The 137,071-nt window shown below is 48.4% G+C and overlaps 4 protein-coding genes across 4 annotated transcripts; 2 read left to right on the top strand and 2 right to left on the bottom strand.

Annotated features, from left to right (window-relative positions):
* The first annotated feature begins 26,866 nt into the window (after nucleotides 1-26,866).
* On the top strand, nucleotides 26,867-27,466 carry LOC119440358 (solute carrier family 22 member 6-like). The gene has a single exon (XM_037705274.1). The coding sequence runs from the start codon at nucleotides 26,867-26,869 to the stop codon at nucleotides 27,464-27,466; it is 600 nt and encodes a 199-aa protein (XP_037561202.1).
* A 214-nt stretch (nucleotides 27,467-27,680) lies between these two features.
* LOC119440357 (solute carrier family 22 member 5-like) lies at nucleotides 27,681-28,613 on the top strand. The gene has a single exon (XM_037705273.1). The coding sequence runs from the start codon at nucleotides 27,681-27,683 to the stop codon at nucleotides 28,611-28,613; it is 933 nt and encodes a 310-aa protein (XP_037561201.1).
* A 4,161-nt stretch (nucleotides 28,614-32,774) lies between these two features.
* LOC119440356 (retinal-specific phospholipid-transporting ATPase ABCA4-like) lies at nucleotides 32,775-119,302 on the bottom strand. Its single transcript, XM_049662879.1, is given in 23 exon segments — nucleotides 32,775-33,005; nucleotides 38,161-38,210; nucleotides 38,213-38,287; nucleotides 38,290-38,381; nucleotides 47,088-47,261; nucleotides 50,200-50,381; nucleotides 51,165-51,323; nucleotides 56,084-56,242; nucleotides 58,302-58,543; nucleotides 60,290-60,547; nucleotides 65,125-65,250; nucleotides 67,313-67,466; nucleotides 69,236-69,568; nucleotides 76,096-76,355; nucleotides 81,419-81,566; nucleotides 83,889-84,102; nucleotides 86,411-86,583; nucleotides 96,229-96,384; nucleotides 99,115-99,269; nucleotides 107,209-107,326; nucleotides 116,955-117,139; nucleotides 117,648-117,836; nucleotides 119,056-119,302. Coding segments are annotated over 23 exon segments (4,080 nt in total).
* A 537-nt stretch (nucleotides 119,303-119,839) lies between these two features.
* Nucleotides 119,840-124,593, bottom strand: LOC119441094 (uncharacterized). Its single transcript, XM_037705793.2, has 3 exons — nucleotides 124,429-124,593; nucleotides 123,640-123,888; nucleotides 119,840-120,196 (listed from the first exon to the last, which is right to left on the bottom strand). The coding sequence occupies exons 1-3, from the start codon at nucleotides 124,591-124,593 to the stop codon at nucleotides 119,840-119,842; spliced, it is 771 nt and encodes a 256-aa protein (XP_037561721.2).
* Between the last annotated feature and the right edge of the window lie 12,478 nt (nucleotides 124,594-137,071).

The raw sequence follows: 137,071 nt of genomic DNA, 5'->3' as shown, positions 1-137,071 counted from the left end.
CTTCGTCGTAAACGACGGTGTTCCCGTCGGGGAGATCATGACCGCCGTGAGCTTCATCGTGTCCTTCATTTCGTGCGTCGTCTCAGCGCCGTTCGTTACTTCTTTCGGCTTTCGGAACACCGTGACCACCTCCGGACTTGTCTTTGCCGTAACACTGACCGCCCTTGCCACTGACCTGCGGGAGATAACTGCGATGCGTGGTTCGCTCGTAATTATGATGCGTGCGACTGGAACCGTATGTTTGACGTTCTTTCTCATCATGTCCGTCATCCCGTACCCGGTCATGACCCGCTGTCTTAGTGTCTCCGTGGGGCTCGCCTTCAGCCGACTGGGGGATACATTATCCCAGATGAGTCCAGTGCTTTTCGGCGGTCGCCGTACAACGTTGCAGCTTGCCATTGCTGCCGCCATCATGTTACTTTTCGTGGTGGGTGCCGAGCTTGTGTCCTGTCACATCGTCACTGGGCTGCAATACCAATTAGCGCCCAGCAAGAGCCCCTACCACGTGACCAGCGAGGAGAGGAAGCGCGCCATGCAAGGGACACTGGTGCGTCTGCCAAGGGAGCCCGTCAAGCGCCGGAGCACCCCCATCACGAAGGACAGAGCAACATCGAGCCCAACGAGTCCCAACAAAACATACTAGAACACACGAGACACATGTCATTTGTACACCATGGCATTGTTTCTGTTACATCTCGGAGTTCGGTATTTTGCCTCATTTTGTCGCGCGTTTGCGTTGCTAGGCCTTCAAATGGAGAATATTTCTTGTATATTAGCATGACAGAACTTTGTATTGTTACGTAGCTGTAACCGTTTGAACTTGGGAAGACGGCCGGATCGCTTGCGCTGTCTGTCTGTTCGATGGATCTGTGAAAGTGCACGTGTCCCTAGGCGATAAAGAATGTCCCAGAGTCTCAGCTGTATCGTTCCAGTTTCCTGCGCATACGTCGACCCACGTCGCGTTCGCCACAAACTGTCTTTCGTATGTTTTTTCAAGTGAACTTTTTATGAGGTACAGATTTTGGTGGCGTTCGTATACGTAAAAATTATCATCATCAGCACTGGCTCGAGCGTCGTCGTCTTCTTCCGCAGCTGGCTCGTTGGCGCCCCTCGGTTTACGCTCGTGCTCGTGCTCGGTATACGCTTGTGCCACTGCTTCCACGTGCGTCGTCATCGTCTTCTTCCACAGCTGGCTCTGTTGCCTCTCATCATTCCAGCGTAGAATTTCCCTTCTCCTCTGCCGTCGCAAAGGGGGGGGGGGGGGGGGCACGTTTACGGGGGTATGAGTCATTGATTCTCTTACGTAGCGCAGAGATTTAAATTAGAAGCAATTTAATTTCGAAGACTCGCAAGGGGCAATGGCAACCATGTCGCCGCGCAAACTCGAGACATCGAACGCAAGCGACGACGACGGACTGCGGGCATACCGTCAGTGACGTCGTTCTCTCCCTCGCAGCCATCTTCCCATCATGGATAGTTTCGGTGCACCCAGGACCATCTTCGCTTACCCCCATTTTCCGGTTGGAGAAGAGTTGGTTAGTTTTTTTTCTTATTCTTAAACCTAACTGTTCAAGTAAACGAGGTGACTGGATTCTGGCGCCGTGCTGTCACTCGGTCGCCACTCGGAGGAACGAGTGTCGGCCAACTAAACAAGACGCATGCTCTTCCAATTGGAAGAGTATGTGTAACCTTACTCAAAAATGTTTGTCACGTTCACACAATGTTCTTCGTCCTAGTCTCTTGTCGAGTGCCTTACTATTGTAAACGTGTTTACCAATCAGTTCTTTTTAACAGCGGAGCTGTTTAAGCCGGCCGTAATATGTGCCGCCTGCCACTGCGTTGCCTATCAGCCACCTCGCGGAACGGCGTGTGCCTCTCGTCCTCTCCGTGCCGTGCACAGGTTGCCTTGACGTGGGACGTTAAGGAGAGCGAGCATGCGCGCTACTGCGCATGCACCACGACGTCAAACCGCGTGTCGTGTGCTGCGCGCCGCCCGTACACTGTGCATAGCTTTCGCCCCACTTCCGCTACGTGTGCTCGGACTGCAAGTTCTTCGCGAGGCGTTCCCCGATGCAACGGACCACGACGAAATGCTTGTACACTTCGTATAACTTAGCATGACTTGCATTACTTCGTATAGCCAGGACCAGCTAGGAACCAGTCTGCTCCGCTGTGTTTTTAGCCTTGCGCCACTAGTGCAAGCTATCACGAATTTTTTAAAACGTTGCTTTCTTTACGAGCCCTCTCAGGCTGTCCTAACAGTGGCTGTTGGCTGAGTGGGCGCTGCTCCTGCTGTCTTGCCGAATTAAAGAAAAAACATTCTTGGGCAGTACGTGCCAAAACCACGATATGATTATTAGGCACGCCGTAGTAGGGGACTCTAAATTACTTTTCAACACATCTGGTTCTATCATATACATCCGATGCACAATACACGAGCTGCTTTGCATTTCTCCTCCATCGAAATGCATTTCTGATATATATATAGTAACTTATGTATACGTTTACATATTTCATGTAAACGCGCCTGTCATCACCAAATTGTACGCGTGGCTGTTAGATGTAAAGCCATTATATACCACTTTCCTGAAGCTTCCCTTCGCATTGATTCCAACATGAGCGTTGGATGTGCATATCTTTTTTACTCTTACTGCACCAAGCAGGTTCATAGTAGGAAACGAGGTATCGCCGTTTCCACTGCACCAGTCAAGTTACAAGTCGAAAAAAAAATCAAAGCCCTTCCACTACTGTGAAGATGGAAGCCAGCAAAGCTGTGACTCGTGGGTCTGCTGTAGTGAATATTGCCCCCACGATGAGAATGACCGTATCATAGTTGGGCATAACCCAACCGAACATGTCTATCATGAACGTTCCGGTTGAGAAACTGGCGTTGAAAGCTGGCCGTCGCACCGGGGAAGTTGGCCCTAGCGTTTCCGAGGCGTGCACCACCATTTTCCGGTTCCTGGAGGGCAAGACGACGCTGACGTTTGTCTTCAACATCGCCTCAAGCGTTCCGCCGAGGTGAAAAAATAGGAACAACGACAAGCCGAGGAGATACAGGGAGGGTGGCCCGGACAGTCTGGTGCCCTGACAGTCTAAAGTGTAGACATAGGAACACTTGTGTTCCTGATGCTGTCATAAGGACGCGCGTAAAACTGATGCATGCGCGTTCTGCGGGTGGACGGGAAGGGGCGGGACGACGGTTTGCAGGTGCGGCGCGAAGCGTATGACACTGCGGCAAGGACTTACTCAGACTTACTCACGAAATATATTTTTTGCTTAGAGCTAAGTCGGACTCCGACTCCTTAAAAGTTTAATTTTACTCGCCGGGCTCACTCGGACTTACGAGTTTGCCGACTTATGTCGGCAAACTTGCCGACTCGGTTCAACTTTCATTGCCAATGCTGACTTCACAGTTCTTGTGAAAAACATCATCCATGAATTTGTGTGGTTCTTGCCCTTACAAGCCACTTTTTGAATTAGCCTTTAGGAGCAAAAGAAACTGTTTTCCCGTCGGACACTGTAGTATATTGACCTTTAAATTCAATAAGAATCCTAAAACGTATACCCCGAGAATTAGAAAGGCTATACTATCGGCTATCACTTAATTTTGCGTTTACAAACAACCTTTTCGACTGTCTTAGTTGAACTATAAGACGCTGTTCTGACAACTGTGGCCCCACAGAATGGATTGAACATATTGTCATGAGCTCTTGCCTTGAACCACGGCTGCCGCGCAGACAACCAGGGAAAAGAAGAGGATAACGACGTGAGCCAAGCTGCTTCGGGACCGCGCTCGAAACGCTCTCATCAACCAGATTCATCTGGTTCGACATCAAACACCTCGTGTGTAACATTTGGTGGAGCTGTGCTGGGTAACTCCCACGACCTACAACGGAGCCATCAGCACAAGAACTACGCCGAAGCCTTCGCCGAAGCCGGACTTTCGCCGTCGCGCGCAATCATGGCCACCGAGCAAAACACCCTCACCAGCAGTGCCTCGGCGAGCCCAGTCCCTATTAGAGCACTACACGGGCCGATTTTTGTGGCCCGAGCCCGGCCCGGGCCCGTTTTTACATTGGCGGCCCGCCCGAGCCCGATCAAAACTTTTATGGCGAGACCCGGGCCCGGCCCGGGCCCGGAAATAATCTACGTTACCCGCCCGGCCCGGCCCGTCACCCCTTTACCTTAAGCCCGAGCCCGGCCCGAGCCCCACTCGAAACCAGCCCGAACCCGGCCCGAGACCGAAAAATACATGTTTTTCAGAGTTGAGAAGCCCGAGAATAACTCACAGAAAGCCCGAGCCCGGCCCGGGCCCGCGTCAAAAAACCCGAGCCCGGCCCGGGCCCGGGTCAAAAAGCACACGCCGTGCCCGAGCCCGTGAAAAAACTCGTCTACCCGGCCCGCCACGGGCCGGGCCGGGCCCGGGCTTTCGGGTAAGCCCGAGCCCGTGCAGTGCTCTAGTCCCTATCCAGCACTACCGAGAGCCACGCACGTTCTCGGCGAAGGCAGAGGAAGATGTGGATGAGTGGCTAACCCATTACGAAAGGGTAAGCCAATACAATAATTGGAACGCTGAAAGTCGTCTAAGGAACGTTGTTTTCTTCTTGGCCCGCACGGCGTTGGTATGATACGACAACCACGCGGACATGCTAACTACGTGGACGCGCTTCGTTGAGGAGATTAAGAAGTGTTTCGGCGACTCGGACGCAAAGAAGAACCTGCGGAATTCACATTAGCCCAGAGAGCTCAAGTGCCTGGCGAGACTTGCACTACCTATATTGAAGAAATTTTAAAGCTGTGCCGAACCGTCAACCCTCAAATGACAGAGGAAGATAAAGTGGGGCACCTCTTAATAGGAATAGCGGAAGACGTGTACAACTTCCTCATTGGTAAAGAGAACTTGAGCACCGTATCAGAACTGATACGGCACTGCCGTACGTTCGAGGCGCTGAAGACTCGCCGAATTACACCAAACAAAGTTTGGACGGCTGGCCAACGTAACGACCGTAGCAAGTGTTGAGACGAGTCCTCCGCACCCAGAGCTTTCGTCCACCATCCGCCAGATAGTCCGTGAGGAGCTCCAGCGGCATGACGAACAGGCACGTTATGCGGCGCCACGTTGCAGCTTCCCCGTTTTCCGAGACACTCTTTAGGAACTTGGTATTTTTAAGACTGCAGAGCCAACAGTGCTGACAGGGACTTACACAAGAGAAATTTGACAACAACCTGTCACGGTAATTCGACACCACTTCCAATCAGTCTTCCTCTCAAAACTGCAGCCGTTATTCGGACGCGTATAAAATCCTGCAATGAATTAAAGAAAACTCTTATGTCCGCCGAAGTAGGACTGAAAAGTGAAATCAAGATATCAAGTAATAATAAAGTTTTATTTCCCTTACTTCTGCCCTCCTTCTTCTAAAGACTATCTCTCCACTCTCCTTCTCCGTTGCATAGTAAGTTCTACGCGAGTACTTCTTTCCTTCTTTCTTTCCTTCTTTCTTTCTTTCTAAAAGAGAGAGAGAGAGAGCCCTCTCAACTTTCTCTTACGCCAATGCATTACATCTATAGCTATATTTTGTGGCATGGAAGTATGGGGAAAAAAGTTGTCGCAGTTTCACCTGAAAGGCGAAGCATCAATTGCGATAGCAAACTTGTAGAGAGCTATACGGAGTAATGGTATTAGCTTTATCAGCTGTATAAACTTGGACATGCAGCAGCATTGGCAACACGCAGAACTGGTTGTCGACGCCATCGGCGTTTTGCCCGCGTTCGCTCAAAATGCGTGCGGCGTTGGTGACTGTTGCCGGAGCCTCTGATATAAATAGGCACTGCGTGCCGCAGCTAAACGTCGCCTCCCTTCCCTCCCCCTCCCCCACGGCCTCTCGCTCGTCGGAAGAAGGCGCGTTTGCTCTACATACATGGTGATTGTGAAGGAGAACAGAGACGCCTACTTCTGCAGCCCTTAAGCGAGCACGGCGCAGAACGCGCGTTTGTTCTCCGCCGTGCGTTCACTCCGCGTGAAAGACGCGCCCCTCGCGCCCTTTCACTCGCACATGCAGCGTTCGGCGCGACGATTTCTTCTCCAAATGACGTCATACGGAACCTCACGGCGACGGCGACGGCGACGCCGACGGCAGAAATCTGCTTTTGAGTGTCCATATAATTGCTATCGCAATAAAATGAATGACTGCAGTATCGGCAACGCCAGCACTCGCAAATGTTCGGCACACGTGATCGGTGAGTGAGTGAGTGAAATAACTGTTATTAGAGGTCCGGCGAGGACGTGAACTCGTCGCGCACCCGGCTAGTCCCACGTCGGGACCGGCAGGTCTAGCCCACCGGCCCGGTCGCGGGCACTCCGGACAGCCAGGATTTGCTTGTCTATATAGAGCGGGGCTACGCAGAAGCGAGTCCCACTCATCCTTGCTGAACTTGGGGTATCTCGACCCGCACTCCCAGAGCATGTGTGCTAGAGTGGAGGTCTGCCCGCATGACGGGCAGGCGTCGTCGCGATATACGTCGGGGTAAACTTCGTGCAGAACGGCCAGATACTTGATTGGTATACGTATGTGAAGAGGCACATAGCATACTTAGCGCATATAAAAATGATTGCAATGCAGCACAAATGTGCCACCTATGCTCTACAAAGCTCTATGCTCTATGCTCTATGCTCTATTTACGAGAAGCGGCAGGGCACAGAAGCTCGTAAGAGTTTGTTCAGCTGGTATTTCATTAGCTGTATCAGGTCGGCTGCCGAACGGCGCGACCCATGAGACATGCGCTCTTATAGGCGCACAAGTCGCATTTACTGATGCGGATTGTCTTGATACCTTGCCCATTTGACAACAGAATTATATCATGCAGAAATCCAAAACTGGAGGAAGAGATGAAATCTTTTGAGCATTGTAAGGATGACCATGATTTAACGACACCACTACAGCGGGGATCAAGGTTATGGAGTGAGCAGAAGAAAAAAAAAAAAAAACAGCGCGTATTTATACTCGCATTGAGCCTAAGCAGCATGCATTTTGTCTCCGCATTAGGATGGCGCCATTGATATTTTTTTTTGCAATACACACAGAACTATTTAAAACGCCAGTTAATTGCTCGCCCGGTACAGGCGGTCACAGAAACATTTACGACCTCGACGCGGAACGCTACAAACAGTAATAGAATTATTCTAAATCCTACTAACAAAGGATATTTGAGAAAAACTGACATATCATGGCACGGAACAAGCCATAATGACGCAGACGAACGACTTTTGCTGTTCAGATTGCGATCCTTTACCCTCACACCCTCCCCATTCTGGCAAGCCGTGTCCAACCAGTTCACCACGGTAGCTTAGCGACTCGCTGCGGCGGCTGCATTCAAATGCAGGTGGGATGAAATAAAGGTAGTGTATCGTGCATTGGGTGCACAATAAAAAAATCAAGGTGGTGCAAGTTAATAGGAAGCCCCCCTCTACGGCTCCCTCGTAACTCACTGCACAATTTCAACTAATTTAGTTAATTAGTGACGAGGCAGCGTAAAGAAGTTTCCCATCAGTCACAAATATTCTCGCAAGTTCATGACGTTCGAAAGACGCAACGGTAACGTGTTTAAACAGAACGCACGTGAAGTTTACACATGGTTTTACATGCGTAAAAAGAATGACATAGGTTTTGACGCTCTTCGATGACGTCGCCTGACTGATTACACGGTGGCCACTCTAATTACTGCAGGTTTCCCACAGCAAGAAAAGGTCCACTTTAAGTAAAAACCCTCTCACAAAATTTGCGAATCTATCAACTTTACTAGTACTGTGACAACCAAATTATTTCAAAGAAAAAGCAAAAGTCAAGAACAGCTGACCGCTGACTGGCGCGCAAGTTCGTGTCGGCCAAGCATTTTAACCAGTCTTAACCATGGCCGGTTGCGGCGCGCCACCAGCGGCTGCTGCGGCCGCCTTCTGCACCCTAGTAGGTGCCGTTCCCGCGCCGAGGCATCGCTCTACAGCTGAGGCGGGAGCCCCTGATTTTGTAGGCGGCCAGCGCCAGCGTGACCCCGATCACCAGGCTGAAGACGAAGACCAGCAGGGGACGCCAACAGCCCGGGGACCGTGCAAGCGCCAGCACCTCCGCGCGCATTCGCTGGCTGTCGTTGTTGGTCCTGCGCCTCCTGCGGCCGCCGTTGTCCACGCCGTCGCCGACGACGCGAGGGCGCGGCCGGGAGTTGCGTACTCTACCGACGGTGGGGGCGATGCCGCCAAGGCCTGAAGAAATTAGAAATGACTGTTGTGCACTGGCGAGACTGTTCGTTTTGTTTTATGGGATTGATTACAGAAATAGCTCATATATATGCTGATTCACGAGGCAGGCGTGGAGCATAACATATTGTGGTGCGCTATTTTAAAATATATTATGTGGTCTCGTCTGAAAAGTGCTATGGGCGTTTGTGTCTTTGGAGATTGTATTAGAGACGTTATTCGTGGACTTATGGTCTTACTCTATTCACGCAAACATGCGCACACAAAAAAAAAGCAGCCTCAAAAGAAATTACCCTGCATCATGCTCGTAGGCAATATCTACAAAGCTCCTTAATTTATGAAGGGGGAACGTGCCATTGAAATAGGTGCCAAGTGCTCCTTACATTTCCGATAGCAGTTCCAGGCTAAGTGAGAAGTAAGTGAGTAAGCAACTGCCGATGCCCCTTTCACAAGTGTCGCGATACTCGGCGGTGGCACGTCCCACCAATCACTGTGTCCCTTTGTCTCGTGACGTAGAAATCGCGCTAGTGATGGTATGAGCAGTTGCCCTTTGGACTCGGTATGACACGGACGCTCGTTTAACCACATCTTCCAAGATCCTTACGTCAGGATCCTGACGATGCCGAGCAATGTGCCGCGGCTATAAACGATGTGGCTCATACGCAAGTCTATGACGATGAGGTAGACTTGGCGTAGCAAACGCACTACTTATCCATCGCGCCGGGCGAAAACAAGACGCTGGTGTCCTTGCTCTTTGACGAACATGCCGAAGACGCTCAATATTATAATATATAAATTCACTATAGCAATATTCACTATAGCAAACCCACCATAGTCACAGCTTCGCTGGCTTCCATCTTCACAGTAGTGGAAGGTCTCTGAATTTTTAAAGCTAATTATCATTAGTTATGGAATAATTATTACCTTGCCTTTACCTGACTCGAGTAGACTCCAACTTCATTGTCCCGGTTAAACCCGCCGTGGTTGCTTAGTGGCTATGGTTTGGGCTGCTAAACACAAGGTCGCGGGATCAAATCCCGGCCACGGAAGCCGCATTTCGATTGTGGCGAAATGAATTGAATAAAGAAACGTGTGCTTTGATTTAGGTGCACGTTAAACAAGCCCAGGTGGCCCAAATTATTCCGGAGTCCCTCACTAGGGCGCGCCTCATAATCAAATCATATAGTTTGGGCACGTAAAACATCATAAGTAATTTTGTTTTCATTGCGTGGTTCATCTGAGTCAATAATCCATAATTTGTTCCTGACGTCGCGTTTCACCCGCTGTAATTGCAGGGCAGCTAGCAGTCCCCAAACCGACAAATATACCTGGGTTTTTCTTCTGGACCCTTTAGCTATGAAGAGCGGAACAGAAGGAAGGATGTTATCTTCTACAGGTGGATCTAGCCTTGCAAAGAAATGCCGGTAATTGCTCCACCCGAGTATATCATTTTACCTTGAGCGGTATTATATATATATATATATATATATATATATATATATCACGTGTTACGTGCATCGTAATAATGCCATTTATAAGCAAACGTTGTTAGGAGTAAATGCAGAAGGCGGCCAAACAGAGCAAAGGTACATAGATGACGCGGCGCCCTCGTTCCATTGGAGCCCTAAAAGCCATGCCCGAGCCGGATGATCACCTGTTGACAGAGCAGTTCACGGGGCTACGTAATCTGAATTCCGTCGGATCTTAGTCGAACTGCCAACTAGAATGTGAAAGCGTTTCCGAGTGCTGCGAGATTAAACGCGGCACTCTCAATGCGCTAGGCGAATGTGTTCCGAACGTTCGACTTCGGCAGATAAATGTCGATCAACCACACCATGAGTGCCCTCGTCGAATAGTCGAATGAGAACCATTAGAATATGCGCTGACACCAGTGTTGTGATCAAGAACAGCATCGGAAACTTACGGCCAGCGCACTGCTGTACAGCACAGGCTGCACTGTAACCGGAGTGTCTTGGCGTTTCTGGTGGCGACTTGTAAACGCGGGTGCAGGTGGCGCAGCGACGTTGATGGAAGCCACGGCGTCTCCGTCACCTGTTCGTCGTGGGGACTCGGTATCAAACGACATCGTCAAGGGGATCGTGAACGATTCGATGACCCGGAGGCAACAATGTTCTTCGTCTTCCTTTTCTTTTCATTTAAAATCCACGTCTACATCTACATCTCTTTCAGAAAGGAAATACTCAGATGGACTCTAATTGTGCATAAAACAATCAGGCCCAGAAGGTAGGCAGATGATCTTAAGATCAATAAGAACCGCGATAATTAAACAATCGGATACCTTCGTGGATACTGTGAGGGGCGGCGAGCGCCGGCTGCTGGCCGAAACGTAATTAATGCTCGAGAACCATTAATAATTAACTTTATTACGAGGCATGGTGCCTCCAAGAATGCGACTAGGCGCGACGAAAACCAACGCGCGCACCACACTCTCGCGCACACTTCTCAGGCCTAGGCTTGGCTTCGGGGTTGGCGGCGTGCTGAGGCTGGTAGGTGGCGCTACTAGTCAGACTGCTTACATCCGGCTCCTCTTTGTTTGACCAAGTCCCTTAGGTCTAGGAAAGGGCACTGCTTGATGTCTTCACAGTGAGAATTGTCCAAGCGCTCGGGAGGACGTCCTGGGAGTGGCGATCGCTGTAGGTCTGCTGAGCTGTGGTGGGTCATGAAAGCAGTTTTTGCTTGGTCTTCTTCACGCACACGAATCTGCCAGTAAGCAAACTTTAGGTTCAGGCAGGCAAAGTACCGTGAACTAGCAATATCATCCATGATGTCATCTGCATGCGGAAGTGGCTGCACAACACTCACAGTCATCTTATTTAGGGGCACATAGTTGACACAAAGGCTCTTCTCACTGCCTCTGCTAACTACTGCGGGGAATGCCCAAGATCCTAAGGCTGGAAGAATGATGCCTTGGCGAAGGAGTGTGCTTGTCTGGGCCTCAAGAAAACGACGGTCTGCAGCCGAGTACCGGTAGGGAGATCGACTGTATGGCACAGCGTCAGGAAGAAGGTAAATTGCATGTTCGACACCTTCTCACAAGCCTAAGTCATCCTCTCCATGAGCGAATACTTCCGCGTGTTTTGACAAAATTCTCGTAAGTTCCTGTTGTTGAGGCACTGGAAAGTGGCTACCTAGCTGTGCAGCACGCAGGGATAGGTCAATGGGAACCTCAAATGTCGAGGAAGCAGATCGGTTGGACGCAGAAGAGAGGTTGTAGGAGAGAGAGAGAGGTTTATTTGAAGAAAGGCAGAGAGGTCGGCTTGAGCGTTAGTTTGCTCTGGCCTGCTACTCTACACTGGGGAAGGGGGGAGGGGATAAAAAGAGCGATGGATAAAAAACGCTCGCTGCCAGCGTCTTGACAGTCGTTGTCTGCAGCCATTCAGTGTGATCTATTCATGTTTGTTTGTGCGCGGTCACACCACGCTTGTTCATTCAGTTAGTAGTAGTCGGGACACATTTTCCAACGCACGCTACACATGCGATGCTGCCCAGATCGGCAGTGCAGCGCTACAGGTGTGTCCCTTCGCACGCGCTGCCCACGGGAAGCGCTTCTCATCAACACCACCGTTTCACACGCGCCTTCTCGTGGTCATCGAGTCTCTCTTCATGTCGGTCTACTTCCGCCGCAGCACACCTGCTCACTTAATCAGCTCATGTTTACTGCAATTCATATTGCTACCAAAGCCGCTCACCTTACTTCGTATGACATTGCTGTGTTGCTATCGCATTCATTGCTTCGCCCTCAGGGCGAAACTGTGACATGTTTTTTGCCTTTTGCCATTAAAGTTTACTCTCTTTCTCTCTCCGCCATCTTGTTAGGACACATTCTGCTCTCTTGTTTACATTTCTCGCCTTCGACGCGCAGTGATCCGACCAACGGTTCCAATCGTGGTCTATCATCACGATGCCGTTGTTAAAGTTATTTCGTCCGAGTAGTGTGCTCTATAGTTGAAAGGACTTCATAATGAACTCCGCAAATTAGACGGTGAAGTCGCTTCCCGCTACTTTTGCCGGCTTTTCTGAGAGGTTGTAGGTGTTTGAAACATCCCTGTGGCAAGATAGTGCCAACCACGGGGGCTCGTCTGGTCCTGGCAGTGGCGACCACTGTAGGCTTGCTGAGCTGTGGGGTCCAGGCACACAGTGACTGAAAGATGATCCTTGGATCATAACAGCATTCGACATCCGTGGCAGCAGTCGTTCATGGCATGGCACACTTGTGGCAGTTGGAGAATGACGAATTTCAGTTGGCAGGGGCAGCTGAAACACCAACTGTGGTTGGCTTGAGGAAAACCAGTCTTCACCCAGTATAAGTGGCACAGCATTATTATCGAGGGCGGCTGCTTCGACCAAACCGGCCATAAGTCCAACAGAAATCTTCAAACAGATGGCACCAGCTGGGGTTACTGATGCTCCTCCAACGACGACTAGAGGAGGTCTAGTCCAGGGCAGGAGGGGCAAAGAGTTGGCCATACTACGTGAAACAAGGGTCACTTTAGATCCACTGTCTGGAAATGCATACACTTGGCCAATCCCAGCAATTGTGGCGTCGACAAGGGCACATTGAACCAGTGATCCATCAAGGGTCTCGGAAGGGCTGCTGTGGAAAGCTGGCGAAAGATGTGTTGTAGACGTTGGAGCAGTAGATCTAGACGGGCACTTGGATGCGAGATGTCCCTTTTGGCGGCACTGAAAACACAGCTTCGGCCAAGTTCTGGCCAGGACGGTAGGCAGGAGCACCATGCTTAGCCGAGATAGTGAGGTATCGAGCCTCTCGTTGGTCTGGTGGTAGGGCTGAAATACGCTGTGGCCGGCCGGTTTTGTCTGACACAGCCTGGGGTGGGGGTTCGAGTACTCTGTGCTACCTGGGGGTACCTGTGGGCTTGGCGTTATTAATTTACCGCTTGGATACTTTGTGCGTGGGGCTCGAAGGAACGAATGGCTTAATGTTTGATCAAGCTAAGTTACAATGTCCATATACGCTGCGATTGTCTCTGGGCGCTGCGCTGCCAAGTTCGCGTCGGCGATGTCCTGAAGGGCGTACTCTATCGCTGGTGATCAGTGAGGGTAACTGGGCATCCAGAGATTAGCTTAAACTTCGCCAGAGAGTAGCTAAAAAGGTTTTCTCCGTGCGCCTGCACGCGACAAGTGACTGCTTGTTGCCACTGTAGCAAGGTTTGCTTGGCACTGAATTGATCTAGGAACGCTTGTCTGAAGGTTTCCCACGTTGGGCATTGACGACCGATGACGGCTTTCCAATCAGCGGCTGCTCCACGAAGTTTTCCCAGGGCGACGGCGAGTAGGGTTGAAGGTTCCCACGAAGCCAACTTTCGAGTTCGTTCCAACTCTTCAACCCAGTGGGACGCTGAAATGCTGTCGTCTTCACTGTATGTAGGAAGCGATGCGGAGAGGTCTGGAAGAGTAGTGACTTGAACTGGGGCTGCAGTGCGTTGCGACACGTGAAGGAGCTGCTGAAGTAAACCCGTCAGCAACTCGGTAGTTTAGGCTGCATCGACGCTTGGCGGGAGCGGCGTAATGTTACAACGCTGGGTGGACGCGGCGGAGTCTGGGGAAGGCAAAGGAGGCGTCGTTGAGCGGTTTGGGGCGATGTCGGCGATAAGGCGACTTATTATTTCTTCCTTCGACCCGGTAGCGTCGAGGTTTCGGCGAGCCAACTCTTCACGGAGGTAATCCGCTGTAAAGCCTGCGAGATCCCCTGGCGTCGCCTCACTCCAATTCACGAGCGGCATGGTGGTTGACAAAGCAGCACAAGAGTCACGAGAAACGATAAAGCGAGTAGGGCGAACCGTTTGGGCACTGCAGGCAAGCTACTTCATCGGGCGGGCAGGCGTCAGCGTCAACACGACGGTCGGCGAAACACAAAGGTCGAAGGCGCGAAATGGCTAGGACGAAGCGGGCGAGAGGCTGCGTCGGGCGGCAGGAGCTGCACAAAGGAAGGAGCGTTGGCTGGCGAGTCACTTCACGAGGCGGGCGAGAGGCGATGTTTCAGGCTTGGTTCAGGGTCGACTGCGCCAGTTGTGAGGGGCGGCGAGGGCCGGCTGCTGGCCGAAACGTAATTAAGGCTCGAGAACCATTAATAACTAACTTTATTACGAGGCATGGTGCCTCCAAGAACGCGACTAGACGCGACGAAAACCAACGAGCGCACCTCACTCTCTCGCACACTTCTCACGCCTAGGCTTGGCTTCGGGGCTGGCTGTGTGCGGAGGCTGGTACGTGGCGCTACTAGTCAGACTGCTTACAATACAAGTAGAGCTTGCGCAAAGCTCCTTACGCGAAGCATGCGCTACCGTCCCGTGGAAAACGAAGCCGGCAAACGGCTGTGCAAGTGCTAGAAATTGTGCAAAAGAAAAAGAAACAAGGAGTTGAGCTAGCAATGTACACTATCCACCCATTTCTTGGCCAATCCCCCACCCTGGGTGGGAGCCGCATGCGTGATAGGTGACAACAACCACTGACCCATGGTTTTCTAGCATAGATCCGCCTGCACCACCTTTCACTATGTCACCCGGCAAAGTTGACCGCACCTTAAAGAAGCATTGAAACACTTTTCTAGCTAATAATCGAATGGCCTCACTGTCAAAGTACGCCGTCCCACGAATCTAATGCCGCAAAAACGCTTCGAATCCTTTATCTATAAATGGAGTTATCGCACAGCCACCGGGCTTTCGCTCTCGTTTCGTCTCTGCTAGCGCGCTGGAAGCTACTCGGCGGAGAAAATAAGAGGGTCTAGCCCGGCCGCGTATTTCCAATTGCTAGTAGATACAGCGCTCGACCGCTGGCGGCCACGCTGCACCGCTCGCGCGTACCATGTTTCTAGCCGCCGCCGTTCGAACGGAGGAGGCATTGACGGCGAAAACGCTGGGCTGGTGGTGACTAGCCTGCTGTTGGGATCGGTGGTATTATAAACGCATCACTGTTTTGATGATCCAAATATAATCTCACTATCAGGGAGGGAGCAGTCTATCTGACTGGAGCAGTATTTTTTATTTAGGGTGTTGCGGAGCGCAGCGTAGCAACACCCCAACGACCGCCGCTTCGCGTCGGCGCCCGGCACCACGGCTGCCGCCGTGGCGCAGCCGTGGTGGCACTTCCACCACCAACACCACCGCAGCCGTGGCACTTCCACTCTGCCAACAACCGCGCTCGTCGCTTGCTCGCACCGTCTCTTATCTCCACACGGCTCTGACCTTTATGAGCCGTGCATTCGCCGCTCAGTTTCCGTTGAAGCGATAGACCGCACGTACCTTCGCCCGCTGCTTGCTGCCAGCGTTTTGACAGTCGTTGTCTGCAGTTATTCAGTGTGATCTATTCATGTTTGTTTGTGCGCGCTCACACCACGCTTGTTCATTCAGTTAGTAATAGTCGGGCCACATTTTCCAACGCACGCTACACATGCAATGCTGCCCGGATCGGCAGTGCAGCGCTACAGGTGTCTCCCTTCGCACGCGCTGCCCACGAGAAGCGCTTCTCATCAACACCACCGTTTCACACGCGCCTTCTCGTGGTCATCGAGTCTCTCTTCATGTCGGTCTACTTACGCCGCAGCACACCTGCTTACTTAATCAGCTCATGTTTACTACAATTCATATTGCTACCAAAGCCGCTCACCTTACTTCGTATGACATTGCTGTGTTGCTATCGCATTCATTGCTTCGCCCTTAAGGCGAAACTGTGACATTTTTTATGTGCGAGGCACGGGGCGAGGCAACGGAGAAGGAGGGTGGGGGGTGCGTTCTGGTGCGTCGGCTGCTGCTCACAGCGTGGCCGTGCTGGTGCCGTATCTTGAAGGCAATCTGCGATGTGGGCGAAGTGCGCGCCCGTGCGGGCCTCACCTTGAAAGTGATCTGCGATGGCGGCAAAGTGCATGCGCTACTCCGGTAGCTTCATATTCGCTGTGCTTTCAACGTTTAGTTCGCGTTGCAGCGAGACGAGAGACAGCGCGAAGGTCACTTTGCCAGCTGCTGAGGGCGAGCTTTCTCACTCCGGCATTTTCACAGCGAGTTTCCGCGGTCATCGAGCGAGATGTGTTCATGTTTACCTGTGAGAGCGTGACGCCGTGCTTGTCTATTTAGTTAGTAAGCGAATGTTTAGAACTTTATACGGCCAATTAAACTACTATTGATGCTTCGCCTTTCGGGCGAAACTGCGACTTTTTTTGAGATTGCAGACATATATATTTTTCATTTATTTAACTCCAGAGTGGCAATCGTGTAATAATGCGAATGTTCTCGCGATCCTGAAATCAACCAGTTGCGTTTGTCGGCCAACTGCTTTCGATGACAGCATTGCGGATGCAAGGAAAGCGACTGCTCACTGTTTTTTACACGAGATTGTATATCCTTTGCTGCATGTAGTGCAATAATATTTGGCTCATATATTATCATGAGGCTTTTTAGCGGTTCAGCAACGTTTTATCGCGATAGATATAATATGGACACTTCAGGCGAATTTACGCTGTCGGCGTCGCCGTGAGGTTTCGTAATAATTCCAATTGCGATAGGGTCGTGACCGTGCTCTATGATGCAGGTGCCGAGAGAAAGCACGCGAGGATAAGCGCAGAAGGCTGGTGGAATGATGCGGCGGCGTCTTTTCGCGTGCGCAAGGGAGGAATCCGGGAAATGTGCGCGCGCTAGGAGGGAGGGGTCGGGCGGCAGAGTAGCGCGCGTCACCGGCCGCGGCTGCGCATGGCACTGCTGAGCGCGGCCGCACGCGTCCTGTATTGGAGATAATCTGCGGTGGCTGCCGCTCTTCACACCAGTGTTCTGACAGCGAGTATACACGGTCATTGAGTGAGATGGGTTCAGGTGTTTGCCTGCACGCGCGTGACAACGTGTGACAATTCTTTTCGTAAGCGTATGTTTACAGCAGTTTATGCGCGGCTTATAAAACGACTAACCTAATCACAGGTTCGCCTGTCGGGCGAAACTGTGATTGTTTCTACTGGGTTCAGGAAGTGTTTTAGGGCCACCTTAATGCACGGTTAAAGCACCAAAAAGTTGGCGTGGAATCGTATTCCACCAAAGTCGCAGGGCCCGGGTGGGGGGGTGAACTACAGCAACAACATCAACAACAAAATGACCACGCCCCTACCTGCTTCGATGCAGGGGACGTCTATGCGTGTACGCATCGTGGCATTACGTCAGCTCACTGCACAGACGTCAGTGGCGCCCTCATAGCAATGTCATAGTGGTGTGGTTTTTCTTATGTACCCTAAAAGGCCACATTCGCACACTCAGCGTGAGAAATTTTCGTTCTTCTATGCATCGCAGGAAGTTTAAAAAGGTAAATTTGTTGCACGCAGTTGACATAAGCGTTGAAAACTTTCACTCTTCCATTCAATACGCCTGTCCTGCATCGCCCCAGATAACATATTCGAACCTTGGTAGACACTTAACGTCTGCAGTCCACTGCAGTGCTAAGCGGAAAATAATGGGGTAGCTGGCCATGCCAATTCAACTACGTGTTCTTTGTTATCCACCGATTCGAGCGTAGTGTCTTGACGGCTCCTTCATTCACGTGATGCCAGCGGGTGTCTCACCCCCCTCGAATCCAAGCAACACGCACTTCCAACCGATAATCAAGAATATCTGCGCGCAAAAGTCGCCGTGCAATGCTAGCTTTTGCACAGCTGCTCTTTTTGACCCATAAAGTATGCGGGTGAGCGCATGTCTCTTTTTATAATCAAGCACAAAATCATGGCACAATAGCTGCATCAAATATTTACCTCTTAGGTACCTTTAAATACATACCTGCTAATGCTACTATAAGGGCGCATGACCTCAAACGATGTTGCCGCACTATATGTATTACAAGCGGTAGCCAAACTCGCGGACGGTACCCAGGTAAGCGCTTGACCAAGTAAAGAGGCTAACTGAAAGTGGTCTTTCCTTTCTTGCTTTGCATGATTGCCCTATTCCAGCCCTTGTTTTCTGCTGGCGCGGACCGTGGCGTAACTAATTTCATTTATGCACTGAAATATTTAATCTAAAATGAAAGCTTACAATCGCAGACGCGAGGCATCTGGCACTGTGCTGGGAAAATGCTGTGCATCACGATCAAGTGCCAAATACAGTTTGGAATTGAAGGTCTGCTTATTTGGCTTTCCCAAAGAAATAGAAGCGCGAAATTTAAATGGTCGACTTTACCGGAAAAGTGTCTTGCCTCCAAGCATTTAGAAATGCTTATATAGGCGTGGCCCGTGCCATGGGGGCTGAAACGAAGGCCATTGCAGACAACCCGCAAAAAACACCGAAGCAATAACCATACGATCCTGTAGACCCAAGATGTGCTTAGAAATCTCGCACTGATTTAATACCGCGTTATCTTCGTGCTAACCGAATCACCCATCCAAACCCCCCGGTCCTCTTGGAATGAATTTCCAGCCTTCATCGGATAGAAGGCAATGAGGAAGCCTAGCATATTCGCTTGTCTGTGTGGACATACCGAACACCCCGCCCCGATGGCCAGAAGCATATTCCCCTTAAGAGGCCCACAGATCCTGTACGCTCCTTCCAACTCCCATATATATATATATATATATATATATATATATATATATATATATTCATGTGTCGATATATATATCTCACTCGGCGATTTCAGACCATAGCCTTCGATTCATACTGACGCAATCATTCATCAGATTAGCCGCAGATCAGGCCGGCTCATTCGTGAGGTCTGCGGGCCGCATCCTAGCTGGGTACAAACGTGTACTGGGAATGTCCCCATGCAAGCCCTCACATCACACCATTTTATGAACGTTGTCCGATCATGGACGAGCTGGGATGCAGCACCCAAAGGCCTGCATTAGACTCTGCAGTTGCTCCTGGTGCGCTAAGTCCGCAATATCCAAGTGCCGATGACACCCATCCAGTGCTGCCAACCTCCAAAGCCAACTTTCCCCCAAATAAGGTTTCACAATTCCCTAGACTCCCATAGATCTTTTGCAAAATATTGTTGGTCGGTTTGTCAACGTGACCTTTTCAGTGATAATTTGTTTATTGTATTGTGAAAATAGAATGCAAATTGTAAAGTTGAATTTTACTTCGAAGCTCGTGTGAAAATAATCAAATAATGAAATCACCGGAGTCAAACTGCAGATCTCGCAGCGAAAGATTTATGCTAACAGCACAGCTTCCTGCGTGAATTCATGTTTACAGAAGACATCATCACGTATTTACTTTGTTGTTGTACACAGTTGTTTATACTAATATTGTATGCAACCTTATTGCAATTGCACGAAATATGGGCGCCGGACCTTATTTACAGTATGTAACTGTGCCAAAACAGCGCACAGCTTCAAGACACCAATGTCAGAAATGTGAATAATTTTAATAATTTGAGAATACTGACATAACACCACCGTACACACACGCGTTCGTGTCATTTGCAGCGAAGCACGAAGATTCGCGGCTAATTTTTTGCTATTCCTCCAAAGAAAATCTCGCCCAAACAAACGCTACTGGGGCACTGTCCAAGGCTGCTCTAACAATGGGCGGTTCTCGTTTAATTTTAGCATGCTCGTGGTGGGCTGTTTAGCGCCACAATCACGTTATCGTACTTGGCGCTCGGTATATGTGTTCGCTTGCGCCTATAGGTTTGAAACTGCTGCTTTGTTTGGTGTTACAGCATGAGTTTGTTTTGCCGGGGACAGACACATTCTTCACTCAGAGTGCACAGTTATTGGCAGCAGAGCTAGAGTTACGAACGGCAAAATCACAGTCGCAGTACTTAGATAAAGGGCGAAGGGCTTCCAGACCCTGTCGTTTACTTGGCGAGATGCGTTCGCTGTGTTGCTGTACAACCAAATAATAGTTTGCAGGCTGATGCGAAGATAATTCGGGGTGACTGAAATAAGAAAAACACCGTCGCGTCAGCAGTTTTACTGTTTCAGTGTCCTAGGGCTAAAGTTTTCTAGATTTGGACAAACTTTCATATTTCCCTAAATAAATTTGACAATCCCTAGATCCACGGAAATTTCCCGAGAGTTTACAACAATATACCTACACTTCCTCTCCGGGGAGTATCACTCACATGCGCACATGATAAAAAAAAGACTTGGACTACAAACCGTCCATAAGAGAGTTTTATTCTTGTTCGAGGCATCTTACGCCTTATTTCTTTTAAAATTCGGTCGGGAGATCCCATCGGACGATGACTGTCAACAAAAATGCGTTTAGCACTAATTTTGCCCCAAAGAGCTCTCCACATGCCAGTTACGAGTACTCTCACGAGGTACCCTTTCAAGAGCCTCATCACATAGCCATTCGACGAGCGCCAGAAACGGCTCGCGAATACCGAGACGGCGCGTGTCTCTCGTACACGCGCAAGCCACAACGCCCCCGAGTCCAATGAAAAGTGGACGGCGTGGCTCCTGGTCATCGGGGCACGTGAAAGTGTGTTCGGTGTGGAGACGTGGTTGACTGTTGACTAGGCTCCAGTTATCTCTGCTTGCCAGCTGCCTGAAAGTGTTTTTACGCGACAGCGTTAAGGGCACCGTGTCGTAGAAATTCTGCTGTTGGCGGCGGCGTCTCCGGCCGAGAAAATCTTCTTGAACCACGCATCCCGACCCAGGCAGGCCCTTCGCGTGGCGCAGAGGCGTTACTGAAGTAATTGAACTACGCAAAAGTAAAATGCGTCAGAAAATTCGTAAAGTACGACTTGCACACAACCTACGGACATAATAGCGTCGGACTGTAATTTGGATATGCGAGAAAACATAATTATGTTGCGCGTAAACTCAAACACAAACACCTTTTAACAACTATAGCGTTTTCCAGCTACCGTTTGAGGTCCGTCTTATGGCGTTTTTCACTGGTCGCTGAGCAGGATTTTTTGCTCCACGGCTGCGAATCCGCATTTCACTGGTCGAGCTGGAGCGGGTTCGCGCTTTCCACTGGTCGTTTTGGATCAACTCGCTCCGCGCCGGATCGCTCTCACTTGCTCCGCTGCCGAGGCGCGGATTCGGGCGGAAATAGGACGAGAGGACACGTCACTTCCGCTCGCTGGGAGACGGTGATCTTTGTGGCCATGGAAACATGCAGAGCGGAAGTCGATATTTGTCACGCGTGTGTGCAGACTTCCTGTACGATCCAGCGCGGAGCATTTTCGCTCTCCGCTGGCAGATTAGGGTTGGTGAAATGCGAGCGCTCGCTCCAGGATTTCGGCGGCTGCTCCAGATCGACCAGTGAAAAACGCCATTAGTAGGAGCGGCACGGCTCACTCGGTTCCTTGCTACCAAGTTCCTCGCCTTCATGCAATGCGTTCGCCGCCAGCGTTTCCAGGAAAACATTACGGTTACGTAAACTGCAGTTGCCGGGTAACGTGAGAAGCAGTCAGGAATCGTTGAATGTTATCGCATTCTACCCCTAAAGGGTTAAGCGTCCTCCAAACTTTTAGTCTTGTGTCTCCGGGCACAACTTCGCCCACAATAAACCAGTTTGTTTAGTGTGCTTCGTTGAAGAGTGCTACAATATGGCGGCACGACGTATTGCTACAGTCAAAACGAATTGCGTATGAAAGCATGCATGGCAGCTGCATTCATCTTTCGCGCTTCCCTAAACACACTCGGCGCCATGTGCTGCCGCCGCCGCGAAGCCTGGGCATGGCCTCCGAAAGCCGTAGCATGCCGGTGCGTGCGAACGCTAAGAAACGTACCATGCAGCAACCGGACTCCTCTCTCGCACTTCTTTTTGGACACACTGCGCCATCAAGTGGCGTTGCCGAGATGTCTACGCGTGGCCTCTGAGATGAGAAGCGTGGCGCACGGGTGCCTGCAAATGCTGAAAATTGTTCCTTCGGTTGCTGCACACTCAGTGGCACGCAATGAGTGACCCACAATGGCGAGAGGTTCATTGTAGAGTGGCGTATACGCAGTGCATTCATGGCACCGCTCACTAAAGCCTTGGCTTGAAAGGCGTTCATCTAAAAGCGGCATATATGCCAAGTGCAATTGTGGTGCAGCCTGCTAAAGCATCGGGTCGTAGTGCGGAACCCTTGTGTCGAGCGTTGGATTCCGCTCAGCATCGGATAAATTTAGGCTATCTTTTTCGTCATTGTATAGCGCCACATTCACAAAGGCACATACCTAATTGCTCAAGTTGACTTGAAAGACATTCAAAGACACCTACTGAGACATACCTAGTGACCCGAGTTAACATCAAAGAGGTTCATCAGACGACAAGCACAGACCGAGTAGCACATACCCGCTGCTCCAAGTCGGTGTCAAAGCGTTTCTGCGAACAGCGGTACCTACCAGTCCCGCATCTAATGTCACCCATGTCGGCGTGAAGAGGTTCGTTGAAGAGCGGCCCATATGTACACATTGCCGCATATTCAGCGACCCAAGTTGATCCGATGGATGGTCTTAAACTATATTCCCTCAGCACAGCAGGCCGATGCGCTACCCATTCGACCACGGTGACCCGGTAGGCAGGAAACGGTTAGATACAAACATACATAGGTACAGATAGTTGGCCTCTGGGAAGTGCGTGCTGCTAACGCATCTAAATAACTCGGTATTCCAAGCGGGGCTTTGTCGTTGAGAAGTTGTAGAATAAGGACGATAATTTGTGTATTCACTCTGCGTGTGGTGTTCGAAGGAAACGCGTGCGAAGGAAACGAGGAAACGCGGGAAGAGCGCATTTCTTCCTGGCGGTTATACATCAAGAATGTATCTAAGACGCTGGAATTCATTGAGAGAATCACCGTCGCAAGCGCACTTCGAACCTGAAGCTATCGAACATTTTCTACCAGCGTTCTCGCGAATGATTAGAGCAGACGAGGAAACCGGAAAATTGTACGGCACCAGCTACAACACAATGTATAGACAATCGGAGTACGTTATGACTCTGAAATGCCGAGTCCATGATAACCATGTTCTGCTTCGATATGTTTCTGCAACGAACCTAAACTCATTACATGTCCTAACAGTCGCAGATAAGCCATCTCTTGAAGACAGCTTTGACCTGTGTTCTTCTTTTTCTTTCGTTCGCTCTCGAACGCGCTGTGTAACAAAAGTCATACCGCCCCGTCATCATGTCCTTGCAATAAATCTCGCAAGAGCAGCAATCACAAAATAGGGTGGCAATTCACTCGTTTGATATGCTGTAAACAGCAAACGGGCACCGATGTGGCAAGGTGAAATGCAAGGACAACAAGGACGATTTAGTCGTTAATGAGTCCAAATCACGCGTTACTTGTGAATGAAGCAAACACGACAGGCCCGGCCTACACCGCAGTGCCAACCATGACCACTGACACGCGAAACTATATTATTGTTGGGGTAGAGGCAATATACGTATATACGAGCTTTTATAAGTAACTTCTTGATATGCGGCATGACCCACACCAGAGGCACTGGTACGGATGACTATCATTCGCGCGTCTGTAACGTGATTTACCTGCGCGATTCGTGCAAGTCCTGTTTGCGTGTCTGCAAGAACGCTCTTTTATGAATTGCATTGTGAAACCTTGTCTGTGACGACTTGTCTACATTGTAGTTACACTTCCTGTCATCCATTATTTTCGTCGCCTGGTGCGATGTACCTAGCTGAAGCCATTGAACACTGTTTGATGCAGTCGAGAGTAGTAATGTTATATTGGGATGCAGCTTAATGAGCTCACCAAAAAAAGTCACAGGCCTGCGCGGCGCACGCAGCACAGTCACAGCGTAAGCTGGCGGAGCGGCTCAAGAGTAGCTGCAATTTCGGCACCACGCCCACCAGGGTCTTCGCGACAGTTTATTCGCCTCATTTTGACGGGAAATGCCAGCCCGGCGTCGACGGCGAGCTGCGGCTTGTAATGCTCTCTGCACAGCAGTCTGCTGAGCCAGATGATACCTGGCCGCGCAAGCCTGTGACGTTTGCAGGCACCTTAACTAGATGGCGCCACCATACTGGCGGAGCCTGGAGATCGGGTTTTTTTTTATTGCGCGCCTCGTCTGAATGGCATCTTGTCGTCAGCGCATGCGCACGTTGCGTTTGCAGGCGCCTTAACTAGATAGCGCCACCGCACTGGCGGAGGCTCGGATCGTCTCCGCCTGCGTTTAAAGCGCATTTTCCGGTGCCGGATAGCAAGCGCTTGCGTGGCTCAGTGGTAGAGTATCTGGCTCCCACGCAGCGGGCGCGGGTTCGATCCCGGCGGGAACCGGGTACTTTTTTCGCATTTCCAGCGATAGCGGTTACGATCGCCGGACGCCGTCGGCGGCGGTGGCCACCATAGCGAACCGAAACGGCTATTGGAATGAGCCAATAATAGCTTACGTTCCAAAACACATTGATCTAAATATTCACTCTGTGCGTTATTTGGTGTCAAGTAGTATGACGATGTACCGTTCGACATGTCCAGTTACAAGAATGCATTGCCTGCGGAAGATACTCACGTTGGAGCGAAACGCTGAATCTACCATTTCTTCAGCCACCCATTTAGGTCAAATGATCGTCCAGCTGATGTGATAAAATCACCATTTAGTCCACAATGTTATTTACCCACCGTGGTGGCGCAGTGGCTATAGAATTCTGCTACTGTGAACGTGGACGTCGGCTCGATTCAACGGCGGTCGCATATCCCTGAGGGCGAAATGTGAAATCGATCATGTACTTAAATTTAGGTGCAAGTTAAAAAATCCCGGGTGGTCGCAATTATCCCGTAGTGCGCTGCTACCAAGTGTTAGCCCGGGACGTTAAAACCTGTTAATCAGTCAACCAGAGTGATATTTTATTAAAGCGAAGCTTTCTATGTCTCACTGATTCGTTCGTGAGCGCCGAAATCGCACTGCAGGAAAGCCAGCTTACACAATGGAACTATATCTGTGCATCTGCGCACACAATGGAACAATGACCGCGCACCTGCGCACAAAATAGAACAACTGCGCACAACATACGTATCATAGAACGCTACAGTTTACATTCGCAGTTGTACCAATAAGAACAATGGGAACTGCAACGCCACGCTACCCAGACGAACTATACATATCTGCATTGCATTAGACGCGTCTCGCAATGCATTCCCGGCTGTCACAATGGGTAGGCCGCGGGTGCAGCGCATGGCAGAAGAGGCTGCCGCACGCGAACGTAAGCGCAAGCGCTATCGTGCCCATAAGGCCGATCCCGTGTATCGGCAACGGCAGAGCCTTTGACCGTCTACCACAGCGATCACAAGGCAAGACTGTGCAAGTGTAGAGTCGTCCGCGAAAGTGTGTGTGCGTGTAATCAACGGCTACGTGATCTAAAATAAAGGCTATGCAACACAGTGAATTGTGTCTTCATTCATCTTCAACGTTCAAAAAGTACAATTCTAAACAGGCAATCAAATCACATATGCATCGCGTTGGGCCGCTCAGCATTTCTTGGGTTTGTTGCGTGGTCATTGGCTTTGGGCTTTGATTCACTTTGCATGGGAAAAAACTTCGCGTTAAACCATCCTTCTTTAAGAAAGAGGCTTCGATTTTATTACTAAGGTGTATACACTGAACTATTTTAATGCTTCCCTTGTAATTTTAATCCTTGTCCATAGCCTGGGAAAGGTGTCAAAAGGATGAAAACGAACTTTTGGGGCTCTCTGTACGTCACTCTGTTGCCGTGCAAGTTGCAGATACCTATTACAATAATTATTCACTTTTTACCGATCGGCAAGAGTCATTTTCGTCCTACAAAAAGTTATGTAAAGGAAAGAAAACGCGAATGGCCTAATGAATAGAGTGTGGGGCTGTTATTCAGACAATTTCTTTTGTCGTTGTTCAAAAGGCCCGAAGCGAGTGGAAGGAGGAACCTTCCGTTTCTGCCTCAGTGTGCGTGGTATGACGCTTCGCATTAAAAGCTTTTGGACATTGGTTGGTACATACTGTCTTTTGACCGACAAGACAATGCCAACAGGGATAACAGTGTTTCCGGTGGCTTCAATACAGCATAACAGTAAATTCACTCTTAGATTTTTATGGAGTTATTGCTCTCAATTCGAAGTATTTTGTGTGTGCGGTGGAGTAATTAGCTCTACAGCATCGTTATTCTTTGCTCCATCAACATAGGGCTGTTATAGGAGAGTACAGTCGTAGACTGTACTCTTTTAGATACATTATGCAAGCCCACAAGGGTGTGAATTTTGTTTCCACTGATGCACCAGGTAAGCTCTGAAGTGTGTGAATTTCTGCTTTTGAGACAAAACAATTTACACTCTTCAAGGCTTATCTCGTGCCTCCACAGTAACACTACGAGCGTATCTCATGAGTGCATTCCCTTTCTTCAACGCTGTGTGCCTAGCACATTTTGATCAAACATTGTCGTGACAGCGTTCTTAAGAGAAAAGTAGCGCTTTCATAGCATTAAATAAAGTAAATGTACGCTTGGTGAAGAATATTATTGAGAGGAGCATGGCAAACGCCACGGGTTGTTTATTTTTCATATTGTAAGTTGAATTCTTCTGGAGTAAGAGCAGCAACTTAACTCATCCTAACCTTTTGATTTTTCGAGTCCAAGAATGTCGTTCATTTTGGTTGATCCATGGCACGTACCACAGGCGCTCGCTCGCGCATATCTGCTTGCGCGCACGCGGTAGCAAAAGAAGAAGCAAGCTTCAAGGATGGTCGCACGCCACGGCCAAAGGTCCAGGACTCCGCTTTCTGTGCCCGCCGAATTGGCCCAGACGAAGCCCACGTCAGCGCAGAAGCAGTTGGGGAGGCAGCTTCCCTATGGGCATGGCACCTTCCAGCTGGTCCACGTTATCGGCGCGGTCATCGCAGTCTACAACTGCGCGCTGCACTACGAGAGCTTCAGGTTAACGGCTGGCGTAATGGATCACTGGTGCGGGCGTCCCGATTCCATGAAGAACCTCAGCGTGAACGAGTGGAAACAGCTGGCCATACCCGTGGACGAGCAAGGCGAGCACAGCCACTGTACGATGCGCGACCCGCCGGATGGTGGCGATGCGGCTCGCGTCGTGCCTTGCGCATCGTGGGAGTTCGACCTCGACCAGTACGGGAACAACATCGTCAGCCACTGGAACCTAGTGTGCGACAGGCGCTGGCTCATCGACGTCGCGAGGCTCGTGTACGCGGCCGCCAGCATGGCATCGCTGCCCGTAGTCGGAGCGCTCGCGGACAGCGTGGGTCGCAAGGACGGTACTCCTCTTAATCGTACCCGTGGTCCTCATATCGGGCGCCGCCAGTGCCGTGCCGGATGACTTCCAGTTCTTCGTGGCTGTGCGCGCCGTCGTGTCAGCCTCCACGAGTGCCCTCGTGGTACCTATGTACGCGCTGATTTATGAATTGGCACCGATAGAAAAATACCCTCTTTACATCATCATGATCGCGCTATCTGCGTTCATGCTATCACCGGTCACGCTGTTTACCGCTCAACTCGTGAAGTCAGGATGGGCGACACTACAGCTGATACTGATGGTTCCAACGTGCCTTCTCCTGCTACTTTATTACACCATCGATGAGTCACCCAGCTGGCTTTTGGAGACAGGCAACGTCAAGGAAGCCGAGCGCATCGCTTTGCGTGCGGCTAGTATGAACAAGGTCTCCCCAGAGAACTGCCGAAATCTCATGGCAGATCAGGTAGCGGAGATTAAGGCCCGTACTCAGGATGATGGATACCGCAGCGGTATCTGCAGCCAACAATTCAGGGTTTGCACTATTACCATCTGTTATATGTGGACTGCGATAAGCTACGCCTTCAACTCCTTCGTCATAAACGACGGTGTTCCCGTCGGGGAAATCACGACCGCCTTGAGCTTCATCGTGTCCTTCATCTTGTGCGTCGTGTCAGCGCCATTCGTTACTTCTTTTGGCTTCCGGAACACCGTGACCACCTCCGGACTCGTCTTTGCCGTAGCACTGACCGCCCTTGCCACTGACCTACGGGAGCAGACGGCGATGCGTGGTTCGCTCGTAATTATGATACGCGCGACTGGAACCGTATGCTTGACGTTCTTTCTCATCATGTCCGTCATCCCGTACCCAGTCATGACCCGCTGTCTAAGCGTCTCTGTGAGTCTCGCCTTCAGCCGACTGGGCGATACCTTGGCCCAGATGAGTCCAGTGCTCTTCGGCGGCCGCCGTACAACGTTGCAGCTTGCCATTGCTGCCGCCTTCATGTCACTTTTCGTGGTGGGCGCAGAACTTGTGCCCTGTCACATCGACACTGGGCTGCAATACCACTTAGCGCCCAGCAAGAGCTCTGGCCACGTGACCAGCGAGGAGTGGAAGCACGCCATGCAAGGGACACTGGTGCGTCTACCAAGGGCGCCCACGAAGTGCAGGAGCACCCCCATCACGAAGGACAGAGCAACATCGAGCCCAACAAGTCCCAACAAAACATACTAGAACACACGTGACGCATGTCACTTGTACACCACGGCATTGTTTCTGTGACGTCTCGGAGTTAAGTATTTTGCCATAGTTTGTCGCACGTTTGCGTTACTAGGCGTTCAAATGGAGTATATTTCTTGTATATTAGCTGGGTAGAACTTTGTATTACTGCGTTGCTGTAACCGTTTCAACTTGTGGAGACGGCCGGGCCGCTTGGACTGTCTGTATATTCGCTGGCTTAGAGAAAGTACATCTGCTCCTAAGCGTTGAAGAATGTCCCAGAGTAGCAGCCGCACCGTTACAGTTTCCTGCGCGTACCTCGGACGGCCTCACTTTTCGCCACGACCTGATTGCAGTGATACTGCCACAAGCTGTTTTCACGTATGCTTTATTTTATTATTCTTTAACCTAAGTGTCCACGTTAATGAGGCGACGGGATTCTCGTGCCATGCTGTCACTCTGTCGCCATTCCGAGAAAAGAGAGAGTGGGCAAACTAAACAAGATTCTTCGAATGAATGAGACTTCGTGATAATTTTGTACAATGGCGTACGATGCTGCCGATTGGAAGAGTATGCACAAGGTTACCCAAACCGGACTTTCGTCGAGTATGTACAGACTAGTCCTAGCCTCTACGGTGTTACTCAAAAATGTTTAGCACATTCTTAAAGTGTCTTCGTCCGAGTCTTTTCTCGACAGTCTTACAATTGTAAACGTGTTGACCCATAATTTCTCTTTAAAGCGTAGCTGTCTTGACGAGCTCACTCACGCTTTCCTTGCCGTGGCTACTGGCTGAGGGGGTACTGCTGCTACTGTCTTCCTGGATTAAAAAAAACAAGCTAGGTGGCCTTAATGTTCTCTTTAAGTCTATTGAATGGCACTAGCCCCTAGACCTTAGGTTAACGCACGTCCTTCTTCTACCACACCCAGAGGACCACCTTAAGCAATGGCTCACACCCTCGGATACGGCGGCCTCCCCATTACGACGACAGAAGAGAAGTGGAAGACAGCTGTGGAAGAAGACGATGACGACGAACGCGTGAGCAGTGCCACGAGCGCGTTCGCGACGTTGCGCCGAGGGGCGCCAACGAGCCAGCTGTGGAAGACGACGACGGCGCTCGAGCCATTGCTGATGATGTTAGTTATTCATCATCATCATCGTAACTAAACTTATGCTCCTATATCAATATATCCTATACAACTCTTAACTTGAACCAATACCTCCTTTTAGATGTTTCTTTTTTTTATTCTCATGGTTCCGGAGACACCTCAACTTCCGGTCGCCAGAGGCCGACTTCCGGTGGGCTCCTTGCGAAACATAATTTCGCTAGGCGCTAGCGCCATAAAATAAATTCTTGGGTATTGCGTGTCGAAACCGCGATATGATTATGAGGCATGCCGTAGTGGAAAAGCGGCCAGTCGCGCGGTCATTTTACGTGCATTCGCGGCCTTCTTTCACGCTCGGATAGCACTTTTATGTAGCACGTATTGAGCAACAGAAAGTTGTATCTAGAATTTTTCATGCTCTACAATTTTCTCATCGACACTTTTCATCTAATTAAAATGTTTCAGAAGTTGATTAATTCATTACCTATGCGGAATGCAAAAAAATAATCTGAGTATTTACAAGCGACAGCAAACATTATCTTGGTACTGGCCAGCTACGTGGTATTTGCATGTTTTTAAATCTTGGTGCATGATAGTTGGGACACCCTGTATATATGTATACAGAGCTTATATGAAGGTACCCACTAAGGTGCTCATATGAACCCTGTATGATGACCATGTATGTCCCGTTCTGTTCTGCGTAACAAAATAACTTGCTACATAAAACCTGAACATGGAATGTCCCGGTCTGGTGATAGAATGGTTAATTATATTTAATGAATTCTTTGATTTACTCTCTCAAATTTATTCATTTGGTATGTGCCACAGGGGATGTGCCTGTTCTTAACTAATGCTTCAAAACGGTTATGTCCCACTCTTACACAAGCGCTACAGAATCCCCAAATGAATGAATGAATGAATGAATGAATGAATGAATGAATGAATGAATGAATGAATGAATGAATGAATGAATGAATGAATGAATGAACTTTATTGTACGAAGAGTGGTGTGGTTAATCTCGGATGGAGCCCTCTTGTAGAGCCCCACTGGCCGCGGCGGCTCGCCGGGCCTTGTCCAGGGTCGCCAGTTGGCTTCCCAGTGCCAGCTCGGAAAGCCGTGCCTCCCAAGACCACGTTGTGAGTGTCTGTGATGAGCTCACCAGCCTGGATACTGCCTGGGCTGGGTGCTCCGTACACTGTGTCAGTGTGGCTGTGTGGTCGTTGCACCAGGGGCATACCCTGTTTGCGTATACCTCTGGAAACATTGCGTGCAATCTCGATATGTGCGGGTAAGTGTTGGTTTGAAGAGGGCGCTAGTCCCTGGCTTCTTGGCTGCTTAACTTGCGATGTGGAGGAGCGTACTTCCGTCTGGTCAGGCGTTGGTCCTCCAAAATCTGCCTGCTCATGATGGGATATTCATGGTGGTTTGTGAGGGGCCTCGAAGAGTCTTCTGCGGCTCGGCCATCAAGTCCGCGAGCTACGCAGTCGGCCTCCTCGTTGCCTTCCAAACCTGAGTGCCCTGGGCACCAGATGACCCCATGGTCCTCAGTCAGCGTGGGGCCCAAGATATTGGTGACGCACCTGGGAAGTGTGCCTCTAAGATATAGCCGACCGGCGGCCTGTGAATCCGTCAGGATATATGCGGAGCGACCTCTTCGTTCTGCTTCTTTGATTGCGAGGGCTATGGCTCCTGCGTCCGCGGTGGCGCTTGATCTGGTGCGTATAGATGCCCAGGCCACCACTTTGCTTCATACCTGTCTTAAATTTCTGCGCATTCAACTGTCATCACCAAATCGTACGCATCGCTGTTCGCTGTAAAGCATTAACCGCTTTACTTAAGCTTCGCTTTGCATTGATTCCAACATTAGTGCCGGAAGTGCATTTCTTTTACTGCACTAAGCATGTGAATAGCAGGAAACCTGGGATCGCCCTTTACCCTGCAACAATCATGTTACAAGTAGAAAGGAAGTGGTCGTTTCCGCGACTGACCGAGTCCGCTACCCTCGGATGCGTTCGGGTGCAGTGGCAGTGTTCTGATAATGCGGCAGCGAAGAAGCCATGCGGGCTGTAAGAGCTAACACTTAGGTCACCGTGGCACATGTTTTTGCATGTGGTTAGGCGCTTTATATGTGGTGGTGCTCTTATGTCATGTCTATTGAAGCAACGTCCACCTAGCACGCTCATGTTTTCATGAATAGGAAAAAACAAGCCCGAAAATCCTACGTATGCAAGGATGAGGATAGAAAAAGTGTACATTATAGTTCTCGGTGGTCGACTAAGAATGCTCCTTTCTGCGGCTCTGGTGGTTCGTCTAAGTATCAGATGACCTTCAGACATTTCTATTCTTGTTTGTATGTTTTTTTTTCTTTTGGCTTTTTCTTTTTTTATTTTTGGCCTTTTCGTCATTGTGAGTGTATCAGCGTAGGCTGATATCTCAAAACTACACTGGTAGGGGCTCTTCAACGTTCTCAGACCACATTACTTCCCTCTCAGAACCTACTTTTGGATTTTCTGAGGGGCACTGGACATTGCTGGAGGGATGCTTGCTCAGCAGTTATAGGGATTTGGTTGTTTTGACGGCCAGTCTGGGGGAGGGGGGGTGACATTGCTATTACATTGGTGTCTTCGAGTCATTTGAGTTACCTATGTCATTTGTTTAACGAACTTTTCTCATGTATTTTTGTCCGAATTGAAGGCGTTTTTTTTTAACATCCGAATCTTGGCCGATCCCGCATTCTGGGTATCCGCCATCAGTAAACGGTAGACGCACACCACTGTCGCTCCTGTCTTGGCAACAATACTTCTATATCGGCGATGCGTCTGCATGCGCAAGAATGGGAAGTTGGTTGGGCCCGACGCTCATGGAAACTCACGTGGCTTCGTCACGTCTGTTTATCAACGCTGACGAGACCGGAGCGCGTCGCGATTACGACCGATAAAAAGGCTCCCACAGAAGTCGCAAAAGTCCGAGAACTCAATAAAGAACGCCGATAAATACGCACACCGATGTTTTTACTGGATCACTGCAATACATATTGAACTCTTACGTGCTTTACTACACAGTTCTCAAATCAAATTCCCAGTGTAGTGGAGATCTTCGACTTGTATTGCGCCTTTTTCTCTACCGCCTTAGCTGCTGCCTCGCTGGCCTCTTTCCGCGTCACGCTGAGAAAGATCTGCTCCAGCGACGTGTCCGTGATGTAGAAGTCGTGCAGCTTGAATCGCTTCTTCACTCGAGCCATGCTGGTGAACATTTCGCTCCACAGCATTTGCACGCCGGACATTCGGAACTCGAGCAGACCCTGCATGTGTGACCGGCGTAGAGGACTTCAACAGCGATGTGGTTATGGCACAACAAAGAAAGGCGAGTCAACCACTCTTGGCATAGAAGAAAGACAAGGACTCCTGAGGTGCATTAGTGGACCATGTGGCTTATTGTCCCATGTTTTTCCGCGTTAGTATACGAAGAGGGAGAGGGGCTCCCCAGAAGACTGTCTTTTTCTTTGATGTCAACCACTGGTAAATCACCTTAACTTTACTTACGCAACCTTAACGTGCTTTTGTACCATATTAACGCTGCATAATGTCCTTTATCGAACGTTTACTTTACTTTCTGCCTTTTTAGAACACCGGGATCGGCCCACGGCTATCGTTGAGTATAGCCACACTTCAGGTTCCGTGTTGGGTGCGAGCAATTCGGGGTTTCATTCCTGATGTTTTGCCTTATCCACGCGATAGCGTTTGGGGCCCGGTGTCGCAGAAAATCCGGCGTCAGCGTCTGTGTCGGCGTCGGCGTGGACGTCGGCGTCCGTGGCGGAGAAAATGAGCCCGGACCACCCCGATCGCGCAGGCCACGTGGCAGGTTGCGTGGTGCAAGGTATTAGTGAACAAAATCTGAATTTCTCACAGTGAAATCCGTCAGAAAAATGGTAAAGTACGACTTAACCAAAATCTACAGACATGGTGGCGTCGGATTGTAATTTGAATGTCAGAGAAAAGATATGTCTGTTACGAGGAAACTTAAATACGAACAACTTTTCCAGCATTTCTACCATACCAACACGGTGCGTTCGGGTAATTGCGAAAATGCTATCCAGATGGCGCTAACATCCTCGGAAAGTCAAATTGGGACTTCACCTGCCTAATGCGTTTTGGACCCGCGCGCGCGTCGGGGCAATAGCAAACAATTAATAAAATAATAAAAAAGGTCCTAGGGCCTTCACATTTTATTATAGACGACTTATATTGCCCCTGGAAAAACGTCTTCCCAGCAATGCATTTCTGTTTAAAAGGGAAGCCGACTTTAAGGGGATCGGTGTAAGCTTGGTCTTTGTAAGCTGGCTTTCCCACGTTCTGTGTTGCAGTGAAACCTTCTGAAAGAAAAATGCGATGCGAACGGGTCCCGAAAACGCTATCGCGTTCCATTCTTAAAAGCGAAGCTTAAGCGTCCTCCAATTTTTTACTATTCGGCCCATAACCTTACGCTAATTGGCGGGGCCTTTTTCGATCCAAGCATCATTTTAACATTTTGGGAGATGTTAATGTGTAAGTCGGGGCTCCCGCCTCTGATGTGAAGTTGCTCTAGAGCGCGCTTTCAGCGCCGAAATTAATTATTCATATCTCGGAACACAAAAGCTTTAGAAGTGTCAGATAAAATTAAGTTGCCCTCGAATGCCATTTATTCAAGTTTCTAATATAAATATATACGATAATGGTGAAATGCAAATCGGTAATTAAAATGTTTGGTTAACTGCGGAATTTACTGACTTTATATCTTCTCGAAAGCACATACACCACCTGTCAAGCAGTATTTACATAGGTAACGTAGCCCTTTCTATTAATATTACTTTGATTATTATTATTACTTTGATAAGTTTGATCTAGTGAACCCTGCATATGTATTGAAGCAATCGTCGCAAAACTGCAGGCTTGCTAGTTGTGTAATTTTATGATTACCAGCCGTTATGTACTACCTAAGCAGACGACGCGTACACCTGGTGGTCAGCGGATGTGAAGCTAATCTCAACACGAAGTTTTTAGGGAAGAAACCACGAACTGAGGTTTCCGAGGTTTTCAGTGTTAAGCGGAGGCCGCCTAAGCCTAATTTTGGCACTGTGGCTGATGGATTTAAAGTCGACCCTAAAGTGGGCAACAGTTCAGGAACTTCTCAGGCACACAAAATTTGACAAAGCGTCCATCCACCTAAAAGCCATGTAGTGCATAAAAAAAAACACCGCATATCCACGGGGTGAATGATGATGAGTGGGCGAAGCTCCGGAGGGAATCATCGGTAAACCGTGAATCTTCCGTGTAATTCGCCCAATCTCGCCGCACTAAATCGAACGATTGACTTCCACCAATGACACACGCCATATGTGACGTCATTCCTATTTTATAACAGCGCCCTTCATTATAATTGCACCATCTCCCGCTTAAGAGGACCCTAGCACAAACGCGTTAGAAACGTGCAGTACTCTCTAGTAAGGGGGAGAGGCCACAGCGTCTTACGCAGCCGTTTACACATGCCGGAACGTGCACCGCGTTTGCCGACGCCATCACATGACTGCTGAGAGAGTATAACCCCCGTATTCATAAACGCTCCTCGACTTGAACTTGACTTGCCACCGCCTTCAACGCGTTTCGAACGCGCTGCCCAAGGCGGTGGCAAGTCAAGTTCAAGTCGAGGAGCGTTTATGAATACGGGGGTAAGGCGGAGAGGCCACAGCGTCTTACACCAGCTTCTTACACGGGCCGTAACGCGCTAGCACAAACGCGTTATAAACGCGCAGTCTTTCGTTAATGTTGGGTATTTATTGTCATCGTGGTGCGTGTGTCCATGTGCGCTTTGTGGCGTAGTGGTTAGCGCCGCGCGTTCGGAAGCGAAGGGTTCCTGGTTCGATTCCGCGCTACGGACACAACTTTCGGAATTTTTTTTTCATAAAAGCAGACGTGGCTACCTACTACTACGACGACGACGACTACTACTACATACTACAGAGGAGGGACAGACCCACACCCTAAGGAGCTTCGCCCCTAAAAAGCGGTAGCCTCGCCCACAAGGCAAAGCATCGATTGCGGTAGCAAATTATTGCACAGCTATACAACTCGTAAACATTCGTTTACTAACAAAGTAACAAGCATGGTGTCACGCGCGCACAGGCAAGCATGAACACATCTCACTGGACGACCGCGGAAGCTCTGTCAAAACGCTGCCGTGAGGAGGAGCGGCAGCAGCAGCGAGCGAATTGCCCTTCGTCGTGCCTCTCGTTTCAAAGTGAATGGCGAAAACACCGCGCATGGCGAACTCTATCTCCGTCGCAGGTCGTTCTAACGATAGGGCCCGCGCGGCCGTGCCATCCGCAGCAGACGGAGCAGAACGCTACCCTCACACCTCCTCCCCCCAGTGCCTTGAGCGCGACGGAAGACGGCGCTTCCTCCCCGCTGTCATGATGTGCGGTGAGTTGTTCGAGAGATCATCAAGGACTTGTTAATTTATGGCACCGCGCAAGCTTTCTGTGCCACGAAGACGACGGCATGACGTGGTTATATGATGGCTGATGGGGTACGGAGGTGTACGCGCGCGCGTAGGGCCGAAGAACCCGAGCGTGCAAGGGGTTCACCCAACCGCATCGAAGTTTCCCCGATGACCTGGTGTCTACCGGGCACGACTTAAGCAGGGACCGTTCGAGGAATTAAGGCTGCTGAGGTGCGGAGGTACGGGCTTGACGGGCTCCTGGACCTGGCCTCACAGAGGCCTCCACCCAGACGCAAAGTGCTTTCCCGACAACCTGTGGCGTCTCTCGAGGTTTGCGGAGACGGAGCGGCGTTGCGAAAACCAGACAGCTGCAGGGCTTGGCCGTCCTCGAGCGTCTGCGAGTGTCGCTCTTCTACCTTCGTCATAGAGATCTTGTCCAGCAGAAACTTAAACCGGTGAACTTTCTGTCATAGTTTTATTGCGCAGAACCAGGACTACATAGCCTTCGTTTTCACTGCATTGTGCTTAAGAGCTTTGTGTTGAACCTCGTGCCGGCCTATTTAATCAAGTCTACGGCACAGTCACCAACGCCGAACGCATTTTCAGCGACGTCGGGCAAACGCCGATGGCGTCGACAACAGTTCTGCGTGTTGCCGATGCTGCTGCATGTCAAGTTTATACAGCTGATAAGCTAATATCATCACTCCGTATAGCTCTCTACAAGTTTGCTATCGCAATTGATGCTTTCGCCTTTCAGGTGCACTGCGACAACTTTTTTTTAACACGAAAGTGTTTTATGCCGGGGTCCCACCAAGACTTCACTGACGTATTTCCGTCCACGGAAATACGCATAGAACATAATACAAAGAAAGAAACCAGAAGAAAAAGTTCCACAAACATGCAAAATTTGGAAATCGAACCTACGACCTCTCGGTCCGCGACGATAGATCGCCGAGCGTTTAACCCATTGCGCCACAAACGCATTTGCAGAGAGCTACACAGACGCGCCTTATATATCTAACACTCCTCCGTGTACCCGCGCTCTTGCTCGGGGCGGTGCCGCCGCCTACGAGCAGAAAAGAGAAGTACTGCATTATGACACTAACGCGCACCGACAGTGAACGCTTCGGTGGTCTGCAGGAGTCCTCAAGTACGAAACCGTTGATCCATTGATCAATGTTTCGACGCCTTGCAGCAATCGGGGTCATCATACTGTGTTGCCAGTGTTTTTGCGCAAAACGGCTTCGAAGTGGCAGAAGTGTGGTAAACGAAATTGTAAAGAGTGGCAAAAGGAAACGCAGCTCAAGGACTGGTACGGCCAGTCACCGGAGATGATAAAAAAATCAGTATGGAAGTATTGAAAGTTTGAGATTCATGTACTGATAAGCGTGCAATGAACAGGGACAGTCTACCTGGAGACTATTTTAAGATGTAAATGAGTGCTTTCATTCATTCTTGCGCATATTTTCTTTGTGCAAAATAATTAAAGTTATCCGTTTGCCTTCCGTTCGTATTTTTACGATTTTTTCGTGTCATAATTGAGCCATTTTGAAGAATGGGAAAATTTTTTTCAACTTACGCTTCTTTTGGGCTTCTTCGCAAAAGTCGCGCCGCTTTATTGGGCTTCTTTTGGGATGATTATTAGCTTGTGACTTGGCAGCATCTGGCAACTCCGATCAGCGGCAGACTGACCACAACTTAAATGTAGAAGCTTTGTTTTGAATTGTGGTCTACACCTGTAGACTTAATCGACATTTCCCTAGCAACAGCGCCGGATTTTCGAGTTTTAAAATAAATGTCTCATGACCTGAATTCAAATTTCATCGACAGCGCCCTGTAACAAACGCCTTATCGCGTTTATAGCATTTGAGTGGGGACGGTACATGCTAAAGCTTTTCTTTTGGTTGGTTGGGAGCACATGTGTTCGACGTAACGCACTCGCAAAGCGATGCTTTCGCAGCTTGCTTTAAGTAGAGCCTCACCTCATAGCTGTGCACGAGCTCCGCCTCGGGGAAGTGCTCGCGTACGGCATAACGACAGCTCGGTGGTAGGAAATGTCCTGCTGGCGGTCTGGGTATGTTTTCACCGTGATGGTAAAGCCTTTCCCAACTTATCCTTCAAGTGCGCCAGCGACCCCAGGCACTGTAGCTTGCCCTCGTCCAGGATGGCGATGCGGTTGCACAAGAACTCCACGTCCGACAGGCTGGCACATTCCGTAGGAAAACAAAACTAAAAAACCAATTGAGTTTTCGTATACTGCAACGTAGCACGTTTAGCGAAGGGACATTAAGAAGGTCGCAATTTCGCCCGAAAGGCGAAGCATCAATTGCGATAGCAAATTAGTATAGAGAGCTATATGGAGTAGGTATGATTGTTTTATCAGCTGCATAACTTGAACACATTCGCTTACTAACTCAATTAACAAGCATGGTGTCAGGCGCGCACAAGCAAACAGGAGTATATCACACTCGATGACCGCAGTCAACCACTGTCAAAACGCTGGCGTGAGCAAGCGCGGCTGCAGCAGCGAGCGAAGGTTCGTGCGGTCTATGGCTTCAACGGAAACCGAGGGGTGAAAGTACAGCGCATACAAAGATAAGAGCCGTGTGGAGATCGCTTTCAAGATATGGTGCGCGCGACAGCCCGGAGCCGCGCAATGTACAAGTACGCAGTTGCTGGCAGAGTAGCAGCCGCCTCCCCCCCTTCCAGCACTGCCTTCCCACTTTCCTACTTTCGCGTGGCAGATTGAGTCACCAGTCTCCCTTGCGCCCAGTAGCAAAATACGCATTTTGTGTCGCAGTTAAACGTCGCCTTCCCTCCCTCCATTCTATCCCCCCACGGCCTTTCGCACGACGGAAGACGTCGCGTTTGCTTTCTGCCGTGCGTTCGATCTTCGTGAAAGCGCGCGTCCCTCGCACGTTTTCACTCGCACATACAGCATACGGCGCGCTGCGACGATTGTATCGCCCTTGGACTTTATACGGAACCTCACGGCGACGACGACGATGATGGCAGAAATCCGCTCGGAGTGTACATATAAAATGGCAACTGACCTGATCGTCATGAACTCTCGAGCAGCACCCGTCCAATACAGAGGCGCCGTATCCAAGTGGGTTGAAGCTGCAGATTGATTTCGCCACATGCGATTCTTTGATATGCATCTAAATTCAAATACATGTGGGCGACTTCGAATTCTGCGTCCTCTGAATACGTCTGGTGCTGCCGCGAGTCGAACTCACGCATTGCGCTCAGCGGCAGAACGCCACAGTGACTGAACCATAGTGATGGTTATCTCGATGTTTACGAAATTTGCTTGTTACTTTTTAGGCATGTTTTTCGTTGTTGCTTGTGCGCTGTGCACTCTCCTTAAACAAGACTGACACATTTTGTTGCGGAAAAAGGAATTTTCAGGCATAAACAGTTATCTTTCTTGAGTATCCACACTTCTCCGGGATTCTGGCAAGCTAGGAATGGCGCAGTAATCCTAATAAAACGCGTAATAACTAGGGATGCTAGTCTGCACACTTTCAAAATTCGCCATATTGTCGAATTTGCCATCTTGTGAGCTCTGATTGGCCCATAGGGCTGCTCGACGTCACGGATTGGCTCAAAACGTCAATATATGGCGGCATTCGACAATATGGCAGAATTTTAAAGTGCACAGAACTCCTAACACTGACGAAATTAGCCATATATTTCATTGGCTAACGGAGCGCTTATCCCTCTCTGATTGACTCAAAACGCCAGCATGGCGGAATTGGTCAGTGGTATGAATAGCATCAACGACGATTATGGGTCTCTTGCACTGCAATGTAGATCGTATAAAGCTACATTAGGACAAAGAAAGTGTGAGTTCATAAAGTAGTTTCTACCTTTATACCATCTTTATTTCTTTTTATTGCGATATCAATTATATGGACACTCAAAAGCAGATTTCTGCCGTCGTCGTCGTCGCCGTCGCCGTGAGGTTCTGTATGACGTCAGTAGAGATGAAATCGTCGCCGCGCGCCGAACGCTGTATGTGCGAGTGAAAGGGCGCGAGGGACGCGCGCTTTCACGGGGAGTGAACGCACGGCGGAGAACAAACGCGCGTTCTGCGACGTGCTCCCTTAAGGGCTGCAGAAGTAGACGTCTCTTTCCTCCTTACAATCACCATATATGTAGAGCAAACGCGCCTTCTTCCGACGCGCGAAAAGCCTTGGGGGGGGGGGGGGGGGGGGAGGGGAAGGAAGGCGACCTTTAGCTGCGGCACCAAGTGCCTATTTTATTGCGATAGCAATTATATGGACACTCAAAAGCAGATTTCTGCCGTCGGCGTCGCCGTCGCCGTCGCCGTGAGGTTCCGTATGACGTCAATGGAGATGAAATCGTGGCCGCGCGCCGCCGAACGCTGTATGTGCGAGTGAAAGGGCGCGAGGGACGCGCTCTTTCACGGGAGTGAACGCACGGCGGAGAACAAACGCGCGTTCTGCGCCGTGCTTCCTTAAGGGCTGCAGAAGTAGGCGTCTCTTTCCTCCTTTACAATCACCATATATGTAGAGCAAACGCGCCTTCTTCCGATGTGCGAGAGGCCGTGGGGGAGGGGGAGGGAAGGGAGGCGACGTTTAGCTGCGGCACCAAGTGCCTATTTATATCAGAGGCTCCGGCAACAGTCACCAACGCCGCACGCATTTTGAGCGAACGCGGGCAAAATGCCGACGGCGTCGACAACAGTTCGGCGCGTTGCCGGTGCTGCTGCATGTCCAAGTTTATACAGCTGATAAAGCTAATATCATTACTCCGTATATCTCTCTACAAATTTGCTATCGCAATTGATGCTTCACCTTTCAGGTGAAACTGCGACAACTTTTTATTAGAGGCTCCGGCAACAGTCACCAACGCCGCACGCATTTTATGCGAACGCGGGCAAAACGCCGACGGCGTCGAAAACAGTTCTGCGTGTTGCCGGTGCTGCTGCATGTTCAAGTTTATACAGCTGATAAAGCTACTATCATTACTCCGTATAGCGCTCTACAAATTTGCTATCGCAATTGATCCTTCGCCTTTCAGGTGAATCTGCGACAACCCTTTTTTTTAATGTGAGCGTACAGTTGGACTAATCATTGCTATTTAGTGTCTGGTTAAAAAATCACCGCATATCCACGAAGTGAATGATGATGAGTGGGCAAAGCACCGGGGGATCATTCGGTTAACCGTGAATCCCCCGACGCCGGCAAGCGGACCCAGAGGCAGCGAGAGCGCGGGAAGCGGCGGCCAAACATCGGAAGCGTTCTCTACCTGAGCACGGCCGCTGGATAAAAAAAAAATTCACAGCATATCCACGGGGTGAATGATGATGAGTGGGCGAAGCTCCGGAGGGAATCATCGGATCTCCCGCTTAAGGGGACGCTAGCACAAACGCGTTAGAAACGTGCAGTACTCTCTAGTAAGGGGGAGCGGCCACAGCGTCTTACGCAGCCATTTACACATGCCGGAACGTGCACCGCGTTTTGCCGACGCCATCACATGACTGCTGAGAGAGTATACCCCCCGTATTCATAAACGCTCCTCGACTTGAACTTGACTTGCCACCGCCTTGGGCAGCGCGTTCGAAACGCGTTGAAGGTAAGGCGGAGAGGCCACAGCGTCTTATACCAGCTTCTTACACGGGCCGTAACGCGCTAGCACATACGCGTTAGAAACGCGCTAGAAACGCGGCCTTTCGTTAATGTTGGGTATTTATTGCCATCGTGGTGCGTGTGTCTACGTGCGCTTCGTGGCGTAGTGGGCTAACGCCGCGCGCTCGGAAGCAAGGGGTCCCTGGTTCGATTCCGCGCTACGGACACTACTTCGGAATTTTTTTCTCATTTTTCTCAGACTGGTTACACACTACTACTACTACGACGGGGACGGAACGGGTGCCGCTATAAGGAGCTTCGCTCCTAAAAGGTGCGGCCTGCTGCATGCATCGAAAACGGTGTGATTCGCCGTGGCGCCACACGTCGGGGCTGTTGTCTGGCATCGGCATAGCAAATGCGTCAGGAACGCGCTTGGAACGCCGTCACGCGTGCCAACCGACGGCGCGCTTCATCGCCGATGACTAGTGCCGTTCGGCCCAGCCAAGCGGCCGACAATGCAACTACGGCTGTCACATTTGCTCCCATTGCAACGCGCCCGATGTGGCAGGCCGCACCTTTTTTATCCAGCGCCGTGACCTGAGGTTGGTGGCGCCGATGCTCGGTTCAAGCGCGACGCCGGCAAGCGGACCCAGAGGTGGCGAGAGCGCGGGAAGTGGCGGCAAAACGCCGGAAGCGTTCTCTACTTGAGGTTGGTGGCGCCGATGCTCGGTTCAAGCGCGAGCTTCGCGAGCCCTCAGCTCCGGGTCCGCTTGCCGGCGCTGCCGTACTGCTGTAGCTTTGCGAGCCCTGAGGTCCGGGTCCGTATTGCGGCGTTGCCGTGCTGCTGCAGCTTCGCGAGCCCTCAGCTCCAGGTCCGCTTGTTTTTTGCGTCGCCGTGCTGTAGCAAGCTTTGCGATCTCTCGACTCCGCTTGCCAGTTGAGCCGCCGCTCTCGCCTTTTCATGCATAGCGAGCGCGCTATTATCAGAAGCGACCGTTATCATCCATGGCTGAAGTGAGAAAGAGAGCACCCATCGGGAACGAACGCCCTTGTAGGGTGCCTCGATGCCAGCGCCGCCGTTCAGGGTGGTGCCATCCTTTGACCGCACCCGCGCCGCCGCTTTCTCGCTGCGACGCCATCTTGAGTCACAGCGAGTGGTTGCGAGTGCTTGGTGCCGGTGTGTTCGACTGTGTTCGAGACACAGTGCGCGCGGATGCTTCGCTGACGCTTCTACTTGCTGGACAGTGTTCAGCCGCATGAATGACAAGCTTGTCAAGTGCATCGAGTCGACATGACGGGCTGTTGTGTTCCCAAGTACACCGGATCGACGCGTAAAGGGCTTCGTTGTTTACGCTTCCCCCGGGACCCAGAGCGAAGGAAGAGATGGGAAGCCCAAGTAAAGCGGTATCACTGCAAGGCAACGGATAGCTCCTACATTTGCGAGGTAAGTGTCAGGAAAGTTTAGACTATCGCATCGTGTTTTTCATAAATAAGAAAGTATTCTCTGATCCTCGCTCACGAACTAAGCACTGCACCGATGCTGAGTAGCCTATGGTTTGCGAGCGCGCGTCGCATAGGCTTTTGCCGTTTTGATCAGCGCAGTCTATGCGAGTAGTACCCTTATTTTAAGAACTGATGAAAATGCTTCGCCGCGAAATAGCCGTACATTAGCTACAAATCGTCATGTAAACCACCTATTTTACTTTTTCACGGGAAGCACACATCGTGTGTCTCTTGTTTCTTTTTTTTTCCTCAGTTTCTCTTTTCGCTACTGGTTATTTGGGACTAAAGAACGCAGTGCTTCTTCTGGGGAGAGCGGCTGTTGTGTACGTGGCAAGCGAAGCATTGTGATTTTCTCTATTCTCAGCAGATATCTTGCGGATCTCAGGTTGTTACGTTATATAGCTGATTTTTTAGACGAATATATTTGTAGCGTGGTGCTCGTAAGCTGATGGTCATTCGTGCTCATTCCCGATCGTAGTGGGTGCTGTGACAGTCTTTAAATGCCTGTGCACGGTATGCCCAGGTGTAGTAGAGCTAAGGGACATCATGGGACCAAAATGTTTCGGCGCTTTCTGGCATGGTGTCTGTTGTAGCCTGTGCATTTCTTCGAAACGTGTGAAGCGAGGTAATACAGCATTACTTCTGCGAAAATTTATTTTTAAGCACTGTAATGGGTTCTCTAGCTGTATTTACAAGGCAACTTGTCATATAAATAATCACTTTTGTTGTTTTACTTGTACTTAGAAACACTTTGAAGAGGACTAGTACGAGGGAAATCGACAAGATGGGCGCCGTCTGTTAAAGTGAACAGCCTTACATCATCATGGACTATATTTTCGAAGCGAAAAACATTGCTAATCTGTATTTGACTTTCTTAGTTTCATTTACGGTTTTTGTACGCGATATGTATGCAGTGTTGTTTATTTTTTCAATGTAGTTATCAGTGTTCTAATGGTTATTTATAAAATGTTCTGTACTCGCCATCGATGTGTTTGGCTGATGCGACGTATACGATGGTAGCTGATGTATTCTGGCTGGATATCTTAATTAATATTACCCGCGGTTGCGTTTTCTTGTTTGCATTCTTGTTTTCGATTAGATTGTGTGTAATAAGGTTGATGTACTCACTTGAACTTGCGCCCCATGTAATGAATAAATAAAAAAAAAATGTGGTTGATCCCTCTTATATAGGAATCGGTATAGAACACGAAAGTGAAACGTGTCTTCACAGAAGTAGTGTAATGTTTATTGCACATTGATATATAATGTCTATTGGTGTTTTGTGGCTAAAGCGCCCTTAGGCGTTGATGCACCCACGCTGACGCCTGGTGGCACGTCTCCTCCATCGCGACTACCAACGTCGATGACCATGAGCAACCGTCGTGCATATGGAAGCTGCACTACGCTGCACACGCTAGCACAACGCGAAAGACGAAGCACGTAACTGACACACTAATACAACGCGCAAGACAAAGCACGTAACTGAATCGTCACCGAGTCAAATCAGCGCGTACAGCGCGTCGTAATTGCAGCCTCCGCGATCAACTTCAGAAACATTTTCAGAGCTAATTGCGGAGGCCACGCTCCGCTGTGCTGAGTACGGTGAACGCCACCTAGGTGGCGTTGGTAGTGCTTCTTGATGCCAGCGTCCCTTCGAATGCTGGCATCGAGGCGTCGTAGTGCTGAGACCACCGAAGCGTTCACTGTCGGTGCGCGTTAGTGTCATAATGCAGTACTTCTCTTTTATTGCGATAGCAATTATATGGACACTCAAAAGCAGATTTCTGCCGTCGGCGTCGCCGTCGCCGTCGCCGTGAGGTTCCGTATGACGTCAATGGAGATGAAATCGTGACCGCGCGCCGCCGAACGCTGTATGTGCGAGTGAAAGGGCACGAGGGACGCGCTCTTTCACGGGGAGTGAACGCACGGCGGAGAACAAACGCGCGTTCCGCGCCGTGCTTGCTTAAGGGCTGCAGAAGTAGGCGTCTCTTTCCTCCTTTACAATCACCATATATGTGGAGCAAACGCGCCTTCTTCCGATGCGCGAGAGGCCGTGGGGGAGGGAAGGAAGGGGGAGGGAAGGGAGGCGACGTTTAGCTGCGGCACCAAGTGCCTATTTATATCAGAGGCTCCGGCAACAGTCACCAACGCCGCACGCATTTTGAGCGAACGCGGGCAAAACGCCGACGGCGTCGACAACAGTTCTGCGCGTTGCCGGTGCTGCTGCATGTCCAAGTTTATACAGCTGATAAAGCTAATATTATTACTCCGTATAGCTCTCTACAAATTTGCTATCGCAATTGATGCTTCACCTTTCAGGTGAAACTGCGACAACTTTTCTGCTCGTAGGCGGCGGCACCGCCCCGAGCAAGAGCGCGGGTACATGGAGGAGTGTTAGATATATAAGGCGCGTCTGTGTAGCTCTCTGCAAATGCGTTTGTGGCGCAATGGGTTAAACGCTCGGCGATCTATCGTCGCGGACCGAGAGGTCGTGGGTTCGATTTCCAAATTTTGCATGTTTGTGGAACTTTTTCTTCTGGTTTCTTTCTTTGTATTATGTTCGTGTACATTGTAAGCTGACGTATTTCCGTGACGGAAATACGTCAGTGAAGTCTCGGTGGACCCCGGCATAAAACACTTTCGTGTTAAAAAAACTCTCACTATCCCGAATTGTGTGTCGAGCCTACCTTGCGAACTTTTTTTTTATCTCGTCTTTCAACATAACCTTCAGGCGCCACACAGTACATATAATTTTTCATGTACATATCTCTTTCATGATTGATTGTACTAGACATTATAAGTAAATGTATTTTGTGCATCGTTTGGTTTCTTGTGTGTACTACGCAAGATTGACACAGACAAGTTACGTTACATGTTTCTCTAACGCACTAACTAAACCTTATTTTCACATCGCAGTTATTTTTACACCAGCTTAATCCTGTCAGCACACAGTTTTGTGGGCAAAAGAAAGCAAAATTGCGCGTAGATATCGTCAAATAATTGCAACGAACGCGAAGAGCACGCGCAACGCAAGGGAAACTAACCGCCGTGCGCGAATGGCTGGCTACGGTAAAGGAGGAATCACGTGTAAACTAAAATACAACAGCGAAAAAGAAAACCTTCCACACACAGGGGGTCGCAAACCTTATATACCAAGCATCGAAGCGCAAAAAAAAAATAGTGCGTATTTCAAACATACACACGGCATGTTAAATGTAAATTGAATTAGGCAACTTGGGGCATGTTCCCGGCGCCATACATTTACGTCTTGGACCTTCGACGAGTTAACGGCTATTGGTTATAAAGATGTGCAGATGCGATACCGATAAAAACTTCCTCATCAAGGCAAAGCACTTGGAAGTGCGCCGCGAGTAATACTATTTATGAACGCAAGCGTAGCTGAGTCTCAGCTCGTGTGACTCAATATGGCGGCGCCAGCGGGGTTGTCTCCACCCTGGACGGCGGCGCTGGGCATCGAGGCACCCTAACGCCCTTGTGCACCGCAGCGCCCCTAGCGGACTCCATGCAAACCAGAGTTATGGACGAGAGAGAAAGAGAGCGCCCGTCGGGAACGAACGCCCTTGTGAACCACAGAGCCCCTAGCGGTCTCCATGCAAACCAGAGCTACGGACGAGAGAGAAAGAGAGCACCCATCGGGAACGAACGCGCTCGTGCATCGCAGCACCCCTAGCGGTCCTTATGCAAACCAGAGTTACGGACAACGGACGACGAGGGTGGGACAAGGCTCGGCCCTAAGGTGCTTCGCCCCTAATTCAGCGGTAGGCGAAGCCGACATACCGGCCACGTACCTGTGAGAGGTGAGCACAATGGAGAGCTTCGCAGCATTCTGCAGCGAGCTGATGTAGTTGGCGATTCGCTTCCGTGATCTCGTCTCCACACTGTCGTATGGCTCATCAAGCAGCAGCACCTTAGGCATGCCTATCATCGAGATGCATATGGAAAGCTTGCGCCGGTTGCCGAAGCTGCGAAAAGTGCCGCCCGCGTAGCGGCAAAGCAAGGTGCCACTTTTATTGTCAAACATACGTTCTCACATGAGCAAGCATGACTGCGAAATGAAGGTCTAAGCATGCCATTGGCGAAGAATTACAGTTGTAATACATACGGAAGAAAGTAAACGGAAGAAGAAAGTCAACATGTGGAAAAAGACATATAGAAGGAACCCATGCAGACGAAACACATTGACGAAGAACGCTAATGTATTTCAACCGATAGAGAGGCGCTTTTAGGGAACTGTTAAGTTCAACGCCAATGTATCTGCTTGGCCATTTCAAGGATCAATGTCTGAGAAATGGTGCGTCTTATGATTTTTGTTAAGCAGACATGACGTCACTACTGCTCGGCATCAATTTTGCATTTGCACAATCTGCGACATAGTGAATAGTTAAAAAGATAATTAGTGAATTTTTCAGTTATCTAGATACTGCGGTTGCTCGTGCAGGTAATGTCTGCCTTTTCTAGAAATTCACCTGAACAGGTTGGCCGGCACTGTTGCACAGCTGGATGGTTTATTTGCGTTCCTATCAATAGCCTAGTGGCCTGCTCAAAATTCACGTTGTCATAATACAACATTTTTGCACCAAATATTTCAAGCGGTGTCTTTTGATTTTTAAGCATTCCTTTTAAACTGTCCCTAAACATTAAACAGAAAAGAAACACGGCCGGATTTACAAAAAAAAATGTCAATTAAATATGCTGCCGTGAAAGAATGACCAATTGTAAGTGTTTTGCAATATAGTGTTTGGACAAACAGATATAAAATCTTGTTAGAACATGTGTGTACACTTCCGCGTGTTGCCACACAGAATGCGAAAACCCAGCGGTGAGAAAAGTATATCATAGCCGGTAAATTTCATACCACCCGCAAGCGTTCTATCGGACACGTTTTCAAGCCCGAAATCCCTCGAAATACAGCTGCGGCTGTAAAACCATCGGCGCCTGATATACTTTCCATTTACAATACATACAAAATCTCTCTTTTTCAATTAGGTCATTGAACGTAAGATACAGCGAGTTACGCACCACGGATGCGAACTCAACACATGACCGCACGAGAGCGCGATAGGTAACAACAAAACATTAAAATGTTCGAACGTTTTTTCGTTATGTGTGAAATCACACCAAGACCACTTAACGCTAAATTGTGGCACATGCAAGTGAAAGTACAACCTACGGTCGACCTCAACAAAGGCCCCTTACAAGATAAAACCACCGTACTTTCCCGTCAGAAAGATAATAGTCAAAGATTAACCAGCAAGCTTTCTAGTGAGCGACATCATCGAAGTTTTCTTGAGGTTCAGTTGAAGCTGATTTGCTACGAACCATTGTTGGACTGAGAGGATGTCACTCTGCAGCAACTTACAGTCATGCACGCTGTCAGTCTTTCTGAACAATTCTGGGTCGTCAGCAAACAATAATGCCTATGTATTCTCTAAGGACAAGTCATTCATAAAAACTAAAATTAGCAGTGGGCCAATGTTAGATCCTTTAGGCATACCTTAAAATTATTTAATCTATTAAGATAATCCCTCGAAGAACTTCGCTTGTTCTCGTCCGATTTTTCAAGTAGCTTTCCAATCATGCACAATAAAGTGGACATAGCCCGTAATGCTTCACCTTCTGCATTAGTATTTGCTGCGAGACTTTATCGAAAGCGTTGGACACATCGAAGTGAACTGCGTTAATCTGACCACGGTTAAATACAATGGGCCCGCTGCACTAAAGAAAAACTGCCAGTTTTGTTTCCAACGGTCTTCCTTTCACAAAATCGTGTTGTGATACTTCTCGCTTAAAATAAAAATGCAAGCGGTCGTACGTCACCCTCTCAAAAACTTCAGAAATATTACAAAGATGTGACAAAGGGTAGTAATTGTTCATATTGCAAAGATTTCCCGCCTTCAATATTGGCACTATGGTAGCAACTTTGCACTGAGAAAGAAATACTGCATTCCGCAAGGACAAATAAAACAAATACGCTAAAGCAGGAACTAAGTCATCGGCGCACCATTTGATGACAAAATTAGGCATACAATCAAGACCTGCAGATAGTGTCCACTTACGTTCCCATCACAACTATGGATAGGGCTGCTGTGCTAATAAACGGAAACCCGAGGTTCAGCCGGCGCTGGTCCCGCCGGGCCCGCGACATCGTCATGGCCATTGGAGCCCTGGACTAAAGGCCCCACCCTTTGCCAATAAAGTTATTTCTCTCTATCACTTCGCGAACAGAATTAAGCAGCTCTTCTTTGTCCATTATTACGCATGCTGGACAGGCAGCGTGTTCTGCAAGTTTGATAACCGGATTCACATTGCTCGCTCACAATTGATGTGTTAAAATGTGTCCGATCTAAAGAAAAGAAGAAAAAAACTATCATGTAGTATATTTACACCGGCTTAAATTGAATAATAACGTAGATAGTGTAAGTACAGCACCTATATTCATCTCATTCTCGTGTTTTTACAATTTTTTGACAGTAGTTTCACCTTACTCTCACGGCACACTTAAGCGCTGACACGTTTGTGTAGAGGAATGAGTTCTCAGGTATGTATTGTTTAACCAGAGAAAACGCGGGTTGATACATGTGCAGCAATTTGATTGCGAGTCACACCACCTTTATTGTATTTCCTTCCGCCAATTTGTTCTTTGGTGCTCCTTTTTTTCAGTGTAAATTTAGGCAAGTTACCTTGCCGTGACACAAGACCAATTCCTCCGCAAATAAAAGCTCACTATTGAATGACAGAAACTGAGCAATATAAGAAAGCAGACGACTGCTCCCGACTGCTGTCTTGCGTAGTTGTATGCGTTGCTGTTCCATGTCTGTTGCCTGCTGTCGCTGAACCAGCGCGAGCAGTTAGTGGGCGAATCGAATTCTTAGGCTGATCGACGCATATAGTGATGCCAACCTGTAGGTTCCCACGAGTTGGTCGCCGATTTCATCCAGGTGAAATATGTAAAGCAGCGTGTTCAGGTACTCGCTGGTAGGCGAGATGCCACGCAGTCGAATGTAGAGCACTAACGTCTCCACGCCTGTCAGCCAATCCAGAAGTCCGCCGCGCTGCGGACAATAGCCCAGGTCACGACGAATCTGCGAGGCGTCGCCAGCACAGCGGGAATTCAAGACACGTCGCTGTAGAATCAAGCGAGGGGTCTCGTTCGTGTATGGGGAAGTTAATTTAGGCAGTTAGGAGATGACGCATCAGAACCTGCAGTATTTCGCTGCCTTAACATCAGCGCAACATAGGTCTAATAATTCCCGTTTTTTCGCGATTGCTGTGAAAAGAAAAAAACACAAGTGCAGGACGGGAAGCGCGTAATATACGGCAAACGCTAGTTGTCTCTGGGAATATATGCAACCCGCTCCACCTTATAGCACTGCGACTCGTGGAATTGCATCGGCCGCAAGACCTTACAGGCCAATATAAAACAGTCAACAATCACTTTTGCGAAATCGCGAGGAAACCAAACAGCGTCGAATGTACAACTCATTTTGCTAGACATTCATCTTAGATCAGGCGGTCTCTTGTAAACGTGATGCTGTAAGATAACTTTTCAGGTGCCCGGTTCCAACACAGCTTCCTGTTCCTCTGTCAATGTCGTTAGAAAACCTCCTCAAACACAAATACCTTCATCTCTATCTTTTTTAACTTCAATGCCTTTCCTTTCTCGCTCTCTGCAGACTCACCCTTTACATCCCACCGCGTGGCCGACTGCCAGACACAGAAATCACTATTGACAAGTCTAACATCGCATATGCAGAATACCACTTAGAAGAGTTTGCACAGTTCTCTGGAAGTAATCCTCCATAACGTCTGTGCAGCCGTATGCGCCATGCTTGCGAGATGTGCTGATGTATAGGCTGCCTCCTTGCCTGAGAAAGGTCGCCAGATATGGAAAATCCACCAATAAACGCGTCGCCGTCGTGCGGAAGTATTTCTCCCGTCAATATCTTAAACGTGGTAGTCTTTCCCGCCCCGTTGACGCCAAGGAGACCGAAGCACTCGCCAGGTAGCACAGTGAAGCTCAGGCCCTGCGCCGCATCAGGGAGAAATGATATTAGCGTCGTGTGCCATCACTTTCAGCACGCAATTCCGGATGCCCCGCATAGGCGTAAGGCGAAACAAAAAGCAAATGAATAAAACGTAAACTGCGTAGAATAGCGTTATATGAAGAAACAATTCAGAGTATTTGTGGCGCAGTCCAGGAGGAACTCTTTACGAGAGCAGTAAAAGATTACATGATCTGAAAAAAGTGAAGTCGTTATGCCAGCATGTTGTAACCAAGGGTACTGTTGAGATCTGGTTCTGGGGTTCGTGGTTAGGACTCAGGCGTCACACTGAGGGTCGCTTGCCGACACCGCCGGGATGCCTAGCTCATGGTAGCTGGCCTGCGTTATACCGGGGTGTCGTACTAAGCTGACTAAGCCGACTCACGCCGTCCTCCGTCCCTAATATATATCGCCGAGGGTTGCTTGTTCGTGAGGAGATGAGTCGGGAGCTTGGAGGAAACGCATTGGTTTATTTTATATATTTACAACTCACTAATGGCTCCACAGATATAGATGCACGATCCCTGTCGGTGTACATTACAAGTCTCATCACACTACATGACTGAGAAAATTATGTCTCAGCACACTACACATAGCATTCACGATCCGTTCTTTAAGCCGTCATCTTCCCTACGTCACTACACGAGGGAATTCGATTACTCTATCCCGGCCAATCAGAAGGGTCGAGAGAGAGAGATAAACGGGATGGGAAGGCACGAAGGTTAACCGGTAAGATTCCGGTTTTCTATACCCTGCACCGGGGGAAGAATAAGGGGACATGAAAGATGGAAAGAATAACCGAGAGAAAAAAGCCGGCAGATCCTACGCCCTGTGGGAATCGATGTTATGCGATGCAGTGTGCGGGGAGCCTACCAAGTTAGCGAAACGGCCTAGAGAGCACCAAGACGTAGGCGGGTTATTTCATGACCTACACGACACGCATATCATGACAGTCATGTCATGAACTACCATTTATGTTCGACCATGAGCGCACCAAGACATAGGCGGCTAGATAGATGGCTAGCTATATAGATAGATAGATAGATAGATAGATAGATAGATAGATAGATAGATAGATAGATAGATAGATAGATAGATAGATAGCTATATACATACATAGATAGATACATACATACAGATAGATACATAGATAGATGGATACATAGATAGATAGATAGATAGATAGATAGATAGATAGATAGATAGATAGATAGATAGATAGATAGATAGATAGATAGATAGATAGATAGATAGATAGATAGATACTCTCAAAGTGGCAGGTGTTCGCCAAGAAATGCTTCGCATTTAAAAGCAAGGGCACAAAAAAAAGAATAGAGGAGGTTGGGAACGTCTGTTAGAACTATAGTCGCTCTAATAGGCCTCACGAACGCGAATATTTCAAGAGTGCCTTGACCGACTTGTGGTGTGACGACTGTATAGGCCGGCGTTCCGGGACTGTCTGCTCTGAAAATGGCCGGTCGTCAAGACGGGCCAGCGCGGTCGCGAGTGACTGCCTGTGTGCGCTGTATCAGGGACAACGGCAGAGAACGTGTTGAATAGTTTCCTCGCTGCCGGAGTGGTCACACGCATCACTATATTCACTTTTGATGCAGAAAGCAAAGTATTTTGTAAAAGCGACGCCAAGCTTCAGTCCTTAAAGTATCGTTGTCTCGGTTCGGGATAGTCCAGATGGAGGACGAAGTCGAAGACAGGTGTCCAGTCGATGCAGACGTGTGTGCTGGAAACTAGGTGTGTCCCACAACGATTGTGTGGCATCACTTACAAGCACTCGAACTTTCGCGGCTGCATCTGTTCTTGACAGCGGGATTGGTTCCTGCACGCCGTCTTCATGAGCTGATGGAGCAGCTTCATCGGCATGTTCGTTGGCTATTACTTCGCAGTGGCTAGGGAGCCACTGAAATGTGACGTCGTGTCCTTGCTCGACGAGGCGATGAAGTATTCCGCCCATGATTCCGCACCATCTTGCTGGACTCCACCTCTGTTGCGCAATCGTCCCCACATATGAAGAAATGACGAGGCATTCGGAAATCAGGTATCAACGCTGTTCTCACGCCAGTCGTCGACGTTGGCTTCTTGCACCAATTAGAGGGCTGCTCTTGGCGGTCAGCTTGTAGCGATTTGAGGAACCTGGAATTTACAGTCGTATACCGCTTTCAGAGAATGGGCGGTTGGTGTCACCCGGAAAGGAGCTTCTTTGTTTTCCCTTCAATGATCAGCGCCGACCCCTTCGATGTCTAGGCGGGTGCTGGTGACGTGCTCGCTTCGTGGGAAGCCCACCAAGAATCCCCTTGACGTTTTGAGACAAAATGGTACATATTCAGCAGCACAGATACAGACAGTGCTTCTGTCCAGCGAGAGGTTACGAGATATGCCTACTATTCTTATGAGAAGCAATCATCTCCATCAGAAAAAAAAGAAAAAAAAACTTCTGCCGACAGGCATGTTGCTGTTTCACAGCAATACAGTTCCAGGTTCAAAATACGCTATAAGCAGTCTACCACTATTCCCTATATTTGTCAACTCTGACTTGAACAGCAAAATGCTAGGCTTAAGAAATTTCTAAATATGATAAAAAATGTGGTTGATCCCTCTTATATAGGAATCGGTATAGAACACGAAAGTGAAACGTGTCTTCACAGAAGTAGTGTAATGTTTATTGCACATTGATATATAATGTCTACTGGTGTTTTGTGGCTAAAGCGCCCTTAGGCGTTGATGCACCCACGCTGACGCCTGGTGGCACGTCTCCTCCATCACGACTACCAACGTCGATGACCATGAGCAACCGTCGTGCATATGGAAGCTGCACTACGCTGCACACGCTAGCACAACGCGAAAGACGAAGCACGTAACTGACACACTAATACAACGCGCAAGACAAAGCACGTAACTGAATCGTCACCGAGTCAAATCAGCGCGTACAGCGCGTCGTAATTGCAGCCTCCGCGATCAACTTCAGAAACATTTTCAGAGCTAATTGCGGAGGCCACGCTCCGCTGTGCTGAGTGCGGTGAACGCCACCTAGGTGGCGTTGGTAGTGCTTCTTGATGCCAGCGTCCCTTCGAATGCTGGCATCGAGGCGTCGTAGTGCTGAGACCACCGAAGCGTTCACTGTCGGTGCGCGTTAGTGTCATAATGCAGTACTTCTCTTTTCTGCTCGTAGGCGGCGGCACCGCCCCGAGCAAGAGCGCGGGTACACGGAGGAGTGTTAGATATATAAGGCGCGTCTGTGTAGCTCTCTACAAATGCGTTTGTGGCGCAATGGGTTAAACGCTCGGCGATCTATCGTCGCGGACCGAGAGGTCGTGGGTTCGATTTCCAAATTTTGCATGTTTGTGGAACTTTTTCTTCTGGTTTCTTTCTTTGTATTATGTTCGTGTATGTTCGTGTATTTCCGTGACGGAAATACGTCAGTGAAGTCTTGGTGGACCCCGGCATAAAACACTTTCGTGTTAAAAATTTAAGTTACTATTCGCAACCTTTGCACGACGCCTTTTTTTTTTTCGAGACTGTTCACAAAATGGAGTCAAAAAGGATTGTCACTGGAGCTTGCTGGTATGTCGTCACGAAGGCATTCGGTGCAGAGCAGCTACTACATGTACACGGGAAGAACAGGACACCCACAGCGCCGTGTGGGTGTCCTGCTCTTCCTCTGTCGGTATCCTGTTCTTCCGCTGCGTTCGTGTAGCAGTTACGCTTCGCTGAACGCGTTCGGGACTACATGAATCAGAAGTGCGTGGTACGGCCCTCTTTTCGGGTCGTATAAAGGCGTCATGGGGCCGGTAGTCACATTGGCGAACACAGTAGTCAAACAGGGTGATATGCGCAAGTGCTTGCACAGTCGCGGGTATTTAAGGTGCTAAAGGTCACAACTGTGCGTGTGATGACGAAGCTTTGAACTTACTTTGGTTTATTATTTGGCAGTCTGTATTATTTAAACTATAGATATGATTATTCCTTGTTCTGAACACTTATCTTGTTTCTCGTAATTTCTTTGAACTTCGTGTTTGTTCTATATTTGAGCTGAAAACTGTAGACACAGCCACCATGTTATATGCAGAAAAAACTAATAAAGTTATATAGAACAGGTTAGCTCTAGCTTTTTTGTACATCATTTTTAGACACGCTTCTTATTTCCCGCTTGGCACTGGACGCCAAGTAAGCAGATTCTTTTGCAGGGACTTCTCTAACGAAGTACTGTTATCTGTATAATTCACATTGTCTAAGCCCTTAATACCTTAACAACGCTGATACTCAGTAGATGGGTTCTTAAAGTACTATTCATGCTTTCGTATTCTTGTGACCAGTATGTTAAATTCTTGTGTACAACAAGTTACAATATTGAATAAAACAGGGAATGAAGCCAGGGAAAGCCTAAAGCAATATGAATAATTATGTTTAATTGAAATATATACTAAGAAACACAGATATGAAAGTAAATAAAAAAGACAACTTCAGTGTTACACGTGCGGTGCTTTACGAATTAAGCTACAACGGAGACCATCCTCTCCTCAACTTTCTTGGGTATTAGTGTAGTATGTGTGAAAACAGCCTTAGCAGTGTTAACCAACGCCATCACATCATCGGTGGTTGATGTGCAACATCTGCCGCCATGGCCTATGTGTCTATCTATTGTCTGTTTTGACCAAAAAATGAGCACCTCGAGTTTCCTTACTGTTCTCACTGTGGTTAGAAAGGTACCATGATGACATGAGACTTGCCCGCAAAACTACGTTGGTGTGCGTATAGCCATACGCCTTTTGTAGGTGGCACACAAGCAAGGCTGGCTTGACGCCCTGAGGTGGTTGCCGGTGCTGGTAGATTAGACCGTTCACCAGCTTGTCCTCGTTCACCACATCGGTGTCCTCGTATTTAGCAGCCTGCGAACATAGACATGTTCTAATATTACAATGTGTATTTTCCTCGCCTTGAGCCGTTTCCAAGATTTTTTTAAACGTTGTGCTTAACTCAGAGAAACGGAGAACGCGAGGTGGTCAATCGTGTAACCGCACTTTGAAGAAACATTAAAAGCGCGAGCCTCTAGGTTCTCACTTTGTCGACAAATTCGCTGTTCAATGATCGCTTGCTTCGCGAAATAGCCTATTTTTACACGCGTTGCTTTATATATTTAAAGAGACTGCTACCAGGGATAATGTTCTCACTATGTTATGTCATCACCATCACAGCTGTTTCTTATTACGAAACTGAACGTCAGTTTTTATTGAGACGAGACAGTGATCTTTCATAGCTATACTAAGAAACAGATGTGTTAACGTTCGTTAAGTACGTGTTACATATGTTCTTCAGTGTTCTTTGGCAGATTGCTTGTGACGTTTGTTCGCATAGCATCATCGCGTCTTGCGTTTTCAATGTAGCAGCATACATTATTATGCAGTGCGCAATTGGGATTACGTCACGCGCTTGAAGAAGCTGACGTTAGCTCGCAGCGTGCTCGCTTGGCTCGCACTCAGGAAAAGCCCCTGAGACAGCTTGGTATTCGTGTTTCTTTCATCTTGCTGTCCACATTGATTTGCCATATGAAGGCAAACCGGAATGCGCAAAAAAAATAAATATGACAACATTGTCAGTAAACCTCACGCGCCGACCAAGGTACCGTTTATTCAAATAAATGACGTGGCCAGTAGATAGTGAGTCTACTGGGCACGGGACCAACTGGGGTGACGCGTGCATTATCGCCACCGACAGAAAACTGGACTCAAACTTGCACTTCGAATTCTTAATCATTCAAACAATGCGCACACGCTTAATAGGAACACTGGTACTCTCTCCCTGTATATTCGCGATGGCTGCATGCAGCACGTGATAAGACGTACTTAAATTAGTGTTCTTCGCCGTTTGCTCGCTAAACGTCTTATATTACACTGTACCTTGGTCGGCGCCGTGTGCTTTATTGACAATGGTCTTGCCCAACCAGACGGGATTCCGCAAGACCCACTATTTTATAAAATATGACATCATTTTCAAAAAGAAAAAAACCCTCAGCTTTGTTAAAGCAAAACGCGTCACTTGCGGTGGCCACTTCATCTCCGCTTTGTAGCTCACGCTCAGAAGCATATTAGACCATTGCATAATAGTGTCGTCTACGGTCCACTCCCCTCGTATTTATCGCGCTGTGGCACTGCACAGCAAGCAACTGCGTTGATTTTTGATGTTCTTTCGTCCAAGCCACAAACGCGAGTGATGCACGGTCAGTTTGGCTGCACAAACACGGGCGGACGCACCGTAACATTCCGCTCAGTCAGCTCGGCTACGTTGAGTGGGCTGCGTTCCGCTTTCTGCTGCCGCCATGAGCGCTCTGCGTACGCGCACTAACGTTCGCGCTAAGCGGCTGTTCGCTACTTGCTAGGTTGAATAGGGAGCCTTTAAACACAACGCAACACAACGCAACACAACACAACGCAACGCAACGCAACGCAGCACAACAAACACACACACACACACACCCGCACGCATGCACGCACTGGCAGGGCGTTAGGCGTATATTTGACTGCCTAGGGTAGAAGCACGACCGGGTCCGAGGATAGCAGACTGTGAGCTAAAGATGCGTTGCTTCCGTAAGAAGGTGCAAAGGAAATCCGCAGTGAACCCCTTTGTTTTCTATTATAGAGCTGTGGCGAGGTATGTGCAGTCATTCGCATTGTCTCCAGGGTCACTCACCTACCGGGGCTATGGTGTTGCCCTGCTAAGCACGAGGTCGCGTGATCAAATCCCGGCCGCGGCGGCCGCATTTCGATGGGGCCGAAATACAAAAAACGCTCCCGTCCCCTGCATTGGGGCACCCTAAAGATACCCTCGTGGTCAAAATTAATGGGGAGTTCCGCACTACGGCGCGCCTCATAATCAAATCGTGGTTTTGCCACGTAAAACACCCAGAATCCAGTTCAATTCCAGGGTCACTCGAATGAAAGCCAAAGGTACCTTGATGGCCGCTCCACCTGCGACGAGGCCTTGAACAGCAGGCCGTGGCGGGTGGTCGTCGCCGGACCCCGGCGCGCTCAACTGTTGGTCGAGGCGGCGCAGCCAGTAGCAGTCCGTGAGAAGGAGCAAGACGAAAAGCACCGGCCCTTCGATGACGAGGGTGAGTACCTCGTTGAAGACAGAGTATGGGTGATATTCCAGCGGAGCGATTGCGTAATGAGCGGGATGGGACTCGGTCACGTCTGCGCCGAGGTTAGAAGCAACGTTAAGCGTGCGCCGCATGGTCTTGCGCCCAATAAACAGCTGTGTCAGGAATTTCATACGGGATGAACGCTACAGCGAAAACAAAAGCATTTATGAACCGTTACAGCTTACATAGCCCATGACAGTAAAGTCGGTAGCCGGAAGCTATGTGCCACCTTTTGGTAGGATGCGAGTAATGGAATCGATGTTAAAGTTCACATTTCGCCCCAAAATACACTCTCACGCAGTACAGAACCACGCGAAGTGGAACACCACGATTTTTCATGACATTTTGAGAACGGGTCCATCAAAACTGACGTGTTAGGATTCCTACAGAATTAGTTTTGCAACAAGGATCAACCGACTTCAAATACAAAATTGCAACGTGCGTCCTAAATCAATTAAACGTTAATGATTAACGAAGCCAGTGACGTCTAAGGATTCATTGCTGGTAAAAGACTTATTAATATGTGATAAGGTCACACCACTAGCATGCGGTATCACGATTTGTACTTGACCGCGCTGACGCCACGGAATTACATGGTACTAATAAAGGAAATCTTAGTAAAACATTTGATTGATAAATAACGTATAGATCTCTCGTTTTTCAGCAGCTTCTCAACACAGTGGCAGTAAAATATATCAAATATTTTTTAACGTCTTGATGCGGCTAGATTTCCGTAATTGGTTTGAACATTTGTTTTATTATCTCATATCCGTGCATAAGAATGCTTGAACCCCTCGTTTGCTTTTTTTTCCCTCTAAGGCAGTGTTTTGTCATTTCTTCAGCCTTTTTTCTTGCGGTCACAGAGACAAAAGTCTGTTTGATAGAATAGACGTTTATTCCGCGTAAAGATATGAGCCCAAGTCGACATTTCAGCTACGCCTTCACTGAATGTACTCCAAGACGTATATTCATGACAGCTGAGTGCTTTTCTGCGTGTGGCGATGTTAAACGTTGCAATTTATCAATGTCTAACCTTGCCGTTAACACGTTTGTTATCACCATACACATCAGAGCTCATTTAAAAATGTGGTTTCGAAGGCGCCGCATAAGAAGCACATATTTGCTGATAACTTTTGTGATATATACTGAATAGTCCATAAACATGATGCCCGTACAGAGACTGCCTAGTAAACTCAGCGGTTACGAGCAAAATATGCAAGCTTCCTTGCTTGCACAATGCCCCAGCATACACTTACAGAGAGCCGTGAGGTGGTAGAAAAGACCGCGATGAAAAAATTGTCCCGCTTTATCAGTGTCCCGCAATAATACTGATATTTAAGACTAACTTTTCCCTCGTAAACCAATGTTTGAGTTTTCAGATTTGGCCTTTGCTGAACAATGCCTGATCATAAACGCACCAGTAATTTTTCAAACTTCATGGCTTTGTCGATGAATCGTCAGTCCCCACTCGTACGTTAAGTGGCGTCGATCACCGCGAATAGATCGCCGCCAAAAAAAAAAATCTGTTCCACTGCTGTGTAATTAAAAAATGGCCCTTAAAATTTGGAACACCTGATATCTTTCATCTATCAAATACTGACTCTGTTTTGGAATGTGCATTGGGTGTTACATCCAATGTAATAGTGTGTGTCTATGTGACGCAGGAAGCACGAACGATGAGGCTTCATCGTAGACGGCACACGCCCACACGCAAAAAACACGTACGCTCACACAGGCTTCGTCACACACTACACGCACACGCACGCGCGCCGAGATAGAGAGAGAAAGAAAGACTCACATGCGCAGCACCGTTGCAGCGACAGTCTCGCCTCGACGGCCTTGGCGTGACAAGCCGACTCGAGCACTTGACCTCCGGTGCGACAGATGAAGTTGTCAGAGGCAAGCTGCAACAGCTTCGTCATTCCTCGGGAGTATGAGAAGGAAGGCAGGAGTCGCAAGAGTTGCACCACCGTCTTGATCAGCACGGCCAGCGGGAAACTCTTCAATGTCGCAGCATAGTGCTCCATAAACACCGATGTCATGCAACCTACCAAAGCTGCAACCAAAAGTGTTAAACTTAGTTACGTGGGCAGAACCAAGGAAGTGAAATCGGGAAGCTTCTTTAGATGCGAAGCAGCTTATGGCGGGGGCTTTGTCCGTCCCTCCTTCCGTCCCGCGGCGTCCCACACCCCCACAGCGCATGCGTCCCCTCCCCCCTCTCTCCTCTAGGAATCCTCTACTCTATGGAGCGGCGCCCGCGTCCCACACCCCCACAGCGCATGCGCGTCCCCTCCCCCTCTCTCCTCTCCTACACTCCCCCCTTTCTTTCCTGTAGCAATCCTCTACTCTATGGAGCGGCGCGCACGACAGGTGGTGCGACAGCTGTATACTCCACTGGGGGCGCCACGGTAGTTCCGCGGTATGAAAATGACGGAGCGCGCGCACCTCATTCTCTCTCCTGTGGAGCGCCGCGATGAGCGCTCGGGCCGCTGCCGCGAAACTTCGGGCTCGCGAAGCCGAAAGGAAACGTGAACGGCGGCAAGCGGACCCTGAACTCCGGGCTCGGGAAGCCTAATCGAAACGTCAACGTCGAGCGGTGGATCCCGAGGCTGCGCGGTAACGCGAAGCCGAAAGCGGAACGTGCATAGACCTGATCTTCGCAAACTTCAGAATGAAAACTCTGGAACAGCAACCCTTGACGCTACACTTCACCGGCCACAAGGCCGTCGTCTTCAAAGCGCCGCGTGCACTGACGCTAGGAATCGCATACGGTCTCTAAATAAATAAACAGGCAACCGCCACGTTCTCTGTCTTCTCTTATACATTCTCATTCGTCCTCTCAATAAAATTATACCATCTCCCGCTCAAGCTAACCATCTCCCCGCTGCTTCGCATCCACACATGGTTCCCTTTAGCGGGAGTTGGAGTAATTTTTTACGACGAGTAGTGATAGTTTTAAAGATTGCCAAAATTGACAGGCCCGAAATGATTGGGCTGCAGGATTTACGCGGTTCTGGACAGCAGTTAAGAGGAAGCTTTACTCGGCAACCACTGCACCGAGTTTGAAGACGCTTTTCTTTTACATTTCAAAGAATAGGGTAAAATATTTTTATTTAGACATTCAATTTTTAATGAAAATTGTTGAAAACTGCAAATTTTGAAAAACGAAACTATGAAGTTTACAACTCCGTAGCACCATCAAAGAAAAATGAAATCAATTCCGAAAGCTGCTTTTAATAATACATCTAGATGAAGATATTATACACGCCTGTGAAATATGTTACTGATTGGTCAATAGGACTTTTGGAACACTTTTGTAAACATTGTAACAAATCCACTGTAAGCTGTAAGTTAATATACCAAATTTGTCCACTTTAGATTATGTAACAGATGCAGTTTACAGAACCGCGATATCTGTTTTCGGTGCAGAGTTGCTAATTTGTAAACGTCGTGTACATATTTTCTTAACCTACAAATTTTAAACCTACAAACCACGGGAGGTGCTGTGCAAACGTGCAAAGTCAAGCACGCAAAACGCTACGTGCAGTGTTCCACTGAGGTGGTCTACCAGGTACAGCTAAGTTGCGGAAAAACGTACGTCGGGCAGTCCGGCCATTGAGTAAACGAGCAAATGAGGGAATATGCCAACAATATAAAAAAGGACATGAACGCGCATCTTTCTGCGCATTGCAGATCATGCTGCTGTGAGCCACGTTTTTTTTCTGAGGTCAGTATTCTGGGTAGGAGTAATAAAACCGCCTGGGAACTGCTTCAGACATGCCATATTTATATCCGTGGTCTAGCTTGCGTTAGTCAAGCATCTGTTTCGCTATATGATGCGGAAATGAAATTGCTAGGTTTGTCGCATGCAAGATGACTTGTCGTTCACTCTTTGCTACCCCCTCGTGTTGACATTGCGTGCGCGAAATTTATGTAGCAAACTCTGTGCTTAGTAAAGAGTCATGACTGTATCGCCATCTCTCTTTCTGCTCTGTCTGTCGCCGTTGGTATTTCCTTTTCGGTATTTTTGCGCTACAAAATTATGTCGTTCAGCAGGCACTAACTGGCTCAAGAATAAGTTATTGTGAAGACGCAATGTGTGAGAGCAGGAAGTTGCCACGTTTTGATACACGTTCAGGCTCGCTCGATCGCCCGGTATGCATGTACTAGTTGTGAGGGTCAATTTAGTTGCATAGCGGACGACCGAGCGTGCCGGAGTGGGTGTCAAAACGTTCGACTGTCCTGCTTTCACGTGACTACCTTCTGTGTCATGATGTCACGCCACAATCTTCCAGGGAAATAAACCGAATCCGGCTGTAGAAAAGCTATTAAATTCCACAATTTACTGTACTCTGAGGCATTTCACTATTTTATCAAGGGGCTTGAGAGATCAAGGACCGTGATTTAACGCAAACGAACTCAATAGTCAGAAATACCACGAGAGTACCCCTTTAAGCATGCAGAAAGCATTATTGCGTTGCCCAAACATTTGCGCCATTTGTGATAGAGGGGTGTTGAGATGTTTATTTGCGTAACACCAGACGACTCGTGTCTGCACGCTTACGAAGCTTAAATATGTAGCCACGATGCGACTGAGGTGTACACCACAGCGAACTGCTTTGCAAAAGTAAAAAGCGGTATCAGCTGCGTATTTGCTAGTGCTGGGATACCATGAACTTGCTAAACATCATAAACGTCAATATCACCAGCCTCATGGCGACGTCGATTGCTATTGTCGAAGGTTGGGATTTTAATTAAACTAAATTTTAAACATAAACAAATTTGTCGTCAAGAATTTGCACATGTTAAACAACCCCCTTTCGTTGCTTTTGTTGTTGCTGTGGACATACGGAGAAAAGAATCGAGGTACCGCTAACAAATTCCTTTAAGCGAGATCGCGCGCATGGTTGGTCGAGCGGCAAAACTAAATCAGATATCTCGAATTTCTCAGTGCCAATTTTCGCTAAACAACTTTTCACCAAACATCAACGCGCGGTGACCACATAGTGCTTTGTCGCTGTCAGCTTCAAGCGTCATTGGGAGGCAGTCCTGCAGAGGCAGGGGATTTCAACAGCGCTGGTGATAATCGCTGAAAGAAGCGCGGGCGTGAAAGGCCGGCATTTTTGTGGCTGAAATCATTTGTTTGGCAGTCGCTTGTCCAATCATAAATGTGCACACGTTTCAGCACTTGCTGTGCTCAGACTTTCACGAAGAAAGTGTTTCAAAGAATTTGGTGCACAATACCTTAACTTTTCCAGCACCGATAAGTCGCCAGACTTCAGCCGTAGGACTGAATTCAAACCTTTCCACAGATGCCAGGCTAGCTCTTCAAACTGTCCCATTTTGACGTGAAGTTCTCTCTAGAATCGGCCAGAAGTAGTCGCTTGTTAAATCCACTTGTAACGAAAAAATGTTAGATTATCATCGCTTATATATTTGCGACTGTACTACCCACGTGCCTAATTTTGGTATCCTTGAGTAGAGGAAATGGACCATTACTCGATTCATGCATGTGTCGCGTCCACAGATGGCGCCGTTGTTGCGCCAAGCATGACGCAATCGGAGGAAAACTTGCCTCGGCGTTCAGAGAGCCATAGCTCGACAGTACTTTTGTCGATCCGTGCGGGCGTGGTTGCGCTTGAGAGAACTCACACAGCCTTAGTAGGAATAATCCATCAAACTCATACATGTGCTCATCAGGAGTTATAAGACTACCACTGTGTAATTTTTTGCAGAACATTCACGCTTGCTCGGTTATAGCGCCACCCCCCTCCCCCCTTGTGTTTGACACGTAGGGTACGAAAATGGAATGACGACACTCGGGCAGCAAGACAGAGGGATATCCAACTCCTTTGACCACGGCGGAAAGTATTCGTCTCCAAAAAAAGGCGCAAGCACAGGAGATTGAGGTAAGATCAGGAGCGCCCAAGCGTCTATACGAGTGCGGCGGGCTAGAGCAGCGCAGAGCAGTCTGGAACCCCACCACACGGAGAGTCATTTTTTACCCTAGTTTGAACATACCCTCTGCAAAACAAACGGCCCCACTACGAATAGGGAGCGAGCACGATTTCCAAATTAGACCGTAAGATCCCCGCTAGCTCTAGAAAGTAAGTCAGGCATGTAAGCTTCAAGATCTCTAAGCATTGAAAGTTCGCTTTTGTCTAATACTGATAATCCTGATTGGAGGCCCTCCCACAGGTCGTACTTTTGGGCCTCCTCGTGAAAATTTTCACCTTGATCTATGCATTGTGAGTGTTTTTGTGCTAATAAACTTGATACTATTGCCTGAATAAATGTAAGTTGTGTATTGGGTTAGGTTATTTCTGTACCCTAGGGCCGACACACCCTCTGCAGCACACACAAGACGTTTCACGTACCCCACTGCGGCTGGTTCCCTGATACAGCCTACCCGATTTTGTTTTCGAATAATGCAGTAGAACTTTTCACGTCATGTTACCTCGAATGCTGATTAAGCATCACCTCTGACCTTGGGCAGTAATGCGCCTGTAATACAATCCCTTACTTGCACGCATAACAACGAGTATAACCGAATCCGAATATATTTTCATCAACATTTCCTAGTGTTTTGTGGTGTACTTTACTTTGGCTAGTGCGACGGGTGATCGAACTTACCTATGGCAAACATGGAGATGGCAAGCGTAGAGAATCCGAAACCCGGTTTCTCGAAAAAGAAGGAGCCTATGTAGATGAACGGCAGAGCGGCTAATCCATGCAGTATATTCATCATAAAGATTAATTCTGCGAAAGAATGCAGAAGAGAAACGTTATATTGTAAACGTGTTTTGATGTTAGCGTGACGCAAGAGCAGCAACATTCCACTCAAATCCACGAGCCATCTGCAGGGAATCGGGCACAACTAGCTCACTGGCTGCATGCTCATAAGAAAGAAATATAGGTTGCGCTAAACACTAACTACCAGAGGATGTTGCGTGGTGATCAAAGTAATATCACTGCCAGTGCAAAACAAAATCGACAAAGGTCAAGCACACAGTGTTTTTCGTTCATACACGCGCTGTTTCCCATTGCTCGGCCACCCTTGATAATAATTTGTCTATCGTCACGAATGGGTGCGTTCTCCTGTTACAAATAGTCCCAGCGTATTTTTATTTCTGAACACGGGCCCAGATTAGCATACAGAGCGCTCTCTCTTTGTCGTTGTTAACATGTTTCTTGTATGTGACGCCAACAACCAAATGTAATTTGTAAAGTGGTCTGCAACGGGCTGTAACATTCTAAACTCTCGCATCGGAAAGTGCAAGGAGAATTAAAGGAACAATACAGAGAATCATTAGTTGAGATGAATTAGGACCAAAACAGTACTAATACTAAAAGTACCAGTAGAAAAACCACTCTTGCCGTGAAAGAAGCATTAGCAAGTGTGATAAGTCGCAAAAATGAAAGACGTGTGGCGACTCTATCTTTAGTTGCCACGTCAGTTCGCCATGACGTCATGAATTTTGACGGCATCTGCTTAAAGATGGATAGCTCTTATTCTAAAATGGATAGAAACTGAACTCCGTGAGTTGCAGGTAGAATACGGAAAAAAATTAAACGACGCTTCGCTTAAGCGTCGTCTAATTGAGCGCACTCAATTGAGTGGAACGCGATAGCATTGAAAGATCCCTGACTGCTTCTCATGCTTCCCGGCAACGGCAGCTCATGTAGCCGTAATGTTTAGCGGGCAACGATGGCGGCGAACGCTATGCACGAAGGCGAGCTTTCTGGTGCAAGCGACGCCCGGGACTGAGGGCGTCGATGGATTTTTTTGAATCGCAGAATAAACTGATTTCTCTCTCTCTCTCTGGTAGAAACGCGGCCTCTTGCGTGGCCCGATCCCGGAGGTTGTGCACGACCACGCCAAAACAATTACATAATTTTCAGGTTTCTGTTGTTGCTTCGCACGTTTATTTTTTCAGTCTGGGAAAATTTAAAATAAAAGACATGCGCTATCGGTGTTTTGTTTCATGACATTTGTTTGTGGGCTGCCATTCTCCAAATTCCGAGGAATAACTTTGTCAAGAATGCAGGACAAGGTATGAGCAACTTTATTGATAGAATGATGTGGCAATGTAACCCGCGTATACCGCACGTCATATCTAAAGGCGTGGCATATGCATATACGTAAATATAAACTGAAATTTTCGCTCACGGGACGCCGACGCCGGACGCCAACACCGGATTTTCTGCGACCACGGGGCCCTTAACGCCTGTCGCGTGGAAATAAAATACTTTAAACTCCGTGAAGCTAAGAATTTCGACAGAATTACCTGTCTGGTTGGGAAAATTGATTAAGACTTAGAGATTGACTCCAACCAAATAAGGAAATTTACTAGGCCGACGTTTCGGAAAAGCGGCACACCGCCACCTCCGAAGAATACCCCCTGAAGAAGGAGCCGAATTGGTTCGGAAACGTCGGGCTAGTAAATTTCATTATTTGGTTGGAGTCAATCTCAAAGTCTTTTAAACTCCGAGACATCACATTTTCGTACCGGCGCTGAGACCGCGGCGCGAAACCCAGTAAATCGAACTTTGATTTTATTTTCTGGTTCGTATCAGCAAATTGTTGCGAAATTAACGAAAAATTGTTTTCTAAAAGAATAGCTTATCAGATATAGACCGATATAATGTTTCCCTTTAGCGTTCCTTTAAACATACATCTGCCCACGTGGTAACGGACCACGTGACTGAAGGAGACGACATGGCAAAAGTTTCTTGCAACGTGCATGCAGCATCGACTGAGAGGACCGATTGTGCTGCAGCACATGCAGGAAACGCTGTAATTGGTGTTAAGATTGCTCACGTATGAAGCCGTAGTTCAGCGTTCTCTCCTGGAAAAATGCGATTGGAGGCAGAACAAAGACGGCGGTGCCCATATAAAACATGAAATCCCACACGAAGTTGGAAGTCCAGTAGAGGAATGGCCTGACTCCTGCTATAGCATGCAGGTCTTTTACCTGCAGAAAAAAAAGAAGAATATGCCCGACTGTAGAAAGTGAAGCAGAAGGGCTTAGAGGGGAAAATGGCTAAAGCAGCCCGTGGGTTAATGTACACCAATGTAGTCGAGAACGTCGAGACGTGATTACTTATTGATGAGCATCATCCTGAACGAGAATTATTTGTGTTGCAGTTATTGCAGCCTCATAACTTGAGAGCTTACTGAAGTTGACAGATATATGAATCAATGAATAGTGTCACTGTCATCAGGATGAAGCGATTCGCTTAAAGCGGCCATGACATGGTCGTCTAAGTATTCTAAGCTTATCTTAACAAAGAGTAAGGTTGCCAATGTGATCAAACCAACAAAATACTAAGCTCTCAGCGCATGTCCTAAGCGAAATTTGAATTCGAAATCGATTTTTGCGGTGATGTACAACGCCGACCGGTGGCATGCTTAAGTTTAAATGAATATTGTAATGTCCACGATCTCTGCGCGCCGGTTGCAATGACGCTTTCCCCAATTAGTGCTTTTCAAGCATTATTAAAATGTTACTTTAGCAAATTTTATTGGACTTCGCGCAGTGCTGTATCGTCCGCACTAATCATGCACTAATGATTACTGAATGACTGCACTAAACTGCTCCTTTCCACATGCTGCACTTTGCTGGGCAAGGCACAATTTAACCAGCTTTAACCACACGACCAGGCAATATTGGCAATAATTCAAGCACGAACAAGTTGAAAACTAGCCGCTTAACTCAAACTTGAGCGCACCGATGTGGGACAACCCTACGCTTATAGAAACCGATCACATAGCGATTACACGTCAAACCATCGTGTAATTATAGTTACTTAAGTTGGCAGTTCAAAGACGTTCATTGAAGAGCGGCACGCACGTATACCCAGTCACCCAAGTTGGCATCAGAGTAGTTCATTAAAGAGCAGCGCAGACCGAGTGGCACATATACCTAATGCTCCAAATCGGCGTCAAAAAGTTTCTTCCAACAGTGGTATCTACCCAGTCCCCCGCGTCTACTCATGTCGTCATGACAGAGGTTCGTTGAAGAGCCGCACGTATGTTCACATTGCCACATACTCGGTGAACTAAGTTTGTCCTATGCTTGATTTCAAACCCTGTTACCTCAGCACAGCTGCCCGATGTGCTGCCCATTTGACCACTAGCTACCCAGTGATCCAGGTTGGCGGGAAAGCGGTTGGATAAAAACATACTGTGAGCGCATTTTGCGCATGTCATCGTTGTCATCTGTACAAACGACTCATCATCTTGTGTGAGCGCTATTTGTGCATATCGTCGTCGTCATCTGTACATACGACTCAACATCATCTTTTGTCTCGTGCGATGCTTCGTCTCTGACTCGGGTGACTGCTCGGAAATAAAGGCATCGCATCGGTCAACGTCTCACAATACAAACATAGATAAATATATAGCCTCCGCAAGGTGCGTTCAGTATCCAAAGAATACTAACGCATTAAAGATGGCGCTGGGCAGGACATTAAATGTGCAGGACAGATAAGCGGTGGTCTATTAGAGTTACAGAATGCGTACCAATAGAAGGGAAGCGCATTCTAGGACGGCAGAGAAAAAGTTCGCGTGATCAAGTCAGGATATTTACAGGCATAACTTGCGATCAGCGAGCGCAAGACAGGGGTAATTGGAGATCGCTGGGAGAGGCCTTCGTACCATACAGGGGACATAAAAATAGGCTGCTGCTGGTGATGCTGGTATGTTTAAGCATACGATCATCAAGCGCATCCAACCGCCCACCTGCAAAACTCTCTCGGTGATGGGTAGTAGCACAAAGTTGCTGCACATCAAGCTGGACGCCAGCGGCAGGAAGATGGAGCGCAGCACCTTGGGCAGAAGCTCGCGGTGAGCCTTCGCGACGTTCACGTTCTCGTCCTGCTGCCCGGCGGTGGTGCCGTAGTGCAGCTGCGTCACCTCGAAGCGAAGCTCGGCGTCCTTCACGCCGCTGACGAAGCGCAGGCGTGCCTCGTTGTATAGCGACATCACGAGCAGCGCGCAGTGCTGTATCTCGCCGTTGTACCACAGCACGGTGCTGCGGAAGTCCAGAGCGACGGTTATATAGCGGATTTTTATCTGTTACGATGAGTCTCGAAATTGTCTTATACAAGACTAACGCTCCTAACTAGGTTGCAATGAATATTCCGCACATAGTTCTTGCTGCTCTTTATGCAGGTTCTTTCAAGTCTGCATGCATCAGCTAACACCTTTCTCGATTTAAGCGTAAGTTGCACCGGTCTGCCAACTAATTATACGCAACATGTGATGCAATATCAAAGGATGAAATCGTAAACGGCACTGATGAGGAATAGCTTAGTAATTAAACAATTTGTATACCTGCTTTTATTTTTTCCGAGCTGAATTCCGAAGTGCTGATTGAATATGTAGAAACGCAGATAGTTCCTGGCTTCGAAGAGGGCTTCTCTTGTGATGTCGAGGCCTGGGTCCATCATCCGCACGGTAAAAGAGTCCGGTTGTAGCACCATAGGCTTGAGATAGTTTTGGAAGAACTCATCTTCCCAGTCCTCCCATTTTATGAATCCCTGCAGTGCGGCCACATTTTCTAATAAAGACAGCAGTCATAGGTTCACTCTTAATACGACACGTGAATGCATATCCTAAGAGCAATATTGCCACGCGTTGATAGCAATTATATGGACACTCCAGGCGGATTTCCGCCGCCGTCATCGGCGTCGCCGTGAGGATCCCTATAAAGGAGAATTGCGATAAGATCGTGGCCGCGCGCCGTATGCTGACGGTATTAGGGAAAGCATACGAGGGTGAGCTGAGAAGGATGGTGGCTTGCTGCGGCGGCATGGAGGAAGGAAAAAAATGAGGAGTGGCCCTACCCGAGTCCGCGCGCTAGAAGAAAAGACTCTAGGAGGTCACGTAGTATCTTTCACTGTAGCGTGTATGTTGTCGGGGCACAATGCAGTTTTGTTATGGTGATGTGTGCTCATGCGTGTGCTGCTCCGTAGGTCTCGTACCGTGACCAAGGCGTCGTGTGTCCAGGTTTGTGTTAGTCTCCGTGTTGTTTCGCTTTGTTATCTAGACCGTACTCTTCCAGCTGTTGCTGTGGCTAACTGGAAATTGGAAGAAATAAAAAGCGTAATATGAGCGCGCATGCAACGCTGTACACGACATAACGAACCACGGACGTGGCGTGTTATTCGCAATATACCATGGGAGTACATTTGCCGTCTTCGGTGGATTCATGCCAACGCGTCATCACATACTGAAACCGCTGTGCTTCAGAACATGTACGACAAACGCCGTGCAGGTCAATAATAGCTGTGATGTGCTCCTGCTTTTGACAGCGGCCGATGCACTTGTGGCACGCAAAACAGCCATGTGAAAGGATGGGGAAGAAGCAGCTGCTGTAAGGAATTAAACGACGAACCCTCCTTACCACAGCTATCTTATCGGCGTGCCCTAGGGGCGCAGAGAAGTGAAGATTGACGGATTTGGTGCAAGAGTGAACGTGTTCGACAGAAGAACGTACGCCTGCACGCACAACAAACGGCTGATCGCACTTAGGCCCTGTCAACGCGCGAGCGAGCCACACGCCTACTTATACGAGCATATTGTTCCCCACCGCGCCGTGGATGCCACATAACTTTGCTTCCCTGAAGCTTCACTTACCATGAGAACAGTCTACCTCAGGCCGCAGTCAATTGTATCCAAACGCGTAACGACGTTCTTCTACTGGCTTCCTCGACGGCGCGCTGTGGGTCGTCACATCGCCGCGGTCCGTGGCCGCCCGGAATTTGTTCAATAAAGCAAAACCATTCCTCAAGCCACAACCAGCATACGTGTTTGTACACTGCAGACGGGCTAGTCATATGCTGATGCGTCGTGATGTGCGTAAAGTGCGCTGCCGTTCATCGCCTGCGCATTCTTGCCGTGCAGTGAGAATGCACAGACTTATTTTCAGAAAAGCCGGCAAACGTAGCGGGAAGCGACTTCACCGTCTAATTTGCGGAGTTCATTATGAAGTCCTTTCAACTATAGAGCAGACTACTCGGACGAAATGACTTTAACAACGGCATCGCGATGATAGACCACGATTGGATCCGTTGGTCGGATCACTGCGCGTCGAAGGCGAGAAATGTAAACAAGAGAGCAGAATGTGTCCTAACAAGATGGCGGAGAGAGAAAGAGAGTAAACTTTAATGGGAAAAGGCAAAAAAAAAGAAGGAAAATGTGGGTGGAGCCCCTAGTCCAGGGCCCCACTGGCTTGAGCGGCTTGCTGGGCTTGGTCCAGGAGAGCCAGCTGACTGGAGATGGCGGAGTAACGCCAACTTGGCGGAGTAACGCCAACTTCCGACATCACGGAGGCTTCACAGAGACGTGCTGCGGCGTCTCGTCGCGCGGGCAACGGAGGAACGCGGGAAGGCTGCATGCGGACTTTTTACGCGCGCATTGGGGGAAGCTTAGAGATGTGCGCGCGCTAGGGGGGGGGGGGGGGGCGGGGGGGGGTATCGCGCGTTTTCGCTTCTACCACCTATAATACTACTCCTGTCGCGGCTGCGCATGGCCCGGCTGAGCTCGACCACGCGCGTCCTTTCTTGGAGGGAATCTGCGGTAGGCTCGAAGGCTAGCCGGACCGAGATAGGTGACAGCTGCGCGTGCGCTGTGTTCTGGCGCGCCTCGTTCACGTTGAAGCGAGGTACGCAGGTAACCTCCCTACGCATGGCTGTCCGCGCGGACTGAACGGGTACGCGGACCACGCGCCGTATCTTGGAGGAAATGTGCGGCGCGTGCAAACGCGCGACGAGACGAGATGGCTGGTCGCTTAATGTGCGCTGTCGTTCCGCGCACCTACGGTGTTGCACGTCGCGTAATCTCAAGTGTTCGGCACGCGTTGAAGCGATAGGCAACCTGTGGAGTTAGCTCCCAGAGCCTGCCGCTCTTCACCACGCCAGCGTTGTGACAGGGAGTGCTCACTGTCATCCAGTGAAATCTATTCATGTTGGCTTGTGGGCGAATGACCCTGCGCTTGTTAATTTATTTAGTATTGCAATTTATTTACTATTTATTTACTATTGCAATTTATACGGCCGATAAAACTACTGAACTAAAGGTACGTTCGCACTAGCGGGGAAAACGCACGCGGAAAGCCACTGGCTGCAGAACGCGCCAGCATTGGCATGACCACACTCACAGGCGTCTTTGCCGTCGCGGCAAACACGTGATAGGTTCACTCTCAGCTGGAATAACTGCGGCATGATCAACGATTCTGAGAGAGGACGTAGTTCCTCGCCGCATTTGCCTAGGTCTATGAAACGGCTGCTGCTAACTGGTCTGCTTGATACACATTCGCCGAGACCCATTCCGAGCTGCGAGACCCATTCACCCAGGGGCAGGCAAATGTTGCCGCTCGGCCGTTTTCGCGGCATGTTGCGGGTCGGGGATTAATCCCGCCGCGATCCCAGTTTGTTGGGAACGGGCTGTTGAGACTCGGGTAGCGTTTAGGCCGGTGATCCTTCAGCCAAAGGGATGAGTCCGTCCGGGAGTAAGAGCGAGAGAAAAAAAGGGTTTATTTTACATATTTACAGTGGCTCCAAATATTGAAGCCCACTCCCTGACGGAGCACTTGGAAAGTCTCAGCTCACTACATGTCTGAGCACATATCAGAACAGGTCAGGACACCCCACTGCACGCAAGGTGTCCCCTTATAAAACATCGGTGTTCCCTAGTTGACCCGACTAGGGAATCAGATGACCTTGATGCGGCCTATCAGACGGGCCGTCTTGTTCGCTGAACTCCACCTAGAATGTTGCACCTTCGAAGCAAGGACGAGGCAATCCGGAAACAGGGGGTTGACACTCCTTCCACGAAAGTCGGTGACCTGTTTCTTGCCCCCCGACGGTCATCTTACCAGGGTCGGGAGAATGGCCTTTGCACTAATCCCCGCGTCTAACGAAGGGTGGCGGTTGTGGTCGGTCGCTTCTAGGTGAGCTTCTTTGTCCGAACGTCACTGCCACTGTCGGGCCGCGTCGCCAAGTAGGCGGCCGCTGATGAAGGGGGTGGCATCGGGGGAAGCACTCAAAGAATGCGCACTGCCGAGTTGGGGCGCTTGTTTGCCTGTCTCATCGGTGTCTGGCACTGTCGCCGTCTCGGCGACGCTCATGAAAGAGCCTGCCTCGATGGGAAACAATCAAAGAATGCGCCCGGCCGATTCGGGACGCAACACGGCCCGCTTCCTGCCGTTTGCGACTTGCCGCCCGTGCTTTTCCGTTATAACGTCGATGTTATATATATACTATCGTAAAGGTTGATTAAAACTACCGGTCTGCCGACTGATGACGCGAGCAGTTTACAGGACGGAAGACGCCATGGTCAACGGTTCAAAGGAAGGAAAACGCTGTCGCCAACAGTCGGCAGACCAAAATCGGTGCCGTGTCGGCCTAGTGTGAATCAGCCTGTATCGATGCTTCACCTTTCGGGCGAAACTGCGACCTTTTTGTGCGTGCGTGCGTGCGTGCGTGTGTGCGTGTGCGTGTGCGTGTGCGTGTGTGCGTGTGCGTGTGTGCGCGCGCGTGTGTGCGCGCGTGTGTGTGCGCGTGTGTGCGTGTGTGCGTGTGCGTGTGCGTGCGTGCGTGCGTGTGCGTGTGCGTGTGCGTGTGCGTGTGTGTGTGTGTGTGTGTGTGTGTGTGTGTGTGTGTGTGTGTGTGTGTGTGTGTGTAAAGCCTATATGTAGACGACCCATTTTGCGGTTCCATACAGCGCGAGGTAGGAACTTATACGCTACTTTGTACATTAGAATTCCACACTTGGTGCAGAAGGTCGTAAAACTTAACTACAGTAATTTGTCTCCATTGTTGCTGCCAGCGAGTAATCTTTTGCGATGCAATGATGCCGATAGCCTTTGGTTTGTTATCCTTGCTTCTTACGAGAGTTATGTATCTGAAAAATTTTGTTAATTCAATTGTATGAAAATCTTCCCATACAAAAAAACTTATGATGACAAAGACATGAGCCAAACTGTTATTTTTGTTGCGAATAAATGTGAACGTCAAGCAACCCATCAAACAACCAGAAATTTATACAAGCGACTCCCAAAAACCTAACTGTAAATGTACGTAACTGGTCCCTACCTACGCTAACAATAGAAAGCCTAATAATACGTGCACAGGGACTGAAATTTAGTGCGATTCATCTTGCATTTTTAAAATATTTTTATTGTGATCCACAGCGCCAAGTGGCCGATGCCAGTGACAACGGCAGCGAGGCAGTAGGCGAACCGATTACTATGGGCTAAAAAGAATGAAAATCAATCCGCGAAATTTGATCTAGACCTTTAACTTAAGTGCCTAGTTCACATAACTGTAGCTTACGAGAATATGACAATAGACAGTTTTAGAATGGCGTTTGTCGCCTTACGTACGTTAAACGTAAGCACCTTTGCGGGACGTTACGGACGGTGCGCTTTCTTTCAAGGCCTTTAGTTTACCCTACGGGAACGCAAACGCAAAGAAGACGTTATAAAACAGGGCGCCGTCTGGTGCCTCATGCCAAACATATCCAAGCCAAGACAATCCATTAGCAGCCATCCTGTTGTTGCTATGGGGAGGTGTCTCGTTAGGCCTACGGGCGCCGGAATCGCCGAACGGTCTCGGCAATTGGACGCGCTATGCGCTCATAACTTACGTTTCAGGTGAGTTTAGAGAAAGCGAAAGCCCATTTCAATAGTTACTGGCCCTGAGCATGAGTGAGAGCGTGGCCGTCACGCGAATTCACGCTGAAGCGGGAGCCGTTGGTGCCACCATGTTCGATAACGCTATTTCTGAGCGTCCGTATACATTACAAACGGTAAACTGGTCAAATAACGTTCGTTATCACTAGCGCACGTAAACCAGAGCAACCCAATAGCGTTCGGAGCATGCGCAGTGAGGACGGCGCTATTTCTTTACGTACGTAATGAGTTTACGTTTGATTTCAAACGCTAAACTATAACTCTAATGTTGAGTGCAACAAACCATGCAGTTATCCTCATTATGGTAGAGCAAAAAGCTCACAGTACCAAGCTAACTGGGGCGAAAGGTAACCTATGCTTTTCAAAAGTAAAGCACTGCCTGTGTATTAGCTAACCATTTTTGCGCGTCTGCTGCACGATTTGTCGTGGGTCATGTGAGCCTAATTCTGTCAATCGCCCATGTGATGATGCCCTATAGTGACTTTTGGTCAATGACATTTAAGGCATGTCTGTGTTGGATTTCACGTATTAATAACCTTAGCTAACGCATCTTCCGCGTTATCAGACCACGGAATATTACACGTTTCGCGATACTCGGTCCTTATTGCATAACAGTCCAGGGTTTGTAATCACATAGAACTCCTCTAGAACAGTTCGTAAGAGCAACTGCCAGCCAATATTGACGAGGGGCCTATTATTACCGAAGGCTGCCAGCCACTGGGAAACATCACTCATGAACGAAAAGCTTCGTGAATTCAGCCCCTGATGTGTTGATTCAACGAATTCATCCGATGTACAGGAGGCCTCGTCAAAGTTGTATGTCTTTTGTCTATGGGCCTTTGGATATTTGTAAACGCTCGAAGCGATTCACTAGATGTCGCTGTGGAACGCGTGTCTCGCATACCTGTCCCCTTCGCAACACCCCTGGAAAGGTGTAGAAGAGCGTGTCGCCCAAGTGTTCGACGTCCCAGTCGCTGCCGATCAAGGCTACATGCTCGAGGGAGAAAAGCAGCGTCAGAAGCAGCGGTGGCAGCAGCCAGCTGAATAGCGGCTGCTTCTTCTGACGCCAGACACACAAGGCACGCTTGGCCAGCACGGCCCACATGCGAATCGCGAGGCTGGGCTCCGAGGACACTGTGGTGGCCATCACCTTCAACACGGGCCCTGCACCGGCACCACAATAACCACTTTTTCTCAGAAAACCATTGGCGTGGACACCACCACGCGAAAAAAAAAAATCACCAACGATGACGATACTCCAAAATGTGAAATTTGAGCGCAGCTGTATACGCGGTTTCCTTTCGCGATATATTTGCTGGCGCGGACAATCTGTCTCGTGTGATGCGTTGCAAACGGAGCGAAGTGTGCCGCTACTGCCTAGCTAATGGGGAGATCGCGAGAGGCGGCGCGAGGGTGACGCGTGGGCGCGATTCATAGCAGCAGCCGCAGACAGACCTCCGCTCATGCAGCGCTTTGTTTCCATACAGACGATGCCGCAAAGCCCGTCTTGCGCGGCACTACCGTATTCTTCTCACACTTTCGCCGCACCCTCCTCCTCCTCCGCTTGCCGCCTCATGGTTCCACTGCGCCCTCCTCCTTCTTTCCTCCTCGCGCTGTCTTCGCTTCACTAGCACCGACTTTAATCTTCCGGTGTGCTCCACGTTCGCTTTCATCCTTCACTGTGTTCGTTTGCTCAGTTACGAGGAACAATGCCGACGCCGACGCTCGACGTAGGAATGAGCGCCTATGAGCTGTGCTCTAAAATAAAGAAAAGCACAGCTCAGACACATGATTCCTAAATAGAGACGGTTTAATTTTCGGTGTGGTCCTGTGATGAAATTTCTATCGAGTGCTTTCGAAAACATCTAGAAGTCGCGGGGGAAATGCTGGCGCCCGAACGTGAGGCTCATAGTCAAACTGCTTGGCTACGGGGTCTGTTTACGGTGTTGCGATGTCCTCCATGCTGAAGCCTCCAATACTTACAAAAAAAAAACAATTAGAAAGTACCATCATCTCGACGGGCTTACACGGATGTGGACAGTGGTCCCAAGCCTTGCAGTCTTGATATTTTGGCCGAATATGGTTTGGACGCGTTTCGACAGGGGCTAGCTTGTAAGTATAGCGCTGCTTAGGTGACACACAAGGCCACTGACTCACAAGGGCACTCACACATGAACACGAAACGCGCAATGTCATTGTCCGTTTCTCGTTTACGTATCAGTATACCTGTATGCGTCACATAAGCAGAGCAACTTACACTGTAAAATAATGTGATTAAACTTACAAATTTTGACACTGCTGATAATAAGAAAACATGTTTGATTGTTCTGGTTTGTACTCGAGACAGCGAATATTATACAATGTAATGCAGCGTCTTTTACTTCTACTTTCATGCTCTGCCAAGCAAGAAACGCTGAGTTCACCCGCTCTACTCCCGCATCCTAAGAGCACATGAAGTGCCGTGAACTCCTCTAGTGGGAGCAACTCTTTCCTTGTTATAAAACTTTATTTTCTAGAATTATCATACTTTGCCATGCAGTCTGCTAATTAATTTTTGTGGCCAAGAGCGAGCATACTCTAATATTGCACTATGAGGACCCTCGTAAGCACGGCTAAACGTGTGAAACGCCGTCATTCTATAGACAAGAGGAGTTGTCAGTACTGCGTTTATTATTACAAATACAGTGTATGGATTGACTCATTTTTCAAACTATTCGCCATGAAACAGCTCACCCGCTGCGTTTACCGTCGTGAGTAGAGCATTGGCCCCATATTGACAATTTTAGTATAGCATTCTGGCTGCTGCGACCACGCCATACGCATGTCTTCGATTAGAATTATAGCCAGGCCATCCAGCATGGCTAGCGTAGCTAGCATGGCGAACGGATGACCAACGCCAAATGCGGTGGCGCCCATCAGCTATATATACACAAATTATTGCACCTCAGCAGTAACGGTGGCACGCTTTGTTAGGCTAGGTCGCGTCAGAAATTACAGCTGATTTCAACAACGACCAGGGGCGTAGCCAGAAATTTTTTTCGGGGGGGGGGGGGGGTTCACCGGCCCGACTGGGGGGGGGGGGGGGGGGGCAAGCTTCTGCTTTCCTCTAGGTCACGTGATCGATAATAACTGTTGGTAGTTTAAGCACACTCTATACATGTATATCAAAGACATGGGACCCCCCCCCCCCCCCCCCCCTCGCGTGTGCGTGTGCTTGTGAAGACATTAAGTAAAAAAGTAAAGTAAGCTCAGTAAATACAGTAAGTACGACAGGTACAGTGGGCGTTTGGAGCAACGGTCTCTCATCGCGCCACTGAATGGACCAGTCTTCGAAAACGATTCAGTGCGATCGGAGAAGACATCATTAATTGTTAATTTCCGTTAAGCGTAGATGGCGTCGTCTTCGTCGGGGCGAAGTGCGTTTCACAAGTCAAGGACGGCTATACGCGTGAAACTGCACGTGTGACCAGGCTCTACCTACTCCCATAGCAATAGCTTGTTCGCTGCGTCTTTGCGCTAGAAAACTTAAATACGCGCAAAAACGCGTAAGGCTTTTTTTTTTCCGAAGCTTTCGTCGCCCTGCTCCCTCATACGAGAGGGTTGCATTTCTTGCGGCAAGTGCATGGGCCGCTGTGTCTTCCGCTGTGTGCGAGCGTGCAGCCGTCATTTGCCTTTACGTCAACAGATTCAGAATTGTACAGAACATTTCACCGCACAGCATAGATATGGCATGTGTACGCATTTTAAGTAGTGCGTGCAACTCATTTCTGCTTCACTTACGCCGGTGCAAACAGGAAGCGGCTTTGTACTTCACAGAATCTCGACTGATTGGTGTACTAGTGATGCAGGAATGAACTCCGGTATTGTTCAGTGCATAGTGCACATAATCAATTTCTCAGGACGCGTGAACTCCGACGAGAACTGTCAGCGCCTGCAACAAGAGTTTACTTACGCTGTATTGCGCACAGCAGTAATTCATGCTTGTCGGCTGTCTGTTTCGTGCATTCTATTGCGAGTCGGTGGAATTTCACTGCTGTCATCAACCCCTACGTGTGTACATTGCTGGTTTGGGATTCCACAACTGAAACAGCAACTACCAGCCTTCCGTAATTGCTGGTTTGTGATTCAACAACACAACAGTAATTACCAGCCTTCCGTAGGGGCGCAATCGCAAAAAAGAGACGTTTCTCGCGCAGACTAAGCCTACGTTCACACTTGGGAAGCGGCAAGCGGGCGGAAAGGCCAAAGCGGCCAAAAAATGCTTTCCGCGCCTGTCCAACTTGTTCACATTTGTTTTGCTACCGCCGCGGCCGCCGCTGCCGTTTTCGTCCAGATGCATCTCGTCTGCGTACGTTTGTCGGCGTGGTGGCGCTCATTATCGCATTATGTCGAGCGGTATGTTCATTCTTTGACCCACGTACCGTCATCAAAAGTAATCATTTTACGCAACTTCACGTGTCATCTGCGACCTTCGGTAAGTTCCTCGTTGGCGTTCCATAATTCTCCGCACACGGGCGCGGTAGCGCTGAGTCACAGGTTGGTGCCTAGGCGTGAGAATATTTCTTTAATAGCTTTTATTTACAAGTTGTAATAACATTTCATCATTTCGTATTGTCGGCGCCTCCAGGACACCAAAGGGGCAACGGGAACACCACAGCTAATACCCGGGCTGGCCCTTGTGTTGCGGCTCGCCAAAGCCTGCGCGTCCTACGTGAGACCTACGCTCCCAATCTATCGTCGCGACGAGAAAAGCACCCCGCGACTTCTGCAACATACCGTACACGTGCAAGGAGAATTATGGAGCGCCAACGAGGAATCTGCCTAAGTATTGTCTGCCGTGGAAGTGGAAGAAGAAATTGCTTTTATAGTTCTACCTACTTGTTTTCTAGAAATGGACAATGAATAAACGGAAGACGCGGACACCTCGGAAACGGCGGTGGTGGGTTCGCCTGGCTTTGCAAAAGCGCGAGAAGTTGGGTCACGCCAAGGCTTCGTTGCCGCACCTCCGGTCGCGCGACGTTGAATACTATCGCGAGTATTGCTGACAGTACGTTTTAGTGCCACTCTTGTCGTAGAGCAAGGGCTGGTTCTTGATCGCGTCGATCAGCATTACAGCCTACACTTCTAGTGCCATGTTCAATTTTACGACCGGTTGTTTACATGCTAGTGTAGCTTGCAGTGAAGCAGAACGACTTTCCGCCGCGTTTCCGCTTCGCCATGGCGAAAAAATTGGCCCGAGACTGATTTGGCTCGCAGCCTGTTTTTCTGCCTGTTTTGCCGCCTAGGTGGGCGGTTTTTGCAAGATTTTGCCGCTTCCTACAGCTTCGAGACCAAGTGTGAACGTAGCCTAAGATCCTGCGCGAGCGCGGCCTAACCGGCACCTGAAGGGAAGCGGCGGAAATGTATACCGGAGATTTCGACCACCTGGGGTCTTTAACGTGCACCTAAATCTAAGTAAACGGGCCTCGAGCGTTTTCGCCATCATCTAAAATGCGGCTGCCGCATTTGTTGCTTCATTTGTTGCACATCTGTTGCTTCAGAATGCGGCCGCCATATTCTCGCCCAAAACTTCATAGAGTGTCAAAGCCTTGACAAACACCGTGACAGTTTTTTTCCATATGCAGACATGATTCGCTGTAAATTACCAACCAAACGGAAGCGCCCAGGAATGAAATTGTGATAGTAGCACCGGTTTCATGAATTATGTCAGCGCGAAGCGACGACAACAAAGGACGGGTAAGTGGGGGGGGGGGGGGGGGTGCGGAAAAAATTTCGGGGGGGGTTGAACCCCCCCCCCCCCTGGCTACGCCACTGACAACGACGACAGAACATTGCGAAAACTTGATACTTAGGTAGAGATAAGGCTACGAGAAATATGATTTTGCCATTTATGCTTTGGTGCCGCGATGAAGGACAAGCAGCATGTCTTATTTCGGATCGAACGCCGTGGCCTCGGTGTCATCATTTTCTTACGCTAGCCGCGCTAACACGTAGCCAAAGGCTAGCTGCACCGCTAAATTTAAAAGCTAGCATGCGTACGTAATACACAAGTCCCTTCGTAGCGTTCAGTGGATGCGTTCGGACCAGCTGTTTTATAGCTGATGCAAGTCGTATGCGTAGGTTATCATAAAACTGTCAATTGACGCATTACAAATGAGTGGCATGAAGCAAAGGCATGTGTCCCATGGACTTGCGCGAACCAAGAATCAGGGAGCAGTATGACTCACCCTGGACTTCGATCAAAGAATCCTCGTCCTTCCTGGCTGTGGCCGTGCGCTGGTGTTCTTCGCCAACGCGGATGAGCACGTCTTCGAGCGAGGTCACTGTTACGCCCAGAGATTCGATGCCGAGGTCAGCGCTGCGCTGCTCCAAGTCCTGAAAGTTAGGGCGGAGGACAGTTCTTATTTCTTATGACGTAATGTTATAACAATAATAAGAACAAGGAGGAGTGAGTTTATTCGGCGTCCTTAAGTACATATGGGCCGTGAAATACCGTAAGCTGATTGCTCGTCGGGCTGTGGATTAGAACCACCGGCCACCGGGTTGCGAGACAACCACGCTAATCGATTTAGCCACTGTCGGTTCATCGTACGCACAGAGTTTTGTATGCACAGGTGGTAGGAACACGCTCGTGCCACTGCTCCCGCGTTCGTCGTCGTCGTCTGCTTCCACAGTTGGCTGCGTTTCCTCTAATGATTCCAGTATAAAATTTCACTTCTCTTGTCGTAATGGGGAGGCCGCGTTTACGGGGGTACGAGCCATTGTTTAAGAAGGTATGAGCCATTCAATGTCTTACGTAACAGATAGATTTAATTTTGAAGAAATTTCATAGAAATCCATCCAGAATAAACGCGCTCTGGAAATGCCTCGTCGTCGACGTGTCGATTCTAGCATGGGGGCCTCCGAAGCCCAGGCGAAACGTCATCGAAGAGCCGCGGGGCCCGAATTGAGCGAGCGCGATGCTGAGGCCACATGTCAGCGTCGTCTAGCCCTCCAGGGACCCGACAAAGGTGTTGCACGCATCGGCAAGCAAGCGTCAACTTCTCCGGTGCGACGGCGAGGATTCAACGCGGGTTTCTCAACCGGAACATCGGAGCCAGTTGCAGTGCGTGTGACCGGTTGTAGTTCGAGCACAACTTAGTCCTCGTCAGTGCATTTCGTTCGGAGGAACATCGAAGAAACACACGACAAGCTTCGCTTACTCCCATTTCCTCGACAGGGGAAGGGCTACTACTTTTTTAACTTTAATGCCTAAGCTTTAAGCTTGGCATTTATCGGGGGGGAAAGTTCGTTAGCTCTTTCAGGGAGATCTGCTTCTGAACAGCGCATGAACTACCTTAGTGAGAATTTAGCCTTTAGTCTTACTCCTCCCTATTGTGCGAGACATTAGTAAGTCTTTGAAACAATAGAGTCTTCGCAGTATAAGTGCCGTAAAGGGACCGTTTAGTGCCCGGATAAGCAACGCGTTCATACTGGCCGTTGTAATCAGTCCCAGAAGCGTGTCAAGACGAGCGCGCCGCTTTCGCAGAACGCGCTAGTCTACGTCGTCGTCTCCATAGAAAGTCTTCTTCTTCTTCGTGGGCTTTTACGTTCCAAAACCAGTTCTGATTATGAGGCACGCCGTAGTGTAGGGTTCCGGATTAATTTTGACCCCCTGGGGTTTCTTAACGTGCACTAGTCAAAATCACGATGAAAAAGTAAGCAAGTGTTACACGTCTGTAAAACGTGAAGGTGAAAGCCTGCCAGCTGTAGAAGACGACGATGACGAACGTGCAAGCAGCGGCACGAGCGCGAGGAACAGTACGAGAACGTTCTCATCATCAGAGGCATCGGAGCCAGCTGCGGAAGAAGACGACGACGCTAGAGCCAACGTTGATGATGATAGTTTTGTGTGGATAGGCGACGGACACGCGCTTTTTCTTTTCGCCTAGCCATATAAAGCTTCGCTTTAAACAAGGAGAACGATATCGTCGCGTGGTATTACCGGTGAAAAATATATCAGGAAAAAATTCACCGACGATTACGCTACTCCCTAATTCGAAATCAGAGCGCCGCTCAAGGCGCGCCTTTATTTCACTATACATTGAGGAATAGCACCGATAACCGCACCAACTGGCAGAGCCGCGACGCGCGGCGCTATACTATATAGACCGGCCACACAGCTGACGCTTCTCGGCAACTGCAGCTTATCCAACCATAATCTTTATCGAGAAACGCTTGCGGCGACCGCTATGCGAGAAGGCGAGCTTTCTGATTCTTTTTATCTTTCCCCCGCTCGACCGGCGCCGCCGCTGCCGCGGAAGGCGGCGAGCTTTCTGGTTCTTTTTCTTTACCCCGCTCCGCCAGCGCCGCCGCTTCCACGGATGCGTAGACGGCGCAGTCTGGCGCCATCTCGTAACGGTCGTGGCAAGTCTTGCGCGGAACGACGCTTTTCGTCTCACGCTGCGCTCTGCGTTCGCTTTCATATTTCGCTGTGCGCGTTCGCTCAGTTACGCCGAGGAAAAGCGCCGCCATACTAACCGTAGTGCGAGGTTCTAGAACTATATAAGAGGATAACCATGGCCTCCGAGACCGGGCAGCTCGCCTTTAATCTCTGAGCCCGTGGCATGATACGTAATACCAGCCTCGTGCTGGCACCGAGCAGGCTGAACCCTCTTTTTCGCCAACAATTTCCAAGCACGACGCTGCATTAATCACCTTGAACATGGTGATTATGAGGTGCGTGGCGACAATCTGTCCCAAGATGAAGACGGCTTCGTTGTCCGAGTTGCTCTGAAGCTTCACCTTAGGAGCATATTTTCGCAGCAGATCTCCAATGGCGGTCACGTCGCACCTTGGCGACGTCTTGTTGATGAGCAAGTGGTAGCCCGTGCCGAAACGCTGCTTAAGGAACATCGGCGAACCGGCGCAGCTAGAAGTATAGCCACATTGACGCATCACATAAAACAAATAGTAATTCAGTAGCCTGTCAGTCAAATCAACCAGCCAATCAATAAAACCAAGCAAGAGGGCAGGAACCTGGGCTTTTTGGATGGCATGAACCACTGCACAGAACTACCACAGCACTGCGTCGTCTCGTAGTCAACTAGTGCCACTGTACAGTGTACAGTGCATTTCTCATTTCTAATTTCATTGCTTTCTAAGTCAGCTAGTCATACAATCGTAAAAGAATTCCCTGGAGCCAAGCTAGGTATCAATCAATTAAACAAACATTAAATCCACGGCCGGTAAAAGCATTTATTTCATCTTCACTTAGTGGTTCCTTATTTATAAAAACGCAAAGCTAAGCAATGAATCAGTTATCCATAAACTGAGTATTAAAATTAGTAAATTGCAATGTCCCTCAAAGCATGTACCAGGGACTGCGTCACCTAGCGCATTGTATTAGGCGCTGCAAGACTCGCACTCTTCCGCGTGGTGCCTCTTAATTGTATAGTTCATCCGAACACGCGTAAGTACAATCTTTTCTTTAGAACCAACGACATTTGTTTGCTCTTCTTTTCTCTCCAGTCTTCAATTTGCTGTCGTCGCGGTTTCTGTCTGTCTGTCATAGCTGTCATAGCTTCCACCACAATATGCCGCTCTGAACGCTCGCAGTTCGTCGACGGCTATTTGGTGCATGCATTTACAATAGTCTCAGATAGCATTTCACGGATCAGTCGTTTTAATCATTATTTTCTTTTATTGCATTCATTTCTTATAACCCACAGTAAAACGATGCAGTGAATACACGAGTTTGCCGGTGCAACTTACAATAGCACAGGAACTCAACTATTTGTTCATGGACACCTTGTACCGACCACGGTGGTTCAATGTCTATGACGTTCCGCAGCTGAGCATGAGCTCGCGGGTTCGATTCCCAGCAGCCGCTACTACATTTAGATGGCGGCGGATTGCTGAAGCGCTCGTGTACCATGCTCGGTGCATGATGAATATGTGGTCCAAATTCATTCGGAGCATTCCCCTCCCCTCTTCCCCCCATTGGGCATCTCTCATAATCATGGTGCTGAATTGGGACGTTCAGACCCACACGTTTTATTGCGATAGCAATTATATGGACAGTCCTAGCGCATATTTGACGTGGTCGTGGACGTAGCCGTGAGGTTCCGTATAAAAGTCCAAACACGGTAGTATTGTCACTGCGCGCCGTAGGCTTTATGTGCGAGTGAAAGCTTACAAGGGCCAGCCGACTATCGCGGCGCAATCACGCACGCGCGAGGGGGAAAGGCTTGAGCGCGCTTTTTCCGTCGCGAGTGAAGCACGGCGGGGAGGGGAGAGGGGTAGGAGACAAAAAGGGGGGGAGGGTGCGTTCGACTGCGGGGTGCGTTCTACTCCGGCGGCGGCTGCTTACGTAGGGCGATCTAAAAAGTGCGCGCCCGCACGGGCCTCTTCATTTTCAAAGCGATCTGTGATGTGGAAAAAGCCGGTAGCTTCGTATAGGCTGTGCTTTCGACGTTTAGTTCCCGTTGAAACAAGAGACGGCACGAAGGTCAATGCGCTCGGCGCTGCTGCCGCGCCTCCTCACTTTAACGTTTTGACAGCAAGTTCCCGCGGTCATCGAGCGAGATATGTTCCTGTTTACATGTGCACGCGTTACACTGTGCTTGTTAATTTAGTTATCCACTTTTTACAAGTTTATACGGCCGATAAAACTACTATCCTTAGTTCCTATAGTCTACTAATTCGCTATCGCAATCGATGTTTAGCCTTTTCGGCGAAACTGCGACATTTTTATTTTTGATGGACCCCGAGTGGACGTGGTTGAACAATTGATTGTTGCAGTTTCAACATGCCAAAGCAACCCACTGCCTGTGAAAGGTACGGTGATTGGGCACTCCAGAATAATCTTGTGCCCACCCGGGGTTATTTGACGTCGAAACTCAGTACATGAGCGTTTTCTTTTTTTTTTTTTTTTCATTCCGCCGCCATGAGAATGCAGCCGCCGCTGCCCAGAGTCGAACCAGTGACCTTTGGTTCAGCAGCAAAACGCCAATGTCGCAGTCACAGCATCAGGTATAGGGCGCACAATAAGAAGGTTCAGCGAATAGCACGGCAGAAATACTACAATAAATACTACAGCCGGGAAGATTGTCGGTACGGAAATAAATGGATTTACACACCGAATTCGAGCATTTGCCATAATAACCACAGCACGGCAGAAATACTACAATGCGCTTTCCGGGAAGATGGTCGGTGCAGAAATAAATGGATTTACACACCGAATTCGAGCATTTGCCATAATGACCACGCGGTCAGCCAACGCGTCCGCCTCGTCCATGTGCTGCGTCGTGAGGAAGACCGCGCAGCTGCGACGAACCTTGAGCAGCAGATCCCACATCTCGCGTCGGCCTTCCGGATCCATATTGACCGTTGGTTCGTCTAGGATGATCACCTGCGAATCGGGGCCCGCATTGACAGAAAGCTCTTAGGCTATAATCTTTCGTAAGAGCAAACTCCAGCCAATTCTGATGCTTGTTCCATTCGCCTTTCTCTTCGTCACGCTGTTAGATTAAAGCATGAATCAGTACTAACCTGCGCAGTTTTATCTCTTCATAAGTTGGTTATTAGATGAGAAAATAATGGGCAAGCTTTCCCTTCGAGAGCTTTCCGCCAGAACCACAGCGCAAGTACGGGGGTACTGAATGTTTGAAAAGTACCCGCGCAGTGGAAATGATGGTCTTAAAATTTGAAGATTTACTTACGGCAGTTCAGTGATTCCTACAGGAGATGCTGAAAACGTATGCCACAGCCTTGAGGACATACGTAGTGCATGAACGCACGTACTGGTCAACGAATCTGTACATGCCTCGCCAGTAGTATCGAATAGGAAGACGGGAGTATGTTTTGAAGACGCCAGCGTGGCCGCATTGGGGGTCATCGGGAAAAGGTTGCGCAGATGTGTGAGCGCAGATGACGGGGAATAACGAGGAGCCATCTACTGCCGTCGGTGAGGTAATTCCGTCGATACAAGAGATCGTCGCGGATGGCACAGTGTTGTGCTTGACGACGAATAGTGCGTGAGAGGGATTCAGGTGAGCAGTGAGACAGGAAGTCAAGTAGTGAAGAGATCCAGGGGTCTTTACGCGGCTCGGCCGGCATGTCGTGGAAGGTAAGAGCTGACAAATCGCAGGTAGAAGTTAGTGAGCAAACAGCGTCAGAAGGTAGTGGAGAACGGGATAGGGCGTCTGCACCTGAATGCTTGCGTCCAGAGCAATAAATGAGACACGTATATCGTACTCTTTAAAGCGTAAAGCCCAACGAGCGACGCGGCCAGTGGGTCATTGCATAGGGCAAGGTGGTCAGTGACGTCAAACTCACGTCCTAAAGGTAAGTACGAAATTTAAGGATTGCCCATACGATTGCCAAACACTCTTTTTCCGTCACAGAACAGTTTTGATTCTGCCTTCGTTAGGGTACGGCTGGCAAATGCGACGACAACGTACTCGTAAAAGCCGTCCTTGCGTTGGGCGAGAACGGCGCCAAGTCCGACACCGCTAGCATCCGCATTAATCTCAGTAGGCGCAATGGGATCGAAGTGGCGCTGTACTGGAGCGGGTGTGAGGAGCCGGCGGAGCCTCCTAAATGAGTCGTCACACTCGGAATGACGCGCCAGTAAGAATCTGCGTCAAGGGGGCGATGATCGAGGCGAAATTACGGATGAAACGCCGGAAATAGGAAGACAAACCGATGAGCTCCATAGTTCCTTTAGAGTAGTGGGCTTGGGATACACAGCAACGGCACGAAGTTTGGCAGGATCTGGCATAATTCCTTTTCGAAACGACGTGGCCTAGGATCGTAAGTTTACGGGCATTAAAACGACTTTTTTTCAAATTTAGTTGCAACCCAGCTGACGTACGTGAGACACACAAGAACTTGCTCAAGGCGGGCGAGATGCGATTCGAAATCTGTAGAAAAGACCACAATGTCGTCTAAGTAGCTGAGGCAGGTGTGCCATTTAAGACGCCTGAGAATAGCGTCCGTCATTCCCTCCAAAGTGGCAGGCGCGTTGCAAAGGCCGAAAGGCATTACATTGAACTCATACAACCCATCAGGAGCTACGAAAGCCATTTTGGGACGGTCGGCTTCAGCCATCGGTACTTGCCAGTACCCGAAACTCGGATCCAGCGAAGACAAGAACTCAGCTCCTTGTAGGCAATCCATGGCGTCGTCATGCGCGGTAGAGGATAAACGCCCTTGCTTGTTTAGCCGGCGGTAATCGACGAAAAATCAGAGCGAGCCATTCTTTTTGTGCACCAGCACGACCGGAGACGCCTAAGAGCTGTGGGAGGGCTGGATCACACCAAGAAGGTTGGCCGAGGTCAAAAGCAGCACGGCAACATTCAAGAAGTTCAACAACTTTACTGCGTTGAGCTGGCGTGAGCACGTCTTCAACGGTACACAAGAAAACATCTGGGGAACGTGAGGTTGGTGCGGCACCAGAAGTGACGGCCTCAATAGGCAGTGGTGCCTTAACGGAAGGTAGACCAAAAGGAAGTATGACGTCAAAAAGGGTCGAGACGCCCCACATATTCACCGTGTAACAGAGTTGAAGGACAGGAATGGGACTGCACACATAAATCGCAGCGGAACCATCGGCGAGTGTGACGACGGCAAACGGGAGCAGAAGGTTCCGTCGACGCGCACAATCTTCAGATGGTGTAAAAAGGACAGTCGTCGCGGAAACAGAGTCACAAGAGACAGGCGCCAAGGCGGCAGAGAAAGGAGATATAATGACGTCAACGGCGACGACAACTTTAGCAGAACGGTTCCAGAGATAGACGGTAGTGTCATTGAACGGATACAAAGCCATTTGCGCACGAGCGCAGTTGACAACAGCATGATGCGCGGAAAGAAAGTCCCACCCAGAATACCGTCATGCGAAGCACGGCATAGAACGACGAATTCAACAAAATATAGTGCATCCTGAATCATAACACGAGCGGTACATGCGGCCGAAGGCTTGACTAGCTGCGAGCTTGCAGTACGTACTGAAAGATGGGGAAAAGGGATCGTCACTTTGAGTTTGTGGCAGAGGTCTTCACTTATGACAGAAACGGCAGCCCCTGTATCGGCGAGAGCTGTTGTCGCGACACTTTCCGCTAATACTGCGATTTCGTTAGATGGAGAAAGATGAGGCCTTAAAAATTTCGACGACGGCGCAGTGCTTGCCTCGGGAACTGCGGCTGTCAGTTTTCCTCCTGGCCAGAGCTGGAAAGGCGAAGCATGGGTGAAAGGGAACGGCGGCGAGGATAAGAAGACCGGCGTGAGCTGAAGGCGGGGCACGGTGAATACGAGTCCGAGGTATCAGGGATATAACGGTGCGAAGGTTGTTAGGGAAGGTAGCTGAGGTTCGGTGCGTCATGACGAAAATAAAAGTCCATGGCGGCGACACAAACGCGCAACATGTCCCGGAATACCGCATGCGAAACACATGGGGCGGTTAGCCGGAGTACGCCAGGGGTTAGTAGAAGGTTCGGAAGGCGACAACGGTACGTGAACCGGGCGTACCGGACGTGGCGACGAGTAGAAACTGGCGGCATCGTAGTGGGCACCGGTCGCGCAAGAGGTCGGTTGAGAGCGGCAGCGTAAGTCAGAGGTGCAGTCACAGGCGGCGGTTGAGAGGGAGGTGGGAGTGCCTCAGCAACTTGCGCCTGGATCAAACGACGGAGCGACGGGTCTAGTGTCGAAGCAGGCTCAGTAACACACGCCACAAGAGATAGCTGGCGAGCCACTTCTTCCCGAATGTATTGCTGAATCTAAGGCAGCAAGCCGGAATGATCAGCACCAACGCATCGTGGCTCCAAGGCCGAGAGGTCCGCGGATTGCAAACTGGTACGACGGGTGAAAAGGCGCTGTTTGCGCAGCTCGTCGAAGCTTTGACAGAGCTAAATTGCTTGGGCAGCGGTCGTAGGGTTCTTGGCCACCAGCATATGGAAGGCATCGTGATTTACGCCTTTGATAATATGCCTTATCTTATCGGCTTCGGTCAGGGACGCATTAACGCGCTTACAGAGGTCGATGACATCCTCAGTGTAGCTCGTGAAGGTGAGTGAGTGAGTGAAATAACTTTATTTAGGTCTCACCATTTTGTCGAGCTTGACCACGCAAACGGTGCTAAGCGCGTAGTTTACGCACAGTGGGACGGCCGGAGAACGAAGTGAGCGTCTCTGTGAAAGCTGACCAGGTTGTAAAATCGGCTTCGTGGTTTATGAACCTCAGATTGGCCGAAACCGTCCAGTAAAAGATGACGTTGGTCAGGTCGGTACGGTCATACCACTTGTTGTACGCGTTAACGCGTTCATACTCTGCAAGCCACTCCTCCACGTAGTGATCGTCGGTGCCACTGAAGATCGCAGGGCCGTACTGACGTACTGCACCAGAACACACGACAGCCGTGGGACGGTAGCGACTTGCGAGGGGCCGGCGTAGTCGGTCATTGTGGAGGCAGATGGAAACGTATGGCTTCGGAGCTCCAGGCCGGTGAAGACGGGTAGTCAGCGCCTCCACCAAATGCCACGAGATGCTTTCCTAGTCCGCAGGGCGCCTCACAGAAGAACAGTAAAACGGGGCAGTTTCAGCTGAACACTGATCCAGCGTACAGTACTAGTTCGTCGCCTTTCTCTTCCACACTTCATCGTACCGGCGCCCATAATCTTGAGTACATTAATAATTCCTGACACTTAATTAGCTCTTTACTTAACTAAACCTGTGCTGTGATGTCATATCTATCATCAAGCATAAGTAGTACCATCGATATCTGCCTGTTTTTATTTTTCTATGATTTATTTTTCTTATTTCGTCCGACCTCTGGGACAAACCGCAAATAGGTCCCTAACCGGAAGTTGCTGCGCAAGAAACAGAGTGTCACTCGGTGCTCGTGCCACTAATAAACCAGAAAAATTGAAAAAAAATAGCACAGTACAAAATTCATGGGTTTTATAGATATGATATCAGAGCATAAGTTTGGTTACAGTTACTGAAGTGTAATCACTGATTACCGCACACACAGAATACCAACGCCGAGGTGCGAGTGCCCCTAATATCCCTGTCACACGGGTAGTCTAACCAAGTTAAGTTTGACGGCAGTTAAGGCTAACCGCAGTTACACCCAGTCACACGATAAACCTTACCATAGTTATTCCGCTAACCATGGTTGTCGCAAACTGAGCTTGGCTACATCCGTCAATGCCGTAACTGACAAAATGGCGGCCCCCAGCTCCACGCCTGCAGCTCGGCTCGCAGCGAAACACCCTCCCAAAAGCGTGCCAACGGGCCTGTCGCGACGACGGAGGCCTTGATACGCATTTGGGAGGACAAACTAACCGCTCTGCGTTCATAGATACGCAACTCACGCATGTATAACGTCATAAAGGAAACTCTGAACTCCGGCCTGCACTGGGGGAGATGGTCCATATAGTGTCAAGCAAGCTCGTCAGAAACTTAAGAACCTGAACAAGCAATACCAGTGAGTGGTATTCTTCTTTAGTGGTAACGAAACGGTGAATTCTGCCGGAAAATTGTGTGACTTGTAAGCACTAGCGTGGTACTATCATATGCATCCGCCTTCAAAACACTGCGGGGACACGTTGGAAACAACGAAAGATACGCAGCGTTCCTGGGCTAGGTTTTGGCAAAATGGCACTGTTCTTCACTTTGCGTGATCATTTGGCTCTACGCACGTTCAACGCTGCTGGGCTGTTTTGATGTTTTATCGACGGCTCGCGTTTAGCGTACAGAGGTTAAAGCTGCGCTCGCGACACGAGTGCAAGTCTATCGGTGCCGCAGAAAGATGGTGTGAGCTTCATGTGCGTAGACATTCATTTATGAATTGTGGCATTTCCTTCCTGCTAAAATTTACCTGACTGCCTGACAGGTATATATAACATCTCATATACAGGCCCGTTCTCGCCTTCATCAAGCTGATGGTCCTTACTGCTATATCTGAAAACGTGTAGCAGCGCGCAGTCCAGTTTACGGCAACTGTGGTTACGTCAGGTTACTGCAGTTGGGTATACCTGCGGTTGAGGCTGTCCGTGTGACAAGGTGTGATATGTGAAGTGCGCGAGTGCCGTGATCGTAGTGGGTAAGTGCCAGAAGTGAGCAACAAGCAAGGAAGCAAGCAAGTGACAGCCATCGTGGCAGACGTGGAAGAAGAGGGAGAAGATGATGACCAGGGCGCAGGAGTAGCGGCCAGTCGAGTTCCTGGCTCAAGGCCACTCCAGGCTCGGACCTGGAATCGACACTACAACCAGCTTCTTCCTGCCGCCTGCGGTTGGCGAACGTCGGAAAGGCATCCGATGCAGGCGGCCTAGCGTCCTTCAGCGCCGTGCCCGAGCTACGGCTGGAGAACGCCGCAAGGGCGTCTAGCCGTTACCCGTCTCCACTACGCCTGTCTTCACAGCAGTGCCGATCATGGCTGCCTCATGATAAGGTGCCGACCGACATTAGAAGAAATGAAGCCATTGTACCGGTCGCAGAGGTGAAGCTCTTGGACTTGGTGTCCGGTGACAAGACCTCTACTGTATTAAGGTGACCCATCCAGGTTCCCAACGTCACAGTGAAACTTGCAGAACTTCATCCTGCATTACTCGATCCCTGGTGTTCGCCTGGGGGCGACCAGGATTTTCTTCGACGGCTTCTAGTTTCGCCACCGCTACTCCACTTCGAGCTCGGCCTCTGTCGCCGCTTCTAGTCCATCCCACAGCTCCAGTGCGAACCGTGATACTGTAGGCCTCTTCTGACTTTTATGATTTCTTTCTAGACTTCATCCTATTTTGTTTTTGTGATTAGTTTGCTGAGTTTCGTTTTCTCTTTTTGCTCTATTTTCTTTAATGAATGTCTTGTTGTGGTAACGAACGGCTTCGTCATTTCAAGCGCTGAGGCTGTGCCTCAGTAGCGAGTAATTCAATAAAAAAACCTCATCACACAAGGGTATAAGAGACACCGGAGTCAAATATTAGGGTTGCCTACCGTTTTTTAAACGCCAAGCATTTTTGGTGACCATTTGCCGCTTTGACAGTATCTATCAGAAAAGTTTATCTATCTATGTACTATCTATCTATATTGCCGCCTACATCTTGGTGCTCTCATGGTCACTTCGTTAGGTTGGTATGTACCAAAACTGGCATAGTATGACAAAAGTGTATGAAGAAATGATAGATCATGAGGAATGTCATGACATGCGCATCATGTAGGTCATCAAACAGACGCCTACTGATGATGATCGATGGGATTTAATTGTGCAAGGCCAAGTTTGGCCAAAGAGCACCAAGTATATGGATATATTCAGTGATTAATAATATAAATACAAAGGTCGGACAACAATGGTAAGGATGTTGAAGTGTGCTATATAAGGGGGCAAGAATCTCGTAGTGTGTGTAAAAGGTCTAGCTAAACGATGGCGTTACTGTTATATGCGGCATTCGAACTGTGCATGGGGGATAAAAAGATGTTTCGGTGACTATGAGCGATCACTTATTTTATGTTATATGCTGTGTACATGTTATGCAGACTATTTGTAGTTTTCAGTGATTATAAGCGATAAATATTTGCCTCGAAGCCATTTCATCGCATGAATGTCATTACATGCGTGTCATGTAGGTCATGAAACAGCCACCTACGACTTGGTGCTTTCATGGTCGTTTCTTTAACTTGGTAGGGTACCAAAATTGGTATTGTATGACAAGAGTGTATGACGAACATAAAAGATCGGTCATGACATGAATGTCACTCCAATTACCACTCAAAAACCACTGAAGTGGGTTCGGGCATGGGCAATAAGTGAAGGAAACAGTAAAGGATGATGGTAGAAGTCATACTCATGAGCATGACTCAGCGAAAATGACACACAGCAAAAAAGGATTAACACTCAAATACCACTGAAATGGGTTCTGACGTGGGTACTAAGGGAAGGTAACACTAAAGCATGGTGGTAGAAGACCCACCTACGTCTTGGTGCTCTCATTGTCGGTTAGTTAACTTGGTAGGCTCCCGGCACACTCCTTCGCATAACATCGATTCCTACATGGCGTGGGAGCTGCCGGCTGTTTCTTTTGGTGTGTGTGTGTGTGTGTGTGTGTGTGTGCGTGTGTGTGTGCGTGTGTGTGTGCGTGCGTGCGTGCGTGTGCGTGTGTGTGTGTGTGCGTGCATGCGTGCGTGCGTGTGTTTTGTCCCTGTCGCCGCGAACATATCGCCGCGCTATCGCCTCATGAAACCTCGTTGTTGTTCCGCGACTGTCTTTACCTCCCCCCCCCCCTTTTTTTTTAACACGAAAGTGTTTTATGCCGGGGTCCACCAAGACTTCACTGACGTATTTCCGTCACGGAAATACGTCAGCTTACAATGTACACGAACATAATACAAAGAAACCAGAAGAAAAAGTTCCACAAACATGCAAAATTTGGAAATCGAACCCACGACCTCTCGGTCCGCGACGATAGATCGCCGAGCGTTTAACCCATTGCGCCACAAACGCATTTGCAGAGAGCTACACAGACGCGCCTTATATATCTAACACTCCTCCGTGTACCCGCGCTCTTGCTCGGGGCGGTGCCGCCGCCTACGAGCAGAAAAGAGAAGTACTGCATTATGACACTAACGCGCACCGACAGTGAACGCTTCGGTGGTCTCAGCACTACGACGCCTCGATGCCAGCATTCGAAGGGACGCTGGCATCAAGAAGCACTACCAACGCCACCTAGGTGGCGTTCACCGTACTCAGCACAGCGGAGCGTGGCCTCCGGAATTAGCTCTGAAAATGTTTCTGAAGTTGATCGCGGAGGCTGCAATTACGACGCGCTGTACGCGCTGATTTGACTCGGTGACGATTCAGTTACGTGCTTTGTCTTGCGCGTTGTATTAGTGTGTCAGTTACGTGCTTCATCTTTCGCGTTGTGCTAGCGTGTGCAGCGTAGTGCAGCTTCCATATGCACGAAGGTTGCTCATGGTCATCGACGTTGGTAGTCGTGATGGAGGAGACGTGCCACCAGGCGTCAGGGTGGGTGCATCAACGCCTAAGGGCGCTTTAGCCACAAAACACCAATAGACATTATATATCAATGTGCAATAAACATTACACTACTTCTGTGAAGACACGTTTCACTTTCGTGTTCTATACCGATTCCTATATAAGAGGGATCAACCACATTTTTTTGCCTTCTTTTCGTCGAAAACAAATAGGTTTCGTGTCTTGAGGATCGGTGTGCTTTTCGTCGGGTGGTTCAGGTGCATGTTCGGGTGCATGTCCCTTGAGGTCTCTTGATCCTCTCACACGCTTCGTTTAAATGAACTCGGCGCAAGCGGTGCGAGCCAGAAATCGAGCTGGTCGAAATGGGTTGGTCGGGTCAACCCGCACATTCAAGGCGAGATAACGTATTCAGAGGAAACCTGGACCAGAGGAAAGCGCGTTGACAGGAAAGCTGTGCGGTTTACTTATGGGAAGTATAAAAGGCAAGATTCGCCAGCTACTTTAATGCTGCAAAACAACATTCACACATTGGAAACATGCAGATTACCACTACTTCATAAACACACTTCTGGGTAACTCAATGCCGCTTTACCAGTTTGTCTGAAGCCGACTTGCGCCAAAAGAGCAACATTCGTCAACTCCAATATTTATAGGACTAACACGTACAAGTACAGTTTCTTTCCGAGAACCGTGGAAGAGTGAAATTCTCTGCTCGTTGGTTCCAATAACTTTGCAAATGAGCTGAAACGTGTTTTCATGTGATTATTCTATTTCCCCTAAGCTTTTGTTGTTTTGGTACTGCATTGTCTGATGTTTCATTTGTCATACATTGTCTGTTACTAGCTTGTCATTTAGTTTATAACCCCTCCTGCTTAGGGCCAAACTGTTGGCCTGCAGTATGCGTGAATAAATAAATCGCATCGAGCCTCGCTTGGCCCAATCTGAACCCTGGGACGAGCTTTCTGTCATAAAATACAATTTGACCCCACTTTATCGGCTTGTGACTTCTCTTGTTTGTTCAACCCTGGCTTCAGGACCCTGCCGACGATACTCAATGCACCTCGGCCTTACCTTTGGCTTGGACACGATGGCCAAGGCAGTGCACAGGCGTCGCTGCAGGCCCAGGGAAAGGTTGGCGGCCAGTTTTGAACGGTGCTGCGTGAGGCCCGCGTCGTGCAACAGAGTGGCCACTTCCAGCCGAACCGCGTCGTAGGGAGTGCCTTTCAGCTGCGCATTAGGCCAACGTCGTCGTCTTGCACGAATTTCGTTCAGTTGCACGTAAAGTTGCGAATGCGGCATTCTTCTCTAATATTGTTCAAGCGTCGTAATAATGATAAACTGGGGGGAACATTTGGCATGACACACGCACCTTGCTAACTCAATACTATGAAAAAGACAATTATTTGGGGCAATTACTTTTATTTAAACAAATTGCGGTATTAAACATTCTCCTTGACACACGTGTCCTGATTCATAGTGGCAAGCTCAATATACGAGATTCCCCCGTCCTCGGAAAAAGAAACATAAAAAAAAAAGAAAGCGGACTGCCTTTATGAAGTTCTTCGTAATTGTGGTGCTGTGTCTTCCCGCTAGGTGTGCTTAAATGGACAATTTACAATAGCCGAGTCAACGTCACCGTAAAATGTCTTACGTGTTTGTGGGGAAAGTTCTTCCAACTGTCGTGCCACTCTTGCGAAATTGTGACGTCTGTTCGTAACCGAATCTTCTTGATCTTTTGATTGCTCTTTAAATGTTTCAAACGACGTTTATGGAGGACGCGCTATGCCATACAGGAGTTCTTGAGTAATTTAGGCTGATTCAAGAGGAGAAATCATCGTTTCATTTCATGTCATTTCAACGACAACCTTAATTTTAGACGACCTTCAGCCAGTCGTACCTTCGAGATTGACGAAAAAGCTCCACAATAAGTCAAACGAGAGTCGCCGCTACACAAGTGACAATATTTTAGAAGCTACTGGTATGAGTTGCAGCTCTTGTGAGCGAAATTTGAGTGCGGAATTAGGCATTAGATGCAGCGCCGCGATGTTTTCTCCCCACCCGCACACATAGGACGAAAAGAGAAAAGAGAACACTTGTTTTATTTTGTGCCAGGAGTTGAAACGTCGAAAGAGACTGGTGCTATGGGTATGAGCCCGTAACCAAGCAAGTTTTAAGCCAGTTCAAAACACCTTCTTCACCAATACCGGAAAAAATGCGACAACTGCACTCGTGTGAAGACGATGGTGATCGTTTCTTACTTTTTTTTCTTCTTTTTTCTGGGGTTTTACGTGCCAAAATCAGTTCTGGTTATGAGGCACATTGTAGTGGAGTGCTCCGGAATAATTTTGACCACCTGGGGTTCTTTAACGTGCACTACAACGCAAGCACACGGGCGTTCTTGCATTTCGCCTCCATCGAAACGCGGCCGCCGCGACTTCGGTGTTTGTGAAATTGCCGAGCGGAATTTGGTTCTTCCTGAATATGCTATCAATCAGCAATTTTACATAGAGGTGTTAAATAAGACGATTATGAAAGAACGTGCTAGGTAAACACCAAAAATTTCGCAATGCAGGTGATCAGTTTCTCCATCATGACAACACCGCAACTCACACTGCTAGCGCTATGACGTGGTGTTTAGCACCTCAGGGATGTTCCACCCGCCCTCTTAATCAGAACGATCTCCCTGCAGTTTTTTTATTATTTATATTTAAACAATACTGTTCAATGAAGGAAATATATTTACCACTGTACATCAGGTCAAGAAAACATCGCAGGGACCACTCAGAAGCATTGATTTTGAGGAGCTCTACAGTTGCTTCCAAGAATGACAAGAAATATTAGAGATGTGGACTCTATTAAATACTATTTTGAAGGGAACAAAGTGCTTGTTGTTCTAGTTTTTTTTAACACGAAAGTGTTTTATGCCGGGGTCCACCAAGACTTCACTGACGTATTTCCGTCACGTAAATACGTCACACGAACATAATACAAAGAAAGAAACCAGAAGAAAAAGTTCCACAAACATGCAAAATTTGGAAATCGAACCCACGACCTCTCGATCCGCGACGATAGATCGCCGAGCGTTTAACCCATTGCGCCACAAACGCATTTGCAGAGAGCTACACAGACGCGCCTTATATATCTAACACTCCTCCGTGTACCCGCGCTCTTGCTCGGGGCGGTGCCGCCGCCTACGAGCAGAAAAGAGAAGTACTGCATTATGACACTAACGCGCACCGACAGTGAACGCTTCGGTGGTCTCAGCACTACGACGCCTCGATGCCAGCATTCGAAGGGACGCTGGCATCAAGAAGCACTACCAACGCCACCTAGGTGGCGTTCACCGTACTCAGCACAGCGGAGCGTGGCCTCCGCAATTAGCTCTGAAAATGTTTCTGAAGTTGATCGCGGAGGCTGCAATTACGACGCGCTGTACGCGCTGATTTGACTCGGTGACGATTCAGTTACGTGCTTTGTCTTGCGCGTTGTATTAGTGTGTCAGTTACGTGCTTCGTCTTTCGCGTTGTGCTAGCGTGTGCAGCGTAGTGCAGCTTCCATATGCACGACGGTTGCTCATGGTCATCGACGTTGGTAGTCGTGATGGAGGAGACGTGCCACCAGGCGTCAGCGTGGGTGCATCAACGCCTAAGGGCGCTTTAGCCACAAAACACCAATAGACATTATATATCAATGTGCAATAAACATTACACTACTTCTGTGAAGACACGTTTCACTTTCGTGTTCTATACCGATTCCTATATAAGAGGGATCAACCACATTTTTTTCGTTTAGAAACAGTCTGAATACACCCTCGTATGGTGCGGTTTTGGAATGAACGGAGTGTAGGTTTCATTAGCCAATAAAAAGAAATGTATATATTCTCAAGCAGAATATAAGTACAACTGGTTGTAAAAAGGAGGCAGGGCATGTTGAAGTCAATGTGACCATTAGACTTACGACGGCGAAGAAGACCAGATGTTCCTCTACTGTCAGGTCGTCGAAGAGAATGTTGTTCTCGGTGCAGTAACCGAAGCTCTCCCGAGCATCCCTGGTGCAGGTCATGATGTCGTAACCGCCCACCAGTATGATGCCAGTGCTGCATTGGGTGAAACCTAAAGGTGTGCGAAAATTGAACCCTCATTAATCTTTTTTGTGGTAAATGAACAACCCAACCCTCTGAATCGTACAAAAACTACTTCGCGTCCTCAATATTTTACTGTATAACTTCTTTCTACAAATCAGTTGCAGTTTCGGTACACAGAAGGCCCATGCACCATGACATTAGGTTACACTGGCTCGCTTCCTTCCTGCGATCATTGTGGCTGGAGCACAAGACCCCGTCCAAAAAGTGTCGCAGTTTCACCCGAAAGTCGAAGCATCGATTGCGATAGCAAATTACTAGAGAGCTATACGAAGCAAGGATAGTATTTTAATGGGCCGTGTAAAGTTGTAATCATTCGCTTACTAACGAAATAGACAAGCACGGTGTCATGCGCGCAAGGTAAACATGAACACATCTCGCTCGATGACTGCGGAAACGCCGTGAAAACGCTGGAGTGAGAAAGCGCGCCAGCCGCATCGGGCAAATGGACCTTCGCGCTGTCTCTCGTCTCGCTTCAACGCGAACTAAACGTCGAAAGGCCAGCGCAAACGAAGCTACCGGCACTCGGCGCATGCACTTCGTCCCCATCGCAGATCACTTTGAATATGAGGTCCGCGCGGCCAATCTGTGAGCAGCAGCCAACGGAGAAAAACGCACCCCCCCCTCCCTCTCCGTCACCTCGTATCCGTGCCTCGCGCGTGAAAGAAGAACGCGCGCTTCCGGCCTGCCTTCCTCCGTCGCGTGCGCTACATTGAGGCGCGATTGCCGGCTTCACCCTCGTACGCTTTCACTCGCACACACAGCGTACGGCACGCAGCGACGATTTTATCGCCGTTAGAATTTATTCGGAACTTCACGGTGATGCAGACGGCATAATGCGCTTGGAGTGTCCATATAATTGAAATACGAAACGTGTACAGCCTCCATGTTTGCTTTTTTTGTGGGCAACGTCATCATATGTAGCCTTATTATTACACGACATCAGCTAACTTAGCTCTGTATCATTTTCGCGACGCTAATGTCAACGATGCATGTCTGGCGTTGCGAGACCTAACTTTAGTACCAAAAGAAAAGTATCTTATAAATGCTTGCCGAATGTAAACTTTTTAAATGTCACTGCTTTCGGTTCAAGAAGCATGTAATAGAGCTTCTACATCAGCGCAAGTACGTGTCAGTACTGGTTTAACCAATCTTCTAGTTGCACAATTTCACGAGGGCATCGACAACCTTACTGCTCCTGCCATTGTCACTCATCTTGCAAAGTCTTGCCAGATGCGGTTAATTATCGGTAATTAATAGACAATGCAAACCCAATGAAATTATCCTCCACTAGTTAAGTTGGGACTAAAATACCAATAGCATCAGGCACGAGTGCCCCATATTTTAGGCTCTTAATAAATAGAGAGTACTGACATTTTTTAAGAGAGTAACTAATTGTTTATATTTGGCTATTTTAACTAGATCACGTGTTCTCTTATGAAATACGTTGCTCCCGCCCACGCAGACTAAGCGCACGCGATCGCGAAGTGCGATAGCTCTTAGAAATATAACACTAGATGTGCTGCCACTGCAAATGAGTTGTCCGCCCTGCGTTCGTTCTAAAAGCGAGTACCAAGAGTAATATAGCTATATCTATAGCTATAACATTTAAAAGATTCACATTCTGCATGACATCTACATTCGATAACCGCATGTCCTGAATAGAATCATGTGCGATTCCATATGGCTATGTGGTATGATTAGATATGGAGGCAGTGAAAGGGGGGGGGGGGGCACATATGACATTTTTCACTAATAATTATCATCCGTATCCGAGTAAATTTTCATTACTCGCGTACGGTGACGGAGTGCTACAGTGGGAAGGAGTGATATCTCTAAATTTCCTCTGTAAGAGGCAAGGATGCATTTAGAGCAGCAATTCTTTATCGCGGAATCGAACTTCGCGAGAACAAACGTGACAATTTTGTATGCAGCGGTGACTTGGTAAAGTCAAATTTCTATAAGAGCATGCAAATCCGTTTGTTGCATTAGTGCGATAAGAGAACACCGCATCATCTTTCCTACACATTACACTATGCAGCAAGCGCTAATACACCAAACTACGGGGTTACCAGGCGTGGTGGCGTAGTGGCTTCATGGTTGCGCTGCTAAGCCCGAGCTTACGGGACCAAATCCGGGCCATGGCTACCGCATTTCACTGGGGGCGATATGCAACACCGCCCGTGTGCCGCAAATTGTGTGCACGTTAAAGAACACCAGGTGGTCAACATTAAGCCAGAGTCGCTCACTACGGCGTGCCTCAGAATAATATTGTGGTTTTGGCACGTAAAACCCTTGAATTAAATTTTGATGCGAAAACATCAAATGGATCCATTGAGCAAAAAAGCCGGCGTCTGTCGTCTGGACAAGTGCAAAACGGCACCTAAATTCCCTCTGGCTGCGACGCCACGTCACGGGCGCGCGTCGACGGAGCAGAGCGGGAGAAAGGGAACACCTGCTGCACAGATAGCGCGCCAGTGGTTGCATGAGGAAAGAGGGCATCTCCGCTATCTCTAGTCTAGGGGGTGTTGCGCGATGCCACGTCACCCTCGCTCACGCTCACGTAACCCTCGCAGCTCGCGCGTTCCTTGCCCGCGCAAGATCACGCCTGCGTCATAACTGCGCCTCGGAAAGGTCAAATCGAAACGCGCCAAGCCGTTGGCAAAGCGTCTCAACGCGCTCACTTGCCCGCGAGTAGTTCATAACTCGAAGGACCGCTCAGAGGCGTTCCATTGGACATTAATGCATTCGCATTCACAGCTCATAAGTGTCCTCGGTTTTGTAGCTAGAGCTACATTGGCCGTATTCTCGCCGTTTCGCTGTGGCCGGTGGCCACACCGCGAGCTGAGCCGTTGCCTAGCAACCACCGCAGCTGGCAGCGCCGCTCGCCACGCCATCTGGCATGACGTCAGAGGAGGAGCCGGTGAAACCGCATTGCAACAACAGAGGAGGAGCTGGCGTTGCATCGTATATATAGAAGGGGCGGTTCGGTGGGATTCGTCGGCAGATATGGAAAGTGAGTCGGAGAGACATTGAAATAAGCCAGGCTTCGTCGTCGGAACGAAACCAAGAGGAGGCAGCGAGCCGAGAAGACGGAGGAAGAACGAGCCGCACGTCTCGAGAAGCGTCGTAAGTACGAAGCGGCCAGGCGAGTGGATTCAGATGAGGATAGCACCCGAAACGTGTTCAAGTCACTGGACGACAACCCCTTATCCTCCCGCCTCACCGACCATCGGGCCGGGCCGTCTTTCTGGCAATTGAGAAACAGCAAGATGAACACTTTCAAAATAAATGCGCTACAATTTAAAAATGTCTAGTCTTAATGTAACCATAACTTAACGAGAGGTGACAACCAAACGTAAACACTCAGACGTACGAAGCTAAACGATAAATATGTAACCGTAGAGAGAACCAAGCTAAACAATTAGATTAACCGTACCTCTCGCTACGCACACCCAGGCATAACTGAGTTAAGCCACAGCCAACTTTTTACAGCGAAGCTTTTAAGGGCTAGGTTACCCAGGATGGTGTCCGCGTGTAGAAAAAAAACTATGATCATCAGCATTGGCTCGAGCGTCGTCGTGTTTTTGAGCGCACGGGCCCTCCTCCCTCCCGGCCGGCTGAGCTCCCGCTATCTCTCTTCTCTTGCGCCAGTCGACCTTCTTTCATGCCGTGTTCCCCCCTGAGTAGAGTTAGGCCCGCCTGCGAGGCTAGCGCGGCAAGCCTGTTGGAAGCTGCGCCCGACTAGAGTTGAGCTCTGCTGGAAGGCTAGCGAGGCTAAGTCGACGGCGTTCCTTCTTTGCTGCATGAATGCTATGAGCGTCCCTTTTGAAACGGGGTGGTGGGTTGCGCCACCAAGCGTCGCTCCGCCTCATGCCTCCTCGTGGAGTCGTATAAAACGCCCGGTTGGCGGCGTTTTCAAACTTAGAATTGTAAAAACGTATGCGTCTTACTGCGGTTTTCGCCGGATCTTACGTTTGCTTCTTCGTTACGTGACGTAGGTCCCCCTAGCGACCACGTGAGCGCTTGTGAGCGAGCCGCGATTGGCGTAGCCATCCTTAATAAAACGCTTTGACGGTACGGTGATCGCGACTGTGTACTTTACCCCTGCAACGCCTACGAAAGACGTCGAAACGTTCATGATATACATGTTCGGTTGGGTATTGCCCAACGACAATACGCCCATTCTCATCGTGGGGACAATATTGACTACAGCAGACCCACCCTATAGTCACAGCTTCGCTTGCTTCCATCTTCATAACAGTGGAAGGGCTCTGAATTTAAGCCGTTGGTTGCGCCGTGAGGTGTACGCCGAAAACCCTCTCCTTGGGATGACGTCACATGCATCGCCTAGCAACGCCTCACTCAGCTGCGCCGAGCCTTGCAACAGCTGCGGGAGCCAAGCCATGACGTCATCGCGCGCACCGCATCACTTCGCCTTCGCTCGGCCTAGCCATGACATCACCTCGCCGCGCGGATTGGTCGCCGCTGTGACGTCAGGGTCCCGCGGGGTATATATAGCTCCGCGTTGCGGAAGCGAATGGGGCGACCGAGGAAGATCGTCACTCCCGAGGAGGAGGACGCGTGGCGCGAAAGACAGCGCGGCGCTACTCGAGAGCGGATGAGACGACTTCAGGCCGATTCAGAGTATCGCGCCGACGAAGCGGCAACTAAACGACAGCGAATGGCAGAAGATCCAGAATTTCGAGCCCGCGATAAGAAGCAAATTCGTTTGAGCAACCAGAAGCGTCGCCAAAACGATCTGGGCCTGCGAGACCTGGATAATTTCCAGCGCCAAGTGCGGATATCCACGGGAGGTGCGATAGACTGTGTATCGACACGAACTTGTCTACGCTTAGCTCCGTGCGCGACTTCCGAAAAGCGAGACTGCGGTGCGGATCGTACGAGAACCGTTTACCAACGAAAATAGGTGGGGCCCCCAGCTTCGCTGTTTGCCCAGTCTTCGCGCCACAAGTGCGAAACTGCCCCAATTTTTTTTTCAGGACTACGGTGATCAGTTTCGGAGATGCTCTTTGCAATTGAATGTTAACTTCAATGCGACGCAGTATATGGTGCGTTGCATCAGTGGTAACTGGAGCATCAAATCAAAAGGAGAACCTACGGCAGTTAGTCCCTACGGCAGGTTAAAGCGTCCAAATAAAGTATGCTCTCACCATACGATAGATCAGGATAATGTCATAAAATTTTGAACGATAGCAGACGCGTTCCTGTATCAATGCTTCATTGAGGCCGATTCACCTAGTCAAGTTCTGTCAAGGGCCACGCGCACTGCAAGGGCTGCCTGCGTTCCTACGTTCTAGCACAATACCCAGTCACGTCAGAAGCTGGACCCATGCGCTTAAAGAGAAGTGGTGAATTTGCAGGCGCGAAATTGCAGCATTTTCCACTGAAACATGTTTCGCCCGCTCGCTGTGCCGCGCGCGCGCTTCGGTACAAGGTAATTTATAACCACCGCTGAAAACTGGCAAGCCGGCTTGCTGTCACGATTATGGACGCGAGTCGGCGCTGTTGCCGGCTTCCCGGGGGCGCATTACGTTGCTATTAACACTAGTGTGGAAGCCATATGCTCAGACATTGCGCAAAAAAATCCACCAAGTACCCTTGGTGCAATGGCATTCCTAGCTTTAAGGACCTCTCGCCCAACTCAGCCGGCAATTTTGGTTATACAATGGAAGATGTAAAGCGCCGTGTAGGTACGGTTATTCCGGAATACTTTTCTTTAGGCGGATCTGTAATAGCTGGGATGGCGGAAATAATGTCTTGCGATGCGACTGTCTGAGCATGCGACCTGCCCTCCACGATGCAGATGCTCTCGACCACCGCCCACAATTCCTGCTTCGCCTCTTCAGATATTTGAGCTGAGGGCGCACGTGGCGTTACATCACGGCTTTCGCCTGCAACCCAAATTTTCCCAATTTTTTCCTTTCATTTTTTTTCTCTCTTTTGATGCACGAGCATTTTCTGTCGGGGTTCACTTCATGGGAACCTCCAAGTCATTCGCATTGCTAGTGGCTGGTGGTGCTAGTGGTGCTAGCTACAGAGGTGTGTGTGTGACACAGAGGCGATGCCAGTGACATCGTCGCTGCTGGCAGGCAGGGTTGAATTCTTCAAGAAGTGTGGATTTTCAGCTGTTTTGGGGGCATGCATTGGTGTGATTCATTGCAGGCACTATCGTCGCCGCATCGTCGACGCACTGTGCTTCTCTGTTTTCAACCCCTGATCCAGGTGGAGAGTTACTTTAGGAGTTACAAATATCGTTTTTATTTTCATATAAATTAACCAACTTAACCGCTAGTACACGAAGACAATTGTCTGGCGATGCGTATTATTCTTATCTGTGTTATCCAGTTAATCTACTTGTGCTAGTGTTGTAGCAGTTTATTTGGTTAAGCAAAGAAGGTGTACCATTCGTTAAACAAATATTTTATTGAAAACAACCTTTCGCTTTTTTCGCTAATGACCACAGACAGACGACTGTGACAAAATGTAGGAGTAATTAACGGTCGCGCTGTTCAATGAATCTAGACTAAATGCGCCATGATATTAGGTGCACTACGTGACGTTCGATTAAACAACGCTAATCTCTTTTTCGTAAAATCGTACGTAGACTGGTATACTGCGTCGATTTTTCTTTTGTGCATTCTTCCGAGGCTACTTTCATTCTCTGCAAACGTGTGGACGTTGGGGTAACTGGTTCATTCGAAAAAGCATGAAAAACAACGCGAAACAAATAACATGGATTTAGACACCAAAAAAATGTCGCAGTTTCGCCCCAAAGGCGAAGCATCAACTGCGATAGCAAATTAGCAGAGAGCTATTCGGAGTAGGGATAGTAGTTTTATCGGCTGCATAGACTTGGACACATTCGCTTACTAACTGAATTAACAAGCGTGGTCAGCGCGCACAAGCAAACATGAATAGATCACATTGAATGACCGCAGACGACTGCCAAAACGCTGGCAGCAAGCGCAGCCGCCGAAGCGGGCGAAGGTTCGTGCGGTCTATCGCTTCAACGAAAACTGAGCGGCGAATGCACAGCGCATACAAAGGTCAGAGCCGTGTGGAGATAAGAGACGGTGCGGGCAACCGCCACAGCCGGGAAAAGTACAAACGCGTTTGTTGGCAGAGTAGAAGCTGTCCCCCCCTCCCTCCCGCGCTGCCTTCCCGCTTCCTTGCTTTCGCGTGGGAGATTAAGTGGCCAGTTCCCCTTGTGCCCGGTTGCACGATTGGCATTTCGTGCCCCAGCACAGCGTCGCCCCGCCTCCCTCCCTCCCATACCCCCACGGCCTTTCGCGCGACGGTCGCGTTTGCTTTCCGCCATGCGTTCACTCTCCGTGATAGCGCGCGGGGGAATACGGCGCGCGGCGACGATTTTATCGCCCTTGGACTTTATACGGAACCTCACGGCGACGGCAGAAATACGGTTGAAGTGTCCATATAATTGCTATCGCAATAAAAAAAACATATCACTCGTGTCTGGTCTTTCGAGTCTGGCCACGTTTCTTTGTTTATTCATTTATTATTTTTCGCGCTATTTTCCAAGCCTTCTTTTCTCTTTTTGTCTTGCCTCAGAATGACTTGCTCTGAGCCATCAGTATATGCGAGGAGGCTGCTAAAGTTGTCTTTGTCGCTATTGCAGCAGTGGTGATGGTTATAGTGATTTATTGGCATCCCCTTTGAAACGGGGCGTTGACAGATGGCCACCTAGCCTGCTTGATTTCATCAGCTATGCTATACATGTTTTTTTATTCTAATACTTTTGTATACATCTCCTTAATCGTACTTTTGACTTCCGCAATACTTTATCTACCTTGTACCGTTTCCTATGCCTGTGACGGATCCGATCGTATCAATCTGATATACAGTACTCATGTAAACAGCGACCTTACCGGTGACCATGTTCAGTAGCGTGGTCTTGCCGGAATCGTTGTGACCAAGTAGCACCGTGATCTGATTCTCGAAGATCCTCAGGCTCGCATCTTGTACAGCGACCATGTCTTCGTAGCACTGCAAATTGTTTGCACGGTATATGCTTGGCGAAGAACTCGGAAGTAACACTGTGTATCAGCAAGCAACATTTCTTTTTTTTTTCTTTTTGCAGGCCTGCGCGAGCCAGCATACTGCAAAGAGACGGATTGATGCCATAATCAATTAAGCCATCTGTGTGATTTTCCTGGTTGTTCCAGAAAATGTTTGCACCATAGGTTTTACCTCCCCAAAATATAGCACCAAGAACGTCTATGTAAGAATTCGTTTGCTAGATGATGTTGGTAGTGGTAGAAGCAGCGTGCACGGTTTTTTGCGCTCTTGCCATGCTTGTGTGCGTATTGCCTTTTGCGCCACTATTTCAACAAATCATTTTTCAGACCAGCCCCCCCCCCCTCCCCCCCTTCAAGAATTTGCAATAACTTCGACCGCCTGCTTTTTCTCTAACCTGCATCCAAATGCACAGATAACGGCGTTGTCACCTTCCACCCTTCCAAGCGAGCGTCCACAACGAGTGGAACACGCGTCCTCGCGCTATTGTCATTTTGGTATTGAGCAAAATGACCTAATCGCCAAGCCGCTCGCGCCTCTGGGTGGCCCTATTAACATAGCAATATTTCAAATTCGTTCATAAATGGTGAATATTTAATAGCCCTAGTGAAAGTCAGCAAGCACCTCCCATGATTCATTTTGTCTTTCGGCGGATATAACCATGGTGCAGTGAAGGTGCCAACGTGTAATTCGATCTAGCTCCGTACAACGACGACGAGGGCGTCTTGACCTGACAAAGAATGCGGAGTAATTGATGCTGCCTGCTCACCAATGGTAAAATAACTAAGTGCCAATTATGCTCATTTCAAAGGTGAAACAAATGAAATACCAAGAAAACAATACAGGTACTCTAGGAAAGAAATCAATCATTCCAACGCAATAGTGTGCTGTGCTTTATGGAGCAATGGCCGCATTTAACTGAAGAACGCGAACACAATGACCTCAAAAATAAAAGCCTTGCCTTAGTTGAACGTCGTCTCAACAGAAGTGGCTATGGCATTCTTTTGCTCAGCTCGGGCTTGCCGCATCGAGAGAGGGAAAATAACTTTATTTCACCCGTTTTACAACAAAAAAAAGGGGGGGGGGGGTCGGAGTAACTCCTGCTCCTGTCACCTAAAGACGGCCGAGATACGTTGTATCTCGGCGGCTCTCTCGGATCAGTCTGTGGTCTAAGCTGAGCAGTAGGGCTGCCCATTTTCCCTTGGTCATTTCTTTGGCGGCCCTCGAATGGTTGTGCCTGGGGACACGCCCACAAGATGTGCGGCAGGTCCACTCTATTGTTACATATTTCCCACAATTTTGTATAATTTCCGGGATAAAGCCAGCCGCAGGACACTGCGTTCGGATACATGTTGGTCTGGAGGAGTTTCCACGTAACTGCCTGGTTCTTAGTTAATTTAGGGTGAGCCGGGGGATACCGGGCCCGTCCCAGCTGATAGTGATCAGTAATTTCTTTATATGTGACCTTGCGATCTCCTCCGTGGGCTGGCTCACTTGCTCGGCGAGAAAGTCCTTGAGCTACGGTGAGAGCCGCCTCGTTACTGGGGAGCGAGGAGTGCCCGGGTGCCCAGATGACATGGATCATCTGGCGTCATCACCGGTCAGTATGATTTTAAATGTTTGAGTGCCGCCGTGCAGATGCGACCCCTGGCGAACTTGAAGACAGCGATATTTGAGTCACTGATAATGAATTTTGATGCAGCATCAAATACGACCTGCGACGGTAACCTTCCAGTGTACGTGTAACACAAAGCAAAAGCGTGTTTAAGCTTACGTGCCATTAAAGAGCCCTATGCAGCCAAATTTATTCCAAAGTCTTGCACTTCAGGATTTTCCGTATCCCACAGACCCATTTGCTACGTAGAGCGCGCTAGTCAATAAATAGAACAGACACGCATGACCAACAGCACCACCAACAAAGCAACAAAGAATGTGCAAAGCCTTTATTGGACGTAGTTTCGACATCGCGTTTTGTAAGCAACATTCGCTGATTTCACAAATATGCCTGATAAAGCGAAGGCTTACCGGACATTATCCCAGTATATGCTATTATAATTGTTGTATTCCGACATCACAGTATAATATGGGCGACTTGGACAACCGCGGACATGATAGCTTGAAAAATTGGGAAGGTTCAAAAAAAGGTTCATCACCATATTGAAGGACCTTGCTTATTCACTGTGCTTTTCATGCGAGTACATGAAATGACGAATCTTTGATTCTTTCTGAATGGAACTACCTTAAGCTGAACTTCCGTAGAAGCGGAACTCGGCACCGACTTGAATGATTACGTATGCTAGGCCTTAGTTGGATTATTCCCTTTGCGAACTTTGGTTAAATTAAACTGGTAACGAAACTGCAACGGCCATCAACACTCTTCTACACTGCATAAGAGAGAGCATTAGACGGACAGCCTAACCTAACCTAACCTAAATTACTTCCATTTTACTGCTGAGTGGTATGTATCGTTACAGAGTACCGCTTTGGTGAAGGCGCAATACCGTGTTTTACGTGACGTTTTTATTTATTATTTATTAAATACTGCAGACACGTGGTCCAAGCAGGGAGGGCGACATATGGTACATACATTGAAAATGGGATTGATAAAAGAAACATAACCATCAAATTATAAGATTAGGATGTGGATTCAATTAAACAATTCCATTCGGTTACTGTTCGAGGAAAAAAAGAAAACATATGTTCGTTCTTGCAAAGTAAGGGGTGGAGACATTCCACCGCATCATGTCTGCGGTGGAGTGTAGTTCTGGTTGATAACTGCGATAAATATTCAGATGGGTCAACGGATAAATCATTGGTGTGAAGTAGTTTAAGGAATTCGAGTCTCTGTTTCTTTCTTCTAAGTTCGAGTGGTTCAATGTTGTTAATTTCCATAACTTCGGTGGGGGAATCAGATCTGCAGAATTTTTTAAATATAAATCTGACCACTTTTCTCTGAATTCTCTTAAGACTATTAATATTAGATTTTGTGTACGGATCCCAAACTATGCATACATAATCCAGCTTAGCTTTAATTAGGGAGAGGTAGCATAACATTTTAACTTTAGAAGGGTCTTTCTTAAGTTTGTGTCTCAACAGGCAAAGTTATCTGAAGGCTGAAGTGCAAGTGATGGTTATGTGATCGTTCCATGATAGTGTTTTGTTAAGGGTCACTCCTGAGTATTTATAACTAGTGACTTCATGAAGAGGTGATGAATTTAACTTAATAAGTATAAAGCAGGGGTGATTGCTTATGTGTAATTCGGGCAGTAGTACGCTTTTATCTGTGTTTAGTGTCATTCCTTATCACCTGCACCATGCAAGAATAATATTCAAACTACAACATAAGCTAATTTGATCATGGATAGAGACAATATTCTTAAAGAGCACACAATTATCGGCAAACAATCGAATCTGTGCACCATCTTCAACCATGTTAACAATGTCACTATTATACGTGTAAAACAAAAAGAAGAGGACCGAGGACACTGCCCTAGGAAACACCCGATGGGACCGGATGCCAGCCTTATTTTTCGCCATTTATCTCAACAAATTGTTTCCGGTTAGACAAATAAACAGAAACCCAAGAGATAAACATCTGGGGGATCCCTGCATTTCCAAGTTTTAGAATTAATTTATCATGTGGGACTGTATAGAATGCCCTCCGGAAGTCAAGGAAAATTATGTCTATTTATTGGTTCTTGTCAAGGGTTGATGCAAAGGTATGAACTACAGTGACCAGCAGTGGTGACAGCTGAATAACCTCTTTTGAACCCGTGCTGAAAGTTAAAATGGATTACTTCCCTACGTATTTGGTTATGCTTTTTGCTATGATATGTTCGATGAGCTTGCAGCATGATGACGCTAAAGAAATAGGATTATAGTTTTCTACAAGTAGACGGTCTTCCTTTTTATGAATTGGTGCAATTCGGGCTGTCCTCCAATCAGTCGGTAATTCAGACGACAATAAGGAAGCATGGAATATTATAACAAGAAACTCTAATTTTAAGTTTACAGCATATCCACAGAGAAGCAAGTTAGGGATATTGTCAGGCCCACTTGAACATTTGGGTTTTAGGTTCAACACCACAGAGAGCACACCAGCATACGATATAAAATTTACATAAAACGGTTGGTACACTGCAGTTACGTGAAGAATCACTGGGATTCGAGAAGACACGGTAAAAATCACATTAAAATTATGAGCAACTTTAGCCCTCTCCGTAACCATTGGTCCATTTATTTTCATTTGGGATATTGATTTCTTCTTCTCAGCAATGTAATTCCAATATTTACTTGAATCCTTTGTAATAAAATTAAACAGAGATGACTTAAAATATTAGAGTTTGAAGAGCTTTAGCTTGTCCGATATTCAGCTACTCTACTACTGAGCCACGCAAACGCTTGCTATCGGGTAGCGAAAATAATGCCGTATAAATGTGCCCTAGGCAGGCGCGCCGGCGCAGACGACGATATGCGATTCAGACGAGGCGCGTAATGAAAGCGATCCCGAGCCTCCGCCAGTATGGTGGCGCCATCTAGTTAAGACGCCTGCAAACGCAGCGTGCCCGGCATGTCAATTGCTATAGCAGTTGCATACTGCACGTAACTAGGTGATTACTTGTCACCAGCCCGTTTTGAAGATTCAAATAAACAGTCATCATCATCATCAACAACAACGTACCGTGCCACGGGTCAAGGTATGTGAGATGTGCGCCACGTATTTGGATACCTCTTCGGTACACGTTATGGCGTCTCCTCGCAAGGTACGAACCGCTGCTGAAGAAGAGAATCGTAGAGCTACGTGCGCGGCTACAACCAGGCATCATCGGACTCAGCAGACTACTGTGCAGAGAGCATTACAAGGCGCAGCTCGCCGTCGACGCAGGGCGTACAGTTCAGCTCGTTCTCGTCAAAACGAGGCGAATAAACTTTGCCGCGAAGACCCTGTTGTGCGTGGTCCCGAAATTGGAGCTACTTTTGAGCCGCTCCACCAGCTTACGCTGTGACTGTGCTGCGTGTGCCGCGCAGGCCTGTTACTTTTTCGTGCTCTTCTCGTTCTCGCTCACCTTCCTGATGTTCTCGCTCGCACTTCTGCGTTTCCTGTACCACCTCCCAAGCAATCTCAATGCTCTCGTCGTCATTGCCACTATCTTTAATTGCCTTTTCGATAGCTGGCCTTTCCATTCTTTCGTCCGCCTCAACTCCCAAATTGTCGCACACCAACAGCAAGTGTCACCTCGTCATGGCAGCTGCCCGACTGGCGATTAGAACTGTTTCCTTAAATAAATTGTACAACCCAAAATATGCTACAAATGCCCGATTTCCAGAATAATCAAATAAATGCACAAATTTTGAATTCTGGCGAATCAAAACATAAAAACCACGCGCTCAACCATGGATGCAGCACCAGGCCACCTGGTTCATCCGTCGTCTGTTCCCAGTTGCTCAGGACTCTGTGTCGAAGGCTCATTGACCTTCGCTGTTCCAGTTGCTCAGGACTCCCTGGGATCGAAGGCTCATACTTCTTCGCTGTTCCCAGTTCTTCAGGATTCCTTTGCTTGAAGGTGCATATCGCTTGTTGATCGAAGGTTCATCTCTATCGCCACCACCAGTTATGTGATCTTGCCGTAGAGTGCGGGAGATGGCAGCCTTTGAGGGGAACTTAGAGAATAGTTTATTTACATTATGTACCGGAACAGAATAAGCAAAATAACAGTAAAACAGTCATCGTTACGGCCGACAGCAAATCGGACGCTGCAGCCCACGGCAAGAAGAACGTCTCACTCCTCTCGATATTTCTCTGGCTTATAACCCCTTCAATCTGTCGGGGTCACGTCATGTTCATCCAGTCATCGAGCCCGTACAGGTGTCGTCATTTTCCTCCAATCGTCGGGCCCGTGCAAATTGGTGTAATTTTCATCCAGTCGTCGTGCCCGTGCAAGTGACGTCATGTTCGGCCCATACGTGCACTCCAAGGACTCTATTCTCCGATGGGTGACCTGCGTCCGGCGTTGCATCCTCGCCTGGATGGCGCTCAGCTGGAGGGGATGGGTTCTTCTCGAACGACATTCCAGTGCTGCAAGGCAGCTTTTCCCTGGCCGAAGGTCAACGACCTCGAGCCGTACCGGCTTCCAGTTACAGTTTCAGGAAGCGTCACACAAGGGGAGACAAAAGCTCCATGCGCCGCACACGAGGGTGGGATTGCTAACCTGTTTGGCGGGTTCGGTAGCATGGTCTACGCGCACCTGATCACCGTAATTGTCGTGCGCCAGCGAGTGGTTGCGTTCGAAGAACTTTACCGATGTTAATTAATTGTCCGTATCTAACAGCGATCAGTCTCCGGCTATTCCAAAAAAAAAATCAGGGGCCAGATACACAAAGCTTTTCTTTCGTAAGTGCTCTTTGTCATGGTCGGCTGCCTTAGAAGTAATATGTCTTGCATCCGGGATTAGCTTAAATTCTTTCTTACGAACAATTCTAGCATAAGAATTTTTTGTGAATTCTGGCCCAGTTTTGCTCATCTGCATCTTTCTTGCGTGCGCGTCCCTTAGGCGTGGTGTGTTCTTACGGTTTTGTGACGTCGCGTGACAGACAGGCAAAGTGGGCGCAGCCCGTAAAACTTTTGACCAGTAGCGTAGAATCGGAAATACATTTTAGTTCTTTTGTTCGGCCTAACAATGCATAATCAGTGTCTACACGTAATATCAGAATTCAGTTTTCAGTTTTCTCAATTTTTGTGGCGTAGCGTGAGAGGTAGGCAAAGTGGACGACAATTTGTGACCAATCGGAAGAGGCTAATGGAAAAAATTGAATATAAACAGATTGGAATAGATTTGCGTTATAGCGTCCCTGATTAGTGCATGCCATTTCTCACCAATCGTGTTGAGAACAACAAAATAGAGGCTGCACAAAACTGTTATGTTGGTTGCAGTAGTGACCGGAGAAGGTAACGTCGAATTAACAACCAGTGAGATTACGAAGTCTAGCGATGGTGAATTAAACAGTTGCGACCCAGACTGTTATTCAGTAACGTTATTCAGCAAGCGATTGAGTCGAAATTTCGCTGTGTTGCTTTGAACAGGACAGCGGCGCAGGATCCTGGGCAACCTTTCGCTTGTGCGAATATGCATCAGAATTGGTTGTGAGTATACTAGCAGGCCAATATCGCAAATTATTTGCACCGTTGACAGACTAACAGAAGAGAGAATTTTATGTTTCTTATGCCACTCACTAACTTCGATTGAGCGGATTACTTCTTCTTTTCTCTTCGAGTTTGGTTAAGTGGAGTCACCAATGTACAACAAATATTTCAAATTGATCTTAGTAAACATAAGGGTGTAGAAAATTTGTTACACTATTCTACATTGGAGCTCCGTTATTAGGTGACAGCCGGTTAAACATGCAAACTTGAAAATTCGTGAGAGGACGGCCAAGCTATTTTTTATGTTCTTTCTAAAGGTGAAGTATACTTTATTTAACTACACGCATGCGTTTCGACTCGGCGTACCACCTGTACGACAGTCGGGTAGCATCCACAGTTCAGTGCACGCAAGTTAGCTCTAAATGCCAATAGGCGCTGGCGACGGCGATGCTTTTCGTTCCAAGTAGCAGCTTAAATACATTTCAACGCTTCCGATAAACGGGCTTACCTTAGTGGCCTGTAGAATATGGATTGCCACCAAGTTGTCCTTTGGATCTGTTCGAAGTTATGCATCTCTTCTTCCGGGAACGCAGGGGCCCTCGATTAAGTTACGGTGGGTATCCAGTAGCTCATCTGCGTCCGGCGTACGGAAAACACTTCGTCACACGGAAAAACTTCGTGTCAAACTCTTGCTACAGCGACCTGTCCTCACCACACTCTCACAACAGCAACGTAAGCCTTTCGGCGCGCCCGCACACACTGCGTGCGCATTGGCCTCGCAATAATCATCTGGCCAGTCACCAGTGGGGGTCCGAGAAATAAAATTAGGCAGGTCAAGAATTGGCGCTCACCGTTAAGGCACGTTGTAAAAAAAATCAGAAAGGAAGACCACCCTCGACGTAAACATTGCTCTTATTCTTACACCAATGTTCACATTTGACCTTTTATGTAGACAAACAACAAGAAAGAACACTTCAAATATAATCGTCGACGTTCCATTCATTTCCGGCCATTTTTAATGAAAACGTGCTTTCGTCCGCGGTGACTAATCAGCTTTCTTGACAAAGTAGGTTAGAAAATTTGAACACACAATAAGTACGGAATACTGAAAGCCATCTGTAAATAAAATCCCTACAACGCTTATTGTCACAATATGCTGGCTGAAATGCCGTTGCGCTAATAAGCATTACACACGGATGCTGCAATTCAATGATTACCGACTCACATCCCTGATTCGACTAATTCCATGCATCCTTCTACGCTCATACGCCATGAAGTCATGACAGATACATGGTCTGCTTTGAAGGTTCAGACTGATCAATACTGGTCGAATGCGGAATGTCGCTGCAGACAACGTTTCGACAAGGGGACGTGTATCGCCAGGGTCCTGTTGAAGACAAGTCCCCTAGTCATCACGTTGGCTGACTCGACATTATTTTTTAACGTTTCGACAAGGCGGCGTGTATTCGCTAGGACCCTGTTGAAGACAAGTCCCATATTCATAACGTTGGCTGACTGGACATTACTTTTTCGTACACTGTCGGACATAGATGCACAAAGCAGCAACTGCATGTAGTGCGTGCACCAAGCAACTGTGTCCTCAAGTTTATTCTGGTAAAGAAAACTTGTTTTTTTAAATGAACACACAGATGAAAATGCAATAATGTGTGAAAACGTTGGTTCTGCATTTCTGCATTCTGGACATTGACGTCCTCCCGGGGCACTCGAAACGCACCACTTCATGGGCACTTTTTGTCATAGAAGAGCACACAACAGTCGCGCACATACTAGTGTCGATTTCTTTGAACGTTCACCACAACAATATGATCAAATCGCGTGAGTCTGCCTTCAAATTCCGGGCGTGTTCTTAATTACTTTTTGTCGCTTCTAGTTAAGTTTTCAAAAGGTATTCGAAATAATGTCCATTAAAATGTACAAAAGGTATTAAGTACGCGGTATTAAGTACCCGGTATTAAGTACCCGGTATTAAGTACCTGGTATTAAGTACCCGGTATTAAGTACCGGTATTAAGTACCTGGTATAAAGGTATTAAGTGCATGGGTACCCACTAAAGGCTAGATGTGGATCATGAAAGTGGGCTCGAAAAGATTGACCACGAGAACATTCTGTTAATGCCCACAGGCATCACGGCAAATGACCTGACCGATAATGTTTTCGAAGCACAGGACCACACAGAAGAAAACAAAAAGACACTTTGACGTGGCGTTCGCCTACGCCTTAGAATAAGCGATACACAAGTACCACAACAATGCATCCCTTAATTTCAGCGAGTGTGAAACCCTGTACGTGTTTAACTTTTCGCGACTTCCATGGTCCAAGAAACCATTGTGATCAAGTAATATTTCGTATACATGTTTTAGCGAGGAATCGCGGGGCTCTAAGGAAGCGCAATTCAGTAGTCCGTTGGTCACGGCAGCATATGGTATTTACGAGTACCTGGAATGGGTAAAGCCAAGGCCTGGCGATCCCTGGTCCAATTGGCATCACGTTGTCTAGATACCAGACGGCGATCACTATGACGCAATCGCACATGAAGCCTATGAACACGATTTCGGCCAGTGTCACGTTGTCCGGAGTGGCGCTACGGTCGTAGAAGTTCCCCCAGTTGGCACCGTAATCCACTGCGAGGCGACAATCGAGCATGGTTCTTGCGATATGCGTCTGCGACGCCATCAGCATTCTTCTTAAACATCGTCTCACACAATTACGCAAGAGTTTTCCCATTGTTGCCATTTGGCGAGCGTTGGCGCTTCACTTGCCATTACTTAATAGAACATTGCAGCAAGTAAACAAAAAGTAGTTCTTTGTCTTCAACAATAGAGCATGGGTAGCAGCATTACATTAATGAAATATAACGACTCTGTCTAGTAACTTCTGGAGGTACATGCCTTTTTCTACCATTGCCGAGAGAAATTTCCGTGCTATATCATCTTATCTATAACTACTGAACTGTTGGTCAGATTTCAGTAGCTCAGTCAGGTTCAAAGCTATATTTTCTGAAACTGTTATACTGGTGTTCATTACCACTAAAATGTAGCGGCACACGAGGGATCTGTGTAACTATTTTGTCTATCGGTAAACACTACATTCAAAACTGAAGCCCGACTTACAAATGCATGGAGCACTCACCGAACTTCTCGAAGCGTTCGAGCACGCGGAAGCTCCAGTGCAGGCTCATGGCGGGGAAGATGGACGTGGCCAGTTTCTGCTCGCGGCTGATGAACTGGTAGCCCTCGCCACCGGCGTTCTCCAGCGCGAGGAACGGCATGATGCAGCTGACCGTCCAGTAGAGCATGGCTCCGGCTACAGCGGAGTGAGCTGCACGACAGTGAAACAATCGCCGGCCATTAATTGAATCATCAGTCAATGGTCACTATCTCTCTTGTTCCCACCATATTCTCACTTTAGTCCTCTGTTACAACACAAAAAGATAACGGCACAAATTTCTGCGATTTCAAAAAATAAATTATAAGAGAAAAAATGCAGCTTCATGGTTGCAACAAGCGCGAGTGGGCACGGGCTGAGTACAAGGAGAGGACATCCCACAGCGCTGCCTATCAACTAAATTTTATTCCAAAAAAAATCTAATATACAAAGCTAAATAATCACATGATATTCAGTTATTGTCGTTTCTTGTCGATTTTTTAAACTTTTCGACGGGCATGGCACCTTCGTAATTTGCGGATTTTTAACATGAAGGTTGTGTTTCGGATAGTCATCTTTTATTATGCCGAGGGGCTGGTTGAAGATCATGTCCGTGTCTAATCGCGCTGTTCCAACTATGAAGCTATACCCACTCGCCAAATTTTCCAACCTGCAGAAAATACAGCATGCCTGCTGAATTTCAACTATCCTCAAAATAGCACAACAGCCATTGTGCCTGAGCACAATCAGCATGACCATTGGCGCCAACGCTTTTGCAATTCCAGAATGGTATCTCTATCAAGCGCTGCTGAAATCAGGTCAAAAGAAATTATGATTTTCTTTCATAATATAAAGAAGGATCAGGATGGAACGCTACTGCGCCGTTCAGTTTGACGAAATGGCTGTGTTTATATCTGGCAATAAGGGACAACAAATATGTGGTATATTTATTTACTCCGCAAAAAAAACCATACGTAGAAGCAATGCTATCTGTATCGTACATACTAATCTGTTATATGCGTATACAGAAACCGACAAAATGAGACTGATATGCAAAATGCGAACACTACGGGTTCTACAGGTACGCACATTCCGTGAATACTACAGCCACTACCGACAACTTCTTGGAATGAGTCCTTCTTATGGTTCTTGGAACAATGATGAGACAAAAAATACGCGACTAATAAATAGCTCCTAAAATTCAAAATGCAAGGATGACAATGTATAAGACGTAGTGGTGCTGTTTATAGATGGTTTATAGGTGGTCTATATGTGGCATAGTCTTTCTTCCACTCCGCTCTTCCTAAGCTAGCTTCTGTGCTATCAATCACTAAACAAATTCATCTACGTGTGTTTCTGGCGCGAGGGTAGGCGCGTAAAAGGTAAAGCTCACGATTGGCGAAGAACATGGACAGCAGAGTAGCGTGCATGATGCATGAGCTGCAGAAGCACATGAGGATGCAGAAGAGCAGCAGTGGGTCACTGAACTGGATGAAGGCTCGTCCTTCGGCATTTCTCTTGACACACACGAACAGCATCATGAGCGTCACTATAATTAGGTGCATGAAGAAGGCGCTGAGGTAGTGGCTCAGCCAGTACACCCGGTCGCTCATGCCTACTAGCCGGAGCATCTCCTTCATACCTGCGTAAGAACGCCGCAGCATGCCATTCGTTTCAGCACGGAGTAGAATGCGCCTGGAGATATGGTCAGAGTGACTCTGTGCCGCCCTGCCATCTACAGATTCACTCAACTCAATCACGTGTCAAGTTTGTGCTCACGAGGTTTTATTAGGGCAATGAAGGCGCAGACGCCTTCCCAAGCGACTTTCCCATTACGAAAATCGCCCAGCAAGCCACGGTACTCTCACGGTCTTTTTCTTTTTTGTGAGCGGCAGGCGACAAGCGCCAATGATAACCATACATACGATCGCCATCAGTAAGGACACGGCAGTCACACTGCCTGCTAAACTTCCACAAATATGCAGGCCTCTGAGCTGTAGCGCAACAAGAAGCTTAGGGCTGAAAATAGCTGGCTCTTCTGAGGAGTGTCTGAAATGCAATGAATGCCGTTTATTTCAAATATACTCAACATATACAATTTAGTAAGTAACATACAATTGCCAAGCACGCGAAAATCTTCTCACGAGCGACGGCGTCACGTCGCGCCACATGCATGGTTAAACGTCGAACAGCTGGAAGACAAACGTTCGCAGAATCTCGTGCGCACCAGTGACCCTCTCGTCGCTCAGCCTGGCAACAAAGACGGCGAACGGGATGAGCATGCCGATGCAGAAACGGGTCAGCACCAGGGCATAGTTCTTGGTGTCCTTATGCTCGATGTAGCTCGGGTAGGGGAAACGCTGCAGCCACACTTGATGCAACCGCTGCCGAGAAGCGTTGAACCGGGCCGCCTGCATTTCCAAGTGTCGCTGCTGTAGCGCACCCATGATGGGAAGCAAGGTGTTCATTTCCGGAAAGCGTTCTTCAGCCGAAGGTCCCTCCGGCTGAGACAGAATCCGTTCAGGATACTGCACCTGTAAACACCATGGCGCAGCATGTAAGCATCCATGTTTGCGATCATATTTGTCTAGTTTTGTGCCCTTCTTTGCGCGGTTACCAAGAACTCAAGCGCCCATTTCAGTTCATTTTTGCTTATATATTAATTTAGGCCTTTGTGTGGCCTTTACGGGGATCTATAGTAGTCTGTTTAAACTAGAGACGAGAACGTTTCACAGAACGAACACCCACAATGAACCAGACTGGGGTGGACCGCTTCTCAGTCTGCGGAATTTTTCTCTCTTTTTCAACACGGAATGCTTCTTCAGCCTTTTGGGAGCAGTTTCAGAGGATGGCTATACACAGAGCTGTAGTATGCCATGTGAATACAAATAAAACCTATCAACGCAGCGGAAATGAACTAGTATTAATTTGAACAATCACTTAGATAGCACACGTGAAGGATACCTTCCTGACTAAAGAAGCCGTGTTCGAGAAAACGCATATTTGCTTAGGTGTCAGCGATTTCCGTATGCGGTATTAGTAAGGTTCATGCAGAAACTTGGCTTATGGACAACGTAAACATCAATCAAAGGTGCGAGCTACAGAGCCCCAATAGTTTCGTGAACGCGTTTTTACATAGCCTGATTTTATACGTATTACCTTTACTATATTACCGTAGTATCGAGTTACTATAGCCCCATCGAGTCGCAGGTTGCCACGCTACCTTATTTACCGCGCCCTGTCCACAGTTCCAACTTGTCTCAGCTTTCTCTCCTCGTCCTCCTGTGCATCTCCGCATACGCACTCACACGTGCTCGCACAGCCTATAGTTCTAGTTGACACATCACGCATGCTCAGACGTCCAGTTCTAGTAAATCCATAGTTCCTGCGTTGTTTACAGATACCGTATCCGCCAGTTGTACGCCTAAGATCGCAGCAGCTGGCTGCTTGAACGTATTAGCCACATTCTTTATTAGCGACACCTCAGCATTCAGTTGGGCTATGCCGCATACCATAGGGTGTGACTGGTAGATCATCTTTTAGAGCGCTGCTCTTTTAGGCGCCCGTTCCTGCGGGCATCGTCGGCGTAACCGAGCGAACGATCACAGCTGCGAATGATGAAAGAGCAACGCGGAGCGCAGCGGAGAATGAAAGGTGGCGATAGCTAAGAGAGCGCGAGGAGGAGGGTATGGCGAAAGCGTGAGAAAAAGAGCGTAGTGCCGCGCAAATAGTGCTCTGCGACGATCGCTAAGAGATCGCGCTAGAGTACCACACGTCGTCGGTCACTACTCTTCACCGGCTAACAAATGTTAAACGTTATCCCTCAATGCACGACGCGCGTGCATGTATCAGAAGTTTCGTGCATGTTATCGGTAGTTATATCCGTTAGCTGTTGTCACCAAAGCTACTTGTAATCTTATTGTATGCGCGACGTGAATTGTGTAGTACTTTCTGGAAGCCACGTGGGCACCAGCGATTACACTGGAATCTTCGACGAATCATGTATAAAAGCCGAAGCTCTTGATTTCCATGACCGCCGGCTCTGCTCGCCGCTATCGTTGTGCTTGAGTGTTACTTGTTTTGCTGGGCACAAGTTCACCAAATAAAGTGTTAAATTTGTAACTCACAGTTTCGGCACTCTTTCGTTATTCACTGTCACTACGACGTGAAATATAATTATAATACAAAATAGTGTCAGCCAGTTCTTTCTGAACAATGAGCGACGCAACCGGTGAAAGTGCTTCGTCTGCCGCAGCTGCTAAACGAGCTGCCCGAGCACGGGGCTCAACGGCACCGCCCAGAGGACCTGTCGTTCAGAATCAATTTGCCACAATGTGTCGCGAATTCAAAACACCTAAACAGCTGCGCTCAAAATTCTCATTAGGAAGTATCGTAATCGTCGGTGAATTTTTTTTTATTAATACGAGGCATTCGTTGCTTCACTACAGGCACTTTCCCTTAAAGTAAATTCCTGTCACGCCTCGTGTCGCACCTCTTCAGTAAAAAAAAAAATTTTTTTTTAAAAAATATGCAGATCCCACGCACTGTGGGATTCGATGTCACGCGGAACATTTTGCTGCTACATGGCTATACAGCGTACTTTGTGGTTCTGCAAAGCGTCATCATGGATGAACCTTTTTTTTTTTTTTGTAATGAGAGCAATGCGTGCTTGACGCGAGAGTTTGTGTGCCGCAACAGCAAGACGACGGAGATGACATTATATAGTATGACGGTGATGCTATGACGACTGATTTATTTTTGTGTACTTCAGCAAAGAATTGTTACTACCCATTCCGTTAAGACTTGGCCCGATCCCAAAGCTGCTGCAGCCAAACACAGCGTCTCTAATCGCTATACTTGTGGACAACTTTCTGTCGCAATCGATGGAAAGCCCGTACCGCATCAGCCTCCATGACAGGTAGTGGTGGCTCTGGCTAAAACTCGCAGAGCTCGAACTATTACACGCATACAAATGCCCCAAAAGTGGACGTGAGAACGGCCGCCACGGTAGCCGATTTGGTAGATTATCGTGCACGTAAACGCGAGAGATGCGGGTGTGGCTCCTACCAGCGGCAGGTCGTTTTTTCGTCAACGTTAATTTCTCAATTTCTTTGTCATTTCTTCATTTCGATTAAAAAAACACTTAATTTCTCCAATGAATTCCTTGCCTTCCTTGGTTATTGGCTTGATGCGGTTGTAACTAATAAAAACAAGAGCAGCCCCTTGGTGTTTTCTATTATTCTTCCCCTTGTGCTTCTAATGTTCAAGGAATGTCGAAAGTAAAACAAGCTTTTAAGAATATTCCAAGCGCTTTGCTGTCTCAGTTCCACTGAACTTTTGTCACTATCGCTTGTTTAAAGGAACACTAAAGAGAAACAATGAATTAGCATAAAAATTCCTTCAAAAGTCTGTTTACGTTACTGTCACGGTAATATGTCGTTTATTATCAAAAAGAAAATGAAGGCCGAATTTTCATGTTTGAATTTCGCGTTGTAACTCACAGCCAGTAGTTCAGAGTGACGTCACGCGTTAAAAAAAATGGGGGGGGGGGAAGCTGGGTGGGGAGAATGAGGTAAAGTTCTCGAAACTTGCTTAATTCGGCGTATTGCTCCTTTAGCATAAAGTGGTCCATATTGCTGGTAAAAGGTTAGCTAGGCCCTTGAAGATGGCGTCAAATTTCATGACGTCATGGCGAGTTGGTGCTGAAACGTCATAGTGGCGTCGTCACCTGTCTCGTTTTTGCGTTTCACCGGGCTTATCAGCTCCATTTGCGGTAAGAGAGGTTTTTCTTAGTATTGTAGAAGTGTCATTTACAAATACAGCTAAACTTATCTTTCTCTTTAGTGTCCCTTTTAAATAAAATGACAATGGACAAACGCGTGTTAGATCTCACATACACACCACTACTTATCGTTCTCATCGCTGCGAACTCCTTTAATCATTGCGTAACTCTTATTCCAAGGAAAGTCTTCCTTACCAGCACGTCGAGAGGCAGGTGGCTCCCGAAGAAGGTTATCCGCAGGCTGACGGGCACGCTCTTCTCGTCACCGGCCTCCACGTTCCTGTACAGGAGCCCTACCACGTGCACGGGCGTTCGGTTCTGCCCCAGCATGGTTTCCACTAGTTCCTTCCTCGATGTCACTCCCAGAACGCTCCGCACGCCCAGCTCCTTCATGGCTTCACGTGTCAACCGAGAAACATATTTGGTGGCCGGCGCAAATAGCACCTGCGGAGCATTTCACACGTAGGATCAAGATATACAGTGTATCTTGAGAGGATGAAGGATACAACTTCTGATGTTACTTCCTGGTTAGCGCAAATCCTATAGGTACGCATGTGCAAACATAGGTTACGGGTTAAAGTGATACACCTTAAAAAAAAACCATTCTCCATAACCTCTATACCAGTAATTGCTTAGAAAGAATCAATCAATACTAAAAGCGACAGATGCCAAGAAAAAGTGTAGGCTCCTTGCGTGTTAGAAGGGTTAATGCGCTATGTGTTTCATAATAAAACGTGCTGTTGTACTCTCGAGTCGTATTGGTACCTTGAGCGTGTCGTCATCCACTTGCGCGTTCATGTATTACCACTTATCTGCTTGCATTTCTTGACTACGACTAAAAGTACACAGCGCGTACAGCGTATAGTGAAACAGTTTGCACTCGAACCTTGTTCACCAACATGCAACATCGTCCATAACCCCGAAACACAGCCGTAGTCTGTCATCAAAGTTTTCAACGATACGGAGCAAAACGCAGTGGCGAACCTGTTTGACTTGGACCATGCTGGGCTGCGTGTTCCAGAAGGCGCTGGGGTGAATGGGCCGAAAGATGGTGTCCCCTTTTCGTATCAGAGGCTCGCGCACCACGGCGTCGTCTTGGATTCCGAGCAGCAGCGCCACCATTAGAACGATCTCGAGCAGCGTGGTCATGTAGTGGCGACAGAGACGCGTCACGTATATGTTTTTCCATAACACTATCACAGCTGCAGGAGAGGCGACGGCGCAGGACGGTCCCCAGGTGAGTCGTCCACGACGACCTTCTTCACGGCGGTGGCAGTGGCTGCATAGAATTCGGTGGTGTGTTTCAGCAGTCAACACGCGTTTTATGCAACAAGAATGCAAGCAAGTGGTCGAAGTTTAAGAACCGCGGCCTTATAGGCATATCATTCATGTAGTACTACACACTCCTCTCCTCAGCACTCCCGCAAATCTGAACTTATGCTGATGATGTAAGAACACTCCCTCCGAATGCGCAGACGTGACTCCTGCGACGCACTGGTCATGCAGGGAGAAAAACGAACATCGATGAACGAAAGATGAGGAGGAAAAGGGAGCATCATATTCACAGACTCGCTTTTCTTCCGTGAATGAAGGAAAGCGAAGCTGCTTGATTGACTCGCGTACAACCAGTGCGTCTCAATAGTGGTTCTCGCCGGCTTGTCAGCTATGATTTGTTACGAGTACTTCTGTTAAATTATTCTATCCATGTCCATCGAACAAATTAAGCCAAATATGTTTAGATTTCAAGCCTGCGGGTAGTAGGGGTCTAAATGTGTGTTACTTCTTTTAGTACAGTAATAACAAAATATGTACTAGGTAAATCGCCACAATAAAGAACGCATATACGATTAACAGATAATTAACATAGATTGGACAAATAATAGCGTATATGAAAGGAAAAAAAAAAAAAACAAGAACATTCCACCCATTGAAACTGGATGTAAAGGGAAGCTGGCCGACGTTAGACAAGCCCACCACCACAAGACGTATGCGTCGCGCGCGCGGACTGAAACACACCTCATTCTTCTAGGCCCTCGCCAAACGCAAGTTTCCTTATTGAACTAATTGAATGATTCACGTAAATTGCGTAAGATAATTCGTAAAGTACGACGACACACAATCTGCAGACATGATATAGCTCCGGACTGTAAAGCAGATATACGAGAAAACATATTTCTGTTACGCTGAAACTCAAAGACAACGCCCTTTCCTTCTTCTTCTTCTTTCTGGGGTTTGTGTGCCAAAACCAGTTCTGATTATGAGCCACGCCGTAGCGGGCTCCGGATTTAATTTTGACCACCTGGGGTTCTTAACGTGCATATGACAACGCAAGCACACGGGCGTTTTCGCATTTCGCCTCCATCGCAATGCGGCCGCCGCGGCCGGGATTCGATCCCGCGACCTCGTGCTCAGCAGCGCAACGGCTTAGCTAACTGACCCCCGGTGGTACCAGCTGCAGTTTGAGGTCTGTTTGAGTGGCCGGCCGCTACGTGGCGGTACTGTTTTTGGACAGTGGTAATTATATTTATTTATTTTTATTTAGTATTTATTTATATTTATTTATTTATTTATTTATATTTATTTAATTATTTATTTATTATTTATTTATTTACAGCTGCGGTCCTCCTCAGGCCCATGCAGGGAGTGGTTACAACATCGAATACAGCTCAAAAAAAAAAAAAAAAGAAAACGAAAACAGAAAAAAGTGAAGCCACTGTATCCAAAGAAACAACATACGGTCACTAAAATGAAATGTAGAATAACTGTACACACTCTGCTTAAATGAGCAGTCGTACAAGCAGGAAAAGCAACGTTATTTATTTATTTATTTTTTATTTATTTATTTATTTATTTTTATTTATTATTTATTTATTTATTTATTTATTTATTTATTTATTTTACCAATACTGTAGCCCTTGGCGTGGCCCAAGCAGGAGCGGCATACAAGATAAAAGAGATAATACAATACCAGACGTAGATTAAGAGTGCGCAGAATACAATCCAATCCATCATCTGCGAGTACAAAGCACGGAAAAGAACACTTTGCTCTGTAATGAAGAAATTTCCAAAACAAATAAAGAACATGTTTATAAATGAATCAATACAATTTTAAACGAATAAAAGAACAATAACGCAAGATCAACTTCAGCAACCAATTCACAAGAGAGCAACATGTCAATATTGAGATTGTCAAGGGAATCATACTGGTTAGTAGCGACTGAGGTAAATTGTTCCAATCCTAATAGTGCGTGAGAAAAAAGATACTAAAGACGTTAGTTCTGGCGTTATAGGGATTAAGAGTCAGCGTGGCGATGCCGTGTTCGGGCGGCAACCAATTGGCGTACATAAGGCTCTGGGTGAGGGAAAGGAGGTTATTCTTAAGAAAAAGAAATTTAACCGCTGGATTTTTTCTCATTTCCAGTGTTGGATACCATGTTCTTAATTAGTGCTGTCGGGAATCAGTCATGCGGTACTTTGAGAAAATAAATCTGATTGCTTTACGCTGAATTCTTTCTAGTGCATCAATGTTGTTTTTGTGTAAGGGTCCCATACTATGCATGCATACTCAAGTTTTGGTTCTTATTAGTGATGTGTAGGCTAAAAAGTTTAGTTTCAACGGGAGCTAGCTTTAATTTATGACGTAGCAGACAAAGTTTACGAAAGGCTGAGTCACATACGTTAGTAATGTGAGTATTCCAGTTTAGGCTATTTGTTATTGTGACGCCACGATATTTATATTTCCTCACCTCGGTTAGCGGTACAGATCCTAGGGCATAAGGAAAAGATAGGCTATTTAATTTTTTAGTTATTTCATGTACACTGGACTTGTTAGCATCTAGTTCCATATTCCAGCGACTGCACCAACAAAGAAGATTTTGAAGGTTATTGTTCAGGGTTATCTGATCACCTCGGCTGGTTACTTCAGGAAACAGCACACAATCATCAGCGAATAATTTTATTTGAACGGGTTCAGTGATTACGCTGGTAATATCATTAAATATATTAAAAACAATAAAGGCCCTAGAACGCTACCCTGAGGGACACCTGAGGTAACTGGCAGTTCACGGGAATTGTAAGTGTCAATGCTTACAAACTGTTGTCTGTTCCTTAGGTACGCTGAAACCCAATTAATAATGAAACAAGGAAGGTTAATTAATCGAAGTTTTTCAATCAATTTTGAGTGCGCAACAAGGTCAAATGCTTTCCTGAAGTCTAAAAATATTACATCTACCTGGCCGGATTTGTCTAAAATACTCGCAAAAGAATGTATAACCGATGTTAATTGGGTGACAGTGGAAAAACCCTTTCGAAAACCATGCTGCGAAGGTGCAAGAACGTTGTTATCATTTAGGAATTAGTAATGAAGTTAGCTATGATGTGTTCTAGCATCTTACAGCACGATGACGTTAGCGATATTGGGCGATAGTTACTTATCAGTGTTAGGTCACCCTTCTTTGGTACTGGCACTACACGTGCAGTTCGCCAGTCAGTAGAAAGGGTTGCTGTGGATAATGATGCACGAAAAATAATAACAAGAAACAGGGACATCATTTCTGCGTATCGACGCAGAAAAACGTTCGGTACGTTGTCGGGACCAGGGGTAGATTTGGTTTTCAAGTTAAGGAGCATGGAAACTACACCAGGTACAGATACAAGCTCCGGGTTCGCACCGGACAATGAAGAAGAAGGAAGCGCAGGGTCATTTGTATTGGTAAAGACACTGTGGAAGTATGCGTTGAAATGTTCCGCAATACTTTGCTTTCGACGATAAGAATGCCACCATCAACTATTTGCTCCACTGGTTTTTTTTTTTTTTATTGAGGAATGGGCCCAAAATTTTTGTGGCGCTGCATACGATCAGTATACAGTCCCAAGAGGCTGCATATGAAATACAGATAACATTAGTCACTTTATTACCACTCTATTCCCAGATTCTGAATACTGTCAATAAATGCATTGACAGATGAGCAGTTTACAGCACCAGAGGTTAGCATGTTCCAATGGAAAATGGCGTGTGGGAATAAAGAGTTCTTGGGAGTCTTGTTATTACTGGGATGGTGACGTATTGATTTATTATGATTCGTTTAGGCAGAATGTCTGAATGGCCCTTTAATGTATGTTCCTTGTGGTATTCGATAGGAGCCGTGACAAAATAAGTATAGAAATTTTAATCTGGAAATCATTCTATGATGAGCTAGTGGTTGACACTTTCGCACGTTTTCATGTAATGATAATAATTGGGAAGTTGATTAATTGATTGGCTTATTATGTAATTAGGCGTAATGCAAAAAAATAATCTGAGTGTCTCCAAGCGACGACAAACAACGTTAACTTGGGTTTCTCCAGCTACGTAGCTTTTCCATATATTTAAGGTTTGACCCAAGTTAACTGAAAATATCCTGTATATCAGAAAGCATAATGCTGCTACGTGGCGAAGCGACGAAAGACAAAGCCCTTCTCCAGCTGACGCTCGAGGTCTGTCTTAGTGGCTGTGGCTGCTAGGGGGCGGTAATGTTTTTGGTTGAGCACAGAACGAGCCCACAAACAATCCCGACCGACTAAAGGCTCAGAGCTTCGAAGAACTATAGATACGAGCGTGTTTCTCAAGCTCCTTCCTGGCGCAGGAATCACCCAGGAGGGTCATCGCATGGCGTCCGATATCGGGTGCTGTGGAACTTAGGAGAGCGTAACGATTAAGCGTGGTGACCACTTCAACCGAAAGTCACCGCAGCATCTCCACTTCACAGTATTGTACATGGTCAAAGAAATATGGCTATTGTTTACACGTGTTTCGGCATGCGTGGCGCACCAGTATTTTGTTTCGTGTCTCTTATCAAACGTTCATTGTAGTAATAATGGGAGGCGGGTGCAAGCGGTTGCTAGCTCCCTCCTCTACATGAGTGCTTTGGATGCTTACTCGAAGTCTACCGTGTATAATCAAACTGCGAAGGGCTTATTCGTATTTCAGCGGGGCGAAGTTGTCCGTTTCTCTGAGCGGTTCGTTGTCCATGCCATGGTTTTTCAGCAATGCAAATAATGGACCGGCTATCTAGCTAGATTCTGGCTAGCTTGATTCGACCTTGACGCCCGACAAGTTGACGCAAGCGGCACAATACACAGCGTCGTCGGTACAACGGGAGCATGATCACAGAAGCGAGATTTGTCCCGCAAAAGCCCGGACGTCTAACCACTTTAGGGACGACACTTGTCGCAACCCTCCGCCTACAACTCACCTTGATTTACTTGAGTAGGCTGCGCCGGTGGCATTCGGATATTTAACCTCTGACCAAGCCTTCCCGAACACTTGAGAGAGCACGTGAGGTGTAGCCGATTTCTTCTTCTTTGACCGCACGCCTTCTCGTGCACGATTTGGTACTTTATCGTTTTCAGCTTCCTGGGCTGCCATCATCATCACCAACATATTTTTCTTGCGTTAGTTTCCATTAGACATCTGAACATGAATTAAAGATGATGTTGAAGCCAATTTTGCTGCATGAATGCCTGAAATGGGCGCAATAAATATGGAAACGAGCAGTGGAAGGAGGACGTTTTTTTTTTCTTTTTTTCTTTTTGATCATGTCGGCCAATATAACATAGCACTATAGATGACGTTGGGCATGCCTTACTGGGTAGCCACTAGGAGCACCCTAGTTGCAGTATATTGTTGCAGCAGCTGCGTTAACAAGCCGAGACAGCACAATAATTTCGCGAATCCAGCCATGAAAGTCTGGATGTCGGTTGGGTTGAATACTGTGATGCAGGTTCTTTACTTTCTTTTTTGTTTCAGACGGTTCCATGAGGCAGAACCTCCGAGAACCCAATTGAGGACAAAGCCGTTTGTTTCAAAATGTACACAAAGCTTTTAATGCATCTATTGTGAACAGAAAGACATAAAATATAAACACTTAATGAAGAATTCACAACAAACAACATACACTCAGAGCAATAAAAGTACCAACAGCAAGAAACACACTCGGAGCTAGAATAGCCTTCCAACAGGCGACCCAGGAAGAGACCCTGGCAGCCCAGGAAGATAACCTTCCAACAGCCGAGTTCGGGAAGGCCGCGAGCGTAAGCGCGCGCAATAGTTCGACGTGGATGGGCAGAGGCGAGGCGACGAAAGAAGCGGCCTTCTTCTCACCAAGATGTCGAAGGAGTGGACAGACGAACGGGCGAAAAAAAAATGTGGTTGATCCCTCTTATATAGGAATCGGTATAGAACACGAAAGTGAAACGTGTCTTCACAGAAGTAGTGTAATGTTTATTGCACATTGATATATAATGTCTATTGGTGTTTTGTGGCTAAAGCGCCCTTAGGCGTTGATGCACCCACGCTGACGCCTGGTGGCACGTCTCCTCCATCACGACTACCAACGTCGATGACCATGAGCAACCGTCGTGCATATGGAAGCTGCACTACGCTGCACACGCTAGCACAACGCGAAAGACGAAGCACGTAACTGACACACTAATACAACGCGCAAGACAAAGCACGTAACTGAATCGTCACCGAGTCAAATCAGCGCGTACAGCGCGTCGTAATTGCAGCCTCCGCGATCAACTTCAGAAACATTTTCAGAGCTAATTGCGGAGGCCACGCTCCGCTGTGCTGAGTACGGTGAACGCCACCTGGCGTTGGTAGTGCTTCTTGATGCCAGCGTCCCTTCGAATGCTGGCATCGAGGCGTCGTAGTGCTGAGACCACCGAAGCGTTCACTGTCGGTGCGCGTTAGTGTCATAATGCAGTACTTCTCTTTTCTGCTCGTAGGCGGCGGCACCGCCCCGAGCAAGAGCGCGGGTACACGGAGGAGTGTTAGATATACAAGGCGCGTCTGTGTAGCTCTCTGCAAATGCGTTTGTGGCGCAATGGGTTAAACGCTCGGCGATCTATCGTCGCGGACCGAGAGGTCGTGGGTTCGATTTCCAGATTTTGCATGTTTGTGGAACTTTTTCTTCTGGTTTCTTTCTTTGTATTATGTTCGTGTACATTGTAAGCTGACGTATTTCCGTGACGGAAATACGTCAGTGAAGTCTTGGTGGACCCCGGCATAAAACACTTTCGTGTTAAAAAGGCAGAGCAGCTCCGGCTTGGAGAGAGGACGCAGGCGGTTTGGCGGCACGTGCAGATGGAAGCGGCGTTCTTGCCGGGCAGCTGTGCGCGAAGTTTGGGCTCGTAGCCCGACTGCTCCCGCTCTGCCTACAGGCGCAGGAGTTCGCCGGCCTCGGGCAGAAGTCCGTGATCGGGTGGAGTTGCGACGCGCCTGAACAGGATGGCAGGAGGCCCCAGTTGGGTGAAGTCCAGGTGGCTCGGGTCCGGAACCCGACGGCTCGTGTTCAGCTCCCGGTCCGGTGACCGATCTTCCCAAATATGGAAGGAAGCCAAAGAAATCCTAATTCCTAAACCGGGAAAGCCCCGTAACATCAACAACCTTCGACCCATTTCCCTAGCGACATGCGCAGGGAAACTTTTTGAAAAGGTTGTGCAGATCCGGTTCTCGAATCACCTCCAGCATGTTCGGTTTCCGACCCCACGTGTTGGCGCAGGTCGTTTTTCTACTACTAAAGCATGAGGTCCTGCACCCCAACAGAAATTCGGACGATAAATTTGTATTGGCATGGGACATCAAAAAGTCATTGTACACCATCTCCCACCACACTATTTTGCAGGGACTACAAGCGGTAAACCACGAAGCACGAATTTATACCTACGTGCGCTCGTTCCTCAGTGACCGCACGGCTACAATCGGACTAGGCTCCACGAGGTCCGACACCATCAGCTGTCCCCACAGAGGCACCCCTCAGAGAGCTATACTCTCTCCACTGTTATTATTGCGATAGCAATTATATGGACACTCAAAAGCAGATTTCTGCCGTCGGCGTCGCCGTCGCCGTCGCCGTGAGGTTCCGTATGACGTCATTTGGAGAAGAAATCGTTGCCGCGCGCCGAACGTTGTATGTGCGAGTGAAAGAGCGCCAGGGGCGCCTCTTTCACGGGGAGTGAACGCACGGCGGAGAACAAACGCGCGTTCTGCGCCGTGCTCGCTTAAGGGCTGCAGAAGTAGGCGTCTCTTTTCTCCTTTACAATCACCATATCTGTAGAGCAAACGCGCCTTCTTCCGACGCGCGAGAGGCCGTGGGGGAGCGGGAGTGAAGGGAGGTGACGTTTAGCTGCGGCACGAAGTGCCTATTTGTATCAAAGGCTCCGGCAACAGTCACCAACGCCGCACGCATTTTGAGCGAACGCGGGCAAAACGCCGATGGCGTCGACAACAGTTCTGCGTGTTTCCGATGCTGCTGCATGTCCAAGTTTATACAGCTGATAAAGCTAATATCATTACTCCGTATAGCTCTCTACAAGTTTGCTATCGCAATTGATGCTTCGCCTTTCAGGCGAAACTGCGACAATTTGTTTAATGTGGGGATAAGAAAGCTAGCCCCGGAGCTAATAAACACCCGAATCTCGGTTGTGCGATATATGCCGATGACATCACGCTTTCGGCTCACCAGGGGTCCTACGGAGACAAGCACGACACTCTCCAAAAGGCTATAGATGCAGTCGTGGAATACGCGAGGGCGGCGGACATGGCGTTCGCACCCGAGAAATCAGAACTGATTCGGGTGCGTGTGAAATACGCAAGGAAGAAAGACTGGGTGCCAATCACTCTGACTCTCGACGGGGCGCCGATTCGAGAAGGGGAGACACTCAGAATATTGGGGATGTGGATACAGCAGAACGCTGGAACAACACACACCCTTCAAAAACTAAAGGCGGCCACAAGAAAGGTTGCCAGGATGATACGGAGAGTGGCAAGAAGCAGAGACGGCCTAACTGAAGGAGAGACCATTAGCTTGGTCCACGCATTCGTAATCAGCCGGATCACATACGCCCTTCCGTATCAGGCCTTGACGAACCAAGAGATAATACAGGCAAACAGAATAATCAGAACAGCCTTCAAAGCCGCCCTTGGTCTTCCCGAATGCGCTAGAACAGAGAGATTCGAGGGACTAGGCCTGCACAATACTTTTGACGAGTACGCAGTCGCGGCGTTATATGCTTAGAAAGAACGACTTTGTTCTTCAACTCAGGGCAGGGAAGCATTGGCGAGGTTAAACTTTACACTGAGGCCCCAGTATTGCGGAGAGGAAACGGCACCGATAGACCGCAATGTTCGATCGCACATTGCGGTGGCCCCAATTCCCAAGAACATGCACCCCAAGTACCATCCTGGACGATGCAGACCAAGGGCAAAGACTCTTCACAAACGTTCGGCATGGGACCGGGAGTGTATTACACGGATGCTAGTCGAACCAGCTCCCACACGTTCACCGTAGTCTCTACGTGTCAGAACAACGTTACAACGGCATCCTTCAAAACCTCCTCGGCATGCGTGGCAGCAGCTGCAGCCCGTTGGCCATTCGGACGCCGAGCGCCAAACCAATTCGGCTGTCATAATAACCGACTCACAAGCAGCTTGCCGCCTGTTTCTAAATGGGACGGCGCCCCAGTCAATAATCAAAATTTTGGGCAATCGACTAGAAGGGCACCACACTATCATATGGTGTCCGTCACACGAAGGACTGGCAGGCAACGCGAGGACAGACCGTATATTGCTCGCGGATTAAACGTCCGAGCAACGGCAGGGCCCAGTGACACCTTCCACCGAATTCTCGTGACATCCTTTTACAGCAAAGGCAGCAGCGGAGACGTTTTGGACATCCTCACTCGAATTTGATCAGCCAACGCGAGAGGGACTGGCGTCGTATTCAGATGAATACATACCCCAACCTGCACCACCTACACAGAATACAACCCACGAGGTTCATCGACGAGTGCCCGTGGTGCACAGACATACCCACAATAAAACACATCACATGGGAGTGTCCCAAAAGGCTTCCGCACATAGACAGGCCAAAAGTACTCAAACATCCACTCATGAGGAATAGGCAGTGGGAGGCATGGCTTGCGGACGAGGGCCGGGAGAGCCAATTGGCTCTTCTGGACCAAGCCCAGTGAGCCGCTCGTGCCAATGGAGCCCTGGAATAGGGGCCCCAATCATCGTGCCTTCTTTATTTATTTATTTATTTTCAATAAAGTTTTTACTTACTCACTCCCCCTCTTTTCTGCCAGTGCGCCTCGCTTTTCTGCCGCTGTGGCCGATTTGTCTTTGCCTGATTGGTGACCTTCGGAGTTATGTGTTCACCGGCGATTGGCCCCTTCCTTGCGTCAACCTTCCTGCTTTCGTCATTTCAGATATTCGCTGCCGCTGGCTACTGCGTTGAAAGCGCCTATTGTAGAGACCGCGGTCCTTCCCGTCATGTGATCACGAACAAATGAAAATAATGGCACGACAGGCTGGCAATGTCAGCAGACTGCATACAATGTCTACAAACATTTATGACAGGATCTAGGTCCTGGCTCGGAGCACAAATGCCTGATCTCGAGTGTTATACATAAGATAAACGTATTGATGGAACGGTGAACACGTGCAATTTTTCTTAACCTTGAATTGAATTTAATTCTGGTGTATTACGTGCCACAACCACGATTTGATTATGAAGCACGCCGTACTGGGAGATTAATTTTGGGCCACCAGGGGATCTTTAACCCTTTAAGTGGCAAGATAAGAAAGACTTTACCTAAATTGGTTTTATTACTTTAGTTCTTCTTTACTTTGCTCAAATACATACTAATTGAGGTATTAAAGAGTTTCTCCAAAAAAGTTCTCGCAGTTTCACCTGAAAGGCGAAGCATCAATTGCGATAGCAAATTTGTTGAGAGCTATACGGAGTAATGATAGTAGCTTTATCAGCTGTATAAACTTGGACATGCAGCAGCACCGGCAACACGCAGAACTGTTGTCGACGCCGTCGGCGTTTTGCCCGCGTTCCCACAAAATGCGTGCGGCGTTGGTGAGTGTTGCCGGAGCCTCCGATATAAATTGGCACTTGGTGCCGCAGCTAAACGTCGCCTCCCTTCCCTCCCTTCCCCCCCACGGCCTTTCGTGCGTCAGAAGAAGGCGCGTTTGCTCTACATATATGGTGATTGTAAAGGAGGAAAGAGACGCCTACTTCTGCAGCCCTTAAGGGAGCACGGCACAGAACGCGCGTTTGTTCTCCGCCGTGCGTTCACTCCCCGTGAAAGCGCGCGTCCCTCGCGCCCTTTCACTCGCACATACAGCGTTCGGCGGCGTGCGGCGACAATTTCATCTCCATTGACGTCATACGGAACTTCACGGCGACGGCGACGGCGACGGTGACGACGACGCCGACGGCAGAAATCTGCTTTGGAGTGTCCACATAATAAAAGGAGACGGCAGCGAGAGGTGGTGGTAGAAACTTTTATTGCCATTGATGGTGGGGGCGAAGACCCCTACATGGCACTTGGGTGCTCCCTTACTGTGAGGACGCACCCTTAGAAAGCGAAGGAGAGCCCTTGGAGTGCAATCCTTCTCATAGCACTGGAGATGATCCAGCACTGGTCTTGAGGGGAAGTGCAGGTCAAAAGAGTCTCCCAGTAAGACTCCGCCACGGTCTGTGATGGGGGATGAGGGAAGGTGGGGCATGTGAGGAGGGTGTGTAGGAAGTCTCCTGGTTTACTGCAAAGTTTGCATGAGGAGGAGAATTGGTCTGGGTATCGTGCATGTAGCAGCAATGGGTATGGGGCAGTCCGAGTTTGTAGTCGACGCCAGTGTGCGGCCTGCGCTATGGTGAGGGATGGGGCTGGGGGTGTGTATTCCCTTCGTTCGTCCCGGTAGTACGAAAGGATATCACTGAAAGAAAGCAGGCGCTCCCTGGCCCGTAGAGGGGGCTCGACTCCTCCTGCCCGGAATGTAAGACCTCGGGCTAGGGAATGAGCCTCCTCATTGCCAGGGAGCCCGGCATGTGCTGGCGTCCAGATGAGGGTTATGGGGTGCCGGGGCTGCCAGAAGCGTAGTAAGCGAGCAGCGGTGCGGGATATGTAGCCGTTGGCATAGTTGACAATGGCAGATTTGAAGTCAGTGATAATTTTGGTGGCAGATGTAGAGATGAGAGCAAGCGCGATGGCTGCCTCTTCTGCCTCTGTGGTGGAATTGGTGATGATTGAGCTGGAGGTTAGAAGCTTTGCCTGATTGTCGGCTACCGCCAGGGCCATACGGGAGCCTGACGTATACTCTGCTGCGTCCACGTAGACCACATCATGGTCCTCGCTGTACTGTCTGTGGAGGGCCCGAGCCCTTGCTATTCTGCGGTTCCCATCTCGCTCAGGGCGCATGTTCTTGGGGATGGGAGGTATGTTGAGGTTAGAGCGGAGGATAGAAGAAAGGGGGACCCCCTCGGTAGGGTGTGTTATGGCGGTTAGGCTTAATTGGGATAATAGAGCGCGGCCAGCGGCTGAGTTAGATAGACGGGATATTTGTGCCGTAAAGATGGCTTCTGTGAGTTCCTCAAAGGTGTTGTGGACACCGAGTTTGAGGAGTCGGTCGGTGGATGTGCTGGGGGGAAGGCGTAGAGCCATTTTCGTGCAACTCCGTAGGAGCGCGTTTACCCGGTCTCTCTCCTTCTGTCGGAGGGGTAGGTATGGAAGGGCATATGTGGTGCGGCTTATGATGTAAGCCTGAGTAAGGCGAAGTGCGTTTCGCTCACGTAGG

Source organism: Dermacentor silvarum, chromosome 2 (assembly GCF_013339745.2).
Source record: "Dermacentor silvarum isolate Dsil-2018 chromosome 2, BIME_Dsil_1.4, whole genome shotgun sequence".
Lineage (NCBI taxonomy): Eukaryota > Metazoa > Arthropoda > Arachnida > Ixodida > Ixodidae > Dermacentor > Dermacentor silvarum.
This window is presented reverse-complemented; position numbering and strand designations above follow the sequence as displayed.

Bases quoted from the DNA above. Each gene is read 5' to 3' on its own strand.
- LOC119440358 (XM_037705274.1), top strand. From the start codon at position 26,867: ATGGTCGCACGCCACGGCCAAAGGTCCAGGACTCCGCTTTCTGTGCCC.
- LOC119441094 (XM_037705793.2), bottom strand. From the start codon at position 124,593: ATGACCACGCTGCTCGAGATCGTTCTAATGGTGGCGCTGCTGCTCGGA. The intron at 123,889-124,428 runs GTTCGCCACTGC...AATGCTCCGCAG, and splicing joins GCATGGTCCAAGTCAAACAG to GTGCTATTTGCGCCGGCCAC. The intron at 120,197-123,639 runs GTAAGGAAGACT...TGGTGTTTACAG, and splicing joins ACCTGCCTCTCGACGTGCTG to GTGCAGTATCCTGAACGGAT.
- LOC119440357 (XM_037705273.1), top strand. From the start codon at position 27,681: ATGGTTCCAACGTGCCTTCTCCTGCTACTTTATTACACCATCGATGAG.